The following is a 129,452-nucleotide window of genomic DNA, read 5'->3' as shown; positions in this document are numbered from 1 at the left end:
AGTGGTTGGGGACATTTGAAATGTCCCCAAATGTCCGTGTTATTGGTTGGGGACATTTCAAATGTCCATGTTATTGGTTGGAGACATTTCAAATGTCCCCAAATGTCTATGTTATTCGTTCGGGACACGAAATTAGGGACATTTCAAGACAAATTGTTTTTGGGGACATTTGGAGACATTTTAGTGTAAATTTGGAGAGCTTTTGGAGAGAAAATGTCTCTCAAAATATGGAAGACACTTGGGGACATTTGAGTAAGGAAGATAATAAAAATAATTATTATTACCAAATCATATTATAATATAATATTATCTTATTATTATATTACTATATTATTGTATTATTATTATTATTACTATTATTCTTATTATTATTATTATTATTATTATTATTATTATTTGAGTAAGGAAGCTAATAAAAATAATAATTATTATCAAATCATATTATTATAATATTATCTTATTATTATATTACTATATTATTGTATTATTATTACATTATATTATATTATATTATATTATATTACATTATATTATATTATATTATATTATATTATATTATATTATATTATATTATATTATATTATTATTATATTAATATTTAACTATATTAAATAATAAATATTTACCAATTGTCCATCAATGTCCACAGATGTCTACGAAAGTCGAAAAATATATATTTGGAAATATTAATTAATTTTTTTTATTTCATATGGTAAGACAGTAATAATATTAAAAATAATAAATATCAACTAAATATCTATCAATGTCCACAGATATTCACGGATGTCTACGAAAGTCGAAAAATATATTTTCAAAGTAGTAGGGCAAATTTATTTCGTATGATTAGACAATAATGATTACATTAAAATAATAAATGTCTACCAACTGCCATCAATGTTCTCAGATATCCACAGATGTCCATAAAAGTCGAAAAATATATTATTGAAACATGAGTACAAATATATTATTTCATATGGTTTGACAATAATGATAATATTAAAATAATAAATGTCTACAATTATCCTTCAATGATGAGATAATAATAATAATAATAATATCCACTACACATTTTGTCCATGGATTCAATATGTTGAAATGTCCCCAGGACATTTTGTCCATGAACCAAATGTCTTGAAATGTCTCTGAGACATTTTGTCTATGAATCAAATGTCCTGAAATGTCCATAAAGACATTTTGTCTACGAACAAATGTCCCGAAATGTCTTGAAATGTCTCTGGAACATTTTGTCTCTGAGTGTCCCTCCAATGTCCTGAACCACTACCCCCCCCCCCCCCCCCCCCCCCCACCCCCCCCCCCCCCCCCCACAGTGTTGGAGTTTGAGTGTGCCATTGGAGATGCTCTGAGTTTTGCACTGGAGAGATTTTTTATACAAAAAAAACTGTAAAATCCTAGGTGGCACTTAAGATTTTAAGAGTGAGTTTTGCGTTGGAGATGCTCTTATCTTATGGCTCTACTCAATCGGGCCTATTAGGATGGACCACATACTCTGGCATATGGAGATAATTTTAAGTCCATGGATACTAAATCCAGTGCCCATGGATATTAAATCGGGAGCTAATTTCCAATACTAAACAGTGCCCATGAATATTAAATCCAGGAAGTGCATATTTTAGGGTCAAGCTTGTTTCTCACCAAGTCCAATGGAAAAGCCCTAAAAGTCACAAAACTTAGTCCAGAAATGAATGACATTTTCAAATCCAAAAGCACAATTAAGGGCCACTTACCCACCAATACTAATTTCCCAATATTTTAAAGACTTAACACAAAAATGAACCGTTCTCTACTATGTTTTCTTGATCTTTGTCATTTTATAAATCTGATAGTCAACTTCATGGCGCCTGTGGCCGATATTTTCACTAATTTTAGTTTTCTTTTCATGAGTAATGTTAATGGAGGACTTGTTACTTTTACGTCAATCTTCTACACAAAATTTCAAACGTCCGTTTTCAATAACACGTGATTTTTCTTTTCTGTAATTATTAATTATTTTTATTTACAAGTTTGTAGAACACGGTCACATATCATAAGGCTAGGCATCGAATTTTTCAATTGTATCCATATTGACATCAGCGACTAAGATTTTCTCTCTTCATTAATAATTTTTGAGACGTGTTGGTCAAGTTCATGGCTATTTATTTTGACTTTCCAATAGTCTCGCGATGTTCCATTTATCTTTGCAATGTACAACACGAAAATTTGTAATACTATTTGCTTTTGGGTATAGGCAAGTGATGGAGAAAAGCTTTAGGGTATAGGCAAGTGATGGAGAAAAGCCAATGTAAAGCTTTTTTGATGATGAATTATAGCTAATCTTCCAAATCCTAAGCCTAACTATAAACATGACATATAATGAAAGACCCAAAAAGTTCTAATTAACTCGGCTCAAGATGGACATGTGATGAAAACCCTAGTTATATAGAAGTAGTATATTCATGAAGATTTATTTGTTCTTGAAAAGAAAGTTTGGATACCCTTTATTTCATTAGAAAAGTAAGTGGGTTATATCTTTTTAAAGGAAAAGAAAGCTAAGTCTTGTATCTGTCTTCTTCTATCAACTTTCCTAAAGAAAAACTTTCAAGCACAAGTTGAATGGAGATAGATGGGAAAGTAGAAGAAGAAGAAGACCTAAAAATCATCATCAATCATCCTGATATGGACAAAGTGAAAGTATGTTAATATCTTCCTACTTTTTTGCTTGAAAACATAGGCATATATTTGTGTATTCACATATGCTAAATATCTATTAATATTTTAGGGGTGCGTCATTGTCCCACGAATTTATGTTATCTGAGGTACTCTCATCAACCAAAAACCCAAAATTTTGCCAAAATTTAGATAAGACTTGAACACATTGGGCAAATCATCACATCATAAGTTCCTCGGAAGAAATAGATGTCAAAAAAACCTTCATTTTTATCATTTTTACAGATATTCAAAAACTATCTGACATAAAGATATATATGTCGACAATGTGGAAATTAAGAAATGATTCTCGTTCAATAATGATGTTTTATAATTCTATTATTTTTTAAAACATTCATACACGAAATTCAGTATTTGCTAGGATTTCAAGTCTAATATCTATATTGATAGTGACGAAAAAAATGTCATAAAGAGAATTCATATCTAGCTCGCTTCACTGTTTGTGGTGAATCAATATATTGTTATTGTAGTGACTAGTGAGAGGCACAAGGTGAGCACATGGAAACGAGTAAAATGAAAATAATTGTACTTGCTTGATCCGGCCCATTGAGTAGAGAGAGAGAGAGAGAGCACCACAAATCAAAAGTTGCGGCTTACCACTGGCTTCCTCCACTTGGGAGCTTACCGTGTTTGTCCAGTCCTTTCATTCTCAAATTTATTCCTCTTTCTCTTTTAATATTCCCATATCAACCCCCATTAACTTACATATTTCCTAAATGACCCTCCATTTTTCACTACAAAAAATGACTTCTCTACCCCTAATTAAGCAAAACACTTTCTCATCTCTCCAATTGAATCTCACTTCAACTCCTGGGAGATGCAATGCAAGAATTGAAGCTGGATATTGATTAATTGACTGTTTTTCTTAAGATGATATTTAATTTTGTTGTTTGAGAACGTGTTCTCTAAACGTACGCGTCTTAGTCTCACACTCTACCGAGTAATTTGAATCAGATATCTTTTAAAGCTATATGTTAGAGGCACCATTACAACTTTATTTTGGTGGGCAACCAAGTAAAGTTTCGAACTTGTTTAATCACATCATTAACTAGAATTATACTTTCTTAATTAATTATTAGACAGCATACCTATGGCTTCTAGAAAAAGGAGATTAGAACACAAGTATTGGGTTAACAACAACAAAACAAATCCTTCATAAAAAAAAAAAAAACAAAACAAATAGGACCCTCACGTGACAATTCATTCTAATCACGTGTCAAAGGTTTAAAGATAAGATCGAGGTTCACTTTCACAGCCGTCAAATTGCTGACTAGACCACTCATTACCAATAGGTTCATGCAATTTGACCAATTATTAAGTCCCATTCCTTTTTATTCTTTTTTACTCCCTCCTTTTATGGATTCTGATTCTATCCTCCTCAGACTTGGGTCGGGTTCAAAAATTTTATTCATTTCTCTACTTCGTCCCTCTCCCAGCCTTTCGTCTGATTTGCGACGTCTTACTCGAGCACATACTTTTGTCATTCTCTCTCCATTTGCTCCAAATTCAAGTAGTATGTCGCCACATCGGGTGAAGGGTTGGAGAAGAGACCAAATAGATGGATGAATACAAATTTTCGGGTTGTAAATTACCCACTTCATCTAATTGAACTCCATCTGTCTCATTACCTAAGTAAGTAATTCAAAACTTCCTCCATAAATATATAGTTAATTAGATAATTAACATTTTTTTAATATGGTAGAGACTTCTTGGATTTAGTCGGAAATAATATGACCCATAAAGTCTTTAAAAGTAAACAATGGTGGAACCAATAATTGATAAACCAAAATATTATTATCTTAATATGCCAAAAGAGAAAATGAAAATTACAAAAAAAAAAAAAAAAAAAAAAACTATTTAAGTATCCCAACTAAAATTGAAAATAAGATAGTAAAAAGAGAAAAATCCATAATTAGTATACACTTGAAGATAAATTAGTTCCAAAGTGTATACTAATTATATGAGTAGTCTTGTTTGTCCTTGTCATCTTCCTTTGTCTTTTGTGTATGATCTTCAAATTCTTTATAGTTTCTCATTCTCTTATAAGCAATAACAAAAGTATGAAACAATTATTTGAAGAGTTGTTGTTGTAAGAACCAAATATCTTCAGGGTTGAATAAATTATCACATAAATCATCATCACTACTACTGCTTAACCACCCATTATTATTATTATTATTATTAATGTTCATCATTTCTTGATGATCATTACTAGTACTACTTCCACCTTGCTGAAAATATGAACTACATGAACCATTAAAGTAATTAGCACAAGGACTAGTTAAGGGTTCTGGGTAATTATTATTACTAGTATAATTTGTTTGGGGATGAGTAGTACTAGTAGTAGTACCAAGACTATAGTTAGGGTAATTTTGATAATGGTCGGTTAGGTCTGAAACTGGAGAGACTACTTGATTCCAAAATGATGAATCTGATGATGAAGCAGATGTTAATGGGTTCATGGAGTTCTCATCATACTTGAAACTTGACTGGTGATCATTAACATGGGGAAACCCTAATTGATCACTTGTGCCTGCTGTGGGATGTTGAGGATGGTTGTTGTTGGTGGTGGTGGGGGTAGAGGGGAGATGGTGTGTTGGAGTGGTGGTGGTTGTGGTGGGGGAAGAGGAAGAGTCGGATGCGAGTACTTGTTCAGCTAACCTAGGCATCCAAATATACTTCATTGAATCTTTGAAGAGTTTGCTATTAACATCACAATGGAGTTGTTTAGCGTGCTTTTGAACTCTAGTTCTCCAATAATTCTTTATCTCGTTATCTGTTCTTCCTGGTAGATATTGAGCAATTTTTGACCACCTATTATTTAATTCAATAAGAAGTTATTAAATTGTAAATAGATCGTATTAATAATTTTCGTTAATCGTGTGAGATTAGAGGTAGTACCGATTTCCCCAACGAGAATGGAGTTCAAGGATGAGAAGTTGTTCTTGAGGTGTTATATTACCACGTCTAACATCAGGACGTAAATAATTCAACCATCTCAATCTGCAGCTTTTTCCCGTTCGTTTAAGACCTATACGTTTTTTTTTTCGAAATATAGTTTTATTACCAATAAGTAATGAAAATAAGAATACATAACCTAGCTAGCTAGGTTTATTCATGAAATGAAATATGAATCAATGAGATGAATAAAAGGAATTACCAGCAGAGTGAGAGAGGGAATTCCATCGACCTTCGCCATGTGTGGCAATGTAATTGACAAGCAAAAGGTCTTCTTCAATAGTCCATGGTCCTCTTCTCAGCTCCTCCATATGATTTTGATCTTCATCACTGCTTTCTGTATTACCACAACTACTGCTATAACCACCACCTGATCTCATCCCACCATTAAAATCCATTTCTCACCCTATATACCCTATAAATAATATGATCAGAGACTTTTGAATTGCTTGGCTAACTTAGTGTGTGATTGTATTATAAGTTGGAGGGGGAAAGGGCTATAGAGCTAGAGCTAGAGCTAGAGCTAGAGAGAGAGGTAGAGAGAGAGAGGCTAAATTGAAAAGGATAGGGAATAATGGGCTTTTATAGATGGGATAAGTTGGAACTTAAATTACAAAATTAAAAGAGTTGGCATTACAGCAACATAAAAGAGAGTTAGAGAGAGAAAGAAAGAGAGAGGGATTATGAACTAATTAATTAATTAATTAATTAAGCAGAAACAGTAGTAATTTATTAAACTTGATTTTGATAGATAGGTAAGATACTTGTAGTCTTGTACTACTAACTTGTAAGACCAAGACTCTCAACTTTGACCCACACTTTTATTTTCCCAATTTCTTTCCTTCTAAATTTCTTGGAATATAGTCGTTAAAAAACCATAACAAACAAAGTCTTTATAGGGTTGAGTTTCAAATGGCCTACTCAATATGACTAACTCGCTCAGTTGACCCTCAATTTTGTTTCACTTTCTAACTTCGTCTTTTTTTTTGTTAACGCTCAGAAAAACATTAAGCAGATAAATTTAGAGAAGCTTAATTATCTTTTGGGGTTTATGTTTGTAGCTAGACAGGATTCTATCTAGGTTTTCTAGATTGGTTTTGAATCAAAATATAGTTGAAGATTGATAAAAATTAAGGGAGAAAATGAACATTGATAAAAAGGAGAAACAAAAAAAATGAAATAAAGAAAGAAAAGGAATAGAAAATACTTGACGATTTTCCCGGAGTAACAAAAAAAGAGACCAACTGAAAACACTAGACAAAAATGAAAGCCAACGGGACAAATCGATCATATTATAGGGGCCAATTGGGAATTAACCCATTTTCACATTGCCCCACCCTTGGCTCCTGCTATGCTGAGTGTGATATTAAACATAAATTTTGTTTTGTTTTTCCTATATTTCTTTGGTAGGTCTTTCTTTTCCTTTTTTCTTTTTTGATGAGAGCAGTCTTTCTTTTTCTTGGAATACCTACTAAAATGCAACCTGAATAAACTATTTATAGTAGTGGAGTAAGAGCATCTCTAAATGCAACACTCAAATTGAAAAATTCAAAGTGTCACCTATTATTTTTTGAGTTCTCTCCAACGCAACACTCAATTTGGATCTCATAATATTGTGGCATCATTTAATGTTGAGATATCTCAAGAAAAAAACTCAATATTTGAGATTTTCTTTTGAAGATCTCAATTGACCACTCAAAATATTAAAAGCAAATCTAACCATCTAGAAAATAACACTTAAGTTATTTTTAAGTTCTTAGAGTGTTGTGTTGGAGATGTCTTTTGAATTGAGGATCTCAACATTGTCATCTAAGAAAGATAAACTCAATTGAACCTTGACACTAAACAATACAAGTTTTTTTTTTTTTTTTGAGTTTTGCATTGGAGATGCTCTAAGGGTACTTACTATTTTAGTGGCATGATACCATACGTATCTAATGCCCAAACAGGAGAACTATTTTCTCAATTCAAAACATCATTGTCACTTCACCCCTTACTCCCCAAATGGGGGAGTGAATCATAAGCCAATAAAGTTGAAAATAACCAAATAAAATTCAATACAAAGAGAAATTAAACCACAACACCATCTGTTTCGACACGTATTTGTCCGACCTACCTACACTTCTCTATTTTTTAGCTTGATTCCAAAATATAAATGAAGATTTAACTATGTTCTTAAAAATTTGGTCTTTCCGTACTGATTCTTGGGCCTCTTAGAAGAGAAACACTTGGACAAGTAGTTTAGACAAAAATCATCTAGAAATGATAAGATCACTATAAAAGAGCTAAAATATTACGAAATTCAAAATCAATAGCATTTATTTCACTTTTTTCTGTGATCGTATCATTTATGAAAATTGTCATATCAAAACCAATAAAAGGCTAGTCTAGTTGTATTTAATGTATCTGGTCGAAGAAAATGACATGACATATAGTAACTGTATTAACTTTTATTATTCAAAAGTTGAAACCGAGTTTTATGGGTTCCAAACCTACACAATATTCATGGACGGTGCAGGTAAGATAGAGAAATTTTTTGAATATGTTCTTCTTTCTGCCCACATCTAATTCTCATTCATCTCCTTAATTGTATATTTAATTTGTCATTAGCTTTTTCCATCTCTAGATTTGGATGTAAAACGTCTTTGACCCAAACTAATACTGATCATGTCTTAAATAAGCATATTTTCTACTCCTAATTTACTTTTTTGACTACCCCTTTAGTGTATCTCTATCTCTATTCTATCTTCTCCCCCCTAATTGCTTCTTCAATAAAAGGATCTCTTGAGATGTGCTCTTATATTTGTTTCCCTATTGGAAATGTACAATGAAATCATTTTTTTTACGCAAACAGTAAGATAAACCTTGACTCTATGAGTGAAACGACATGTAGGGAGTGCCATCACTCAACTAAATTGAGCTAGTTCCGTGGGTTTTTTTTTTGTTGCACATCGTATATACCGAAACACACATTTAATAGTGAAAAATAAAACGAAGTTATTTGATTTTTATTTTCGTTTTATGAATGCACGCGTGAAGGATATTAGAGTTCCTAGTTATGATATGACATTATATATAATTTTGTTTAAGTGCATTGTCTCCTTAATTAGACTTTTTAACACGTAATTAGGTTAATTTGTTCCTATACTTTTTTTTAGGTTTTTGTTATTATTATGGTGTTTGGGGTCTATTAAGCTTAATTGAAGATTAAGAATGTTACTTTAAAGGACTTTGTTGTGGTACCACTAAACAAGAGTCATGATAACCTCAGCCTAATCATTCTCCATTGGTAATCTCTTTCTCTCTCTAGAGTTCACACTCATCACTTGCCTTTAGATCAGATTGGTAGATATATTTAGTTGAATTAGGCTTGTCTTCTACTTAGCTATCAACAAGTGTCAGTCGCTCATATTAACACATGCTCAATAATCCTTTGTTGATGTGGACAAGTTTGATAGTTTGAGGATGACGTGTTTCAAGTAATCTCCATTTGGTAAAGCATGAGATTAGAGGTAGGTTTTATGGTGGGATATTTTTGTAGGAGAAATGATGCTTGGCCCGAGTGGTCCTTCCACTGTGGCCCAAGTCGTGACGTGGTCGGCCACGTGACGACTCAGACTAGCGTCGACCGCCAAGGAACATTTTTTTTTGTAGATATATCTTTACTACCAGTATATTTTATGGAATATATTTCTTTTGGATGTATTTTAAATCTGAAAATTATTCTAGATAGGACCCCTTAATATACACATGTATGAAGTCTTCAGAAGTACAAGTGATATATATTTTTTTTTTTGTTGAGGAAAGTACAAGTGATATTACAGATCAAATTTATAATTCACAATCATATAGTAACTGCATTGAATACTTCGACTATTGGTAGACGAAATAATTGAAGTTTTGGTTCCAATAACAAAATGTACCCATGGGTTGATACATGAGACATTTCTATCCTCTTACATTACTATTATTGTGGACTTATAATTGAAATGAAACATTGTACATAGCCCATTAAGCTTTTTGGTAACCTTAAAAAAGAAGAAGAAGAAAAAAGTGGGTCTCTTTTTTGACAACCATCTACATGTAAAAAAACTGGTAGGAACTGATTGTTGTATGTATTGGACTCAAAGTCGTAACCCCTAAAAGACTCAAAAAGAAATGGAAAAAAAATGTTGCCCTTTACAATAATGTTGACTCTTTATAAACTAGTAACATGTGTTTGTCAAAAAGGACTCTTTAGTTTTAAATACCAAATTATAAGAGAAAAAAAACAAGTAGAAGTTTTGATTTTGTGTTCATAATTAGAAGAAATGTTCTTAATTAATACTCCCAAAGAGAAAAAAGAAGTATTTGAATGTCAAGGGTTGATCTAGAAATAGGATTATTTAAATGGTGTTTTAAGAGTCATTTTGCACTTAGAACTGAATTAGTTGACATTTTTGAAGGATTTGACTTTCTTACTAGTATTTAAGTTGTTTATAATACTAGACCACTTGTATTTTTAAAGGTTTGAATCAATCACCTACAAACTTCAACTCTCAATCGTCAAATCTCTCTCTAACTCATTCTCTTTTTTTTTTTTTTTTTGTTTGTTCTTTTATGGGTAGGATTCCTCCTTTTTGTTGGGTCAATGGGGTTCTGAGTTGAAATTCAAATCTCTACACATTTCTTTCTCTTTTTTCTTTCTGATCCATTAGCTTTTCTGAGTTGTAAAGAAAGAAAAAAAGAAGACCCTGATCACTATAATCTACTTGTTGACATACTACGTCAACTCGTCAACTGATGGGGCATTTGGAATTAACCAAATGTCTTCTCTTTCACCAATTTTCATGTGTTTACTGTGGTTGTAATGGTGCTCGTAATGCACCCTTCGTAGATGGTGGAAAATGAGGGCGCTGGTTGGCAAGGCCATGACAGTGGGGGATGGGGGTGGGGGTGGGTGGTCATGAAGTAGAAGAACAACCGTGCCAAATGACCTGACTTTTGAGGCCGGCCACGGCCTGAAAGGTGTTGTGGCAGTCAGGTTGTTTCTCACTCCTCACAGCCTCACTAATCGGGGCCAGCCACGTCACCTTTCGGGGGCGTGGTCGGCCTCAAAAGTCAGGCCATTTAGTGTTTTTGGGAGAAAAATGGAGGAAAAAGGAAATCAACTAGAGAGAGACCAAAGCCATAACACCTATATACACCCTCCACCCAAAATCAAACTTAACCCAAAACATGATCTTATTCTTTTATGCTTGTTCTACCAAACAGCTTGTCAGCATGTTCTTTACATAACAAGAAAAACAAACACAACATTACAAATGAGCAGAAAAAAAGTATAGAGAGACACCAAAGCACTAGGTTTTCCTGCAGAAACATAAACCATAGCAACCAAATTTTCAGAAAGATATCAAAGTCGGTCTTCAAATCAAGATCTCAGACACGTATTGCTTCACTTTGGGCAAAAAGGAAATCAAATGGTGACCTCTTGTGTTGCAGATGCAAATATATAGTAGACAATCTAAGACCTAACTTCATATTGTCCAGCTCGTGTGACACCTCTGAACCCTTTATAAGGGGGACTGGGTAGATTCTTGAAATCTAATTTATCTATCTTCAAACCTGACAGAGCCACACCCATGATTTTGAAGCCCACCTGAAATGTGGGAAACGCGTGTAAACGTTCTAGACCTGTTTCAAGCACTAGAGTTCCTGACATACAAGGAGCTTTATCTTTTGGGATCCGTCCAATCGTCCAAAAACAATTCTGCAGAAACATTAAACAGATGTGACTTAAGAAGCCTGACTACCAAGAAAAAAACTTGGAGGTTCTTCTTTTGTTCATTCCACTGATAAAGAAACTCTAGATTTTAGCCATGGAACAATATGAATTTCGAAATTCTCTGATATTAACCATCTGAGCTACCATACTACCAATAGAGAGGAAAATGATGCCCATAGCATATAAACTCGTCTAAAGGGTCAAACTTTAACCTAATAGATATTCATTTATATCTCAACGATGCCAGGAGCTAACTAGTTATATATACTATATGTATGGTAACACAACCCCAGGTGGAGTTCATTTTGCATACCTTATTAGCAAGGATGTTCACAGTTCCATAGTTTGATGTTAGATCTGCAGAAGCAACATTAGGGGGCAACTGAAATTGCACCGTCACAGAGTCAATTGTCTTTCCAGGATTATTTCGTATCCCAACTAAGACACTTATACGACATGTTCCAGCATCCGAAGTCAGCTGTGGCTTTACATATATTGGAACGTTGTTCAGATTTTTAATCCTACAATGATAAATTACAAATAAAAAGCTTAAGTTTCAACTGCGGAAACAAGATGTACAGCAGGCAGGAACTCAGAGACAAGGTATACTCTACGTCGTTGCACATACCTGTAACTCATGAGCTTAAAGAGGCCATCAGGGGGCACAAAAGAAAGTATCTGATTTGATTCCCATGGGCGAAATCTAACACAAGGATGAAACCTCACATCATTCAGAATGGAAGGATTTGAAAATGAGAGAGTCAAATCAGGAAGACCTGAGAGATGGGAGTTCACTTCGACTTGACCATATATCTCACATTTCACCAGGACTCCATCCCTGTACAGTATAAGCGAACAAAGAAAATTCACCACATAGTTTGAATATCTTTAGAAAAGAAACATATACGAGCTGCACTGTGAAAAGGAGAAGTTGCTTCAATATACTCCTCTGCAATGAACTCTGACCAGACAAGTAATTCATATGAGCCAATTAAAGCATTTATGCATTGAAGAAGCAAAAGAAACTTTTTCCCTTCACTTTTCTATTATAGGCACTTTGAATCAGCTATTTATGGTCTATATGCAGAATACCAAGAGAAAGTAGAAACTACAAGAAGTGGAAGCAATTTGGAGGTCTAGCAGAAAGATATCTCTACATTTTCTGCATCTACTAGAGTATCAAATAGACACAATATTCTTCATGAAATAAAATTAGCAATACAATTTTGCTCAATGTCTGGATGACTTCTTGTTGATGAGCAGTCGTCCATCCTCCAGGTAACATATTTAATAAAAGGGTAGACGACAGTACCATTTGTATGTAATGTAAAAACATGAGTTATGTGGTAAGTTTTATGAATTATGATTAAGAATGGCATTAGATGTAAGCTTAGATAAAGCTTGAGGTGATAACAAATGTTTTCTGTTGTGATTCAAAAAAGAGAACGTCTAAATTGATTAAAGGAAAAACAAATTAAATAAAACAATGTGGGATATGCCGGACTTCATAAACATACCTATTTATAATTGCATCCATTTCTTCAACAAGATCAACATAAACTTCATTACTTGAGCGCTTAAGATCAGTTGTTCTCCAAGGAACACAAGACGCTGTTGCACCTGGGAGAGTGTTGCTCATATTAGAACTGTTACCGGTTACAACGCTCAGTACCTTGCTAACTAAATTTGGAGGTGAAATCATCTCCCTTAAGATGTTTGGTTCTGTAGTGAGCGGAAAACCGTTGTCTATCATCTCATCCAAAAGCTGCAATTTATGTCAAAGTTTACTCGTCATTGATCTAATTCCATACATCATTGAGTAATAAAAAAAACTGGCAAAAGAAGGAATGTCGAGCATTGTGGGTGTAGTCAGTCTAGGGCCTATCTCACCCAAGAACCTAGCTCAAGCGCATTCGCTCATACTTATAAAGTAACCACCTCCCTCCCCACAACCAATGTGGTACTAACACCAACAAGCATAAACTTAAAGCTTGGATTAAAATTCCATGTATGAGGGTACGTACCTGATATACGATAACAAAGTTATCCTTGATTAAGTCTTCATTCAAGCCTGCGAGATAATCAGAGAGAACATCTGCCACTCTGGAAAGGAACTAAAAAAAGGTGATTTTTCAGTTGCATTATCATACCAAACTATATACATAGAGTAGATACCCACTTTCAACGAATTGTCAATTGTCAAATAAAAAGGGAAGAAATAGAAAGGAGCAGGGGGGGGAGACCTCAATAGCCATTAAAGGTGGCATTTCAAGTTGGGTACAAGCTAAGAATATGATTCCATCACGGGTAATTTGGAAAATGTAATGTGTAGGTGAAGCAATCACAGGTACAAGCTTCAATAAACAACAACACCCAGTTAGTTAATCTAAAAAAGTAGGAGGAGGGTTAATAAGTTAAAGGGTAGAACCACCACCACCACCAATACTACCTTAAAGGAATCGCCTTGAGAGATGACATTTTCCCAAAACCATACACATATTGACCGATCAACTTGATGACCAGTTAACTGTTTTTCCAATATAATTTCCCTGTCAGAACACAAATCCAAGTTTAAAAATCTTTATAGAAAAGAAAGAAATATCAAATTGAGATTCTATGAGAATTCCGGTTGAGCTCAAACTGAAACTGAGGAAATTAACTTACCCGGAGTCCGATAGTAAGAAAATACACTGCAACATCTCTCTCTCTCTCTCTCTCTCTAACCCTGGTAGGTAAAATTGATTGAGGTCTTCGGACTTTTTGTTTTTGTTGAAATAGAGGTCTTCGGATCTGAACAATGAAAATTTGGGTCGCTACTTATACCGAATTTCCAATTTAGAACCAGAACTTCTTCTTACGAGATTTGGGAATTCCCCTTTATTCTCTTCATTTTGAAAGCAAACCACAAGTGCCCAGTTATTGGACGGATTATAGGCCGAATGATGATGTTGTGGAGAAAAGTAATACTACTCCGACGGATCGGAGACGGTCACATGATCACCATATGATCTGTGCCTTTGTGGTGGTAGCCTCCGATTTTTGGCATTTAATATTTCTGTTTGTAAATATTATGGTTGCATAGATATTGAATTCTTATCGAGGCAACTCTAAATATGACCGACCAGTGTAGTGATATGATGGGGATAAGCTTCTTCTCCAACAGTTGAGAAACGGAATCCCAATACTCGACTTAATTCCAGACAGCATTGAGCATTTTTTGTTTCTGTTACACCCAACCTAGTGTCAGGGTCCGGTCGTTTGCTTCTAGTGTCAAAAGGTTAACAATAGTACAAGTAAACAAACTTTTTATAGAGAAACAGAAATGGTACTAATCAGTTATACAAGTATATAAAATGAAAGAAAAATGACAACACCAGGTTCCAAATCATTCATTATAATCCTTCTCTCTCCTCCACTCGAACCTTACAAACAAAATCTTCAAAGTAACAATCTAATTTATCAACTGCCATCACCACCACCACCACGGGAGTGTGTACAAGAACACCTCACTTGCTAAAACAAAAGAACTAAAAGAAACTTCGGTGATGCAGTTACCCAGATCATCGTTCCCCTTTTCCTTGTAGTTCAAAACTTCCTACTCAGCTCCAATTTATGTCAACTCCTCAGACGACGCTGAATGCTGACTGAATTGTGGATGAAAAACGGTTTGCAATTGTTTGGGAGGCAAATGCCTGAATCTGCTTCTTGGCATCTGGCGAAACAAAAATGAAAATAAGTGGTTTCAGTGCCCAGTATGCTTACTAAACTATAAAAAAACAGTGAGTTTATTTTAGCAGACAACTTGCGAAACAATTATAGTTTGGTTTTGGCTCAAGAAACCTCTGATGAAATTTGAGTTTCCATCTATAATCAATTATCTACTTCGTTTTCGGATTCATGCTGATAAGTCAAGAAACACATAGTCCAAACTCGAAGTGATAGATGTCGACATACAAAGTGCCAGGCCTCTAATTGCCGGTGAAGATATATAAAGTGCCAAATGACATACATGGAACAAAATAGAACTACTCGCTGAATTAAAAGAAAAAGACGAAGCATTTTGTAGCAATCAACATAAAGCTGTATCCTTGGCCAAAAGACTGAATTTTGTTAGTATCATCTTGGAAGGAGATTGCATGAACGTTATACGAGCAATCAATGGAGAAGATAATACTTCTCACTGGACAAGTCATAGAACCATAAACTCTATTAGATTACTTTGTCCCTTTTTTGTTAATTTCTCTTGTTACCATGTAAACAGAATAGCAAATAGCAAGCTGATGCACTCAGCACTAGCTAAGGCAACTAGACTATCTAAATGTTCTCAAGAGTGGCATAGCTGTATGGGCCCTTCTTGTTGATGGACTGTAGCTTGTAATCTCTTTTTGATCTATATAACAGTTCACTTTAAAAACAAAGAACCTATTCCACCAAATCATTTAGCAGACCATAACCACCCCGCTTGTTGAATGGGCAGGGAAGCCAGATAACAATTGGAAGGTTATTGAGGAAAAATGCACTTAGCCAGAGATAAACATGTCCGAGTAACCAATGCAATAATCCTAACCTCATATATCTGTTAGATTCCTCGAAAATAAATGGTCTAAAAAGACAACCTAACTTGTACTTCTCCAATGAAGAAGTAAAAGTACCATAACTACAGGATGAGGCACTGTAGGTCTAGTAGAACAATGAAGATTATCCTATTTGTGAAAGCATACTACTAGTGATGCTGAACAGAAACAAGTGGCTGAGATCACAAAAGACGGATTCATACCTTTACGGCACTTTGTGAAGCCAACAATGTTGGCAACGCTGAGGGTTAAACAGACTCCAACCACGAGGACATAATCTGGTTGAAATCTTATGACCGAAAATATTCCGAGGAAGACCCAAGCAACTGCCTGCAAAGTCAAAAAGTACAGCTTTCACGTTCATAACAAATTTAACTGAGCATTATCTGGATGTTGGTGATATACTTCAAAGAAACTTTACTTATTGCAGCATAGTGAAATTTTGATTTTTCATTATTTTAAACTTACAGTGAGGTAGAGGGTCCACCAGAATAGCCATGAATCCTTTTTGTTCATCCGAGACAATGACTGTACACCAGAATAGGAAAAGGTAAACATCAACGCTAAAAGGCATGTACTACTAGATTCAGAAACTGTGCAACTCTACTGAAGTGCTTGGAACTATAAAAAGGGGAAATAATAAGAAGAATATGAAAGATGTATTACAAAAAACTTTATATTACCTCTTGGTCAAGGCATTCAAATTTCCAGACACTCTCACCAAGGTCATCAATTTCATTCCACCACCTCAAACCAACTAATATCCGACCACTAACATTTTTGACTACCCAAAAGTCGAGAGCAGCAAGAAGTACAGTAACGACAAATATGATGACGAAGCTGTTAAAGAAAAGTGCTGAAAGAATGTAAAATGCCAAAGCTCCAGCCTGTCAACAATGAAAACTACTATCATATTACAAACTTAACAAGTTTCAGAATGAGAAGCATAATGACGGACTACAAATACCTTGAATAGCACGTGAAAGAAACATGTTTTTGGGTTGGCATAATTTTCTCCTGCCGGCTGCACGATAAAGTAAAACTCAAACCATTTAACAGATAATGTATGCACATGAGAATATGAGATGCTTATTTTGAATAAAAAGATGAAAAAAAAAACTATCTATCTTCTCGAAAATCATAAAGATTTTGCCAAATCAACTTCCTGGAAACTATTTGTAAGAAACAGGCCTCGAAATGTAGCTAAAGACCAAACTAGGTTAATGGAAGCTGTGAGAATAGTCCCACATGGGAGAATGGGTATCTAGCAATCAAGAATATAAGGTCTAGGTCCTCTCCACTCATTGCCAATTGGTTTTGAGTTGGATGGCCACAAACTTAACAGAAGCTTTTGCAAATTTAGCGGCCTTCCTCTTGTATTGTTCATGAAACCCAAACTTGGGTTTAGTTAATTTGGTCTTTTCTTCAAAAAATTGAGTTGTTTTAGTTAGTCAAAGTGAAATTACAATGTTAAGTTGATTGTTGTAAGGCAAACCTCCCAGAATACATCAGCAAGGATATAAATCAGAACCATATATATATATATATATATAGCAATCGATCATGACAAAAATTTTCAAATGGCGAAGTGATATATAATTCACAATTTGCAACAAAATTAATTGGATTATGAGTATTAATAAAGGTTCAAACAGCTGAAAAATCGTACAAAATAACATGAAACCGAAGATGAGTTAGATAATTTGCAAGATTCAAGAAGTAAATCCGTTAACAAAAACAGGGATGTGCATACGATCAGGATCCTAAGAAATTAGACGAAGATTGAGATAATAATGTTAGAGAGAGAGAGAGTAATGACCTGATTTAGATCCATATCTTCTTCTTCTTGTTCGAGTAATGAATAAGAAATCCCTCTTTATCTTTTCTTGTAGATCTCCTCCTCCTGGTTCATATTAGGGTAATAATCCCTCTTTTACTCTTTCCAACCAAACGGTTTAGCGCCGTTATCCACGTAAACGCCATTACGCGCCGTAACCCAGCCCGCCAAAAAGAAGACATTGGTTGTTGGATATTAGAACTCGGGCTAGCCCAGCCCAATTTGACAAGCCTAATAGGTAAATGAGGAGTATATTAAGGAAGACCTGGTTCATTACTAATTTTTTTTTTTTGATGAAGGTGGTTCATTACTAATTGAAATTCATAATCAAAATGTCAAGGGCACACAACTCACGAGGTTGGGTTTGATTCTCATTTTTCAAGAAAAAAGAAAGGTCGCGGCTCTGGGGAATAAAGAACAATCTCCGGAGAATAATTTTTTTTGCACAATTGGTCAACTAAGATTGACTTTTTTATTTCTATTTGTTGTTATAGGGCTTCTGTATGGGCTAAAATCCGTCATCATGAGCACCCTTAGTATTCCACTATTTGTGGGCCAACGAAGTAACTAAGCCCATGAACTAAATGACAGATGGGTTCGACCCATTCATCTTCGGACACCCGGACTCACGAGAATATACGCGCACATTAAGCAAGGAGATCAATCCTGCTCAAAGAGGTCAGCTTTGGAGCCCTTGATAAAGAGGTCAGCCCTGCTCAAACAGGTCGGTCCTTTTTTTTGCTAAGCATATGCCCGTTGAGGTGTTACTGTTATTCAAGATAACAGGTGGGCAAGAATATCATCAATATATCCGTTGGATGGGACTTACGATATCCGCATCCATGTCCATCTGTTACTACATTCAAGACGACAATTCACCACCAGGTGACAGTTGACCAAAAGAGCCACTGGACCACGAAATACTACATAAGGATCATCTGATGATCGACAAAGACATCCAATCTAACTCTCGGCAATCAACCGACTATCTTCTCTGACCTCAATTACCTAAACCTCTGACAAACAACTTACGACTACTGCTATCTTATTCTCTCCCGACGACCACCTGATCAAGGAAGACGACTAATCTTTCTCTCTCTAGACGACCACCTCAACAAGGAAAACGACTGATCTTTCTCTCTCCAGATGACCATTTGATAAAGGGAAGACGACCGACCTTTCTCATTCATAACGACCAAAGGGTGCAAGCATTTTATCTCCCTCAACGATCAGAGAATTAAGCAAGCGTACACCTGACTGTATCACCTTTTCTTCTAACGATCGTCTTGCTCAAATAAATAACTACATAGCTCAATCTCTAGTTTACTATTCATATTTATTATTTGTCAAGCTTACTGACTTGACCGTCGGAGCCCCCTTAGGCCAACACCATCCCGGTGTCCCAAGGATCTCACGATCACGTGTGTTTTGTCTCTTGTCATAGGTTAAGCCCAAAGACATCGTCGGTGTCCGTAAAAATATTAACAGGTGAGGGTCTAACTTTCGGTCAACGATCTGGTCATCTTGACTTCTTGACCCGCAATTTCTTACCCTCGCATCTTCCAATTTTGGAGTTAAAAAAAATTAAATTTTTAGAAGATCTCAAAAAACAATTTAGAAAGCATTTTTATAAACTTAAACAAAATCTTTCAATGAATTTAAATCCTGAACTCCTTCCAAGTGTTTTTTCTTTCCTCCATCTTCTTCTCCAAAGCTTTGTTTTCTTCCAATTACTAAACCCTAAAAACATGGAGAACAAACCTAATATATTTAAAAGTGATGAAGAATATGTTTTATGGCTCAAAATTTAACTGATTTGGGTTTAGAATGTGTTTACTTCTCTTGTGGAGGATTAATGGATGAACACACTTGCTTTGGACGTCCCATGGAAGACGTATTAAGAGCTTCAAGAGATTTTGTTTGATAATTTCTAGGGTTTAGAATGTTTTGTCCCTCTTTATCTCTCTAATTTCTGATTTAAAGAAATAAGGATTGTAGAGATTGTAGATTTGGGAAATATAACTAAAAAAGGTGATGGAGAAGAAAGAACAAATTTTTTTGCTAGAAGTTATGGAGGAGATGAGATGGATTAGTTTTTCTCTAGAGAAGAAGAAAGAGGAAGAAAGAAGAAAGAGGGAGAAAAGACTTAAAGTTCATTTTTTGGCCTTTTGTAAATTGTAAATTTTTCTGTATTCCCCATAGAAAATATTCCCTTGAGATTTTATAAAGAAGTAAATTTCTCAGAGAATTTATTCCCCGAAATTTTTTCTTTATTCCGCAAAACCGGAACCAAAAGAAAGAATAAATCGTCGCATATCAATTGGTATTTTAGATGAACATTTCTGTATTTTCTCTAAAAACACAGGAAATGTGACCCTCCTCTTACTTGGGAATTATTTTTCCCTAATAAAATATATTTATAATTATACTTTTTATATAAAACACATTGTTTCTTACTTGGGAATTAATTTTCCCTAATAAAATATATTTTTATCTCTGCCATATATAATGTGAAAAGTACTTAATTAATTATTATTAAAATGTTTTGTTTTTAGTTTTAACTTCAATAAATTATGATTTTTTTAAATTTTGTGGTGGTGATATTTGGATTTGAAAATTTGTAGTTCCAACAGGGCGGACCCTCGTGGGGGCACGTGCCCCCACGGTCCCATGGTTTAGGGGTAAGGACTGATTCCTAATAGAGGTGATATGTATTATATAGTATACACTCCAATTTTCTATCATCAGAGAATAGTTAGCATGTTGGTAGTACCCTAAGTTGTTTGCCTTGTTGACTTAGATTCGACTCCCTGAGGCCTCACTTTTATCTTTTTTATTTTTCAATGAGTAAATTCCGATGTGCCTCCTATTTTGTAATTAGTTGTGCTTTTAGCCCTATATTTCTTCATTTTAACTCCCTATTTACATATCAGTTCACTTTTTAGTCTTTTTTCATTGTAAATTCAATGACTCGCATTAACATTGTTAGAGGTATTTTTCTCTATATCATTCTTATGCCTTCTTTATATTTAACTTTATTATACATATATACATATTTTTCTAAAATGAGTTTGTTCACCCTCATTCCTTAACTTCTTTATATATAATTCGAATGTGTATAAGATTACTTATATTAATTTCAATCAAAATAACTCACAAAACAATAATGGTTGAATTGGATTCCAATGTAACGATAATATACAGAAATTACTCGCTTTCACATCACATTAAAAAATTAGGACGATTTTCTTCTAATTAAAAGTGTCTCCAGAAATAGTTGTCTAAAAGATTGAAGCTTGATTTGCAGGAGCTTACAAAAAAACAAACATACTAGAAGCATAGACGGAAATTGGACTAAAGACCAAGGGAGGCCAATGTAATACGAACTCAATTTTTTTATTTGACAATTTATTTTAATTTTATATTTATACTTCGCTTATAAGAGAAGGTCTTTATATATATAATTTGAAATAAGTGTATTACCACCGTTTAAAATTATGATTTTGTTTAACTTCATTTTACTTTCATCACTTGAGAACGTCTTCTAACTAAAAGTTTTTTTGAGGCTAAACTTTTCCTAAATGAGTCACGATTTGCTTTAATGTTTAATCTTATATATATAAGTCAGTTGGTTATTTTGGATAAATCTGACCGTCCATTTTTTCTGAGAGTTTGATAGAGATCACCTCTTATATATAAAACAGGTTAGGCGCGTCCATTTTGTCTGAGAGTTTGATAGAGATCACATCTGACGGATGATATCAAATCCATTTTATATAAAATAGACTAAAAAGAGAAGAGTATTAGTGTCAAAATCTGATCTCCCTACAATAACTACTCTCACATTCTTCTTACTTTTCTCTCTCACGATTTGTATTCTATTAGGATTAGGTTTTCGCCGCGTCCTACGGACGCGATAGATCCCTCTTGGCTAACGTTGCAGATGACATTTAATCAAAATTCCTAAGAAGAACCCTGTGGAGATGGAAAAAACAAAGAACAATCAGTAATAAAGATGATGTCGATTTTGGACATAAAATAAGAAGATAAGGGAGAAGAAATAGGGAAGGGATATTAACTAACTCATAAATAAAAGTTGTAAATCCTGCGTGGTAGGGAGAGAAATGCGTGGGTAGTTATTGTAAGGATATTCTAACCGATTTTGGTCGATTTACACTAATACCCTTCTATTTTGATTTAATCTACATAAAGAGGATTTTATACCAGCCGTCGGATGTGATCTCTATCAAAATCCCATTAAAAATAGACGTCCAGACTTATCTCTCACATAACATAAAAATGATTAACAATATCTTCTTCTTCTCCCTTTAGAGTAAATAAAAAAAGTATAGTCTATCGGCGTTAGCCAAAAGGAATCTGAGCGGAAACCCAGGCAAAGCGAATGGTTGGTCTATTTTTCAAACTCAAAAAGAAAATTAAAATTTTTCAACAACAAGTACGAGGTTGTCAATAAAATAATATAATTAGGTTTTTTAGATTCAAAATTCATATTACCAATATTTAACAAGAGTAACTGGTACCATTCATTTAAAATTTGTAAGAGGAAGCAGATGGTATATATAGCATTTCCAAGCACCCGTCGGATAGAAAACCAAGACGACAGTTTCAAAATTTATGTCATCTCTAGGGAGAGAACCATGGTCACTCCCATCATAACCACACATTCCCACCAAAAAGGCCATTCTTTGCACTAATAGTGGTGATCCTTGTAAATTAGGAATATAACGCAGCTCGCTACGGCTAGGTCGAGGGGGACTTGGCCCCCTCTGGCCTAGTTGTAGTTTTGCTCCAGGGTCTAGAAACCAAAGAACAAAAGTAAGAAAATATTTCTCAAGAATCATTTACAATAAGAAAATATCTCTCTAAAAAAGACATTCCTCCTCCATCAACCACCGTACTCTCCCTCTCATCCCCTCCCCCTTGGTGAGGATTCAACCGAAATCAAAAACGAGAATTTGTCGTCAACCTAAACAGAGTGAGATAAGAGTGCAAGTTTTCCCATGGACTTGGTGTTAATGGACCAAGTAAAATAGTGTGGGCATGGTAAGAACTAGGGCTGGGAAAACGGTCTGAGACCCCGGGGTCCGGCCCGGACCGTTAGGGACCGCTGACCGCGTTCTACCCGAGCCGGGCTTACCCGGCCCGATGGCTCGGGCTTATAGGGCCGGGACTCGGGCCGGGACTCGGACAGGGACTCTAATCCGAGTCCCGGCCCGATAAACCCGCCCGATACCGAGCCCGATGAGAACCCGATGGTGAGCCCGATACCCTACCATCTATTATAAAAACCCAAACAGAAACCCTAAAAACAAAAACCTAATCACTCTCTCTCTTTGCCTCTCTTTCTCTCCGCCTATCTCTCTCTCTCTGTCTCTCTCTGTCTCTAACTCAAACATAAACCACACCTAACCCTAAATCATGCCTCCCTCTCTCTAATCGGTCTACAACAATGGATACAACTTAGTACTTAGTGAAGTTATTATTCCGTTATACCTCGTTATACTTCGTTGTACTTCGTTGATGTTCGTATGTACAGTGGTATACGCCGATGATCTACAGATCAAATGACGCGGTTAAGCCTTCGAACTCAATTTTGAATGGTTTTATTTTATGATAATTCCGTTGTTACTTTTTTTTGTATTATTTTGATGTGATGATGATAATATGTAGTTTCTGTTATTACTTGGCTTATAAACAAAATCTAGGGTTTGCAGCTACCACCAACGATGTAGATGATCAACATTTCTTCTAATCTTTTTGTTTTTGGTTCTTTCTAAAGCTTATAAACATCAATTTTTATTCTTTTTAGGCATTTAGGTTATTAATTTTGTTATTTTGGGTGGATTTGGTTGTTTGGATTGTTAGGTTTTTTTTAAAAAATTTTGTGAATGATATGTTTTAGAGACTTTGTTATCTCTTTTTTGGATCATATAACTTTTTGTGATGTGAATTTTAGGTATCTTTAGTTTGTAGATATGTTTTAGAAAAATAAGAGATACCATGTAATTTTTTATTTTCTTGTGGTGATGATGAATTTCATATGAATATCATGTAACAGATCTTCCATCTTGTATTTTTAACAAGATGTGTTTTAGTTTGTAGAATTTCTAAAGTCTGTTTTAGTATGTAGCATTTCTAAAGATTTGTATAATTTGTAGACTTTGTAAAGGTAAGAGATTCATATGAGTTGGTTGAAGCGTACAAAGTTTTAATTTTTTTTTGTGGTGATGATAATAAACTTGAAGGATCAATTAGAAAATGTTTGATTTCTTTAACTTCAAATGATGGGGAAATTGAAGATCTTGATGGATCTGTGGAAGATGATCATGAGAGTGTTTCTGAAGAAAGAAAGATCATGTGATTTGAATGAAGATCAATTTGTTGATTAGATCCAGCTAAATGCTTTATCAGATCTGATCATGCAAGTTTTGAAACACCAAAGATGTATAAATGTAATTTTAAGTAATTATTTGTTTCCAAAATGTATGAATGTAATTCTAAGTAATTATTTGTTTCCAAAGATGTATGAATGTAATTTTAAGTAATTATTTGTTTTATATAAGAAATTTGTGCTTTATATTTTTTAAATAAAATAACCCGAGCCCGTCTGGCCCGAGCCCGTCTGGCCCGAGTCCGTTGGAACCCGCTCGGGCATCCGGCCTCGGACGGGTTACGGGCTCCTATAGTGAGGGTTTGGTCCGGCCCGATCCGCCCTACTCCCTATCGTGGGCTTGGCTTATCCGAGCCCGATCCGCCCGAGTCCGGCTCATAGTTGTCCGAGCCCGTCCGAACCCGTCCGGTTCCCATCCCTAGTAAGAACCTTGTGAGTCTCTATATTTAATTGTTGACACCATTCCATCTCCATCTATTGTAAATCAATTTACTGTAGTCAAGTGAAGAGGAGTTGTTCTTAGCCGAAACAGACGGCCTAATATAATTTTTCTTAACTAATTAAGTAATTTTTCTTCCATTTGTTGTTTCTAATTTTTTTTTCTTTCTGTAATTATATACTTTTCGAGTCAGATTAGTCTTAGGTTTTCGAATCCGAATTGCCTACATATTTTGTTTGTTATTTTATGCACAAAAAGTATACTCAACCCACCTCCAGGGACTCCCACTTGAACTGCATGTGAGAGAAATCGTTGTTTCTCTCTCCTCTCACATGTCCAGTCACGTGGAGAGAGAAACTCTTGTTTCTCTCACATGCGGTTCAAGTGGGAGTCCCAATAGCCTTGTTGTTCTATACATGCATATATCAATCAACTACTCAAGTTAGTTAATTTTGGGTTATTTTCCAAATGGCCCCTACTTTATGACCAGTTTTTCGCGTAACCTCCCACTTTATCGCAAATACCCAGATGACCCCTTTATTCATTACCATCAAATGTTCGTTAACTCTCTCTCTTCCATCTCATCACCTCTCTCTGCCATGTCATCCCTCTCGCCACCTCATCATCTTCTCTGATAAGATCGTCGGCCGACCAAAATTTTCGGCGACCTTCATACTTAAAAAAAAGTCTTTCTCTCTCTCTCTTCTCACACTCTCTCTCTATTCTGGTCGACGAAGGGGCGAGCCCAGAGAGAGTGAAAAGTGAGAGAGAGAGAGGAGAAGAGAGAAAACAGAGGAGGCAGAAGAAGAAAGAAAAAGATTTATTTTTAAGTAAGAAGGTCGCCAGCTGATCGCCGGAAATTTTGGTCGGTCGGCGACCTTATCGGAGAAAATGAGGCCGTCTGGGTATTTTTGATAAGTAAGGAGCTGCGCGAAAAGCTGGTCACAAAGTAGGGAGCCATTTAGAAACAACACAATAATTTTTTGTGTTTCATTCATTATTTTATTGTTTTCTCCATTATTTCCTCTTTAATTTCATGGCATGTGCGTCACATGCTAATTTGTTTTCTCCATTATTTCCTCTTTAAATCGATCTAGTACATTACTAAAGGAAAGGCACGTGAATCAAATGAATATATTAAAAAAAAAAAAAAATCTAAATATGCAACGTTGTAAACATTACATTTTATAATATTGTTACTCGGTAGAAAGTCATTGGTTTCTTTTAACACTATAAAATCTCAAGCCCTTGATACAAAGCGTCAACAAGAGACGGAGAGAAAGGAAAGAGAGTTTGGTTGCAGAAGATTGAGTTGATAGATAGATAAGTAGAGTGAGGGAGGGAGGAATATATCGGTGAAAATAATGGGAGAAGTTGTGAAACATATGTTGGCGGTGGAGTTCAAGCCGGAGACCACTCAGGATAAGATCGATGAACTTGTGAAGAAATACGCTCATCTTCAAGATGTCATTCCCTCCATCAAGGAATTTGTCTGGTATATATAACTTTCCAAACCTCCACCTTTCTATAATAAGTTTACTCCCTTTATAAATTGTGAACTCCTTAAAATTTTAACTATTTTTTTTTTGTTTAAAACATATATAGGGGGAAGGATCTGAGTGGAAAAATGAACCATGGTTATACCTATGTGTTTACAGCCACCTTCGATAGCATGGAGGAACTGAACGCTTATCTCGAGAATCCACTACACGTAGAATTTACAAAGGAATTGCGTCCTACAACTGCCAACTTACTCCGCATGGATTACAACCCCACTGTGGCTGCGGCTAAAAGCACCAACCCCACTATGGCTGCGGCTAAAAGCACCCAGCCAAACTGCTGTAGCCACCCGGTCAAAGCATAAACTGTGAGATGTCACATGTGCAGTCTCCATCATCACTAATACTACCCTACCCCGTTGGTTGATTATGAAGAACTGTTTGTATTTCCCTTCCTGGATTACGCAATGTAATTCAGGAGTCCAAATAAAATAAAGGTAGTTTTATGGTATTTGAGATTTTTCTTCACCGTGATTGATTGTTGTTGGTATTATCATTTTTATGTTATTTCTAATGGAAATAGTGTGCTTGTTATTTCGAAAAACATTGTTCAAAATGGAAAGATCGAACAAACCTAAGACACCCCTAGTTGAAGAAACAAAGACTCTCATATTTAAACCAAAATTTCAAAAAAAAAATAAATTCACCATCTACGTCCTTTGATTATTTATTTTTTGAGGAATCGACTACGATCATCGTTAGTCGTTTAGAAGCATCGTTACGTCATTAGGATGTGATACGCACGATAACCGTCTAAATTAAACCAATAATTAAAGAGGCCTAAAGCACCGACAACATCTACTTTTTTTTAGTGTCTAAATTACATGGGATAAATCTTAGTGATAAACTGCTTCCACCGAGACTCAATCCCAAAATCTCATGGGCTTAAAAGGATGTCCAACCACTACACCAAATGGTGATGGACACATACTTGAATTTTTGTTGAATAGCGATTTTGAGGAAAGATTGAGCTTAGTTTCTAAGGTTTTAGAAACCAAGCAATTTGTTGCTTTTTCCTCGTGTCTTATCAGAATCCCACGAAAATTTGGTCAAGATTTTTCCAAAAAATCCGAGGCTAAGAAGCAAAGTTGCCTGAATTCTTGGCAACTTTGCCTTTGGAATGCCATATTTTCGCAGGACACCAAATGCAATACTCAAATCATTCTGTGTCAAATCTGAATTGAGACTCTTCCCTAAATGATACTATTGAGATCTTCAATTCAAACATCTCCAATGCAACACTCAAAAAACTTAAAAACTGCTTAGGCGTCATTTCTCGGATGGATTTTTTGCTTTTAATACTGAGTGGAAATTGAGATCCACGAGAAATCTCAAATATTGAATTTTTTCTTAAGACATCTCAGAATTAAATGTTGTCATATCATTTTAAGATCGAAATTGAGTTTTGCATCAGAGGCAGTTTTCTAGGACACTCAAAAAATCATAGTGGGCGCTAAATTTCACCCATCCATTCCTGGTGGACTGCCAAATTTTCATTTCTGCTAAGTGTATATATACACACACATAGAGATAGAGATGCTAATAGGGTAAAGAAAGCAGTGGGAAGTAAGAAGAGCTGAGAGATATAAAAGTTATTACCCTTACCTGCAGTGATAAGTACATGAAAGAAAAACAAATAGCTTACCCTCTCCCCTTGGCTAGGACTTGGGAGTTCATAATCACATCAAACAACATGAAGTTGAAGATAGACATACTAACAATTAACTCACTTATCAGGGTCTCTTCACGGTAAAAGCCTGCATGCATAAGCCAACGGCCAACCCGTTTGTGTATATACAAACCTCTCACATGAGAAGGCAGCACACAAGTTGAACCCGTGCATGATGTCACCCTCATGTAAGCATACTGTCAGAGTGAGCTAGACAAACTCAGGTCAGATGACACCCACCAGGACTATCATGAACTCGAATTGCCATGTCCACTACTTCTATTGCCACATTGGGATCTCCTACCTGCTCAGTTTTATCAGCAATAGAAAAGGCAAATAAAATTTGAAGGTTCTTGTAGAATGACTCCTTCAATTCAGTGATCCCCCGTCATTTCTTGTTTTCGACATGGTTTAACTGGTTCGCTGCTTCCAGAACTAACAATCTCATCTTCTCTAGCTCTATTCGAGACTGAAAAGGATGGAAACCCTTCAATAAATATTCCACAAGGACAGCACATTGAACCACTAACACCACTTAGGTAATCCAATCAAACACAACAAATGATTTATCTCAGTTTCATGACAGGATTTCAAGTACTTGCCCTTCTAAGATGCTTGTAGCACAAAATTTGATATGTAACTTACCAAATTTCAAACAGGGTGAGCTAGAGAACTGTTTTACCATCTATAACACTCAATATGGCAGCTAGAGAGAGATCTACGTGAGAGGCGCTGCACCGATATTAACAAATCCAAGCTACTCGTCAAAATGGACGGCAGGAAAGTATGGATTTGAATATTATTTCTAGAAAAGTTCTAGTAAGCTTTCCACATCATCATGTCAGAACGCACCTCTTGATCAAAAAGTCAAGGAAGTAGGCTTCCAGCTCCAATACATGAAGCCATCAACAAAAAGTACCTTGGTACAGTCTCAACTTTATTAAAATAAGCTAAAAAGAACCTTCCCCAAAAATCAAAAACATGAAATGGAGGTCTAGGGCTGGGAAAACGGTCCGGGAACCCGGGGTCCGGCCCGGACCGTTTTGCCCCGCAGCCCGAGTCCTACCCGAGCCGGGCATACCCGGCCCGATGGCTCGGGCTTATTGGGCCGGGACTCAGACATACCCTCAATTCCGAGTCCCGGCCCGTTAGGTCCGTCCGCCACCCGCCCGCATCAACCCGCCCGCGTCAACCCGTCCGCGAGAACCCGCCCGCGTGAACCCGCCCGCGTCAACCCGCCCAAATCTATTATAAAAACCCTCCTCTCTTCAACAAAGAAACCCTAATATCAACCTAACTTTCTCTCTCTGCCTCTCTCTCTTAGCCGCCTCCTCTCTCTACTCTCTCTCCCCTTCTCATCTATTCAACATCATTTAGTGATGTTGGTTGATGAAGTTGATAAAATCCATGAAACCCTTGTTCTTGTTGATGAAGGTGAAGATGTGGGTGTTGATGAGTTAGATCTTCTTCTTCTTCTTCGTTTTCTTCTTGATGGGGATGGGTCTGATGATGATGATGATGAAGCTGATGATGATATTGATGGGGAATGACTTATTCATCACCTTTCCGAGTATCTTGAAATGTCCGATCTCTTTAGGCGTGATGATATCTTCTGTTTTTTTTTTTTTTGTTGTTGTTGAACCTGATGATATCTTCGGTTAGTCTATGTAATGGAGTTGCTTATGATCAATCTAGTATTCAAAAATGGCTTGATAGTGGTAATAATATAATACATTTTTCTAGGGGTGGGAATCTAGGGTTTCAGAAATAGTTAGGTTAATTAATAAAAAAATCTTCCCAAAAAAAAAAGAAAGGAAAAAAAAAAAAAATCTCAAAAACCCGAGCCCGCCCGACCCGAGCCCGCCCGACCCGAGCCCGTTGAAACCCGTTCGGGTAGTCGGGCTCGGACGGGCTACGGGCACTTCAAGTCTTTGATACGCCCGGCCCGATCCGCCCGGCTCACTACCTCGGGCTCGGCTTATCCGAGCCCGATCCGCCCGAGCCCGGCACTTGGTAGCCCGGCACTTGGTAGCCCGAGCCCGGCACTTGGTAGCCCGAGCCCGACCGAGCCCGCCCGATTCCCACCCCTAGAGGTCTAATCAGCATTTCCTGTCAGTTATGATATGCCTAAAAACAAAAGTAACAAGTTAATTAACTGATCCTAATAACTGACAGGTTGAGAATTCGTGAAGCCGCTCTTCCTTCAAGAGCAAAACATTCAACCTTACGCATCGAGGCATACGTATTTGAGCCTTAGAATAAAACGCGTGCATCTGAAGTACCCTTGAATTTTGAGTTGTTGGATGACATATAAACATGAGCACTTTTGTTTATTAAACACTTTTAGGACTTCATATTATGGCAGTGAAGTAGAAAAAAATATGTCATGTTCTTACACAATTGATATCATTTTCCTTGCAAAAGAAATAGTTTACGCCTTTTAGGCATTGAGGCGTACTCCTCGAGGCTTCGCCTCGCCTTGTGAGAGCAAACCGCTCTGAGGCGTAACACGTATTTTAAAACAGAGTTGGTCTTAACTAATTTCATTTTCACATGTGGCCACAAGCAGACCTTGTGAAGAGACATTAACTACAGCTTATTCTGTCTAACGGGCATTCATGTGACCTATGTTCACAAATCAGATGGACAAGTCTTAATGAATCATTTATTTAGAGAGTAGAGAACTAATAGTCTGTGGAAAAGCCGCACCTTAGAAAAATAAATATGCTACTGTAAGAGGCAGTTTCATCAATTGGAGGTGGAGGCAGTTTCATCAATGAGGCGGTTTCATCAAATTGGTAGGCGGTTTGGTGAAGGTCGGTGAAATTGGTATCCCATTCCACCGACTCCAATTTTTAGTCCAGATTGGACTCAAAAATTGGAAACCCTTGCATATATATATATATGGGGTATTGAGAGCCTATCAACACCAACACAAGCAACAACAACTCTTCTTTAGAGAGAGCTAAAGAGAGAGAGCAAGTGAGAGAAAAAATTTTTGTTCATAGTTTTGAGCGGTATTTAATTTCTCGGTCGTCGAAGATTTAGTATAGAAGGTTAATTTCTATACGGTACCATCTTGGGACGAACTTGCGGGTTGTGTTAGTCGTCTTCATCTATCCTTCAATAAAGATTTCTTGTTCGCCCGAGGACGTAGGCTTTAAAGCCGAACCTCGTAAACTCTGTTTGCATATTTAGATTTTGACTTAGCTTTTCGATTAATCTTCATAATCGGATCAATTTCTAGGATAGGTTTGATAGCTTCCGCGACTTTTAGTTCCAACAATTGGTATCAGAGCCTTGTTTGAGATTGAACGAAAAGAAGATGGGATCGAGAAGTGGTACGGTCAAATCAGGGAAATATGAGATAGAGAAGTTCAATGGGAAAAACGATTTTTCTTATTGGCGGATGCAGATGAAGAATCTGCTAATCTCGCAGAAATTACACAAGACGTTGACGGGAAAGAAACCAGGAGATATGTCAAATGAGGATTGGGAGGAGTTAGATCTCGAAGCACGGGCCACCATTATGTTGTGTCTTGAGAGGGACGTGGCGTTCCTAGTAGACGGAGAAGCAACGGCGGCGAGTGTGTGGTTAAAGCTAGAAAGCAGTTTCATGACAAAAACTTTAACAAATCGGGTCTACTTAAAATCCAAATTATTCACATGTAGAATGGAAGAGGGCTCTTCTATTCTGGAATATGTGAATAGGTTTGACAGGATTATCTCAGATTTGAAGGATATTGATGTTAAGGTTGAGGATGAGGACCAAGCCCTCATATTGTTACTTTCATTGCCTAAATCCTATGAGAACCTTGTTCAAACTTTGATGCTTGTTGGTGATAGTCTAAGCATGGAAGAGACGAGAAATTCGCTATTAGCGGATGACCTTCGTAAGGTTGCTACTAGCAGTATGGCGTCGGGTGGAGTAGACAAAGAACAAGCACAAGGGTTGTTTGTAACGAGGGGGAGGAGTAATGAAAGGGGAAAGGGAAAGGGCGGGAAATCTAGATCTAAATCTAGAGGCTCTTTCAAGAAAACGTGATTTAGTTGTGGTGAGCTTGGCCACTTTAAAGCGGCTTGTCCAAAGAGAAAGTTGAAGCAAAAGAACGAAGGCTACAAGGAGAAACAAGAGATGCAAGAGGCAAGATATGTGTCAGAAGAGGCGGACGAATGTTTCTCCGTGACAGAGGTGTCTGAGAAGATCTTCGATAAGTGGATGCTTGATTCAGGGGCGTCACACCATATGTGCCCAAATAGGGAGTGGTTTACTACCTATAGGAGTATAGATGGTGGTACAGTTATACTGGGTGATGATAGTATATGTAAAACTGTGGGACTCGGAACAATACGTATCAAGATGCACGATGGAGTGGTGAGAACATTGACGGACGTAAGACACATACCCGATTTGCGGAAAAATCTAATTTCCCTTGGTGTGTTGGAGCGGAACGGCTGTAAGATAATTATAGAGAATGGCTCCATAAAAGTAGTTAAGGGTTCTTTGGTAATAATGAGAGGTACTCGTTACGGTAATTTATACAAACTTTTGGGGACAACAATTACAGGAGATGTAGCAGTAGGAATCAATGGAAGGGATCCAACGCCTTGTACGAGGCTTTGGCATATGCGCCTTGGGCATATGTCAGAAAAGGGTCTATCTTTGATGTGCAGGAAAGGCTTGTTGAAGGACATGAAGAAGCCTTGCATGGAGTTTTGTGAGCATTGTGTGTTCGGGAAGGCACACAGGGTGACGTTCTCTACAAGCAAGCATAAGAGCAAAGAGGTATTAGACTACGTACATACCGATGTCTGGGGACCGACAAAGTTACCTTCCAAGGGTGGTTCCAGGTATTTTGTTACATTCGTTGATGATCATTCGAGATTTGTCTGGCTTTATTTTCTGAAGCATAAGAATGAGGTATTCAACACATTCCTGGTGTGGAAAGCAATGGTTGAGAACAAAACTGGTCGAAAGCTGAAGACGTTAAGGTCGGATAATGGGACCGAGTACACGGATGGGGCATTCAAGGAGTTTTGTAATCAGGAAGGCATTGTGAGGCACTGGACAGTAGTAAACACACCTCAGCAGAATGGAGTCGCAGAGAGATTGAACCGTACACTACTTGAGAAGGCTAGATGTATGCGCTCCAATTCGGGATTAGGCGTAGAATGGTGGGCAGAATCTGTTGCTACAGCTTGTTATATTGTGAACAGGTCTCCACATTCTTCTTTAGATGGCGGCATACCTTACGAGGTGTGGTCAGGTGAACATGCAGATTACGGGAGACTTAAGGTTTTCGGTTGTACGGCTTATTACCATGTTAAAGGTAACAAACTTGACAATAGAGCAAAGAAGGCAATTTTCTTAGGATATGCTACAGGAGTCAAGGGTTATCGGCTATGGTGTACGGAAGACAAGAAGTTTGTAATCAGCAGAGATGTGGTGTTTGATGAGTCATCTATTGTAGCTATGGCGAAAGCTACGGTGCCTAGTTGTGGTGATGTTGGGTCTACTAAAGCTCAAGTAGTGGAAGTAGAAGCCGAAGACCAACGGGTTTCTAGGAATCATGATCAGGTGGAGCATCAGGATAATACTAAGGATGAGGAAATTGATGAACCCGATCATGAGGAGGTTCAAGGGGAAGGTACACAAGTTTTACAACAACAACAGCAGGATGTTTCGGTACACACTAGGCCGAAACGGTTATATAAGCCGGTACAGAGGTTAGGGTCAGACAAACCTCTTAGGCATTACGGGCAGGCAAATCTGGTTGAATATGCACTCTCGGTGGAAGACGACGAGCCGGTCACCTTCAAACAAGCTATTACCGTGGCGGAAAGAGAGAGTTGGTTGGTTGCTATGCAAGAAGAGATGGAGTCTCTTCACAAGAACCAGACATAGGAGGTTGTCCCATTGCCCGAAGGTAAGTCTGTTATTGGTTGTAAATGGGTGTACAAGAAGAAAGAGGATTCTTCCGAAATCAAGGGTACAAGGTATAAGGCAAGACTAGTGGCCAAGGGATATGCACAGAAAGAAGGGGTCGACTACAATGAGATTTTCTCACCAGTCGTGAAACATACTTCTATTCGGGTGTTATTGAGTATTGTTGCTCATAGTGATTTTGAGCTGGAACAACTCGATGTTAAAACTGCCTTCTTGCACGGTGATTTGGAAGAAGAAATTTATATGGCTCAACCTGAGGGATACAAGGTTGAGGGTAAAGAAAATCGAGTATGTCGTTTGAGAAAATCTCTTTACGGATTAAAACAATCCCCTCGCCATGGTACAAACGATTTGATTTTTTCATGCTAAAACATGATTTTCGCAGAAGTGACTATGATTGTTGTGTATACATCAAAAAGCTTCGCGAAGGTGACTTTGTTTATCTCCTTTTGTATGTGGATGACATGCTTATTGCTTCTCGAAGCATGGTGGAGATAAATAAGTTGAAATCTCAACTCAGTCAAGAGTTTGAGATGAAAGACATGGGCGCTGCAAAGAAGATACTGGGAATGGAGATTAAGAGAGAGCGGTCAAGTAAGAAACTGTACTTGAATCAGAAAGGTTACATCGAACGAGTAGTTTCTCGATTTGGGATGCAGAATGCGAAGGCGGTGTCAACACCTTTGGCACCACACTTCAGGCTCTCGGGAAAACAATCTCCCACTACTACGGTGGAGAAGGATCATATGGATCGTGTACCGTATGCAAGTGCAGTTGCCAGTTTGATGTACGCTATGGTGTGTACTCGTCCGGATATTTCACAGGCGGTCAGTGTGGTTAGTAGGTTTATGGCAAATCCGGGAAAGACACATTGGGAAGCTGTGAAGTGGGTCTTGAAGTACTTGAAGGGTACTGTTGATACGGGTTTGTGCTTTGGTGGAGACACATGTCAGGTAAGCGGTTATGTTGACTCGGATTATGCTGGCGATCTAGATAGAAGACGATCTACTACTGGTTATGTATTTAGGGTACATGGTGCTCCAGTTAGCTGGCGATCGATGTTACAATCTACAGTTGCGTTATCTACCACGGAGGCCGAGTATATGGCTATGGCCGAGGGTGTGAAGGAAGCATTGTGGTTGTGGGGTCTTCTGGATGATCTAGGGATTAAGCAGGAGTGCGTGGATGTATGGTGTGATAGTCAAAGTGCAATCCACTTGGCGAAGAATCAGGTTCATCATGCTCGTACTAAGCATATCGATGTCAGGTATCACTTTGTACGAGATGTCATAGAGGAAGGTGATGTTTCTCTCATGAAGGTACACACTAATGAGAATCCCGCGGACATGTTGACTAAAGTGGTGACATGTAGCAAGTTTCAGCATTGCCTGAAATTGCTACAAATCGGCTCGTGTTAAGTTGCCCGAAAGGGCGTAATGGCGACAAGGTAATCTTTATGTGAAGGGTTGGTAGAACTACGGTAGGCTTGATCCTATAAAAGGGTACGTAGGCAACCATGGTCATATGGTGCAGTCGGATGAAGTTACAAGAAGTCGATATCTTACAAGGAGTATCTTGGTGTTCGTCCAAAATTTGAAGTATATCAAATTATGTACGAGGTGGAGAATTGTAAGAGGCAGTTTCATCAATTGGAGGTGGAGGCAGTTTCATCAATGAGGCGGTTTCATCAAATTGGTAGGCGGTTTGGTGAAGGTCGGTGAAATTGGTATCCCATTCCACCGACTCCAATTTTTAGTCCAGATTGGACTCAAAAATTGGAAACCCTTGCATATATATATATGGGGTATTGAGAGCCTATCAACACCAACACAAGCAACAACAACTCTTCTTTAGAGAGAGCTAAAGAGAGAGAGCAAGTGAGAGAAAAAAATTTTGTTCATAGTTTTGAGCGGTATTTAATTTCTCGGTCGTCGAAGATTTAGTATAGAAGGTTAATTTCTATACGGTACCATCTTGGGACGAACTTGCGGGTTGTGTTAGTCGTCTTCATCTATCCTTCAATAAAGATTTCTTGTTCGCCCGAGGACGTAGGCTTTAAAGCCGAACCTCGTAAACTCTGTTTGCATATTTAGATTTTGACTTAGCTTTTCGATTAATCTTCATAATCGGATCAATTTCTAGGATAGGTTCGATAGCTTCCGCGACTTTTAGTTCCAACAGCTACACAGCATCTAATGTTAATATAAGCTACTCAGAGAGAAAGCTTACCTCAAGTAGTAAATATCCCTCAGCGACATACAAAGTTGCCGGACTATCCTGTGAAAAGTTCTGAGACACTAGCTTAGAATTGCATTTATTTGTTCCCTTAACTATCCTCTGAATTTGAAAGTATTGGCCCTCTTCATAAGATGCTTCTAGTGGAAGCAGCACACAATTAGAAGTGAAACTTGGAGAGTTTGAGACAAGGAAATAAAGTGAAGTGTTTTACCATCTCCTGGTAACCAGTCGGCGATGTGGAATGCTAGAGAAAGAGATGCAGGAGAGACCCCGCAACTGCACCTAATGGCTAATACATAAACAACTCCAACCGTCTGACCAAAATGGACTTGAATAGCATTTCGGGAGTTATTATAGTAAGCCTTTTACGTCATCAATTTTGTTAGAGTGCACCACCGTCATCCAAAATACATAAAACTAGGCTCCAAGCTCCAAAACGTGAGGCCGTCAATAAACTTTGATGGAAACTACCAGATTACTTTACAAATATAAGTTCGGGAATTAGTTCCCCATAAACTTTAACAAGATGGATCATTTCACCAATGTCAAGGAGCCCTACTTGTTGGCAGAAACCCACGACCGTAGGCAGGGCCAACAAAACACACTTTCTCTGTTAAACCAATCGACGAACAATGAGAGTTTCAGTATACATAGTTGTTCATGTTCAAGCTCAGCTTGACTGAGGGTGGAAAAGAAGGATATCAAAAGTGATGATAGCTCATACAGGAAATTTAAACCCATCTCTCTCTACACAACCAATATGTGTTTCCATAATTCCATAATGGGTTCTTGTTGGGGTCCCTCCTTATAATTAAAGGACTCCTAGTTGGAATAGGATTTCCCTTATTCCTTGTTTGGGGAAAAAATAGAAACTTCTATTTTTTCAAGCCTAAAAAGGAATTCCTATTTCTATTGGTAAACCTCCTTATTTATTATTATAAATAGGGAATGAAAGGGAAGAGATTATACACAACAACTTCCAGAACAAAGAGAAGTCAGAGAAAGAGAGATTTCTGAAGTGGTTCTTTCAAGAGAGATTGAAAGAGCAGAATATTGGTTTGAAGAAAAGAAGATTATTAATCTTGTGAAGCAATTTAGTTTGTGGTTATCTTCTTCAACCTTTAGTAATCTAGGATTTGTTCAAATCCTAAGGAGTAAGAGATTTGATTTCTTTGTTTCTTTGTTCAGTTTATCCACCATAGGCTTGGTGAAGAGTTGTCCAAGAGTGTTTCTACACATCTTGAAGAATTGTGTAATCCATTATTTAATTATAGTGGAAGATTTCTGGACTAGGTCCCGTGGTTTTATACCTTCTAGTTTGGAGGGGTTTTTTTGCCACGTTAAATAATCTTGGTGTCTCTACTTTTACATTCACATCGTTTATCTTCATATTCCTGAACAAGTTAATTAGGTTACTTTTTCCTAACAAGTGGTACCAGAGCTAAGGTTGGATTTATTGTTCAGAAATATGGAAGTGAATACTAATCGCATGATTAGTTTAGATGGAGAAAACTACTTGATGTGGAAAGCAAAAATGGAAGATTTGTTATACTGCAAAGATCTAGCTGCACCCATTGAAAATCACGGTACAAAACCGATGAAGATAGATGATGAAGACTGGAAGGTATTAGATCGTAAGGTTGTTGGATTTATTCGACAATGGGTAGAACCCAGTGTTTTTCATCATGTATCGACGGAGACTTCCGCTTATAGTCTATGGAGGAAATTAGAAGAATTGTATGATCAGAAGACAGCTGCCAAAAAGGCTTACTTGTTCAGAAAGCTAGGAAAATTACAATATAAAGAAGGAACCTCAATTGCTCAACACTTGAATGAGATGAAAAGTCTAGTAAACCAGCTTTCTGCAATGAAGTTAGTTTTGGATGATGAGTTGCAGGCCTTACTTCTTCTAAATTCTTTACCAGATAGTTGGGAGACATTGGTGGTGTCTCTTAGCAATTCTGCTCCTGATGGCATAATGCGTATGAATCACGTAACAGGTAGTTTGTTGAATGAAGAAACAAGAAGGAACTCATCGTCAGACGAGTCTCATTCAGAGGCACTTGTTACAGAAAGACGGGGGAGAGGTAAAAGTAGAAAACCTCATAACCGTGATAAGTCAAGGGGGAGATCAAAACCAAAGAAAGAAGTTAGATGTTTTGGTTGTGGAAAAATGGGTCATTACAAGAGTGATTGCAGGAACCCAAAGAAGGAAAATAAAAAGGATGATGAAAAACAAGATAATGTTGCGGCAGTTGCCTCAGGTGATGACATTATCTTACTCTCAGGTTGTGGAGACACTTGCTTAAGTATGACTGAGTCAGAACTAGAAACAACATGGTTGGTTGACTCAGGTGCTTCGTATCATGCTATTCCATGTAAGGATTTCTTTAACTCTTACAGAACTGGTGACCTTGGCAAAGTCAGGATGGGAAACTTAGGTTTCTCAAAAATCGTAGGAATTGGAGAAGTGAAAATCGAGACGAGCACAGGGAGTACATTGATTCTTAAGAATGTGAGGCATATACCAGATCTTCGATATAACCTAATCTCTACCGGAGTATTAGATGATGAAGGGTACCACAGTCACTTTGGTGATGGAAAGTGGAAGCTCACAAAAGGGTCAATGGTGATAGCAAGAGGGAAGAAGTGTTGTACTTTATACAGAACTCAAGTAAAACTGTGTAAAGGAGAATTGAATGCAGTTGAAAAAGATTCTTCCACTGATCTTTGGCATAGAAGACTCGGGCACATGAGCGAAAAAGGACTTCAAATCCTTGCTAAACGACAAGACTTACCGAACGTAAAAGGTATAAATTTAAACACTTGCTCTCATTGTTTAGTAGGAAAGCAACATAGAGTATCCTTTCAAAGGAATGCATCTGAAAGAAAATCCAGTGTTTTGGAGCTTGTTTATTCTGACGTTTGTGGACCTTTAAAGGTCAAAACACTTGGTGGTGCTTTGTATTTTGTTACTTTTATAGATGATGCTTCTAGGAAAGTTTGGGCATATGCCATAAAGACCAAAGATCAGGTACTTGCAGTTTTCAAGAATTTCCACAACATGGTAGAACGGGAGACAGGAAAACCATTGAAGTGCATTCGCACTGACAATGGAGGAGAATACATCGGGTCGTTTGAAGAGTATTGCAAAACCCATGGTATTCGACATGAACAGACAGTTCCCAAAACTCCACAACAAAATGGTGTAGCAGAACGCATGAATCGCACTATTGTGGAGAGGATCAGATGTATGCTCTCAGAAGCTAAGTTGCCTCAAAGTTTCTGGGGTGAAGCAATGCGTACTGCATGTTATCTGATCAATTTATCACCTTCAGCACCATTAGATGGAGATGTAGCTGAGAGAGTGTGGGCTGGGAAAGAAGTCAGTTATGAACACTTAAGGGTGTTTGGTTGCAGGGCTTTTGTGCATATACCTAAAGATCAAAGAGCAAAGCTTGATGATAAAGCCAAGCAATGCATCTTTTTAGGGTATGCAGATGAGAAATTCGGATACAGGTTATGGGATCCAGTCGATAAGAAGATTATTAGAAGTAGAGATGTGGTCTTTCTTGAAAATCAAACTATTGAGGACTTCGGGAAAGTTGAGAAGCATGAGAATCATAGTAATGATCTCATTGATCTAGATCCACATATCTCTTCTAAGGTTATGCATGATAATGCAGGTGAAGAACAAAATCATGAAGATGAAGCTCATGAAGATGTTCCTATGGGTGATGATGTTGAGCAGGAAATGGAAGTTCAACATGAACCACCAGCTGAATTGAGAAGATCGACTAGAGATAGAGCACCATCTACCAAGTATCCTCCACACGAGTATGTGATGGTTACAGATAGTGGAGAACCACAGTGTTATGAAGAAGCCATAGATGATGAACACAAGAAGGAGTGGTTGAAAGCTATGCAAGATGAGATTGAATCATTGCATAAGAACAACACTTTTAAGTTGGTTGAAAAACCTAAGAATAAGAAAATTCTTAAAAATAAGTGGGTTTTCAAAATCAAAACCGAAGAAAGAAATTCACAACCACGGTATAAGGCACGCCTAGTGGTGAAAGGATTTGGGCAGAAGAAGGGTATTGATTTTGATGAGATTTTCTCTCCGGTGGTGAAGATGTCCTCGATACGGTTAGTATTGGGATTGGCTGCAAGTATGAACCTAGAAATTGAACAACTAGATGTCAAGACCGCTTTCCTTCATGGTGACTTGGAGGAAGATGTGTATATGGAACAACCAACTGGGTTTGAAGTTAAAGGTAAGGAACACTTGGTTTGTAAGTTAGAGAAGAGTTTATATGGGCTGAAACAAGCACCAAGACAGTGGTACAAAAAGTTTGAATCATTCATGAAGGATCAAGGGTATCACAGGACGGCTTCAGATCATTGTGTTTTCGTTCATAAATTTCCTGATGGAGATTTGATTATACTTCTACTTTATGTTGATGATATGTTGATTGTTGGTCAGGATGCTAATAAAATTAGCAGGTTAAAGAAGGAACTAAACAAGTATTTCGATATGAAAGACTTGGGTCCAGCAAAACAAATTCTTGGCATGCATATCTCTCGTGATAGGAAAGCTGGAAAACTTTGGCTATCACAAGAAAGATACATTGAGAAGGTTCTAGAAAGGTTCAATATGGACAAGACAAAACCAGTGAGTTGTCCATTAGCCAGTCACTTCAAGTTGACTCGTGATCAGTGTCCATCAACTAGAAGTGAGAAAGAAGAAATGGAGAAAATTCCTTATGCTTCAGCTGTAGGAAGTTTGATGTATGCAATGTTGTGTACAAGACCGGACATTGCATTTGCAGTTGGAGTAGTAAGCAGATTTCTTGCTAATCCAGGCAAAGAGCATTGGTTAGCAGTGAAGTGGATTCTGAAGTATCTTAGAGGTACGTCTAAAGCTCATATATGTTTTGGTAATGATAAGCCAGTATTAGTCGGTTACACAGATGCAGACATGGCAGGAGATGTAGACTCTAAAAGGTCCACATCAGGCTACTTATTTACACTTTCAGGGGGAGCAGTGTCATGGCAATCTAAATTACAAAAGTGTGTAGCTTTATCTACTACAGAGGCAGAATATATTGCCATTACAGAATGTTGCAAGGAGATGTTATGGATGAAGAGACTGTTAGAAGAACTTGGTATGAAACAAGATAATTATGTTATTCATTGCGACAGTCAGAGTGCCATCCACCTCAGTAAGAATTCTAGTTTCCATTCCAAGTCCAAGCATATAAATGTGAGATACCAGTGGATCCAAGATGTTCTTGAAGAAAAGGTGTTGAAGATCGAGAAAATCCATACTGAAGACAATGGTTCAGATATGATGACAAAACCATTACCCAAAGGCAAACATGAGCTATGTAGCAGTGTTGCAGGTTTGGGGATGGTAGGTCCCTCTTCATAAGTCGGGAGGGGGAGTTTGTTGGGGTCCCTCCTTATAATTAAAGGACTCCTAGTTGGAATAGGATTTCCCTTATTCCTTGTTTGGGGAAAAAATAGAAACTTCTATTTTTTCAAGCCTAAAAAGGAATTCCTATTTCTATTGGTAAACCTCCTTATTTATTATTATAAATAGGGAATGAAAGGGAAGAGATTATACACAACAACTTCCAGAACAAAGAGAAGTCAGAGAAAGAGAGATTTCTGAAGTGGTTCTTTCAAGAGAGATTGAAAGAGCAGAATATTGGTTTGAAGAAAAGAAGATTATTAATCTTGTGAAGCAATTTAGTTTGTGGTTATCTTCTTCAACCTTTAGTAATCTAGGATTTGTTCAAATCCTAAGGAGTAAGAGATTTGATTTCTTTGTTTCTTTGTTCAGTTTATCCACCATAGGCTTGGTGAAGAGTTGTCCAAGAGTGTTTCTACACATCTTGAAGAATTGTGTAATCCATTATTTAATTATAGTGGAAGATTTCTGGACTAGGTCCCGTGGTTTTATACCTTCTAGTTTGGAGGGGTTTTTTTGCCACGTTAAATAATCTTGGTGTCTCTACTTTTACATTCACATCGTTTATCTTCATATTCCTGAACAAGTTAATTAGGTTACTTTTCCTAACAGTTCTTTCATCTCAAATTGAAGACATCATTGCTGTAAAAAATCCAACTCTTTTGTGTTGTATCTCATTCTTCTTTCAGACCCAACTTAATAACATTTTGCTATCATTAAAAAATTTTGCTTCTGTAAACAATGGGTTCCTTCCCTAGAAAGTGATTCTCAAGATCAGTACAAAGCGCGTAAGAGTTTCCATAGTTCAATGGCATTAACTGAGACACAGTTGTCGTATGTTAACAAATTTGAACAGAATTAATCAGATCGACTGTTCCAGACAACTGGATACAGCAGGGCGGAAACATGCATTAGCAGACAGATATAATGATTTTATTCGGCATTGTCAGTATATTCAATATCCAGAGTAAATCATTAACCAACGGTTGAACAAAATGGGCACAGCACAAAAAAGAGGGAAACGTTAAACTTTGCGTTGTCTAATTTATGCTTTTATAGTCCTTCACCCAAGAAAAATAATATATATACGGAAACAAGGACAAGTGTTTTGATTAAGTATATCACAAACATATTGTTAATAGCCTGCTCAAAGACTGACATAATTGGAAAATAAAAACCCAAAATGGAAAGAACTGTGTCTGACATCATTGCTTCAGGACAAGAATCATTTAAGCCGGCAAGTCGTTTCACAAATACAATATGCTTTCAGAAGGTTATCCTCACGGTTCTAAAATGTGAGAACAAAATTAGTTGTTGATCTCACCACAATAATTTTAATCGAAACAATAAGGTTTCAAAAATTTTTGAATAAGGAATTTAAATGGGAACTAAAATTCAAGATGTAATTCATTTTTAGACGTCAAGTCATTCGTACGAATTCAAAAATGTTCTTCGAAGCGAGCACATTTTCTAAGTAAATTATCATTGTTCCAAAAATGTGAATCACACTCTAGGTAGTATAAATGATAGGATCACAGAGTGCGGAGCCATATACAATTTTTTTTTTTTTGTTGAATAGAGCCATATACAATTGAAAAACAGATATGGTTCCAAAGTTTTAGACAACGAATCCTGATGACAACATAAACAATACAGATACTAGTACTACAACTAACCCACTTTAATAAGTTTTGAACAACGAATCATTTGAGCCAACAATCATTCAATTTAATTTAATGGGCGTTAAAGACTAACACATTTGCAAGTTCAGTATTATCATCACGAGTCCAATTAGTCGGAATTAACCAGCAGTAAGTTAAAAAGTAAAGATATAAGACAAACAAATTCGATTTAATGGACCTAATGAAATGGACCTAATGAAAAACCCTTATGTTTCACACCTATAGATACTTTTTAACAGTAAAACCCATTTAATATGCAACTCTATAATTTCCAAACTCAGAAAATATTTTATTAAAAACAAGAAAATACAGTAGCAACTACAAAATCCTCCGTGGTTCAAGCACCAATAGCCTAGTTCATAACACCTGCTCGCGCAACTCATGGTGGATATGGCGCAATAAACCAGTCAACTACCATTGTTCAAGTGTCCAAAACGTAACTAGCAGTACCAAAAAATGGAGGGTATGGACCTAATAAAAACTCTTTTTGTTTAGCACTAGTATAAGACTTGTACCAGTAAAAACTCATTTGATGTGCAACTCTTTCATTTTGGAACCCGTTAAAAACCCATATAAAAAAAACCTTTTCTTTAGCACAGGTACCTTTTAGAACTTGGTACCAGTTAAAAACTCATTTGATGCGCAACTATTATTTTCAAACGCAGAAATATTTTATTAGAAAAACAAAACAATATAGTATAGGAACTACAAAATCCCCCATGGTTCAATTACCAATAGTCCAGCTAACGACACCTGCTCGCGCAACTCATGGAGGATATGGTGGAATAAACCATCAATCACCATGGTTCAAGTGTCGAAAGTGAATCTAACAATACCAACAATTGAAGAAGATATGAACCTAATAAAAACTCATTCTGTTTTAGCAGAAGTAAATACTTATTAAAACTTTGTACCCGTATAAACTCATTTAACCTATATGCGACAATAAACATAATTGATGTCATTTTCCCTGCAAAAGAAATAGGTTACGCCTTTTTCGCATTGAGGCGTACTCCTCGAGGCACCGTCTCGCCATGCGAGAGCAACCCGCCTTGAGGCGTAAAAATGTATTTTAAAAAGTGTTCACAAGTGGGCACAAGCAGACCTTGTGAAGAGACATTAACTAGAGCTTATTCTGTGTAATAGGGGATTCATGTGACTATGTTTACAAGTCAGATGGATAAGTCTTAATCATTTAGAGGTAGAGAACCTATAATCTGTGGAAAAGCTGCACCATAGAAAATAAATATGCTACAGAGCATCTAATCTTAATATAAGCTACTCAGAGAGAAAGCTAACCTCAAGTAGTAAATATCCCTCACCGTCGCCGACATACAAAGTCGTCGAAATATCCTCTGAAAAGTTCCATGGGACTGGCTTAGATTGCATTTATTTGTTTCCTAACCTTTTCCTTCACAAGCATGAGTCTCTTACCGAATTTGGAAGTATTGGCCCTCTTCATAAGATGCTTCCAGAGAAAGCTGCACTCAATTAAAAGTGAAACTGACACAGTTTGAGACAAGGAAATAAAGTAGTAAATATTTTACCATCTCCTAGTAACCAGTCGGAGGTGTGGAAGGCTGGAGAAGGAGATGTAGGAGAGGCCCCGAAACTGCACCAAGTACATAAACAACTCCAACCGTTTGACCAAAATGCATGGCCTTGAATAGCATTTCAGGGATTATTATGTAAGCTTTTTACATCATCAATTTTGTTAGAGTGCACCCCCTTCATCCAAAATACATAGAACTAGGTTTCAAGCTCCAAATCGTGAAGCCACCAATAAACTTTGATGGAAACTACCAGATTACTTTACAAATAACGGTTTACAGCAGGGTGAAAACATGCATTATCAGACAGTCATAATGATTTTATTCATCATTGTAAGTATATTCTATACCCAGACCAAATCATTAACCATCGATTGAACAAAAAGGGGTCGGAGCACAAAAATGTAGGGAAATGTTAAACCTTTGCGACGTCTTATTTCTGTTTATATAGTCATTCAACCAAGAAATATAATATATGGACTATGGAGACACAAGCTTGATCAAGTATATCACAAATGGTTCATAACCTGCTCAAAGACTGATATCTCTTATGTTAATGACACCAAAGGGATATTAAATGAATGGAATATAATGAAATAGAGCCACTAACATAATAGACTTCGTAAAAATAAGAACCTGGCCATAATGGACAGAAAGGTCTACGAAGACATTGCTTCAAGACGAAAATCATTTAAGTCGGCAAGTCATTTTACAAATACAACATGATCTCAGAAGGTTATCCTCACGGTTCTAAAAAGTGAGAACAAAATCGGTTGTCAATCTCACCACGAACAATATTAATCGAAACAATAAGGTTTTGTAAATTTTGAATAATGAAAAACTAAAATTCGAGATGTAAATCATTTTTAGACGTCAAGTCATTTGTACCACTTCAAAAATGTTCTTCAAAACAAGCACATTTCTAACTAAATTATCATTGCGATTCTAAAATGCGAATCATACCCTAGGTAGTTCAAGCATAGTGATTCAGATGTATACTACAAGAACGTCTAGGGTAAAGAAATGACAGGATCACAGAGAGTTGAGCTAAATACAACTAAAAACAGATATGGTTCCCAAAGTTTTAGACGACGAAACCTGATGAGAACATAAACAATACGACTTATCCACTTTAATAAATTTTGAACAGCAAATCATGATTAAGAAACCTAGCTTTCGAGAGAATCATTTGAGCCAACAATCATTCAATTTGATTTATGGGCTTGTGAAAGAGGAATAAATTTGCAAGTTCAATATTATCATCACCGCTCCAATAAGTTGGAATAAACCAGCAGTCCGTCAAAAAGCAAAAATAAATAAGACAAACAAATTCGATCTGATGGACCTAATAAGAAAGCCTTCTGTTTAACACATGTAGATACTTTCTAACACTTGGTAACCGTAACAACATATTTTGTATGCAACTCTTTAATTTCCAAACTCGGAAAATATTTAATTTAAAACAAAAATACACAGTAGCAACCACAAAATCCTCCATGATTCAAGCACCAATAGCCTAGCTAACAACACCCGCTCGCGCAACTCATGGTGGATATGGCGCAACAAACCAGTCAACCACCATGGTTCAAGTATCGAAAGCGTAATTAACACTACCAAAGATAGAGGGTGTGGACCTACTAAAAACTCCTTTTATTTAGCACAAGTAGATACTTCATAAAACTTGGTAGCAGTAAAAACTCATTTGATGTGCAACACTTTCATTTTCAAACTCAGAAAACGTTTATTAAAAAACAAGACAACACAGTATAGGAACCACAAAACCGCCCATGATTCAAGTACCAATAATCCAGCTAACAACACCTGCTCGCGCAACTCATGGTGGATATGGCGCAATAAACTAGTCAACCACCATGGTTCAAGTGTCGAAAGTGTAACTAAAAGTACCACAATGGAAGAGAATATGGACCTAATAAAAACCCCTTTTCTTATGAAAAAGTAATTTCGTTTCAAAACTTGGTACCCGTAAAAATCAATTAATAAGCAACTCTTTCATTTCCAACCTCAAAAAATGTTTTATTTGAGAACAAGACAATGCAGTATCGGAACCACAAAACCATCACGATTCAAGTACCATTAGCCGAGCTAGCAACACCCGCTCGCGCAACTCATGGTGAATATGTGGCAATAAACCAATCAACCACCATGGTTCATGTTATAACTAAAAGTCGCGGAAGCTATCGAACCTATCCTAGAAATTGATCCGATTATGAAGATTAATCGAAAAGCTAAGTCAAAATCAAATATGCGAACAGAATTTAACGAGGTTCGGCTTTAAAGTCTACGTCCTCGGGCGAACAAGAAATCTTTATTGAAGGATAGATGAAGACGACTAACACAATCCGCAAGTTCGTCCCAAGATGGTACCGTATAGAAATTAACCTTCTATACTAAATCTTCGACGACCGAGAAATTTAACACCGCTCAAAACTATGAACAAAAAATTTCTCTCTCACTTGCTCTCTCTCTTTAGCTCTCTCTAAAGAAGAGTTGTTGTTGCTTGTGTTGGTGATTTACAAAGACTCAAGACCCCTATTTATATAGGATATCAAGCCCCATAAAAAGAAACTTTGGTTTCTAAATTTTGGTGCCAAAATTTAGAAACCACCTATATGGTGCCCAATAAACCGCCTCTTCAAGAGTTTTGGAAACTGCCTCTTACAATTCTCCACCTCGTACACAATTTGATATACTTCAAATTTTGGACGAACACCGGGATACTCCTTGTAAGATATATCTGCTTCTTGTAACTTCATCCGACTGCACCATATGACCATGGTTGCCTACGTACCCTTTTACAGGATCAAGCCTATCGTAGTTCTACCAACCCTTCACATAAAGATTACCTTGTCTCCATTATGCCCTTTCGGGCAACTTAACACGAGTCGATTTGTAGCAATTCCAGACAATGCTGAGACTTGCTACACGTCACCACTTTAGTCAACATGTCCGCGGGATTCTCATCTGTGTGTACCTTCATGAGAGAAACATCACCTTCCTCTATGACATCTCGTACAAAGTGATACCTGACATCGATATGCTTAGTACGAGCATGATGAACCTGGATCGCACTTTGACTATCACACCATACCTCTACGCACTCCTGCTTAATCCCTAGATCATCCAGAAGACCCCACAACCACAATGCTTCCTTCACACCCTCGGCCATAGCCATATACTCGGCCTCCGTAGTAGATAACGCAACTGTAGATTGTAACATCGATCGCCAACTAACTGGAGCACCATGTACCCTAAATACATAACCAGTAGTAGATCGTCTTCTATCTAGATCGCCAGCATAATCCGAGTCAACATAACCGCTTACCTGACATGTGTCTCCACCAAAGCACAAACCCGTATCAACGGTACCCTTCAAGTACCTCAAGACCCACTTCACAGCTTCCCAATGTGTCTTCCCCGGGTTTGCCATAAACCTACTAACCACACTGACCGCCTGTGAAATATCTGGACGAGTACACACCATAGCGTACATCAAACTGCCAACTGCACTAGCATACGGCACACGATCCATTTGATTCTTCTCCACCGTAGTAGTGGGAGATTGTCTTCCCGAGAGCCTGAAGTGTGGTGCCAAAGGTGTTGACACCGCCTTCGCATCCTGCATCCCGAACCGAGAAACTACTCGTTCGATGTAACCTTTCTGATTCAAGTACAGTTTCTTACTTGACCGCTCTCTTTTAATCTCCATTCCCAGTATCTTCTTTGCAGCGCCCATGTCTTTCATCTCAAACTCTTGACTGAGTTGAGATTTCAACTTATCTATCTCCACCATGCTTCGAGAAGCAATAAGCATGTCATCCACATACAAAAGGAGATAAATAAAGTCACTTTCGCGAAGCTTCTTGATGTATACACAACAATCATAGTCACTTCTGCGAAAACCATGCTTTAGCATGAAAAAATCAAATCGTTTGTACCATTGGCGAGGGGATTGTTTCAATCCGTAAAGAGACTTCCTCAAACGACATACTTGATTTTCTTTACCCTCAACCTTGTATCCCTCAGGTTGAGCCATATAAATTTCTTCTTCCAAATCTCCGTGCAAGAAGGCGGTTTTAACATCGAGTTGTTCCAGCTCAAGATCACTATGAGCAACAATACTCAATAGCACCCGAATAGAAGTATGTTTCACGACCGGTGAGAAAATCTCATTGTAGTCGACCCCTTCTTTCTGTGCATAACCCTTGGCCACTAGTCTTGCCTTATACCTTGTACCCTTGATCTCGGAAGAATCCTCTTTCTTCTTGTACACCCATTTACAACCAATAACAGACTTACCTTCGGGCAATGGGACAACCTCCCATGGCTGGTTCTTGTGAAGAGACTCCATCTCTTCTTGCATAGCAACCAACCAACTCTCTCTTTCCGCCGCGGTAATAGCTTGTTTGAAGGTGACCGGCTCGTCGTCTTCCACCGAGAGTGCATATTCAACCACATTTGCCTGCCCGTAATGCCTAAGAGGTTTGTCTGACCCTAACCTCTGTACCGGCTTATATAACCGTTTCGGCCTAGTGTGTACCGAAACATCCTGCTGTTGTTGTTGTAAAACTTGTGTACCTTCCCCTTGAACCTCCTCATGATCGGGTTCATCAATTTCCTCATCCTGAGTATTATCCTGATGCTCCACCTGATCATGATTCCTAGAAACCCGTTGGTCTTCGGCTTCTACTTCCACTACTTGAGCTTTAGTAGACCCAACATCACCACAACTAGGCACCGTAGCTTTCGCCATAGCTACAATAGATGACTCATCAAACACCACATCTCTGTTAATTACAAACTTCTTGTCTTCCGTACACCATAGCCGATAACCCTTGACTCCTGTAGCATATCCTAAGAAAATTGCCTTCTTTGCTCTATTGTCAAGTTTGTTACCTTTAACATGGTAATAGGCCGTACAACCGAAAATCTTAAGTCTCCCGTAATCTGCATATTCACCTGACCACACCTCGTAAGGTATGCCGCCATCTAAAGAAGAATGTGGAGACCTGTTCACAATATAACAAGCTGTAGCAACAGATTCTGCCCACCATTCTACGCCTAATCCCGAATTGGAGCGCATACATCTAGCCTTCTCAAGTAGTGTACGGTTCAATCTCTCTGCGACTCCATTCTGCTGAGGTGTGTTTACTACTATCCAGTGCCTCACAATGCCTTCCTGATTACAAAACTCCTTGAATGCCCCATCCGTGTACTCGGTCCCATTATCCGACCTTAACGTCTTCAGCTTTCGACCAGTTTTGTTCTCAACCATTGCTTTCCACACCAGGAATGTGTTGAATACCTCATTCTTATGCTTCAGAAAATAAAGCCAGACAAATCTCGAATGATCATCAACGAATGTAACAAAATACCTGGAACCACCCTTGGAAGGTAACTTTGCCGGTCCCCAGACATCGGTATGTACGTAGTCTAATACCTCTTTGCTCCTGTGCTTGCTTGTAGAGAACGTCACCCTGTGTGCCTTCCCGAACACACAATGCTCACAAAACTCCATGCAAGGCTTCTTCATGTCCTTCAACAAGCCTTTCCCGCACATCAAAGATAGACCCTTTTCTGACATATGCCCAAGGCGCATATGCCAAAGCCTCGTACTAGCCGTTGGATCCCTTCCACTGATTCCTACTGCTACATCTCCTGTAATTGTTGTCCCCAAAAGTTTGTATAAATTACCGTAACGAGTACCTCTCATTACCACCAAAGAACCCTTAACGACTTTTATGGAGCCATTCTCTATAATTATCTTACAGCCGTTCCGCTCCAACACACCAAGGGAAATTAGATTTTTCCGCAAATCGGGTATGTGTCTTACGTCCGTCAATGTTCTCACCACTCCATCGTGCATCTTGATACGTATTGTTCCGAGTCCCACAGTTTTACATATACTATCATCACCCAGTATAACTGTACCACCATCTATACTCCTATAGGTAGTAAACAACTCCCTATTTGGACACATATGGTGTGACGCCCCTGAATCAAGCATCCACTTATCGAAGATTTTCTCAGACACCTCTGTCACCGAGAAACATTCATCCGCCTCTTCTGACACATATCCCGCCTCTTGCATCTCTTGTTTCTCCTTGTAGCCTTCGTTCTTTTGCTTCAACTTTCTCTTTGGACAAGCCGCTTTAAAGTGGTCAAGCTCACCACAACTAAAGCACGTTTTCTTGAAAGAGCCTCTAGATTTGGATCTAGATTTCCCGCCCTTTCCCTTTCCCCTTTCATTACTCCTCCCCCTCGTTACAAACAACCCTTGTGCTTGTTCTTTGTCTACTCCACCCGACGCCATACTGCTAGTAGCAACCTTACGAAGGTCATCCGCTAATAGCGAATTTCTCGTCTCTTCCATGCTTAGACTATCACCAACAAGCATCAAAGTTTGAACAAGGTTCTCATAGGATTTAGGCAATGAAAGTAACAATATGAGGGCTTGGTCCTCATCCTCAACCTTAACATCAATATCCTTCAAATCTGAGATAATCCTGGCAAACCTATTCACATATTCCTGAATAGAAGAACCCTCTTCCATTCTACATGTGAATAATTTGGATTTTAAGTAGACCCGATTCGTTAAAGTTTTCGTCATGAAACTGCTTTCTAGCTTTAACCACACACCCGCCGCCGTTGTTTCTTCGTCTACTAGGAACGCCACGTCCCTCTCAAGACACAACATAATGGTAGCCCGTGCTTCGAGGTCTAACTCTTCCCAATCCTCATCTGACATATCTCCTGGTTTCTTTCCCGTCAACGTCTTGTGTAATTTCTGCGAGATTAACAGATTCTTCATCTGCATCCGCCAATAAGAAAAATCGTTTTTCCCATTGAACTTCTCTATCTCATATTTCCCTGATTTGACCGTACCACTTCTCGACCCCATCTTCTCTTCGTTCAATCTCAACAAGGCTCTGATACCAATTGTTATAACTAAAAGTCGCGGAAGCTATCGAACCTATCCTAGAAATTGATCCGATTATGAAGATTAATCGAAAAGCTAAGTCAAAATCAAATATGCGAACAGAATTTAACGAGGTTCGGCTTTAAAGCCTACGTCCTCGGGCGAACAAGAAATATTTATTGAAGGATAGATGAAGACGACTAACACAATCCGCAAGTTCGTCCCAAGATGGTACCATATAGAAATTAACCTTCTATACTAAATCTTCGACGACCGAGAAATTTAACACCGCTCAAAACTATGAACAAAAAATTTCTCTCTCACTTGCTCTCTCTCTTTAGCTCTCTCTAAAGAAGAGTTGTTGTTGCTTGTGTTGGTGATTTACAAAGACTCAAGACCCCTATTTATATAGGATATCAAGCCCCATAAAAAGAAACTTTGGTTTCTAAATTTTGGTGCCAAAATTTAGAAACCACCTATATGGTGCCCAATAAACCGCCTCTTCAAGAGTTTTGGAAACTGCCTCTTACAGTTCAAGTGTTGAAAGTGTAACTAACAGTACAAAAAATGGAGGGTATGGACCTAATAAAAACTCTTTTTGTTTAGCACAAGTAGATACTTCATAAAACTTGGTACCAGTAAAAACTCATCTGATGTGCAACTCTTTCATTTTCGAACTCAGAAAACGAAAAAACAAGACAACACAGTATAAGAACCACAAAATCGCTCGTGGTTCAAGTACCAACAATCCAACTAACAGCACTTGCTCGCGCAACTCATGGTGGATATGGCGCAATAAACTAGTCAACCACCATGGTTCAAGTGTAGAAAGTGTAACTAACAATACCACAATGGAGGAGAATATGGACCTAATCAAAACCCCTTTTCTTATGAAAAAGTAATTTCGTTTCAAAACTTGGTACCCGTAAAAATCAATTAATAAGCACTCTTTCATTTCCAACCTCAAAAAATGTTTTATTTGAGAACAAGACAATGCAGTATAGGAACCACAAAACCCTCACGATTCGAGTACCATTAGCCGAGCTAGCAACACCCGCTCGCGCAACTCATGGTGAATATGTGGCAATAAACCAATCAACCACCATGGTTCAAGTGTTGAAAGCGTAACTTAGAGTGCCACATAGGATTTTTTTTAGAGTTTTTCTCTAAAATTCATCTCCAATGCAAAACTCCACATGAATCTCTAAAGTGATGTGTCAAGATTCATTTTAGAGATCTTTAGAGCATCTCCAATGCAAAACTCAAAAAAATCTCCATTCATCATATGTGTCAAGTTCCAATTAAGATTATCACTCCTATGTGGCGTTAATAGAGATCTTCAATTTCTTGTTGTCTCCAATGCAAAACTCTAAACTTATCTTATTTACTTATGTGGCATAGTTATTTTTGTAAATAAATAATTAGTTATTTTAGAAACTATAGAAGACTCAGGGCCGGCCCTGAGCCCAAAGCAGGCAAAGCCTCGCTTTGGGCCACATATAAAAGGGGCCACATTTCACTAAAAATTTATAAAAGCCCCCCAGATCTTAAATAGAGTTTGAGGGCCCCCAAAAATGTTTAAGCACAATTAATAGGCCACATTTTAAAACAGAAATCCAGCCCACCTGTTTAAAACAAACTCCAACCCACATCTTCTATAATTTTGAACAATTAAACCCTTATCCCTGGACTGCCCAAACCCCAAACCTTTTTTCCTCTCTTCTAATTTCTCCGAGATTAACAAAACCCCTAAATTGAAACAACTCACCACCGTCCACTTCAAGTTTCACCAGTCAAGTGACTCCACTCCACCCCCACCCTAATCCACAAGTCATCACCTTGGAATTTATTGTTCAAATTTTACACAATAACAAGGCAACCTGACGCAGCGGAAAAACTGATAAAAGCCTTAGAACTTCGTCTAAAGACTATAGAACCAAAACTAATAAGATTAACTACTAAATTACTTGAATTTTATTGATTGAACTGAATGAATAAAACAACTCCTAGATTCCCTTTATATAGACTTAGGGTAGGGTTTCTGTAACCTAATCAAACTCAAATAACAATTTCTAATAAATAAAATACTAGTTTCCTAAACCTAATCAAATTCTAATAACAACTTCTAAATAAATAAAATACTATAATCTAAAAGCTAAAAGGTTTCCTAAAAATATAAAACTGCTAAAAATAATAATTCTCTACGAACAAAAATATTATACTATTAAAATAACTAGATTTTAAGATATCCAAGATACTTGGAATATCTCATGAAAATCTCCCTGCATCAGTCTCCTCCACTTCAAAAAAAACTCGCCTCGAGTTTACTAATTGACTTGAATGTTATCTTGATTGACAGTCCCTTGATATATCCTTCTCGTGAACTATGCATAGGAATTACCAAACTTTCAGATTTGACTGACGATTTTACTAGGCCATAAAATATTTTCTGCCTATATTTGTAATTTGACTCCAGCTCTCTTTTCACCCAAAAAATAAACTTGTACAGATCATGAGTATAATGATTGAAAATTATGAACTTCGATGAAGACTTTCGAATAAAATTACTTGTCAATCCATGTGAAACAACTTGAGATTCGCAAAATTCTGAGAACGGGTCTTCGTATGAAGGAACTTCAATTGGACTAATGTCTAACTTCCGAAGCTTTTCACCTTCCTTTGATTCAGCTTCTTGAACAACGTCCTTTGTCTCAATTTCCTGAACAACGTCCGTTGTCTCAATTTCCTAAACAACTTCCTTTGACTCAATTGGTTGAACCACTTCCTTTAACTCAATTTTCTGAATAATTTCTTCAGAATTAATTATTTTATTGTGTAAATTGATTTTAGGAGACTTATCCTTGAACACAATAACGTCGGATTTTGCTTCATGAACAATATTATTTGAATCGTCTGTGGTGATAATTCGTGGTGGTTCAACATTCTCTAAGGGAGTCGTTTTTACCTTTTTAATAGTTAAGTGAGGTTGTTCTTCCCTCCGAAATCCAAACTTCCTATATTCCCGTTCCTCAGCTTCAATTTTTAAGGCCAAGTTGTACGCCTCCTGAATAGTCCATACTGTAACTATCCCCACTTTTTCTCGCAAACTAAATTTTAATCTGCTTAAAAATCGGTTTGCTACAACATCTTCATATTCTATAATGTTCTCCACATTGTTTCTTTGAGCCAGTTTTGAAAACTCCTCATAGCACTCACCCACCGAACGCAATCCTTGTCTACAATTCTGGTAAGTCATAAACAAGTGTTGTTGATAATCTGGTGGTAAGAACCTCTCTCTCAGGTTTTCTTTCATAGACGGCCAATTCTGAATTGGAGCCCTTCCTTGCCCCACTCTTTAACGTTGTAACTGATCCCACCAAACAACAGCATTTCCTTTCAGTCTACAAGCAATAATGTTTACCATCTGTTCACCAGGAACAGTATATGACATATTCACTTGCCGCTCAACCTCATGTAGCCAATCAAGGAACTCTTCGACCGACAAATAACCATTGAAGAGTGGTATTTCTTCCTTGATTTTGTATTCATCATAATATCTACGCGTATATAATTGGTTAGGATAATAGTTACCTCTATTTTCTTGGTTGCCAGCATATTGTTGAAGTGGTTGTGCTCTGCCTTCGTTTCCATTAACAGCTTGGTTGTGGGCGAATCCCTCAACACATTCTCTGTTAATAGGTTGCCTAGGGTTTGTATTGACATTCAGGTTGTTAATCATCTCCATAACTTGGGTTAGTTAATGACTCAAACCGTCAATTTTTGCCCACATGACATTGTTACCTCGTTCACCGTCGAGGTTTTTGTGTTTCTAGCTTCGTCTTCTGCCATTAAGCCAGGAGAAACCTCGATCTGATACCAACTGACGCAGCGGAAAAACTGATAAAAGCCTTAGAATATCTCTACGAACAAAAATATTATACTATAATCTAAAAGCTAAAAGGTTTCCTAAAAATATAAAACTGCTAAAAATAATAATTCTCTACGAACAAAAATATTATACTATTAAAATAACTAGATTTTAAGATATCCAAGATACTTGGAATATCTCATGAAAATCTCCCTGCATCACAACCACATAACACCATACCACCACTAATTTGAATTTTGGAGTTTTGTATTAAATCATCAAGCCATCAAGGTAATTTTTACTCCCATCCTCTAACTAAATAGCCTCTGACTAAATAGCTAACCCATTATTGATTTTTACCATTTTATTATTGTATAATAAGGTTGCTTAACTATTTCTCTTTTTCTAATCATCTAACTAATCTATAAAACTATAAGTCTATTATTGATTTTATTATTATCATAGATTTCTTCATCATTAGTATTATTAAATTTCTCTAATATGGTATCTCTTAGTTTTAGTCTCTTAGATTTCTAATCAATAGTGTTACAATTTTTTTTACCAAAACCTAGTTAACTTTTCTAATCGATTCACATATTGACTATTTCTTATTATTCTTGCAATTATCATGTGATTAGATTTTTTTAATTGATTTTTAGAGATAGTTGGAGATTTAGTTATGCCTCCTAACAAAGTTCGAAAGGATGTATGCAGGTCTGAAAAGATAAAAAAGAAGAGAAGAAGAACTAGTTCAATCTCGAATCGGTGCTCTCGATAGATTTATTAGACATAATAGCGACACAAACGATGAAAGTGCGGAAGACGGTACCACAAACGACAATATGAATGAGATAATGTAGATAATATTGAGAGAGATAAAACAACTCATCTCTTAAATGACAATACAAATGAGGGTCGTATAAGTGAGGCACACGGACCTAATAATATCTTTGATCCGGGACATTGGGACGTCATTGATCAATATATAAGAGACTTTCTAGTACAAAAAGGTTCAACAAGAATTATTAGTTTCGGGCCACTTTTTTTCTGATATAAATATGATGAAAATATGTAAGTACTTATTATTTTTTTTTTCTCATATAACTATGATCTCCGTATAGTATAGGGGCCACACTTTTCAGATCTCGCTTCGTGCCACCAAAAAGTCAGGACCGGCCTTGAGAAGACTTGATTTATATTGGTTGAAAATCAAATATTGATGAGTTGGACAAGTAGAGATATCTCAAGAGGACACTCTAGAAATAGAGTTTCCTCTTGAGATATCTCTATTCCACTCTCGACATGTCATCTTAGAGATCCAAATAGAGTGTTGCATTGGAGATGATTTTTAAGAAAAAACTCTAAAAATCCTACATGGCACTCGGAGTTTCTAAGATTGGGTGTTGCATTGGAGATGCTCTTAAGAGTGTCCTCTTGAGTTTCTGTAAGTGTTACATAAGCAAATCAATTAGTTTTAAACTAAAATATAGGTTTTTAGAGTTTCTCTTGAGTGTTGCATTGGAGATGGTTTTGAAATAGAGTGTCTCTATATGGCCAAATAGGAAAGAGATCATTTAGAGATCCATCTTTAGAGTCTTGCACTGGAGATGCTCTAACAGTACAAAAAATAGAGGGTATGGAACCAATAAAAACTCTTTTTGTTTTGCACAAGTAGCTACTTCATAAAACTTGGTACCAGTAAAAACTCATTTGTTGTGCAACTCTTTCATTTTCGAACTCAAAAAGCATTTTACTATAAAAACAAGACAACACAGTATAAGAACCACAAAATCGCTCGTGTTCGAAACCAATAGTCTAGCTAACAACACCTGCTCGCGCAACTCATGGATGGCGTATAAACTAGTCAAAAGCATAACTAACAATACCAACAACGGAGGAGGATATGGACCTAATAAAAACTCATTATGTTTTAGCAGAAGAAAATACTTTTTACAACTTTGTGCCGGTGAGAACTCATTAATTCGGAACTCTTCAACTTCAAAAATTGGTACGCGCATAAACTCATATAACCCGTATGCAACAATAAACATATCGTTTTAAGGGTGCAAATACATATCTAAGCAGGTTTTAAAATCATAAAGAATACCTTAAAGGAAAGAGGAAAGATCAGTATAGGAGATGAAAAAAAAAAAGTTGGAACCTAACTTGGTTAAAAAACAGAAACACTAATATGTGGGTCTGATGATAATTATCATAGGAAATGAGAAAAGATCATAAGCACAAGAAAGAAGTCGGGATCCTATGTTCGTTCAAAAACAGAAACCCTAATGTTCCCTTCTCTGTCATTAAGATTATATTAGTTGGTGAAAGATCGATCAAGAAACAAGATACAATATCTACAACCCTAAGAAAAGATCAGTAGAGGAGATGAAACATAATTAAGAATTTGGAACCATATGATCGTTTAAAAACATAAAACCTAAAAAGAAAGATCGCTCAAGAAACAAGAAACAACGGATAAACCCTAAAAACAAACATCATCGAATGAGAAACATGTACAATATATAAAACCCTAAGAAAGATCAGTGAAGGAGATGAAACGTCAGAAAGAGTTCGTTGAAAACAGAAACCCTACAAAGAAAAATCGATCATGAAACAAGATATAAACCATAAAAGCAAACATCGAACAATATATATATAACCCATAAATAACCCTTAAATAAGCGATTAGGAGATTTATCTTCTTTTTCGATCGTAAATAAGAGATTATGAGATTTAAGTGAAATATGATCTTTATCAGCGTTTCTCATTCTTCAGTATCTACAACTGTAGAGTAAGACATTCAAGTAAAATAGTTTATTGACATGACATTTTGTCACATAAAGCATAAAGAATAGAAAATAGACAATAATGAGTTAATGAAGTGAACTAGATAACAAGAATAGTTAATAAATAGACAATAATGACGTATTCAACACGTGTAGAAAGATTTATAAATATGACCTGTGGAAAGGTTCATAAATATGACGTGTAGAAAAGTTTATAAATATGACGTGTAAAAAAGTTTATAAATATGACATGTAGAAATTTGTAAATATAATGTGTATAAAAATTTATAAATATAAGATTTATAAATATGACGTGTAGAAAGGTTTATAAATATAACGCGTAGAAAGATTTATAAATTTGACGTTTAGAATGATTTATAAATATTACGTGTAAACTAATTTATAAATATGACGTGTACACTACCTCGATATAATCCGGAGTATTTTGAAAGAAATCTTCATTTTTGGACATTATTGAATTGTAGAAATAAAAAAGTCATGAGATTTGTATATGTCTAAACTTTTGATTCTTCTATCTCCATTCCACTGTCATCATTAAGCAGGTAAGAATGAATATAGGAATTTGGTTCTCTAATAGTAATACATTTTTTGATAAACTTACAATTGTCGTCAATTTAAAGAAAAAATGATTGTACCCGTGTGTTGAGGATTTTACTGCATACATAAATATCCTAATAAATAACTCGATGAAAAACAAACCATCGACTATCATCATTTGAATGAAGTCATCTCTTTCGACATGAGTAATGGGTTCAACATAACATGTAGGAAAGTTTATAAATATGACGTGTAGAAAGGTTTAGAAATATGACGTGTAAAAAAAGTTTATAAATATGACGTGTAGAAAAAGTTTATAAATACGACGTGTAGAAACGTTTATAAATACGACGTCTAGAAAGATTTATAAATGTCGTGTAGAAAAATTTATAAATATGACGTGTAGAAAGGTTTATAAATATGACGTTTATAATGGTTCATAAATATGACGTGTAGAAAATTTTATAAATATGACATTTAGAATGGTTTATAAATATGACGTTTATAATGATTCATAAATATAATGTGTAGAATCTTTTATAAATATGACGTATAGAATCGTTTAAGAGATTTATCTATCTGATTTCTTTCTCGCTGATATCTTCTTTTTCGATCGTACATAAGAGATTAGGAGATTTATCTATCTGATTTCTTTCTCGCTGATATCTTCTTTTTCGATCGTAAATAAGAGATTAAGAGATTTATCTATCTGATTTCTTCTTTCTCTAAGAACTTGGAACCCTAATCTTGATTTCCCGCTGCTCCAGTCTCTCACTGTGCGATATCTTAATCACCCACTTACCAAAATTTCAAAGCCCTTCACACGAACGCGAAAAGTACTTGGAGTTTCTTGAGTTTTTTTAACTTCAATAGATGGTTTAAATTTAACTTTTTTTTAAACAAAAAAATAATTACAATTATAAATTAAATTGCGGAGTCAGAACGAAGTGGACCCCTTTATAAATTTTATATAGTGTTGAGTGACAAACAAAAGTTAATCAAACTTGTCGTCTTCAATAAGAAAGACAAATGAATCAAATTAAAACGAAATTAACCCGTTGTAAACTTTTTATACTATTACTACTACTACGAAGTCTTGGGTTTCTTGTAATAACACTGGTCTCTTTATGCAAAACATCAAGGAGAGATAGAGAGGCTATTAGAGTAAGAATATAATTATCCATCAAATGGATCACAACAAAATTGTCGAGGGAATATTTATTACATCAGAGATGAACTGATGGAACATGTCGTTGGAGAGGGAGAGGACGAAATAATGAGAGAAATATTGACGCACGACGTGTTGGTGGTGGGATTGAAAAGCTACTCGGGAGAAGATTGATGAACTTGTAAATAAATACAATATTTATTTGATCTTTAACTTAAATAAATATCGGGTTTATTTGATCTTTATTATGGATCTATGCCTTAATTTTTATTTACAAAAACGATTTGAAGGATTAAGTCAAATAAGATGTGTGTGATCATGGGGAAAGCCTTGTAACTAATTCCACATTGATTGATTTGCTCTAGTCAAGTTAGGTGGAGTTATGCTTAGCCAAAATATCCGTGTCCATTTTCCAGTAATCGGTTTTTCAGAAACCCTCGCCAGATCCGGCGAGGGTTTCGTCCCTATCTCTCTCTCTCTCTCTCTCTCTCTCTCTCTTACAGTGAATCCGTTCGTGATGGTGCGATTTGTTCATGGCGAGATCTGGTTGTGGAGGCGAGGTTTTGGATCTTCTGTTGCTTAGTGGTTGTTAGTGGTGGTGGTGGTGGTGGTGGTGTGTGAATGGGGTTTAGAACTAGACGTGGTGGTGTTTCGTGATGGTGATGTGGTGGTGGTGTGGGTTATGTGGTGGGTTTTAATGATGGTGATGGAATGATGGTGGAATGGTGGTTTAGTGTTGGTGCGACTGGATTTTAGGACAAGTTCCACTGGGTTTAGTGAAGATACTGTGGTGGTGGCGTGGGCCATGTGGTGGCGTACAGAGGTGGTGGTGGTGGTGGCGTGGTGGAGTAAAGAGATGTGTTTAACAGTGGTGGTGGTTTTATGGTGATGGTGGAGGTATGTCTTATGGTATGAGAAGATGGTGGTTTTGTGGTTTGGTACAGGGTGGCTTCTTCTTCGGGACAATTGTTTCTCGCAGTGTCGGCAGTTGTCTAAGGTGGCAGCGGTTTTCCAGTGATGGCGGCGATTTTCCGGTAACAGCAATTTTTCGGTAACGGAGGCGATTTTCCGGTGACGACGTCGATTTTTCGGTGACAGCGGCGGTGGTTCTTTTAGTTTTTTTCCAGTTATTTTGTCGACCTTTGAATCTTTTAATCCGTGATCTTTAAGATCCTTTCATCTTTCGATCTTTAGGGTCATTTTATTGAGTCGGTGTCTAGTCAATTTCTTTCTCTTCATGAGGCACTTTACATTTAAATGTATGTAACTCTCATGAAGTTTTCAGATGAGAGAAATAAGAATTATCATCCATGTAACATTGTTATTTAATCACTTATGAACGAAAATGGTTCGCTTGATTTCAAAAAAAAAAAAAAAAATACATGTCTAATTAAAACTACTAAAAACTAATTATACAGTAATGTCACTTTAATTGAGAGATAACATATATATCTCTCCATCTGCAAGACTAGATTTCAAATATTATTGTTTAAAAAAAAAAACAGTAATCAGAAGAATACATGTTAGTTATAAGAGAAGCGTAAATTATTTCATGCTTCAGATGCTTGACCTTATGATGTTAATTTTCTGGGTTTTTTTAGCTTGCCCCCTCATCACTAATTTTTAATTGAGTTTACCCCCCTCAATAATGGGTAATCGAGCTTACCCCCTTAGATTTACTATTTTTGACAAAGACACAAAAGTTGTGTTTGACGTACATGAAATAATGTGACTACCAAGAACAATTATCCTTCAATATGATTACTCGTAGTTGTTCCACCATATGATTAGCAGAGATGGATTTTGTTTGTATATTATTTAATTTATGATTTTGTTATCCCACGCCAAATATGTCCTTAGTAGTTTCGCCAGAAATTCTAAACTCAAAAGGGTAAGCTCAATTACTAATTAGTATTGAGGAGGTAAGCTCAAAAACCCCTAATTTTCTTGTGTTTTCAGAGTTTGAAAGAATTATTTCCTTTTAATTATTTAAAGATCCTACCAAGAGATGATGACACGACGTAACCTAAAGTCAGATGTACAATTTTACTTCCAGTCAAAGAGGCTTTTCTCACAAACTAATGTTACGGGGAACCAATATTGGAAGGTATTGAGAATGGACCATCACATTTTATACTCTAAGAAAAATTGATACTTATTAAGGATCTAAGATGGACAAAAATGCATTTAGATCTGTCTATTTAATAAAGAAACCATTCAGAATATTGCAGCTAAAAGAAAATACTTTTCACCCTCTTGTGACAACTTACAGGAAACAAGAGAGAAATGTAATAGACGAATACCTCAACCACCAAATAAAAAAACAATATTAGTTGTCTTACAATAATACTAATAACATCTCTAATCCAACAATTCAGCAGTAGCTCAAAATCATTGTAGCTTCTTCTATGCCTGCAATTTCCGAAGAAGGAGAAAATTTTTATACATGTAAACTTGAACCGAATAACCTCATTATTAAAATTTATGAACTTAAAAGCGCATGCGCGTGTGTACCTTGTTAGCGATGTTGTTGGAGAGCCAATCAAGTCCTTCGTAAAGACCTTCTCCGGAAGTGGCACAAGTGCTCTGAATGTACCTGAACATCAATCACATTGTTTCCCACACAAAGTATTAGCAACATAAAATTAGAGACCATAAAGGAATGATAGGTTAAGAAGAGAGATAGGGATGATTGATACCAGTGACGTTGGCGGAGAGAGTGAAGACCTAGCTTATCAGTAATTTCGGCAGCATTCATTGCATTTGGAAGATCTTGTTTGTTAGCAAACACAAGAAGTACTGCATCTCTCAACTCATCCTGCCCAAAATAAGCAGTACCAAGTTTTATTATTTCCTAGGGCAAGATTGGTGATTTGACTACAGGCATAGAGCCATAGAGGTAATAACAAAAATTCACCAATTATTTGCTTGTATAATAATTTCATTACCTCGTTCAACATCCTGTGGAGTTCATCTCTGGCCTCAACCACACGGTCACGGTCATTGCTGTCAACCACAAAGATAAGACCTTGTGTGTTCTGGAAGTAGTGTCTCCACAAGGGTCTGATCTGTGAATTATTAAACAGAAGTACAAAAAAACATGTTATGCCAAGTTCTTGTGTTCCATTCTTTGAGAAAACGGAATAGTTAAAGATTCATTGAGTTTCTCATGGAAATTCAATTATGCCACCCGATCAGAAGGTCAAAGTCTTGAGTGAGAAACATACCTTGTCCTGGCCACCAACATCCCAGACAGTGAAACTGATGTTCTTGTATTCGACAGTTTCCACATTAAATCCTGCACCATAACAAGTACATGAGCGGCACGAAATCGAAGAACTAACTGCACAAGTGCACATTCATCCTGCCAGTCCGGAAACATGATAACATTTTGGTTGTATGAAAAGTGGATGCTTACCAATAGTAGGAATAGTGGTGACAATCTCTCCCAGCTTGAGCTTGTATAAAATAGTAGTCTTACCAGCTGCATCGAGACCCACCATAAGAATACGCATCTCTTTCTTGGCAAAAAGCCGACTAAAAAGCTTGGTGAAAGACAGCCCCATCTTTATTCTGCAGGATCAAGTGTCACGAGAATTATACATTCGATACTTCACTTTCAAATTCATCTAAAAATTGCATGTTTAAATCTTCAATAATTATACAAAAATAATTAGCAAATATGAATTGACAGCACTACCTAATTGATATACACACAAGATTACGAGATAAAGCTGTAATATTCAAGTAAATCCTATAAACGTTCCAAATAGTTTATGATGTTATAGATCCGAGTTAGATCAAAGATTGTTGTGGAAATTTTGCAACGAATTAATACTAATATACTCTCACTTCAGCAGTAAAATCGCCACTAGAAGCATTATACCGGCTAATCAAACAAACAGTATCCATGAACAAGATATATATATACACACACACATATATAGATTAGGCAGATCTGGTTCAAATCAATGATACAAGTGATAAAAATCACTCTACCTCGAATCCAAGAACAAAAGTTAAAATGATGACCTTCAATGTTAATTCAAATGAATGCAGACGGAAATTTCGATTCGGAAATAGGTAATAGATCTAGTAATAAGATCCAAATCTAGGGTTTCAGAGAAACCGAAGATAGAAGCTAGAGAGAGAGAGAGAAGTAGAGGAAATGTGAATGGAAAGAGGAGAAGAACTTACGACGGGGAAAATGGAATTTCAGAGGAATCCGAGCGAGAAGAAAGAAGCTGTCTCCACCACAGGATTCTGAGAAAATGAAGGCCGGTATTTATAACATACCGAACAATATGCCGTTAAATACGCCCGTTAGTATTTTGGTGATTCTCCATCGTCAAAATACAAACTTTTTGACGAACTTTAGTTTCTTCCCTGTTACTAAAACTGGCCGTCAAACTTGGCTCAGAAAACGTTGCAAGGAAATCACATGTAGTGTTGCCAAAAGTGGGACTACAATAAGTAGGTACAAAAGTGTCGCCGAAACTGAGTTTCAGCGAGTGGTTGCGACTCGGTACAAGGCAAAACCCATCGGGAAACAGCAATGATGGGTTGCCCAAGACTCGATAGGTTGCGAGAAAACAAGCTGAAATACACCTGGAGTCCAATATGGCCAACTGAATTATGCCCATGCCGTCAAGAGAGGAAAAAACATCGGCCGTGGTAACATTTTCCATCCCAAAAAACATCCCCAAGAATTATTCGTAGATGTGTGGAAAAAACGTCGACAAGAAGGAGAGCAAAGACTTTAGTGCCGAAGTTATGTTCAAAATTCATATCTTTAAATTTAGCCGATGTTCTCATAATTACAACAAATAGTCAAATCACCTTAACAAAAAATTTCTAGCACCTCCCGTAGGCCATATAAGTATCAACAGAACAAATTGACAGACTACATTGGAAATTATATGAATTTCTAATCAAGATCCGACGAAAACTGAGTTGGCAACCAGCCTGCAGGAATGAACATGGTTACTCCATCCAAAAGAACAATTCTTGATTTAACTCAGATTAATAATCAACACCCGCATGAACAAATATCTCATTAAGCTAGTGCGCATTGTCAAAACAGCCACCATCATTCTTGCTTCACGGACAATCTCTCTAAGAAAAGGAGACAAACAAAATGTAGTCAGCTTAATATGGCAATAATGGTGTATTAATTCATTAGCTCCTTCGAAATTGCTACATGTTTTCGACATGGTGTTCACATGGATAGATATAGATGGATCCAAGAAAATTGATGAAAAGATAAGAGTTGAAATGGGTACGTACTTATCAGTTCGTAAGTAACAATCATGGTTGTTCCGTAGAGTGACATATTTAAGAAACGTGGTCCAAATCCTCTGTAAAAGCCTCTCCACCCATCTTCTTCCACGAGAAGTTTTACCGTCTTGATTATAGACGGTCTCCCAGCACCATAGTTATCCATGACCTACAATTTGAACATAAAACAACTCCATTACAAATAAAAATCATACCCAAGGAAGAGAATTGAGATTCCAGTTGAAGTAGCTAGTATTTAGTTACTAATTTACTTCATAGTAAACACTCATGATTTGAGAAAACAAGAACGGAGAATCAAAGAGAAAAGAAATTTTGTATATACCTGAAGCCTAGTCTTTATCGTGTCAATTGGAGTAGTTAAAACCGAAGAACAGGCACCAGCAAGTGTTCCTGCAGTAGCCTGAACAGTGACCATCTCCAGGTGAGATGGTCTCTTCTCACCGTCGTCTTTATAGTCCAGTCTCCTGAATAACACGCATTTAGAAGGGAAAAAAATGGTACTTTTGAGTTTAGCCTGAAAGAGTAAATAGCATACTGACAGAATCATTTAGTCTCTTTGTCGTTGGTGCATAAGTAGATTAGTAATAGATTTTTCGGTCAATTAAATATGGTTACCTCCAAATGACATTTTGAGCAGCAGCATAAGCACCCCACCAAAGTGCGTAAGCTGGGGATTGTGTTAAAGCTGTTAACCCAAATCCTCTGTATATTCCACGAAACCCTTCGACTTTAACCACTTTACGAATCACATCAAATGGTCCATTACAAACTGTTGTACTTGGAAGGCCTTGAACCATTAATCTCTGACAAATCTGTAAAGAAACATTTACATGGTCATGGAAGAACATCTCTGACTTCAATTTGAGAGACTCAAATATAATAGAGACAGGAAGTGCACAATAAGGTTCACGAAATTTAACAAGTGAGTAGACGACCCTGTATACATACCTACTTGGATCAACATAAAGGAACATAGAAATGAATCAAACCCCTTAATTTGATGCCTAACTCTGGTACCTATATTTCGGTAAATTGATGATTGGTCCTAGAGCAGACAACCGTAGTTTAGTGTGGTCGGTCCATCGAGAACCCCTTATTCAAATCCTACATGTTTGTCCCAGAGACAGGTAGGACTAGTTTGGCAGGCTAGGTTGGGGTTCCCGGCTCTTCGATGTATTTTTGTCCAGTATTATATGTCTCATATTAAAAAATCTGAAACAAGAAGAAGAAATCAAAGCTTACCACATCCAAAGGTACATAGTATACACAAGAAACTAGATTTGACAGCATACCTGCCACCCCATTCGCAACACCAAGACGGGTGGCTTCATCCATATTTAGACCTTCCGTGTATTTTAACATCATCTCTTTTGATACTTCAAGTGATGTCAAAGACAAAACTCTACCAGGCAACGAACCAATAGCCGAAGTACCAAATCCTCTGAAAATTCCAGGGATACCATCACTTCTCAATATTTGCCTAAATACTCTCATTCCATGTATTTGGCTAAGTCCAGAACCAGCTACTTGCATTCTAGTTTTCACAACTGCCATTGGATGGAGTACTCCACATTGAGCAGTAAGAAGAATAGCTCCAATTAGATGAAACTTTGTCTTATCCAACCTGAATCGCCCATCAAATGTCGAAAATTTAGGTAAGTTCCTCCCTAAACTACTTCAAGCACATTAAAATCCTTGTGAGGAGCAAAAACAAACCAACAATAAACAACCATGGGTCTGTTCACACTGATGCCAAAAAGCGTTTCTCAAATGTGATTGATAGTAATCACAAAACTTTACTATATAGGTTGGTTTTGTTGGGAATAAGATTGGTGAAGATTTATTTCATTCGTATATTATTTGATTGATAATTCCAAGTGTAACGGAATCACAAATCCACCCACTCTTTGCGTTTGGGATTCCCCCTCAATGAGAAACATCGAAATGTGACTTCCGGTTCATTCATGTACCAAGTATCATTTTGGAACACAATTCCTGGTAATCACATTTCATTTGCGTGTGTCAAACATGGTTTAATTGTCATGCTTATTCTAAAATCAAACCAAGGAATTAAATTTCGAAATATTTCAGTCTAAATGACCGAAATATTTCTATTTTCGTGCCCACTGAAATTTCCATCAAAAACAAAATTTAACTATGTTTCTCTCATCAGTGCCTTGTCAAGGAAATAAATTTCGTAACATTTCCGCAGTAATAATGACCAAAATATGTCCATTTCCATGCCTATCTAAATTTCTACACCGACCTAAATTTCATTCCTCGAATCAAAGTAATATTTTGAGTGCTTGAATAAACAAAAAACATGAAATAAGTTAGGGTTGAAGCATACCAACCCAACTTTTACAAAGATCATAAACATTGACTCAACTACTTCCAAATATCCTCAATAAAATATGAGCCAACAGACAAAAGATGAAAAAAAAGAATGAACAAGAATAATGATTACAACCCAGAAAGAGATTAGGTCTCAAAGAACAACTTCATGTCTCATCATAAGTCAGAAATGATAAAATAAAGTTCAGCAAAAATCAGAAATGAAATCAAACAACAGTTTGAAGAAAGCCCTAACCTGTCCCAATTAATGTCGGTTTCTGAAAGAGCCAAGTTGGCAGTAGAGGTGTCGGTCTCAAGCGCCATTAAAGTCTAATTTGGGTAGAAGAGGTTTCAGTTGATCGAGCAGAGCAGCGGCAAGTCTGGTTTGTCCGGTGTTTTGGGGGGAAAGAAAAGCTTCTGGTCTGGGCTGTTCCAATTTTAGTCAAAGTCAAACCACCGACTTACATATTACTCCACATTTGAAATTAGAGTTCCAATCGAACTATATAAGTAAACAAATTTTTTTTGTGGCGCAGTGCATCTAGTCTTTGATAGGAAAGTTCCACGTTTAATCGGTTGAAAGTGCACATTGGGGATTACTAAAGAGCAGTGATTGGATGAGCTTGAACTCATAGTACCTGGATGTATGAGCTCGAGTGATCAACGGTGAGACTGAGATGTCACTCCCGCGAGATCTTTTCCCCACGTAAAAGAGGACGGCCATCATCCCTTAGTTTTCTTGAAGGATTTTCAAATTTATTTACGAGGGGTGAGATTATCTGTAATGACTAAGGTTACATTTCTCAAATTATTGAAATTATTACAGTGTCCATACTCGGCCCATTTGGGTCTCACCACAACCGGCCGGATCACCCACACATCAACCCACATGGACCCCGTCAATTATATACATATGACATTGTTAGTACTAAAAGTTCGCGGAAGCTATGAAACCTTCATATCCACAAACAGAGAATCAATTTTGAATTGCTTTCCCTTCTCTATCACTCGGTTTCTCTATCTCTGAATCTCGATCTCTCTTGCTCACTTGATAGACCAATCGTTCTATCATCTCTCTCTCCTCATTCGATTATTCATTGAAATTATATCTCCCAAATTGGTTGAGATTATATCTACCAAAACTAAGATTACACCCTCCGAGACTAATCTCCAAAGATTGAAATGATCACAATTTATGTTTTATAAAGATAAAAGATGTTTTTTGTTGAAGTATGTTTTTTATAAAGATGTTATTTAATGAAAGAGCGATAAAAAAGAGAAAGAGAGAAGCATACTAAAGTGGCTTTAAAAGAAATCGTCTGAAAATATATATAAAAAGAAAATGAAAGATAAAGATACTATTTACTAACCACATAATATAACAATGTGGAAAGATTTTGCAATTCTTGTCGCACCAACAAAGGAGTTATGATCTACGTTAGTCGTTACAAGACATTGATACATAGTAATGAATTAAATAGCCTAAAGCCTACATAAACTACTTTATTTATACTCAAGCATATGCACTAACTAACCGGGCTACCCGTAATTGGCTTGTAACATCGATTTTTGGAAATGTGGATTGGTTAATCCCAAAAATGAGATGTTGAGCATCCCTATACTTGTAGGATGGTAGTAGAACTATATGGAATTGTGTGGAATTGTTTTTAAAGAAATAAGATACTTGTGAGACGGTTGTAGAAAGCTTTAAATGTTCTACATTGGCTGTTGATATTTATAACTTCCCTTTGTGTTTCAACAAAAAAAACTTCCCTTTCTATTTTTGTTACAACAGAATTAGAGTTCCTCTTGGTTTTACAACTATTCAAACATTAGTCTACATGAGAAATTGGAGAAAACTAATTAGATCTTTGTCAACTAACAAGTGAGAAACCGAGATGGGTGGCCGAGATTCAATGTTAGATCCCATTTGACCCCTAATTCCTGTCAAAGTTCCTTACTTGCACCAAGTGAAAAAGAACAAATAGGTAATAGAATCTAAGTTTGACCTCTAATATTTGATGTCTTCATCTTAGTGAATGTTTTGTGAGATTTCAGTTTGATTCTGGTTTAGTTATTGCTTTTCTTTTATCCCTAGTTCCCTGCCTCCTATTACACAAAACTCCATTGATCTTTTGTAGATATGAAGTTTGACAATAATTTTTCTTTTTCTAGATATTCTTGTTAGTAACAATTGTTATTTATTTATGTATTTTTGTTGAAAGAACAATTGTTATTTATTTAAACATAAAAAAGAAAACATTAATTTTTTAACAAAAACAGAAAACATTGTTATAATAATGGCTTTTGTCATTCTTTTACAGTTTTTTTGATCGTTTTCCCTCCTCTTTTTTTTTTTTGGAATCAGAACTCATCACAATTGATCTCTTAATTTCTTTGGGAAGAGTAAAGAACACATTGACAATTACCATCAAATTTTATGGGATTTGTTATACATTCCTAAAAAGTAAATAAAACTGAACAACAACATCTCCAAGATTGACATGTCACTCTTAAAAAAAGATTGACATTTCACATGTCACAAGAGCACTAAAAGCAGTACATAGATAAAACAGTTCTCCCCTCCCCCTCTCTCCCTCTCTCTCTCTCTCTATTTGTGAATATTTCCATTGGCATGTACTGGTATCTCAATGTCCCCCATCTCCTCATCCCCTTTCCCATCAACATTCTTCTCAGTCTCAAAACTAATTACATGATCCATTTCTTTCTCTTTCCCCCATAAGACAGCATAAAGTCCTATTACTATCAATACTGATCCAACAGCACTGCACAAAATTTTACACAAAATATATTTATATATAGTTAAGACATACTATAATTTATTAATATTGTGGGTAAAAGAAAAAAAAGAATGATCAAATTTACATACCTTCCCACATATATTTTTTCATCTAATATACCCCAACCGAGTACTGCAACGATAACAAGCAACAACGGATTGAACATGGAAACATAAAGAGGACCTCTCCTTGAGATACACCACGACATTAGCACAAATGCAAGTGCTGATCCAATGGCTCCCTGATATTTTGATCAACAAATTTAGACTAAGTTAATTATTTAATCATTTTGGATAAATCAAATTTTAATAATTAGTTTTAAAAATTGAAATTAAATTACTTACACTATATAAGGATGCAATAAGTCTGATATTGGAAGAAAGTGACCATGCTTTTATATCACGCTCTTCAATCACTCCAATTAGTACACATTGAATGCTGGCAAAGAAACACATTATTGTTGTGCTTGAGTATGGAGCTTCAAACTTGGTGCTCATCTTCGTCTGCAAAGAGAAAAAAATTGTCATTGGAAGCGAAAAAAATGATAAAAGATGCTCTAAAATCACCATCTAAAATAGTAAAGCACTAAAGCCCATCCTTTAAAACATATATTGGGCTTCACAATTTTGGTAGTGCCTTTAAAATTTCCACAATAATGAAATGAAAAATGCTAGGAACCAGAAAAATCATGCAGACTCTGTGGATTGCCGCTATTCGTGCTTTCGATGATTTTGATCCACTAAACAACGAATCACGACGAGTCACATAAGATTTCCGCCTATCCCAGTTTTTCTTATTCACTAGCATTACTCTAATGAAATTCGGCATTAATTGGAAGGAGAAAGATGGGTTCTTACTTGGAGGATAAACCAGGCAGCCCAAGCAACACAACTAAGAGCAACAAAGAGAGGGCCCAAGAATGAGCCATGTCCAGAGCTTGAGTTATTCTCTCCCATTTTTTCAGCATAGGTCCAATGGATGCCTGATTGCCCTATGTGTATGAGCTTTCCTTGGTAAAATGACATTAACATTGCTCCTCCTACACACACTATTGTCCCTATTACTTTTGCCTGCCCTGCCATTTTCTTGATTCCCACTGTCTCCATTCTACATATATCATTATATAAAGTTCAAAAAGATTTCCTCGAATAGATTAGAGAAGTAGTACAAGAAGTTGAAGATTTGTACCCGAAAGGGAGGGCCATGACGAAAGTGATTGCGGGTAGTAGATTGTTCAATGCACAAGCGATCGTGGGAGTAGAATATTTAAGACCAACGAAATATAAGCACTGGTTTAATGTTGCCCTGTGCGTTAATTTAATTTATTTAGTTCAATATATATTTTAAGAAACACAAACCATATATATATGTTAGTTATTTGAAAGGAGCTTAATATAAATGAAAATTGCAGCTTACCCTAGTACCGAGCTTACGAAAAGTTGGAAGAGAATTGGTTTAGTTAGCTTTGGCATTGTTTTTCTGCATAAAATGTAAAAGAAATTGCATAAGTCTACATGTATATTTGTGTGCGTATGGATATCTTTCGTGTGAGAGGGTTGTATATAATATAGGGAAATGATAAAGTTACAAAAGATTTTGACAAAAAAAGGTTCCCAGCTGATGTGGCGGGTGTGGTTTCAAACTTTGACCAAATCTAGGGCGTTGAAAGATGAAAATCACAACCGCCACATCAGCTGGGAACTTTTTTTTGTCAAAATCTTTTGTGATTCTAGCATCTCTCTATAATATATGTCATAGTCTATACATAAAGAACTGATCTTTTTATATCTTATGTAATAATATAATACCTCTCAAAGATGTAAGCAAAAGGAGCGAGAATGATAGTAGCAAAAATTTGCCGATAAGCGACCATAACAAAAGGGTTCATGCCAGAATCCAACGCTAACTTGGAAATAATATTCATTCCAGCATAACCCAGTTGAAGCAATGTCATGGCCAATGCTGGTAACATATCTCTTCCTGCCGCCATATGTGATACTACTAATTACTCTTCTTGATTAGATTACTTAACTAGTTAAGTAGACTAACAATATTTGTATGGTTAAGTTTACAGTTGGGGATCGATGCGAGAAAGATTGTAAGCAAGTAAGAAGAAGAAGAACTAGGAGGGGCTAGAGACTAATAGGGAAAGAGAGAGAGAGATGAGGATGATGATGAGAAGAAGTGAGAGGGAATGAAAGGGTCTATATAGGAAGGGGAAAGCACAGTAGAAAACAACAAGGGATGACGTACCTAGCTAGTATAGGGTGAGAAAGTGAGTGAGAAAGAGAGATTAACAATCAATCAAGGTGGGGGTGTGGCATGGAATAACAGAAAGCTGGTAGTATAGTATATTCATTTCACTGTGGAGCATCACAAATGCTATTTTGGCCCAAAAATGTGGCAACCGCATCCCAAAAGCTGATGTGGCCCGCTCCCATTGGTCGTGTCTGGACAAATGGAAGTCGGCCACTTCAACTTTTTGGTAGTGGTTTCTCCCATTTTCGGGTCAAATAGCATATTCTGGGATCATTACCATCCCAATAATAAAGAGTCAAAACGGTACGTATGGTTTCTTGCACCACCCCCATTCCTCTTTCTCTCTTGCTTGGTGTTGGTGACAACTCTTCGTCACCCTCCCGGCTTAATTCTTCGGGTTTTTTTTTTTATGAATATTGTTTTTTTTTTGTTATTACTTTCTTCTCATGATAAATTATACTCATCAATTTGGAGAATATGACCACAATTAAGCAACTTATTAGCGGGGCACCACCTTAATAAATGATTAGTTTTTCTTTTAACTATAGCACCCATGATTAATCATCCATCACTAGCTTGAAACTAGAAATAGCACTAACTATATACTACTAAATAAAGAGTTGGTATGATTCATTAAGTTGGGATGATTGTTGTATTTCTAATTTGGTTACTCACACTTGTTGTAATGGATTTGCTAATCGTTTGCTTCTTCAATTTGTTTGCTTCTTCTATAGAAGAATGACTCACTCAGCCATTAATTGTTCATTAATTGATTTCAAATAAGTATATAACTTTTCTTCCTTATATTGGATTTTAGAATTTACAAATCTAAGTTGTATGAGACATTTACATTTCAAGAAATGCCGATCCGATCCGTTTTAGGTGTGTATACTTCGAAATAAATTATTGGAATGTCTAACTATAGACTATTTTATTTACGTTAAATACACTGACGACTCATATCTGATTCTAAATTATTTTTAAAATATTATTTATAAGAAGAGTAATACTGGGGAACAAGAAAAATTAGACAGATTCTGGATATACATCCTATGTGACTTGCTTGTGTTTTTGATGATTCTAATCTACTAAACAACGAATCACGGAAAGCCACGTAGAATGTATGTCCAGAGTCTGTTTAGTTTTTTCTTGTTCCCTGTCATTATTCTTCATTATTCTTATAAGAATAATAAGAAGAATAATAAGAGTAAGTGGTAAAAAAGATTCAACATCATCTTTGAGATCAAACTTTGGCTCTTCGAGTAAGAGTCGGAGAGAATGAAACATTTATTCCAAATACTAGCTTTCCCAATATATTCAATTATATATTTTTGTACAATTAAGTATAATAATATGAGAAAATAAAAATAAAGTAATATGCCAAATAGGGGTTGGCTTAAGCAGAAATAGTTGCTGAGTACTAGTAATGTTCTGTTTCTATCTTATTTTCCAAATCAAACAAAAACACTTTAAATTAGTTGAAAAAGCATATCTTTTGAGGGGAGAAAATCTTTTTATCATTTTATTAGAATTTAAATCCATTGAATCCGTTTTTTTGTTTCTGTCTTTTTTTTCGTTCACTTGATTTTAATTTGTGTAACCAGTCAAACTTATATCTAATTAATTAATTGTTAATTGTAGATAATTGTGTTTATTTTAGTGATTAAAGTACAAAACGTTAGAATTATTATGCGATATCTATGGAGTAAGCACTTACCTAACCAACAGTTCAAGCAACTTACTTGACACTTCTTATATTTCCTCTGTTCTCCACTTCCGGTAGCGCCTTTATTTCAAAATATGATAAGCTTCAATATTTAAGTATGCAATCTTCTTTATTTAATTGTAAAATATGCTTTTCATTTGTCAAATACGATTTGCCGCATTCTATATTTTGTTAGTCATCATTTTAAATTAAGCACTTAAAAATTTGAAGTCAAAAACCTTTTATCAAAAGTTAGAAAAAAAATGTCATTAATTCAACTTGTAAAGACATACTCAAACTAGAGTTTATGCGGCCAATTGGCCACAACCCACAGATGACAAGGCCTCTCGTACGCTCTAAGGTCATCTAAGATAGTTTTGTTGTGGTGGGGTGGGTTTTACTGGGTTTAGAGTTCAAAGATAATATTAAATAGAAAATAAATTTATTAGGAGTATTATGTATACAGACAGATTAGCAGTCTAATCGCATCTCGCGGTAAAAAATATGGTTTCAACAATTTCAAGTTATATGTACACGTATCACTACTACCCGGAGATGTTTGTATGAAAAACTATTTGTTGGATGTGTATATTAGTCCGAAATTGTATATATTGGTCGACTCGTCGGAACTCAAATATCCACCACTTAGATTCAGATATTATATGTGGATAAGAATGTAGGAACGATAAGAGAGAAAGGTGTGGGATTTATTCGGGGCTGAAATTGAGAGAGAGAGAGAGTGGCCGAGTGGGAATGTTAGGTGTATGGGGGGTGGTGGACATGAATAAATTGATGAAGCGTCATCAATTCAATAAACTATGGATGATGTTTGACGACAAAAACCTATGGAAATCGATCGTACATGCAGAACCTAAAGCTAAAGATTATGTTTTCCTCTTTCTTTCCCTCTTTCTTTCTTTCTCCTCTTCTTTCTTTGTGGGTGGGGGCCTTTGAGTCTGAGTTGGGTCCGAGTCATCAAACTCCATGGACATCTAAAATATACATCCCATTAGTTTATTACTCCTTAAAAGCTCTCCTCCCCAACAAGAAACCTCAAATAATTCATCAACTTAATAGGAACAAGGTACCTAGGAACAATCATTTTCTTTCATTAAATTTCAATCAACTAGACATTTTTCTAGATATAGTTGCTCAAAATAACGTGATATACGTGCACGTATAACATATTGTTTTATTTTCGTATCTCGTACGTCTTTAAAAGAATCGAGATTGGTTGTGCATTTGAAATGTGAAACACATTATTTCAGAATTCGATTGCATTCACGAAAATCAGTTACCAAGAAGTCTAGCCCTATCTTATGGTTATGAAAATTTCTTAATCATTAATATCTTACCATGCGGTTAAGAAGTAAGGAGAAATATTATCGGAACAATGTCATTGTGTACAAATATAAGAAACAAGGTTTAAATAAAAAGGTCCCACTTATATACGTACAAATTCATAAAAAAAAATTAAAAAATAAAAATAAAAACTTGAAAACGCACAATTGTTTAAGTAGAATTTAGGCGTTTTGAAAACTTATATTTTAATAATATACCCGAGGAAGTGTTTTGAAAACTTATATTTTAAAATTTGCGGATAAAGTTGAGATTTTTTTCATTTCCTGTGAAAAGAATTGGAGTTAATTTTATACTAGGGTTCTATAGCTTATAAACTTGATTAAATTACAAAGGTATTTTAGTTTGTTTTATTTTTGTAAAGTTAAAAGATCCACGTTGAGTTTTCTTTTGCTATTATTTTTTGGACCTTATTTGACAAGTCCCATAGTGTCATTTGCTTTCCTTTATTAAGTATTTCTTGTGCTTATTGGGTCCCTTTTAGCAATAAAATTTGGATCTTTATCCATAAATAGAACAACTTACATATTATACACCTAAATAATAATAATTGTAATAACAATTAACATATTAACAATAATAGTGGTAATAACACAAATGAAACTAATATGTTTTCGTCTTACAAATTATTTACAATCACATATAAAGTTCGTATCAAAAAGAAAAATTTCTTTTTTGACCATTACGTAATGACATAACATAAAGAAAATGTGTAGATTAAGAACATATCAATCACTATATTCTTACTTTTTTGACCGATAGAAATGTATTTCACCAAAAGCAAAAGAAAAAAAAGAAAGAGAACATTTTACATCAGGGTTCAAATCTGTATTTCATATAGCAAAAAAGTTCTAAAATAATAGAAACATATCTTAACCATGACTTACCATATAAGAAATCTTGTCTGCCACTCTATTGGAGGTTTTTACTACATAAAGCAATAGTCCTTTTTATCACTTACTCCTCAGTGAAAAATACAAATTATGTACAAGCTAGTGGTAATTTTTCATTAGAGGCGTGTACGAGCAAAATGTTTATTCATCCCACAAAATACTGATACGAGCAAACTGTATGTTCATCCCACTTAAAACCAAGATACAATTTTAGAGAGTTTTGATCATTTGTCGAGTTTAATTGAAACAAGTCAACTTATTATAGTAATCTAACTCCTCTTAAATGTCATAAAACTTATTATAGTAATCTAACTCCTCTTAAATGTCATAAATCATTGAATCGAAATTAGTAATGGTATTTAATAAAAAATTGTACGGATGATAGGATTTGGTAAGTTCATGTAATAAAGACATACAAGTTTGGAAAAATGAAAAGTTGTGGACGTACTTGAAACCGTCTTCTTCTTTTCTATCAGTTAAAGTTTTTATTTTTTTCCTTTAAGTTGGAACGGAATTGGTGAGGTTTTCGCTTCGAGACCATTAAAGAAAAAAAAACATTCTGGTCTTGTTAGTGGTAAAGAGGTTGGGGTTTATTAGCCTCCAAAACTTGGTGTCTTCCACTTTGTCTCTTTTAGCTAAGTGGTGGGTCTCTCTGTTTTCCTATTGGATTTCTCTGTTCAAGTGTTCATCATTTTCTCCTAAACAAAACCTATTCTAGAGTCACTAATCACACAATTTTATAAGTAAGATACAAGTGGTGTTTATTTTTTTCTTCTCATTATGTGAGAGTACAACTCGTCTAAAACGAATAGACTCAAAACCGATCCAAATCAGTCATCTAGATGACCCAAAACTCACGACTCAGAAGAAAGCATACATCTTGTAATCTGATTTACAAAAATAAACACTCGCTAACTTATACCCAAAGTTTAAAAAGAAAAGTACCATCCCAATTCCAAAGCAATATGGAACTGCCTTTAGCTATGGTTGGGCTCAAGACTTAAAGAAGTGGTTATAGAAATTTTCAGAATGCAAATCCCAATTACCCAGTAAATTTTACAGACACCCTGACAAGAGTGCTTTTAAGTTTTGACTTGGAAGTCTAAGCTCCGTTACTCGTTAGTTTGAACTGTGCCCAAAAAAGTGGGCACCCACCTCAGTTGGGTACTCATGGACCCAATCAATTGCGTTCGGTGGTACGTATAGCCAAGTCTGAGGTGCCTACTAACCCGACGGCTAGGAAAATATCAGAAAGAAAGGGGAAGTGCTTTACTCTGGCAGCCGCGATAATGAATCATAAAATTATGGGAAAAACTGGTTATCCTCATCCACTTCTCTTTTCAATTCTTCCATATCCAAACAAACTTGTAGGGCTAATGGATATGACTTATCCCCTACAATAAACTCATAACAAACACCATTAACTTCAATTAAACTACAACCAGGACTCTTTCTGCAACCAACTTCCTTCATCTTCCTCTTCACTTTCTCAGCATCATCCCATCTCCCAACCTCCTTATACAAATTCAATAAACTCATATAAATAGCTCCGTTCCATGGTTCTTCTCTCAATAACAATTTCGCCGATATCTCTCCAACTTCGACATTTTTATGAACTCTACTTGAATTCAATAGAGCACCCCACATTGCCGCGTTAGCCTTCACGGGCATGTTCTCCATGAGCTCCATTGCTTCGTTGAAGAAACCCGCCCGTCCAAGAATATCAACCACACAACCTAAGTGTTCAACTGTGGGCTCGATCCCAAATTCAGACTTCATTCTTTCGAAATACATTAATCCTTCTTTAACTAATCCAACATGAGTACAACCAGAGAGAAGACCAGTAAATGTAACTGTATTTGGCTTGATACCCGACCTCACCATTTCTTCGAACAATTCGATTGATTTCTTCCCAAAACCATGCATTGACATTCCGTAAATGATTGCTGTCCATTCACCTACTTGCTTCTCCTTTGCTCCGACAAAGACGTTTATCGCTTTTTCCATGCTCCCGCATTTGAAATACATATCTATCAATGCAGTATTAATTCGACTATCGAATTGGTTTTCTTTTCTATTACTTATATAAGAATGAATCCATCTAGCAGTATCTAGAGTACCCAAATTAGCACAGGCAGAAATAACACCCATAATTGTCGAATCGTTTGGTTCCAACCTCTTAATCTGCATATCACGAAACAATTCCAAAGCTTCCTTGAATTTTCCCTTTCTAACATAACCTATTATCATAGCACTAAAAGAAACAACGCTTCTCTCAGGCATTTCATCAAACAATTTACGAGCAGTTTCTATAGACCCATGATTAGCATAACAAGTAACTAAAGTAGTCCAAGTAGCTATATCACGCCTATACATTTCATGAAAAACACGATGAGCTAGCTTGATTTTGGCATTGGATCCATATAAATGGATTAATGAATTCTGAACAAAGATGTTAGAATTGAACCCATGTTTTATAGATTGACAATGGGTTTCTTCTCCTATTCGAATATCGAAAAGACTGGAACAAGCTTTGAGCAAGAAGGGAAAAGTGTAGTTATCAGGTGAGGGTCCATTTCTTTGCATTTGTTTATATAGTAAAAATGCTTGTTGTGGGTTAGAGGTTGAAGAAAAAGCTCTAATCATGGAGTTGTAAATGAAGGTTGATGGGTATTCGATTCGATCGAAGATCATATGAGCATAAGGAAGAGAAGAAGGATTAGAGATGGCGAAGAAGGTGATGAGCTTTCGAAGGTAGTGTTCTTGTTGTTGAAGACCATTGATGATAATGTGAGCATGAAGCTTCTTAGCTTCTTGCATTCTTGCTGATAAAAAAAAAGCATACAACAGATTCTTGTGAAGCGAAGATGTCTTACTTTCTTCTGTTGCTATACATTGTTATTAGGTCAACATATTGTATAGTTTTCGAAACAAATTCGTTTGGGAAGTTTAAAGGAAATATAAATAATGAAGTTTTTGCAAAAGATACCATTGTAGATTGTTATAATGCAAATTATTTATTTATTATGAGTTAAGAGTTAAAATGTATTCTCAATATCTTCAGTTGTACAAAGTGAAGTCTCTCTCCCTCCCTCTGTTGATCTTGAGCATGGAGAAGGTATCGGCATTATAGCCCCCCCACCCCCCCTGCTCACCACCCATATACACACACAACTAATAGTAACAGAGATCTCTCAAACAAGCTGTTACAGGATCTCTATCTCTCTCCCTCTCTCTCTCTCTCTCTCTACAAAAGCCGGTTCTTTGCTGCTGCTTCTGCTACTCTGTCTCTCTCTCTCGCGCGCGGTCATAGAGGTCATGCAAGTGGCTCTTTTCTTACTTCCATTTCATGTACTGTGTGTCTCAGAAGTCTTCATCATTCAGAAACTCTACTTCCCCCTCTTCCATCAGGACTTGATCCAGATAACTGTTCTACCAAGCTGCAACATCATGAAACCAAAAAGAACTATTTTAGGGAAGAGCATGCGACAATACATAATCAATTACGATCTATTGCGAAAATGTCTAAATTTGTTACTATCTTTTCCAATTGCAAGCTAACAGATTAGAGAGATGATAAATGGTTGAGAAATCAATGAGAAGAGCAAAATGTTTCCGGAAACAATCAAACATGCTGAATCTAGGCATTACCGGCTATCGATATCATACATTGAAGAGTATCTTCCTATGCATCTAGAATGTATGTGGCATACCTTGGAGAGACCGACCCAGGAGCTTCAGTATTGTTTGCAGATACGTTTTTGTAATACTGAATTGAAATCAGTCTTCCTCTCATTGCTACTGCAGATTGAGGAGATCCTTGGAAGCTCAAATGAGGACTGCTTCTAGACGACATTCCTGCATACAGAACAATATTATGATAATTAAATATCTCTCTAAACAAAGCATTCACAAACATCTTACCAAATAATGAAATCTATTACCCACTATAAACATTTAAGATGATACTGGATTGAATCAAAACTTGACCACTAGCAATGCCCTTGATCTTTATGAAACAAAACCCAATAAGGGAATATCTTTATAAACAAGACCAAAATAATTTTCAAATCATAAGTAGGAATCTGATTATCGTGTTAAACACGCGCTTCAAACTATCCTAATAGTAATGGTATGATTTGGGTATCAAATACATAGACTACTTCCATATAAGATGTTCAAAATCATTGACATGTTCACAAATTAAAGGAATAACAATAAATTGCGCATATGTCACGATACCCAAATGGAACAAAATCAGAAAGTCAATATCCAAAAGGTAAAATCTTGATTCTCACCTTGAAAAAGTATTACCAGGCAGAAAAGGACGGTGAAAACCATGGCGTAAAGATTACTATTCGAAGATGCGGCTTTCGCTGCTTTCATCTTCTTGTATGCCTTCATCCGCTCAATCCGTGCTCGCTTTAACATAGCGAGCTCGGATATCTCTCTAATCAGCTTATGATCAGCAGCATCCAGTAATGGTCCCTTAGGAGGTCTAGGTGGTTTCGGAGATATCTTTGAATTCTTCTTTTTACGTTTTTCCTCTGTTTTTTTCATCAAAGGGTTAACAAATTCATCTCCTTCTATCCTTTTATCTACCAATAACTCTGCATTCTCAGGAGAATTCAAACTTATGCCAACCCCCCTATATTCACCTTTCTCTGATGATCTATCAATATTCACCCCACTCCAAACCCTATCCAAAAAATTCTGTGTTTTTCTAACACTTGAAATTGCATCACTATTTCCTTCTTCTACTTCTTCATTAATAGTTCCACCCCTTTCGAGATCAATTACTTCTTCTTTTTCTCTTGTGAATATCTGATCCATTACAAAATAACTAATTTTCTATCTTCCTCAATTGTTGATCTTAAACCAGGAAAAGGGTATTTAAATTACCAACCGAAATCCAGAAAGCTTCAATTTTTATACTAAACCCATTATGAAAAATCTTCAATTTCACCTCACATATATAATTCTAGTACCATTTTGGGAAGATGAAACGTAAATGCAGCTGATCAAAACAATCACTGAGAAAATATAAACAAAATTTGAAACCCTAAATCAAACTGAAATCGTAAAATCAATAACCACTAACACCACAAACAGATGAGGAAAGTTAAGATGCAAAATGTATGTAGAATAAAGACTGGGAAGAATTGAGAAACAAAAGAACCCTAGATCCAAAGTAGAAGCTTCGTGGAAACGAAATCGTGGGTTTTGGATAAGGAAGAATTAGGGTTTCGAAGTGAAGTACATTACCAGTGCGCCGGCCGATGTAATGCCTGTACGAAGAGAGAGAGAGGGAGAGAGAGAGAGAGGTTGGTGGGGCCGGCAAATGGGAAAAGGGGGGTTGTTTGGATTTAGAGGTTAGAAGGTAAAATTGGATATTCGAATTTTAAGGACTACCCCTCGTCGGTGGGTGGGTCCCAACTACTTCTTCCAGATCTTTTGCTGTCATTTTTCTCAAAAGTTACCATATCCAATACTCATTTCCAACGTAGGTAACTAAAACCCATCATCTTATTGGTGAGATTTGAATTCAGTTTTTTCAAAGTCAACGTCACACGTGCGCATTGATTACGTGGGGATCCTTTCCAAGGGTGGCAATTCAATTAAGAGCCACACGTGGGTGAGTTATTAGGTGTCCGGAGTGCCTCATCATAACACCAAGCCTGTGATGGTGAACGGAGAAGATGAAGAAGGTAGTCTGAAGTTATTCAATTTAATTACTATGGGTAGTCGTCCATTCTCTAGGACTATTTTCACATGTCCTCTCACGTGTGACGTAGTTAGTATGACATGTTTTTTTTCGAGTGACGTGAGACACGTGTGGTTTTTAACGGATATTTATTTTATATACAAATGTTAAGAATATTTATTCGACCACATGGTACAGTGACCGAGAGATCACTTAGATGATACACCAGCCAAGTTCGGTTTACTTGAGAAAAAACTTAAATTTATACTGTAATTTACATGGGTGAGCTTAAAACTTGAATATGGCAGCTCCACTTGATGGCTTTGAAGCAAACACGTAGAGACCGAGTTCGTTTTTGTTGATCAACCCCTTTTCAATCCTTGACTGGTAGAAAGATTCCTGAAAAATTAAAATTACCGTTCTTGGATTAACTTTACAAACTAAAACTTGCGTGGAATCAGAGAAACGTGAGATAGGAAAAGTTTTTTAGTACGATATAAAAGTTCTTGTAATGGTGGGATGAAATGCTAACCTTTAAATTGAGAATGAATTGTGGGACTATACTTTCTTTAACTAAGGCAACAGCACAACCACCCCATCCAGCTCCTGTTAGTCTTGCCCCTAGTGCCCCATTGTCTCGGCAAACTCTTACCAGTTCTTCCAACTCCGGGCAACTAATTACAGGATTAAAAGAGGGTGCACAAAAGATTTCAAATATCAGAGAAACAATATGCCAGAATCCATATCCAACAAGGGAATTTGATGCTCGCAAGAAGCTTTTTCCGAACATATAGTGTACCAACCATGGAAAGATAATAAATCGTACCTGCACTCATACAGAACACTGCAGCTGTAATGGCTGTCATTCATGAGTTCGCCAAGCTTTTTTAGGATATCTTCGTCACTGCAAATTCACTCCTTTACCAGTTAGAATAAGGAGAAAACTTAGATAGTTTGCCTAATTTTGCTCTAATATTAAGAGTTTTTTGAATTGTTGATCCAAATTAGATTTCTATCTAGATTCATTAGTACACAACATCAAGAAATTTCTCACGGGTTACGGATACGAAGGTAGACACACACCTTAGTTCTGATGACACTGTATCCTTGAAAGCGTAAACACGCTTAGCTTCCGAGTATACATGAGAAGCTCGCTGAAAAACGGAGAACTCAATTAGATTATACTTTCTGTTAATGTGAAAGGCATGAATTCCCAGAACTCGGTAAGTCGACATGAATCATAATAAAGACTTACTACACATAACTGAAGTGGGACTTGAAGTTAACCTAAAGAAGGGTTATTTTGTGCAATTACGAACTAAGATTTTCGGTTGAATACATTGGACAAGCAAGAAAGCAAGTACGTAGATGTGTCATACGAGACACTTAGAAGATTTTCTGCAAGAAAGGATCACAGAGAAGTAAATACCTGGAACAACTTGAAGTTTTCAGCAACCCTTAGCACATCCAAGGAAGATGAAGAATTAGAAAAGACTGACTGAAGACTTTCCTCTGTTATTTTTTCAATGTCATCAGCTGTGTAAGGCTCCTCATTTAACAATTCCTGTATAGTACAAATAGGATGAAGTTGGCAATGAAGGGCAAAAGTTGTGAAAGGATTCGGCTTTTACATACAGACCTTTATAAAACTCGAGACAGTTCCTTGTGAATATAGTTGAACAATTATAAATCCCAATTGAAAAGTAAGTGTCTACCTTCACAGCAAGGACAGGGTCAGAAGAGTTTCGAGTACTAGCAAACAAGACACATAACCCCTCAACATCAGATAGAGTTTTCACTTTGGATATTGCTTCGTTTGGTTTCATTCCGAGCTTTATACCAAGGACAATCTGTCAATCATCATGAACCACAATGTGAATGCAATCAATCAAGCATGAAAGCAAAAGAAATATTAGAAGTTCAAGACTTACGGCAGCTAGACGACACTCTACAACACGCTTGTTGAAATTTGTGGCAGCAGTTACAGCTTTCTGGGACTCTGCTAAAGAATGGGCTATGACAAAAGTCCCATTAGCAGGAAGCTGCACATCAGTTGCACGGATAGGGTTGAAATCAATCAGCTGCGCTAACCCAGTTTTGGCCATCACTGAGATTGCCTGCCATACAAAAAGAGCATGAACTAGATAAAGACGGCATAGATGATTAATTTTACGATCAATAAGTATGTTAAAAATATAACGCCTTAGAAATGAGTACTCCGCTTTCTGCAATCTAAGAACCAGTAAAAGAGGGGGAGAAATATCACACCTGATCCATGCCACCAGATTGTGTTCCAACGTGTCGTTCGCATTCACATGTAAGCTGAGCTATCTCTTTCTATATAAAATAAGCCAAATTAGTGTGTAAGATGTAGAAGGTATGAATACGTGTAATGCTTCGTTTCGGTAATAACATAAATGTAGGAATGTGAATGTCAACTAGGGACTAATCATGAATACTAGACTATATTGCTTATTTATTTTATCTGCTTTCGTAAGTGAAACACAGATAAGAAAGGCACAAGAATGATGTGGTAACTGATAAAAAAGAAAAGGGCAAAAGGTGAACTGGCTGATATTCGAAATAAGTTGGAAAGGTCTGAAAAGGAGTCATCATGAAGAGATAAAGTTTGGCTGCTGAGAATAATTTTTGCATCGAAAACTATACTAGATCGGCATTTCTTTATGCCAAATATAACATGATACAATCAAATGAACTATAAAAACTAAAAGTTAGACATGAACAGAATAAACACCGCTAAGAAGGGAAGAGATAGGAAACCTTTGTGAAATTAACACCGAAAACTGCCATTATAGCGATCGTTGAGGAACAAACAAGTGCTGCTGAACTTGATAATCCAGATCCTACATGAACGAAAAGGGTTTGACTTCGTTACATAAGAGGCGAACTATCAAAACCGCACCATCAAAGTAATTTGATCAAAAACGTTATAATTATGCACAAAGATGATGAAGACACACCTGTAGGAACCGTCCCATCAACTAAGATATCAAGACTAACTGGTACACAAACATCTATACCTTTTGATTTAGCAAATTCATAAAATCCTTTATACCTGGAAATGTAAATAAGTTTTTTTCAAGTAAATTCAGGAGTATATAGTTGTGTTATCATCTCCTGAACACAATTACTACAAATTTTATCTTACTCACCCACAAATAAAATAGTGTCCCCATTTGTGATTCTTCAAATCAATATCCTGATGAGGGTCAGCAGGATAAGTACACATAGTATACTTATCGTCGTTTATATTTGCAATTCGCAGGCGCTTTGAGGATGAGGAGGAGGAAGAGGAGTTCTCCTCGTCGTCGTCGTGTTTACGGATGGCAACGATTGTGTCCTGACGTATGGCCATTGGCAACACGGAATATCCCTCATAATCAATATGTTCACCAATCAAGTTTACTCTGCCTGCAAATTCCATCAAAAACCATGTGGAAAAGAACATCTAATTATTAATTAACACAAACAAAAAAGAACCAACTTAATTTCCTATTCAATTAGCTTAAGCGAGGTCATGATCATCAACTTTAATTAGTTCAAGTTATTAAAATCAAATGTTGAAGAATAAAGTGACCTGGAGATCGGGCATAAAGATGAGGTAGGTGACCAAAAACTTGTTGAAATTTAGATTTAAGTCTGTCGAAACGAAGTTGAGCTTCTTCCAGTTGAGATTCATCTGATGATGATCCATAGACTGGTTCAAGACGAGAGAAAATAGGAACATACAACAACTCATCTTCCGCCATTGATCGACCTGACGACTTTTTGTTAATACTCTAGTTAGTAGTTAGGATCAAATTATTATAGGGAAATAAATAAATTATTAATGGCACTATCTGGTTATTGGATAGATAAAGATGGGTTGATTTTCTGGCTAACAAACCGGGAAAGCAAGAAAGTCGGAATGAGATCCCGCCTGTTTTTAAGAGGAAGAAAGAAAGAATCCAGAAAATCTGGACCGCTTAAACCGGATAGAGTCATACCTAGACAGCTATCACATACGTAGCATTACCAGTTGGAGTTTATTTCATGTTGCCTGTTGTCATTGAACCGTCTAGGATCCTCTAACTTCCTCCTTCTATAGTAAACAAATGAACGTGGAGAATCAGGTAACGCCCAAGATCTGGTGGCTGGTGCCACTTCAATGTAAAATCATGTAGTACGATCTAGTGAGAGAAAGAGTTGACTATCTCTTATTAGATCTGGACCGGTCAACAAGCCAAGTATTCGCTCAGAACTCGCAGAAATATTGACCGGACATGTCATCACTTTTTTTATCGATAAGAAAACTTATCGATGAGAGTCAGCCCACCTAACACATTTTAGAAATGTAGGTTGGTGTGAATCTATATTAAGTTTGCAGACATATTTACATGGCCAGTCACATCCTACTGAAAAATTCGAAACCATGTTGAGATGAAGTTGGAAATTTGCATGAGCTCACGTACTTATGGGCACATGACATTAGATTGGGGTCCCTCCTTATATAAAAAGGATTCTTTGTTGGAATAGGATTTCCCTTATTCCTTATTTACGGAGAAATAGAAGTTTCTATTTCTAGCCTAAAAAGGAATCCTATTTCTAGTAGAATACCTCCTTATTTATCATTATAAATAGGGAATGAAAGGGAAGAAATTATTCATACTTTCAGGTTAGAGAGTATCATACTTTCAGGTTAGAGAGTATCCTCCCAGTTGGGAGAGTTAGTAGAGAATCCTCTCAGATATATCTTCTCAGGTTAGAGAGAGATAAGAGAGATGAAACAACTTCCAGAACAAAGAGAAGCCAGAGAAAGAGAGATTTCTGAAGTGGTTCTTTCAACAGAGATTGAAAGAACAGAATATTGGTTTGAAGAAAAGAAGATTATTAATCTTGTGAAGCAATTTAGTTTGTGGTTATCTTCTTCAACCTTTAGTAATCTAGGATTTGTTCAAATCCTAAGGAGTAAGAGATTTTATTTCTTTGTTTCTTTGTTCAGTTTATCCACCATAGGTTTGGTGAAGAGTTGTGTAACCCATTATTTAATTATAGTGGAAGATTTCTGGACTAGGTCCCGTGGTTTTTTACCTTCTAGTTTGGAGGGGTTTTTTGCCACGTTAAATAATCTTGGTGTCTATACTTTTACTTTCGCATCGTTTATCTTCATATTCCTGTACAAGTTAATTAGGTTATTTTTCCTAACAATCTGATGATGATCCATAGACTGGTTCAAGACGAGAGAAAATAGGAACATACAACAACTCATCTTCCGCCATTGATCGACCTGACGACTTTTTGTTAATACTCTAGTTAGTAGTTACGATCAAATTATTATAGGGAAATAAATAAATTATTAATGGCACTATCGGGTTATTGGATAGATAAAGATGGGTTGATTTTCTGGCTAAGAAACCGGGAAAGCAAGAAAGTCGGAATGAGATCCCCCGCCTGTTTTTAAGAGGAAGAAAGAAAGAATCCAGAAAATATGGACCGCTTAAACCGGATAGAGTCATACCTAGACAGCTATCACATACGTGGCATTACCAGTTGGAGTTTATTTCATGTTGCCTGTTGTCTTTGAACCGTCTAGAATCCTCTAACTTCCTTCTTCTATAGTAAACAAAAGAACATGGAGAATTACATTTTGAACATTGTTAGTGTATTTTTATTTTCATATTTATCTTTACAGGTTTTGAATAGATTGCAACTCATTGCAGTTCCTTGCAAAGTGATTGTAGGGTCTTGCAAAGTGTCTGCAGTGTATTGTAAAGTGATTGTGGTGCCTTGCATATACCTTTCAAATGCCTTGCAAAGTTACATATTTATTTTGTATTATTTCTTTGAAAATTTCTTCAAAAAAACGGGGGGGTCCACTCCCGAACCCCAGTAAAAAGAAGACGAACATGATGTGCGTAGAGTTCATGGTTATTTCAAGTGATTTTGATCAATGGTTTTCTAGGGATTTGTTAGAAAAACGTTTCCAAAGCTTTGCTAGAGCTTGCATGGCTTTTGCAAACACTTTGCATAGTCTTGAAAACACCTTGCATAACCTTGCAAACACCTTGCAGAGTCTTGCAAACACCTTGTACTGCCTTACAAAGCCTTGCAAACAACTTGCATGATTTTTGCAAACACCTTGGATAGCCTTGCAAACACCTTGCACTGTCTTGCAAACACCTTGCAGAGCCTTGCAAACACTTTACAGAGCCTTGTAAACACTTTGCAGAGCCTTGTAAACACCTTGCAAATATCTTGCAGAGCCTTGCAATTAAGTTGCAGCTGCTGTCACGATGGTCTCAAGTTCATCTACTGTCACAATCAATTACATAAACATAATTCATTAAAAAATGAAGACAATAGCAAGTGAAAACATAGTGAAATCTAATTCATGAATTAAGTTGACAAGCCTTCTTGGTAAAAAGTAAAACATAATGAAAATTTATTCAAACATTAAGTTTACAAGTCTTTTTGTTGTGACCAAATGTGCGACACACGCTACACTTTATCGACCTATTCCACTTTGATCCAATGTTTGGTATCCTCATTTGCCTTGGTCTTCCAGCTTTCTTCTTCTCAGTCGGTGGTAAAACAATAAGCTCGTCGGGATGATGATACGGAAGGTCATAATCAACAACATGTTTAATAACCTTCTCATACAACACATGATAATGAGAAGCATCCTAGAAATCACTAATGAATTCATGTGGACTATAACCTGCACCTGAAATACAACATTGATCATGATAACAAGGAAAATCGTTTACTCTCCAATACCCACAGCTACATGTACGATTCTCAAGGTTTGCTCGAAAATATATACTATCAACAACATCAAGTTTTCATGAAATTCTTAATCTGAACATAAACACCTATCATGATTGTCCACGAAGAAACATTTCTCACAGGCATTTATCAAAGAACTTTATAGTTATTTCAACCAACCCAAATCTTGTATAACCAATTAACATTGCATTCCAATGAACATCTTTTTCAAGCATTTTATCAAACACATTCCTTGCATCAACTATACTTCCACAACTTCCATAAAAATCTAACAAATAAGTTTGAACATAAACATCAAAACTGAAAAAACATCAGAACTAACCTAGCAAATAAATTTGAACATAAGCACTGTAAAGAAGTAATTGCAAAGAAGTGCAAAGCACTGCAAAATCAATGTAAACTATTTGGAAGAACTTGTAAATATTTCCAACCATGATAATGTTTTAAAACATAAATTAGAGATAATTCAGAAACTATGAAGTATTATTTTGAAACAAATTGTCATTCAAAACTCATGATTATCATTTATCATTCATAATCTATTGTTCAATGAAACTAAAGCAATGAAGAAGTTAGATTATACCTTGAAATTCTACTAGATTCTCCTTCCAGTGAAAGTATATAAAACTTTTGAAACCCTAGCAAATTATGAAGGAAATTGCAACTTTCTCTCTAGAATTCTTCACCAAAAACTAACTCAAAACCCTCAAAATCATCTTCAAACAACAACCAAATAGATTAAATCACCAAAACCTAAAATGGATCAACATATCTTATAGCAAAAATCGATTTCAAACCCTCGAGATTCAGCTCGGCTTTCTCAAAGTTTCCTAACTCGTCCATTTTATTCGTTAAGAAAACTTCCTGTTTTTTAAATTGGGTTTCCAGGTATTTTCAATTAATTAAAGGGTAATTTTGACCCTTAAAAAGTGTGTTGCCTGTAAAAAATGTCCTTCAAGAACATTTTCAAAAGTTATTTGGGCCTTAGCTTGTTAAAAAGATAAGTTGTCTTTTTTTATATGCGTCATACATAACACATTATTTATAAACAATGTTTCTTCTAAAAGGGAAAAAGTCTAAAATCCTTTTTTCTGCGGAGATAAGACCTTAATCCCTTTTTGAATTTTATTTTGGGCCTAAACCCCTTGGACCCTAAAAATAATTATGGTTATCAAATTAGATTAATATTATATAACAAATAATACATAATAATATTAATTATTATATTATCATAATATTATCTTATTATTATATTACTATATTATTGTATTATTTATATTATATTATATTATTAATATACTATATTAAATAATAAATATTTACCAATTGTCCATCAAAGTCCACAGATATTTACGGATGTTAAGAAAGTTGAAAAATATATTTTAAATATTAATTAATTTTTTTATCTCATATGATAAGACAATATTAATATTAAAATAATAAATATCAACTAAATGTCTATCCATGTCCATAAATATTCACGGATGTCTACGAAAGTCAAAAAATATTTTTTTAGAATAGTATTATAAATATATTATTTCATATGATTAGACAATAATGATAATATTAAAATAATAAATGTCCACCAACTGTCCATCAATGTCCTCATATATCCACATTTGTCGACAAAAGTCGAAAAAAATATATTCTTGAACTATTAGTACAAATATATTATTTCATATAGTTAGACAATAATGATAATATTAAAATAATAAATGTCTATCAATTGTCCTTCAAGGATGAGATAATAATAATAATAATATCCGCTAGACATTTTGTCCATGGATTCAATATGTTGAAATGTCCCCGGGACCTGTCATCTCACTCAAATCCCACAAAATTCTCTCTGCATGGCCATTTCCGTAACCTCTCCACCCAAATCCCACAAAATCTTGGTTTTTCTGGCGAAGGGGGAAATCCCTTCGCTGAAGTCCCCTTCACTTTTGAAGAGGAAGTTCAAATTTTGATTTTATGTTAGATCTAGTCTCAATTTTAGGAGTATCAACGAGTTGAAGAGAAAAGGAAAGAGGGTGTTAACATGGGTGCACGTCTCTTTGATCTTGAAAAATCATCTCCATCTTCTTGAACCAATGAAAATATCTTTAAGTGGTGTTGGAAATCCTCTATCTCTTTTAGGGTTACCAAATTTAAAGATGGTTTCTTCAAATTCACCGGCCTAGTTTTTTTATGTTGGGTTTGGATACTTAAATGACTCAACGAATATACGACATCAAGAAGAAAATATCGTATTCAAAAAACAACTTCAATCCACCGCCTCATCCAATTTCTAAATTGTCCACTAATTGCTATGTTAGTATAATAAGTTTACGACCTTTAGGGTCTTCTCATCTGAGATCTTTAGGATCTTTCGATTCTCTGACCTTTAGGGTATTTTCATTCGTATTTGTAATATTGTACTCTTTTACCTTCATGTTGCCCTATACTTTTGTAAGTTTATGTTGTAATTCACCTTGGTAAATCCATTTTGTAATTAAAGCAGTCAAAACACTCTTAACCATGTAATATTTGGATTAATTTTCATCATATGAATAAAATTCTGGGTTATCTAAAAAAGAAATGTCCCCAAGACATTTTGTTCATAAATCAAATGTCTTGAAATATCTATAAAGACATTTTGTCTGCGGACAAATATTCCGAAATGTCTTAAAATATCTACGGAACATTTTGTCTCTGAGTGTCCCTAATATCCGAAATACATAATCGCAAATACATAATCGAAATACATAATCGAAATACATAATCAAAATTACATAATCGAAACTCCCCCCCCCCCCCCCAAAAAAAAAATTTGGTCAAATTTGAAATTTAAACTCCCTTCAATTTAAAATATTAAAGTCAATAATTTAATGGGTGAAAATGAAAACACAAATCTCACACACATGTGCATAATTTGAATTTTGAGAAATATTTTTGAGTTTATAGACCAAAAATAGGGTCCTAATAGGAGATATAGTCCTCTATAATCCTAAAAAGGATTTCAAAACCTAAATAATAATTTAAATGGATATCTAGTCCTTTTGGTCTCATCTAGAGAGAAAACACAAATCCATATAATACATATTAAAGATTTAATGTCTATATTAACCTTTTTTAATATCAAAACGTGATTTACATTATAAACTGTTAAAGATATTTTTTCCATTTTTATCTCAACTTTCTCTCTCCAATCACGTTTGAATTGTAACTAACTACTATGTTGATAATATTCCGTAACTGAAATCCGGTAACTTTCCATCTCTCTCTCTAAAAACGAAATCTTCATTAAACATAAATTAAACTCACCACCAGCTGTTAAAAATTTCATTGTTTAATATTCAATCAAGAGCTTTCATCAAAACCTCCATTGTTATTTAGGTTTTATACTGTTTATCTCTTTATTCTAGCCATTGTTATTCAGGTTTAAAATCTTATCTTTATTGCTTTATAGGTTAAAGATTCATATAGAATCGTTGAAAACATCAAATCTTGATTTAGGTCTTTCTTTTCTTGTTTTCCATTTCAATAACTTTGAATCTGTTTTGCTGTAATCTTAACTACCTTCGAATGGAAGATTTATATTTTCTCTCTCTAAAACTTTCATAATTCTTTAAGATCTTTGATGTTTATTTCTTATTTAATGATTTGTTCAATGTTAGTATGTTATTTCTCCTTCCAATGTTCATTGTATATTTCTTCAGATCTACGTTAAATCCTCTTCTTTTTTTGTTTTTTTTGCAGATCAGAATCATCTGTCCGTACAGTTCTTGATCTTTGTGATTATCCACACTTATTCCTATAACAGAATATAAAGTACAGGTACTTTACGATAACTTTCCATGTTTTCTGATAAAATTTGCTAATAATATCTTGATGTTTATCCTTTTTGATTCTTGTAACAGAATAAAAATTACAGTTACGTTACGATAAATTACCATACTTTCTGATACAATTTGCATACATTTCACGTAAGATGATAGTATTAATGATCAAAGGTTCGTAAAGTATGAAAAATTTATCCAACATTACACGTCCTTTTTTTACCAGAACAGTGGCCATGACAAGCATATAAAACTTCTCTTAACCTAATAAACAATTGTACTTTTCCATACATTATACATAATTTATTGATCTGTACCTGTTATTTATGATCCATCTCATTTGTTTTTTATTAAATGTTTCATTATTAATGTATGTAAATTTGATTATAATTTTTTTTAACTAATACATATGTTTTTTTTTCTTGTAGTAAACCAGCACTGATGGAATTTCTTACAGAATCATCACATAAACTATAGAAGTATAAATTACGATGAAGAAGATTGTTTCTATGATCCTGTTTGGACAACGGAGTCTTACGTGAAGACTTACAAGGAACATATAAACCCTGCCCCTAACTTCGATGAACCATGTACATTTAATGAAGAGTCAAAAACACTACCATGTTTAATTCGCCGTAAACCTGGAAGACCAAAGACAGTAAGGATCGAGAGCTCGGGCAACATTTTGACGGAGTTTGTTTTTAAGTTACCTAGTCTACTATGTTCTTTTCATTTACAATAAAACACAGATTATTGTTCAATAAAATTTCCTTTCAGTCGTACAAAGGTTGTGTTATTTACTATACAGTATACATAATTTATGATAAATCACATGCTTTATAACAAAAAACATGATTTCAGATTTACATTTCCTAACAAGTTACTATAATTTATGGTACATAATGTATAATCTAAGTATTCAATGGTACATAATGGATTCAATGGTACATTTCCTAACATGACATAAAAAACAAGTAATTTATGTCAGAAAATAATCTAAGTATTCAATGGTACATAATGGATGACACACACGCATATGATAAATTACGTTGTATACATGACAAATGATGGTTTCCTCGTCATAAATAACACATAATTTACGAACATGTTTCATAATTTGTATTCGATGTGTGTTTATGTATGAGTAAAAAATGAAAGTTAAGTGAGAGAAAGTTGATATATATGTTTTGAATATTAACCCCCAAATCACGCTAATTGATCTCAGAAAATATACTCTTTCCAAATCTGAAAATTAAGTGAGAGAAAGTGATATATAGATTTGGTTTCCAAATCTGAAAGGATGAGAGAGAAAATCTGTTTTGGAAAATATCCGTTTTCCAAATCTGTTTCGAAAAATCTTTTCTGGAAAATATCCTTGATCCGTTACTTCCTATTAAATCTTTTCAGTTTGTAACCTAAATATCTTCCCCAAATCACACCTCCTGGTTTGGGAAACTTTCGGGATTCATTCCGAAATTTAAAAACCCCGGATTTTTTAGACGAGGGACATGGAGGGTATTTATCAATAAAGTATGAGTTATTTATGCCCTTATTGTAAAAGGACTAAATGTCCATATTTTGGGAAGATTGGTCTATATACCTATTATGAAAATGATTTTGGTCTATATACCCATGGACTCTCTGACCCCCACATTGAAATTGGAAAAAGCCCCGGGGGTCCCAAATTCAGAGCCCCCACATTGAACTTGCCCTTGTGTCACGGCCTTTTTGTCCCGTTAGGTCGACCCGGCATATTATGCTCAAAGACACGGGTCGAGAGTGCGGAATATCAAATCCTAACGTACCGTGCGGCGCTATGTATTCCCTCCTAACACATAGCCAGCCTTCCCGAACATATTCGGAGCATCTCGACTATCAAGTCATCTTGGTTCCCAACCAATAATGCGGCATGACACCAACGTGTCCCAACCTACGAGCATAGCTCGAGCCGTCCCGTATAACGCTTCCTTGAGTCATAGACTCTCGTCCACTATAAAGGATACCAACATATGTGCGGAGCACACCAAGCCGCATATGCGGATCTTGCCATCTAGTCTCAAACATCCGGCACCTTATCATCTCGGGTTACCATCCGGACATTGGGCATAGGAGCATCCATCTCTAATAAGCTACCTCATGCCCAACATAGCACCTCAAGGCTTGGCCCCTTGAATAGCTCAATCCTCCTTATGGAATATGCTAGCACGACGCACGCCTCGCCATGGCATGAGAACATGCAACACACCTTCCAAAGGAACCCGCAGTAACCTATCTCCAGGTACTGTCCCGAGCCATTTCCTATGACAAGGGAACCCGTGCAATATGCTTCTCTCGCATACGCTAGGCCGGCCTCATGGGTTGCGCCACGAGGATGCTCACTTTCGTGCATACCATGCTAAGGATGGGCGAGCTCCCATCCACGAGGTCTTGACATATGCTGGATGCATATGAGGAAGGGAGACCACCCCCTCCTAAGGTGCAAACTTCTTGTTTTGCCTATTTCCACAAGGAAACATCAATCCTTTTAACCAGGCATACTCTCGTCCAAATGACCCTTCGTATCCTTGACAAAGTCTTGAATGCCACGGATGTCCCCGTGCATGGCCTAAGGAAGCTTGCTTGGCACTCTTGCCCTACTCGACCTCGTATTCGGCCCTACAGCCTGTATGCTCGTACGTGCTCTCCTAGCACTCGTCACATCATATGCATGCTCAAGAATATGCACGTGACACTTGGACAAGGTCGGGGTCAATGGAGAACGGAAGTACATAGGTTCTGGGCTGGGCGCCTCGGTCGAATTAGCTTAGGTATTTGCTTTTCATGCCTCGCAATAAAACGGGAAAAGAGGCCCGCGTAATACCAAAGCCGCACGATCTGCCTGGCAGACGTTCATGATGTACTTTTATATCACACGACTCTCGAGAGATTGTGACTCGCTCTCTTTCTACATTATCTAACCCGTGGGATTTCACCTTCTCGCGCCATTGAAATTTTTAGCTCCCAATTTCGGATTTTGATCCCCCTCTCTCTCTATCTCTCTCTAACCTTCTCTTCGCGCCCTTGAAATTCAGGCACCTTCCTGCAAGTTTAGATCTTTCTATAATCTTCAGTCTAATTTACGAATCTGGATAGGTACAGGGAAGAAGGCTCTGGTAATTATCCAGAGACAGATAGGGATTCTCGAAGAATGACTTCTAGGTCTTCTTTTGATGGTAATAGTCACTTCCGTCAGGATAATAGACACCCTACCAACTCTAGAGGTGGATTTTCCACTGGTGGTGGCGGCGGGGGGCAGTATCAGCATCACCACGTCGCTAGTACTCCTCCATATCATCCTCACGGTGGCGCTGATGGCGGCGGCGAATTCAGACCAAGGTTTGGTGGCTTCGGTGGTAATGGGGGTAGTAATCCTATGCCTCTTTCGGGGCAGAAAAGAGGGTTTTCTTTCTCTGAAAGTGGAGGATTTCATCAAGGTATGCACTTCACTCTTTTGTGCGATCCGTGTTTTTGATGATATTCGGAAATTAGGGCTCTGTTAAGTGCTAATCAAGGTTTTGATAGTTTCACTTACTAAGTAGTTGTTAATTATAGGCTTTTAAGTTGTCACCCTAAACTTCTAATTCAGTTAAACAGCAATTGGGCAAATAGTTGTAGGTTCTATGATTCCATCTGTATTTGCTTTCATTTCTGGATCCCCACATCCCCTAACTTGACTTTTTAATTAATTTTAATTTTCTTTCACCGTTCTCATTTTCGCACCCTACCTAGATAGAATCCTTGAACCGTGTTTTGGGTATTGCATCTGAACCTACTGATTTTGTAGAGGTGAATAGGTAAAAATCATAATTGAAATGCATCATCAGCTGACCCATCTTCACACATACGGGTATCTTCCAAGAATCGAAACCTGAATGGCTACTAACGAGTGAGATATGAAAATCTATTACCTTTCTTCCTTTCACTCCGTATGTCTCATATGTATCTTAAAGACTTGAAGTTAGTCTTCTCTCCTCCCAGCTTACTAGTTATATCCTAGGATGCCACTGGGAGTGTGTGATATGGTATGGAGAATTTAGAATGGATCCTTCTTATATTGTAGATGTTTTACATAACGTATTAGCTTGATATTGAGTATTTGGGATCCGTTGGATTACTTTGTTTCCTTACTTCTGGCTTTACAATATAATAATTGTATGTTCTCAAGGTTCTATTTCCTGGGTTTCATAGATAAAACTGGCGGTGGAGGATTTGCCAAACTCTTTGTTGGATCTGTTCCTACGACAATCACAGAAGAAGATGTAAGTTCTACTTGATCGTATCTCTTGCTTTCGCACTTTATCTTAACAAAAGAGTATATCTTGTTCACCTATAGCTTGATATTTCCACCTTTCCGCTGTATTTTATGTTTGAGGCTTTAGGCGAGGCGGTGAGCCTCTCGCCTTGCCAATGCTCATGGCTGAAGGGTCTTTTCCTCCTCGTTTTACATGTATTTTTGTTATCTTTTCACAAATATTCATGTTTGTTACTTCGTTGCCTGTATAATATATATATACTGACTTTGATACGCAATGTTCAAATATTTAACACAACATTAAAGATTCAAAATGAACAGAAAAGAAGTAAATATGAAGTCGGTCCTAAGCGACAAAATTTTGAACATGTTCTCCGGGGTTTCTAGACGCCCTAGAAAACGCCTTCGAAAATATTTGATATATCAATCTATCATTTTCTTGCCTTCATGAGATACATGCCTTCTCTAGACTTTTTTTTTCTCGTGTGTGACCTATGAAAACGTTCCATGATCCTTTGGGTTCAAGTAGGAACAATAACATCCTTTCTTCTTTCCAATCAGCTACAGTTTCAGCTTTAGTAAGTGAAACTCTTAATTTACTTTTCTTTCGCTGATACTTCCATTGTCGAAATTGTAGAGTGACCTTTCTATATTTATGGAGATGTGGTAATCTTTCAATAATATCAATGTTTTCATCCCGGGTTATTCTTTTATAGGAGATTTGTGGTTGCCTTACATTATTTCTTATGAGGCTTATTGCAGCTGTATTTAGACTACATTCTTTCTATCCCAATTGATCATTTGCCAATTTTGTTTCAGATCCGACCGTTGTTTAAGGAACATGGAAATCTCATTGAGGTTGCCCTGATCAAGGATAAGAGGACTGGTCAACAACAAGGTATGTGAAAATGCTTATATTTTATAAATTGTTTGGGTTTACATTTATGTCTCTTTTCAGGTCCTTTTAGGGGCTGAAGGGAGCAAAAATTAAGGTCATGTCTCAATTAGATTTTGCATCTATTTTTGGAGATTTCGGTTTTGGTTTCCACCCTTTCCTTTATTCCGCTTCATGTCAAGAAGAATGGAAGACCATGGAAACCTACTAAAAAACGAGTTACATCTCTAGCACTCGGAGTTTTGGAACTGGAAGAAAGTCAAATAGATCTGTTCTTTACCACTCACTGGTCACTGCAGCGGCAGAGTTTCTTGTGACCCAGCAAATCTTTTTAATTGGAATGTTCCATTGTCAAAACTGTAGTGTTTACATGTCAAGTTGTTTATTCTTGTACAACTGTTGTACAATAAACGGAAACCATATGCTGGTCGTTGGGTTTAAACAGATATTAAACACCATATTGTGCAATATGGAGGATTTATGTGGTTTTATGTTGTTGGTTACGAAATAGAATTTACCCTGAATGGTCTATATTGCTTACCCGCCCCGTTCGATGACTATTTAGGTTGGTGATGCATCCTATTTCGTATCTTTACCATCTGAGTGTTCTAGTTATTGGTAGGCATTATCTGATACACAGATTCTGCTTGATATATAGGGATGAATGATTGGTATTATTATCTTATGGAGTGGTTTTGTTGCTTTTTATTCTATAAATGAATGTGATCTAAATGGGAGAGAAGATTTATAATGCTGACATGCTCAGACATTCTGATGTGATTAGTTAGCAATGATTTTCGTTTCCTTTGAAATAATCCTTATTATGATGTGATGAAAATTAGTGGTGATGTAATTGGTTTTTTGATGCTTAAGTTTTAGCAGTAATCCTTGTATGCCTTTTGGACACATTGCAGTTAAAAAACATGTGGTTGTCCATACTTTTTCTCAGCTAGTGTATATCCTATTATTCTATTAAGATGGTGTTGCTAATATCAATCAGACTATTAATTTTTATTATGTTGTGCAGTGATTTTGTTACTTCATTCTATGTAGAAATGTTATCTAAATGGGGTGAAGACTTGAGATATATATTCGTTTAGTTAGCAATAATTCTCCATTACTTCGAAATAATCCTCATTATGATGTCAAGAACTTTTACGGTGGTGATGTAGTGGGAAGTTCATCGTTTAGGTTTAACATTAATCCTTGTTTACCTTTTGGATGCATTGCAATTAAATGAATGGTTATGTATGGTGTTACTATTATCAATGGCATTGTTGTTGTTGTTGGTTTCTATTAAAGACTTGTTATCTTATGCAGTGGTTTTGTTGCCTTTTGTATAAATTGGGAGAAGATAAAAAATGCTGCCATGGCCAGACATTCTGATGTGATAAGTTAACAATATTTTCTTTTACTTCGAATGATACTCATTATGATGTGATGTAGTTGGACTTTATGATTGTTAATGTTTAGCAGTAATTCCTGACCCTCTCTACCTTTTAGATGCATGGGAACTAAATGAATGTGGTTAGGCATATTTCTTTCAGCTAGAGTATATTATACTGGTGTATTGCCGATGGGATTTTTGGTGTTGGTTTCTACTAAGACTTGAGAGGAGTCTTAGACCTCTAATTTTTTTTTTTTTACTATCTTTCATGCTTTTGTGGTCTAGATCCTTGAGTATATGGCAATAACAGGTTTTTAGATTTTGTATTTTTTTTTGTAACGTGAGGTTTTTGTATTGGTTAAATTTTATGATGTTGGCTGGCCTTTCTAACAGTAAACTCTCGTTTAATTACGGCGCGTAGGACCTGCTTGTGGAATACCCCACTCTCTGACTTCTCTTATGGGTGTGATTGTATATAGTTTGTGGCAGATGTCATTTTTGTTTCAGTTTATCCTTTGAGGTGAAGATGCTGTTGACATCAAACTTTTCATATATATAGAAATACAGGTCTGGAATTGGGTCAGAAATTTTAAATCTGGTGGGATTGGATTTATCTCTAAATACTCGATTTATTTCCATTCCTTACTTATTGAGGTTTCTAACATAATTGGTTCCATGCTTGTGGAATGTCATCGTCTCTTCAGTGCTAGATTAATATCCAGGTGGGATGGTGGTGGATGCAGTTAAGTTTTGTGACGGTTTATAAACCAAATTTACGCAGTATTGTCTTAGTGTCCTATGGTGCCTGCTTCACGCCTAAATTTTAATGTGGGAGTTTGCTATACTATCCCCAGAATTCTGTTTATTTTTCTTTTTTTGGTTCGTGAAGTAATTATGCACATTATGCGTGTATGTGGCTATAGTTCGTCATATTAATTATTGTAATATATGCTTATGTGCTTGACTCATTGACTGAATTGTCAAGAGTATAAGCGGTATAGCTACCTTATGTTATAAACAGGACCGAGCTTACCCACTAGAGGCACTCGAGTGTTTTGGAACTTCTTTAGATGTATTCTGTCATGTACTCGTTCTCCTTTGATGGTTCTCGCAAGTACGTAGGTTTTAGATGGGGTGGAGGACTAGGACCATAAGTGATAACATGGTGAACTTGTTGTTATTCTAGTAGTAGTAACGCTTCAGCGCTAACATTCCTCAGTTTCCTGTCAGCATTTGAAATTCTAACCATCTTCTTTTACATATCCACAGACAATGAATGTGGTTTAGTTCTCTTGGTTTACGTATCTGGATCAGTTCAACTAATTCTTTCTCCTTGATATTCTAAACTCAACACTAGATGTTGTCTTTCCAGTAATAACTTTGATGTTTAATTACTTCATTTGGTATTGTATCATCTCATTTTGAGACCACCATCCCCTTTAAATGTGCAAGTTGAATGGTTTTATCGGCTTGTTACCTGATGAAATGTTGTATGGAATTAAATCAAAGTATTCAAAAAAGAATGTTGTATGGATATGGGTGCTTGGTAAGCTGGCTATGTTTTTTTATTTGGATTTTGTGGATGTTCTGAAATTGTAATGTGAGGCAGATTGATGTCCTTGATGTGTCAGACCAAGTATTTTGCTTGTGATGAGGAAGAGCTACTCTTTTGACCTCTTTAGCTATTAGTAGTTGGCGAATCTTCTTTTTGTTGTCTACTTCAATCTTTTGTTGTAATAAACTGAAGGAGCTATATTTTACGGTGGTCATGGTTGACATATGATGCCAAGCAGTTTTGATTGAGCGTACTGTGTGTGTGTTTTATGTCACCAACGGTTGATAATCTATAGTTTAGTGCTCATATGAGCAGAAACACGGTGCTAGAGCACAAAAAGTTATTATAGTGTGGATGTCAGCAGAGCCGTGTTGTTAGTCTTCTTTTCCTGGATAGTGTGTGTTTGTGTTTCTTGCTATTTGAAGTAACACTTGTAGCACAAAAGTCTTCTTATTTTTTTCTTATGTGGCCCCACTTATTTCAGATGCGTTATGCATGTGACCTTTATATCTTCAGAGTCCATTCTCCGCAGCCATACCACCTGGCTGTTGGTTTGTACTATTCCAGATGGTTATGCATGTCCATTTTACCTCTACAGGATGTTGTTTCATAAAATATGCAACTTCAGAGGACGCTGACAGGGCCATCAGAGCTTTGCACAACCAGTACACTTTGCCTGGGGTGAGTTTATTACCGGTTTCTTTGAAGCCACCTTAACAAGTGTTCTAGTGTTTGATCTGTATTTGCCCCTCCCAGGGACTGGGTAGTACGCTTAGCCTGGCGTGAGTTTATTATTGGTCTCTTTTAACCGACCTTAACAAGTGTTGTAGTGTTTGACAATCTGTATATGCTTCCACCAGGGAGTGGGCCCTATCCAAGTTAGATATGCCGACGGGGAGCGGGAGCGCCTTGGCAATGGTCTGTCTTCCTCTCAGAAGCAATTTAGTTTCTGAATTTCATAAATATTATAGTATATATGTATAGAACTGTAAATTTATTAAAATCTTCCTATTGTTGTAGTACTTGCTTCTTACCAATAAGAAACCTTCACAGTAGTAGTTGAACTGGTGATTGCATAACTGTATAGTTATACTCCGATATCTGGTGATTGTTTGGCCAAACAGTAGTCATGTTGTATCATATGCCTTACTCACACAAGTTGCATAGCTGATTGTGGTTTGTGGGCAGTTGCTCTAACGAGTCAGTATTTTTCTTCGGCCTTAAGGTTCTTATGTCCTAAGGACAATTATTTTTGTAACAGTAGACTTTGTATTTCGAGGAATTGGAGACACTGCTTCACTTATCTTGTATCCACAAGTTTCTATTTTTTTTGTTTTGTACATTTCTCTTCCTTTTCTTTGTTGACATTGTGTTTTTTTGGGTAGGTACAGTTGAGCACAAGTTGTTTGTTGGTTCTTTGAACAAACACGCTACGACGAAAGAAATTGAGGAAGTATGTTTCACTCATAACTCTGAGAGCAGTTAATTAATTGCAGTTTTCGTTGAGAAAACAAATATGTTAAGTATATACCCTTTGGTCTGTTCCAGCCACATCCTAGTTGCTGCTAGTTGCAAAACTGATCTCAGTTGCGAGGATTGATATGGTTTCTTATTTATGGAAAAATTTCAGTCTCAGTTAGTATTGGAAGTCTAGAACCTGGACTTTCAACTGCATATAACATAGAATCAGTTTGCAAAGATGTGGTGAGAAATAGATGTTGCAGTTTGCACTATTCTACCATGCCTGTGTAATAAACTTTCCTCGATATTTGCACTTCCCCAGAAACTTATTTTTTCCCTCACATGGTTCATTACTCGCTATCCTCAGATCCCATGTCACTCGTAGTAATTATATCTACTATTTCTGTGGATCTAGTGTCAAGAACTATCACAAATTATCGTTGCCCTTTCTTATTGTCAGATTTTTGCTCCTTATGGCCGGGTTGAGGATGTCTACATTATGCGGGATGAACTGAAGCAAAGTCGTGGTACGTTTTATCAATATGGAATTGTGTGTCTCGCCCTTCAGATGACACTGTTTTGGTTGTTAGAAGGCAGCACCCACTCTAAAAATTTCTCTACATGTTCCATCTTTGTGATATTGACTATATCTGGTTCTATTTCATGAAGCCATAACTGCAGAATGGGAAGAAACTATCCTGTCTGCCCGTTTTTACCCACAATGTTAGATGTTTCTGATTCTAACCTAGATAACCACTTGGGATAAAGAATTAAAGATAGACCTGGATGGCCTAAAAATACTCGTTCCAAATTATAGTTTTCTTATTCTGCTTGCTGGAAAATGTTTTTCTTAACGTTTTTGCTGGAAAACGTTTTTCTTAACGTTTTTGATGGAAAGCATTTTAAAAATGGTGAAAGCATAATAGTTCAGATAGTGAAAGTCATCCTTTATGTTAATATTGGCATGTAAATGCATTTTCTCTCCGAAGAGAACCATGAACTAGTTCTCATATACAGCACAGGCAGGATATTTTGTTATTTGCCACCCCCTCTGTTTGGGTACAAGTTTCTGATCATTTTAAGTCATGAGTTTTGGATCAATAGTTCTTGTCAGTACTTTCCTGATTCATTTGTTGTATATATTGGAAGGATGTGGATTTGTTACATTTTCTCAAAGAGATATGGCAGTCGCAGCTATGAACGCTCTCAGCGGAATCTATTTGATGAGAGTAAGCTTTGAAATTATAGTTATACACGTGCTCCTTGTTTTCGCGTTCTTGAAAATTTCATTAAACTGGACTTGCTTACTGGTGACAGGGCTGTGACCAGCCATTAATAGTTCGGTTTGCCGATCCTAAGAAGCCTAGGCCTGGAGATTCCAGGTAGCAATTTATATGTTCTTTCTTATTTCTTGTTTCTTTATGTACTAGATCTTTAGATCTTATGCAGTCTGTTTTCGTCAAGTATATGAGGGCCATATATTATTTATTCAGGTATTTGAGCTCCCTGTAGTTGAAAAGAAACTGACTAAATTTCTCTTTCAAGTGTTTATAGAACATCGTAAAGGAGCTACTTTAATGAGCTTTATGTAGTTCTTTTGATCATGAAGGGATCCTATCCAGCTGGCGCTTTGTGACAGCAATATAAGACTACTTTTATTTCATGTAACAGTGTCTAATTAGTTTCTGTTTTGTGCTTCTCAGGGGTGCTCCTGCTTTCGGCCCCCGCTCTCAAGTAACATCGAGTTTTAGGTCTGTCTTCACATTTGTATTTTGTAGTGAAGTTCAATAATTTATTCCAACATTCTATTTTGGCATATCCTATATGTTCTTACATTCACTTGTTGCAGGCCAGCGTCAAATCTTGTTGATCCTATACGTTCTTCTGATGCTACTGCCCATGATTTTGGCGTGAAGTTGGTTCCCAGCGGTGGGGTCTCGCCCGTTTTGTCCGCTACAGTAAGAACCTAATCCTGGGATTTGCCGCATATAGTTTAGCTTTTGTCAGTTTGACTTCTCTGTCCGTGGACTTATGGAGTGATTGTAGTCTTAGAGGCCACTGAATCTCAATCAAGGAATAAAATGTGGAGAGATTTCGGGCGAAATGGGCAAATTTTTCTGTTTTAACAACAACCGCCACGAAAGATAGACATTAATATGGTTTCAAACATAAAAGTTAGGCACTCTCTTCTGATATTTATGTATATCCCAGTAAAATGAAGTTCCACCCACATTAACCTCGTACCCCTTGTCATTTCTGTTTATCTTAGTCTTTTATTTTATTGTTGATTTTCAAAATACCTCAGAGTGGTCCTTTGGGAGGCTTTGGCGGTCCTTCAAACGGTTTCCGTCCGGCACTTGCACCTTTACCTTCTATCTCTCAGCAGGTATGTTTTGATTAATTATTTCTTCCAACCTGCTGTAGTAACCCTAATCTTGTAAAGATATACTAATCTCTGGCATCGCCTGCTGCTTTCATTTAGAGTTTCAACCCATCAATGTTGAAAGCACCAACACCTGGACAGCAAATATCGCCTCTACAAAAGCCACTTCAATCGTCCCCAGACTTGCTGGCTCCAATACAACTACAACCACATCATACACCAATATCTTATCCACAGACACAAACTTCACTGCCATCAACTTTGTCTTCGGAGCAGATTCAAATATCTAATTCTGCTGCTCGATCTTCCACCAATCAGGCATTGCCACCACAACGTATATTTAATTCAAGTGGTCAAGTGTCGGTTTCTCATCCTCAGGTCCAGCAGAATGCCTCTGCGACACAACATCCAATCCCTCTGAACCAACAAGAAGGTAGTCTTTCAACGGCAGACCAACAACATATGCCTGTACCTGCTATTCAGCAACAATTGCATCAGCCTTCGCAACAATCACCTTCTCAGCTAGCGCAGATGTTATCTCAACAGAGAGAAGCTTTACAAGCCAGCTTTCAATCATCACAACAAGCATTTTCTCAATTGCAACAGCAGTTGCATATGATGCAACAATCAGGCCAAAGTCTAAATCAGCAGTCGAGTTCCCAGCCAGGCAAACAACAGGTTCTGCAAACTTATAATACCACCTTTTTCGATTGACCAGTTGTTGGATCTGAGCCACTTTTTGTACCAGTAGACGGTATCTTGGTTTTAGGTTCATGTAGTCTACAGTTCTGTTTCAGAAACAGATTAAGCTTGTCTTTTGTATTTGTGGACTTCCATTTGCGTCTAACAGTTTTAGGAAGGTTCATAGACAGATAGACTATACTACTATAGCTTATGATTGTGTATTTTCCTCGCAGTCTACATGGACAGGAAGCATCGAACAAGGACATGCGGATGCTCGTACTGTTGCCACTGCAGCTGCTGTACCTGCACCCTCAACAACATCTGCTCCTCCTACTGCTCCTGCTGTGCAAGGGGCGGCTCCTCCTACTTGTAATTGGACAGAGCATATATCCCCTGAAGGATTCAAGTACTATCATAACAGTATAACGAGTGAAAGTCGGGTAAATTCCTTCTCTTTGGTGTAATTAGTAGTTTTTGCTTATCTCCTGTGGTTTCTGGGATTCTAAAACGCTGTTCTGGGCCTATGGCAAACTCCTCCGAATGTATCTGTAGTGGGAGAAGCCTGAGGAGTTGACCTTGTTTGAACAACAACAACGACAACAGGAACAAAAATTACAGCATCAACATGAGCCCCCTGTTCAACAACTTCATTCTCAGGCACAGACTCAGACACACCCGCACGTTCTTTCGACCCGACAAGTCTCTCAAACACAACAAAATTTTCAACCACAGATGCGTCAGCAGCAACAATTGCTGTTCCAGCAACCTTCCTTATCGTCAGCGGTCGGTGGTTTTCTATCTGTTATTGTGCAATATATACTAGTAGTTTTCTTGATTTTTTATCATAGCATGACTGTATTTTGCATTTTCAAGTACCAGGTCTCTGGTCATGTTGGTCATCAAAATGCTCTGGTAAGTCCATAATCGTCTAGAATTAGAGAGTATACTGAGTTTCTTATAATGATTTCATTAGCTGCCTTATTAGAAAGTATGCGTTCCTGTGTCGGTTCTTCATAGTTTATCTTTGCAGGAACCTGGTTTTGCACGAGCACAGGCACTGGCTAGTTCAGGGGCCGATCTAGCTCGTGTTCGCCAGCAGGTATCGAATACTAACTTGATACTAATCATGCCATCAAGTTCTGTTTTGTATGGCTTGACATGGAAGATCAATTCCTAGTCTCGGTTTCCTTGTTCTTCATTTCCTCTGATTTCTTTCCCTTGCTTTAACTTTTTCAGGGGCCGCAGGCGGCACAAGAGTGGATGTGGAAGAACAAGCCTACAGGTTGACTGTTGCTCTTCTTAACGAGTTCCACTGTAAACTCGAAGATGTTTTTGAATCCTGATAACGACTCTTTCCTCCGTTTCCCATTACGTACTCCATGCAACATTCACTTTTATCAATGAACATTTGACAGAGGTCGAAAAATCATGCCATTCCCATTTTAGTATTTCCTTGATATTGTAACCTCACAAAAACTAGTAAATTTTTCCTACTCTCAGGAGCATGATTTAGAGAACTTTGATCTGGGGCAAACGGCAAAGTGCAGGACAGGAAGCTCACTTCGCTAATTGGGAAGTACATTTGACTGTAGTGTTGTTAAGTTTTGGTTTTCTCCCTTTGGAAGGTTTTTCCATCTCTCTCTGTTATATCTATCTTCACCATAAGGAAAAAAGTAAAAGATGGGAAGTAAAAGGATGAAGAGTAGTATTAACTTCATATTATCATCTTTTTTATGTAAACTTGAGGAGTTTTTCATGATAATGTTGTGCTGTTAAATTAAGGATGACAATCACTTAGCTCGCATTATTTATATAACTTTGTTTTCTATGACATCTTTTTTTTTTTTGTTAAGGAGTTTTCTATGACATCCATTCATTTCATATTGTTTATGGTTTAAGGATATTGTCTTTTCGAGAGGGAGTGTTTGGTTTCGGGCACACGTGCTTTTAGGCCCAGGTCGCCTTCACGCAAGATGTGAACGTTGAGACGTCGAGCTCATTGCTCACTTAACAGTATCAAGGACACGGTCTGAGAAAAGGCAAGGTGGATGTTCCGGAGGCACAAATGGTTTTCGGGCAGAACCTGTTAGTAACTAGTCGATCTTGTTTTGCTTCATTATGCTAGAAAGGCCCAATTCTAAGATTTAAGAATTTTATATATATATATATATATATATATATATATATATATATATATATATATAATGTGTGTGTGTGTTCTCTTGGAGAACCTTTCTTTGTTCTCTTCTTCCTCTTTTTCACCATCTGACCATCATGGCGGGCGACCACTTTCCCCCTCCCATTATTTCGTTCTCTCTCCTTCAAGGGTTTCAGGCGAACCCCTTTACTGACAGAGTTTGAAAACAAGTAACGTTACAACCACCGTTTTTCTTTTCGCTTTTCACTTTTCACAACCAAAAATAACCTCTTTTTAAATGCTGTCTCTATTTGGGGTGAAAGAATCTGCTGGAGTAGGTCACCGTGGGTGGCCCGTCGGTCCTTTCTCTCGTTAGAAAAAGTCTCTTTCTTTCTTCCTCTTTCTTCGCGGCTTTTCTTTTCTCACTCTCTCTCTCTCTCACAGTGGTGGTGGAAACGTGAAAGTTGACAAAATGTAACCTAATCAATGGGGCAATGTACAGGCTATGGAGTGATTCTGTTGAAATTGATAACAAGTTTACTGGCACTAGGGAGACGAAATGGACAACATAATCTGGTTAACACGGTACGTGGGTTAATTCCAAGGGTGATTTTGAAGGTGTTCCTTTAAGGTGTTATTGGCGCGCAATTGATGAAAGAGAGCGTCAGTAACATTTCGGGGGCGAGGGTGAGGAAAGAGAGCGTCAGTAACATTTCGGGGGCGAGGGTGAGGAAAGAGAGCGTCAGTAACATTTCGGGGGAGCTTTTAAAACCCTAATTCGAGTAGCAGTTGTCTTCTTTCTCCACACAGAAGTACCGAATATACTAAGTTACAGCTCCATTTTATGTATTGTACATACGAAAAAATGGTAATAGAATAAAGGGTCTAAGTTTGTGTATCTCTGTTTATTACTCCATATCTTTGCTAGGAGTACTTTGGTGACCTTACATCTTAATATATTGGGTACTCCATATCTCTATACCTAACTGCATGGATATCTACATCTCTCTCTCTCTCTCTCTCTCTCTATATATATATATATATATATATATCTCTGTCTGTGTGTGTGTAAATCAGATGGAAGTAGCAAATATAGCATTGAAGCACAAGACCAACTTTTCCTAGCAAAGAGAACGTCACATGGAGGACCATGAACCCTACTATCTCTAGCTTATGATCATTTTCAATACTCTCTCTCTCATATATATATATATATGGGAAATGATAAAGTTACAAAAGATTTTGACAAAAAAAAGTTCTCAGCTGATGTGGCGGGTGTGGTTTCAAACTTTGACCAAATCTAGGCCGTTGAGAGATGAAAATCACAACCGCCACATCAGCTGAGAACTTTTTTTTGTCAAAATCTTTTGTGATTCTAGCATCTCTATATATATATATATATATATATATATACATACACATATATATAGAGCTTTGAAGTTGTCATATCTCTTTACCAAGATCTCTAACCATGCATATATTGTAATGATTTAAGATAGCACGCTTCATCCCCTAAAATCCACCATTAAATGAACCAAAGTTCCTTAAGTAAGCAAGAAAGAAGAAAAAAGGGAAAGAAACCATTAACTTTAGAAGGATACATTGGGAAAGTATTAGTTACTTGTTCTTCCTAGTTGAGTACATCTCCATACACATTCCAAGAAATCTCATTTACTTCCCACACCAATTCCCTAAGATCATCCCATGTTATAGTTTTCATCACACTTTCCCTAAATAAGAAACAAAATCAAGTCCCAAGTATCATTCTTAATGTCTAGCATTCCCCATAAATAACTAATGAGGATATATACTCATACATCACATGGAAAAAGAAGGCTTTTAAGTCTATTTCTTCATGACAAAACCCTAGCTAGCTAGTTATCATCAACATGACTATCCATTATAAATTGAGTATGCATATTCCTTCAAGCAAGAGAACAAAAGTATGAGACAAAGAAAGGACAAGAACAAAAGAAATAAACGATCCTTACTAATATTGATTCAAGTTTGAATATATACTACTAATATTTCTACATACAAAAGAACCACCATTAATATTTCTCAAAGAAATTAACTAACCCCCCCTCTATTAGTATATGATAAAACATATATAGTAATAATGCATGTTACACTAAATGGTTTTGTGTTCTTATATCTTTCTTCCACTAGCTCTTTCCTCTCACAGTCAATACTAGTCATCTTCATATATACTATAAAAAATCATAAGAGGATTACATGTTATAGGTAGCTCCTAATTTCATATGTTGAATTCTAATCCTTTGTTGATTTGATCATATCCGAAGGAACAATGTCTTGAAGAAGCCCATGATCTCTAATCAAAGAATTAGAAGTCGATGACAATGAGGTGCAAAAACGTTTATTAATCTCTTGAACCACAGATGGAGTAGTACTATGTGAAAGTGAATGAATAGCACTAGGAGAAGAACTAAACCTCAGAGGTGATGATGGTAAGTTATGGGGATTATTATTATTAGTATATGATATTGGTTGCTTTTGGAAATGATGGGTTTGTGATGAGAATTGTATGGGTGTCATGGAACCGAAACCCGACAAGGAAGACGAATAAACACCATTGAAGGAGTTAGAATCATGTGTCATTAACCCGACCGAACTTCCACGAGGCATAACCGGACTTGGATGAGTGTGCTGGCCTTCATATGTCGTGACGACTATACTCGGATCATCACAAGATCTTTCTACTCTTTTCTTCACTCCACAAGTAGTACTAGTGCAACGATAGTAACTCCTTAAAAAATTTGAAATATCAATATTATAAGGACTCGTATCAATACACCTAAAACTATTGATAATCAAATTCTTTCATGGGTACAAGAAAAATGATCATTAAATCAAGATAGAGAGAGAAGTAATAATACCTTGGGAAAGGGCTATTTTTGACAGCTTTTTGTCCGTACTTTCTCCATCTAAACCCATCTTCTAGATGATCAATTTCACTCTTAGTCATGAATGCAAATCTCTGTTCTCTCTGTCTTTTCTGATTCTTCTTTTTAGGTTTCACCAATCTAAATAATCCCCCATCCCCACAAACAAAACAAAAAAGGATAAGTATAATCTTCAAAAACCCTTTCTTCAAATCTTTTAAGTGTAAATGTGTTTTTTTTTCCTTTGAATCAAAGCAATAAATCACTTTTAGCTTTTAGGAGAAAAGTATGAATAAATATACTTAATAAACAAACTGATAATCGAGTAGAAGATGACTTACTGTTTCTTAGTCTGGGGTAGAAGATCTTCATAATCTTCTTCTTCTTCTATTACTAGTGTTGGTTTTGTTTGATCAACAACATCATTAGTGACTTCAGTAGACGAAGACGAAATCGAAGAATTGGGTGTGGTTGGAAAGTTCAAAACTTCAGATGTTTCTGTAAGTGACGACGGTGGTGGTGGAGGCACCGTGAGTGGCGGTGGTGGTGGTTGTTGGAAATTATCAAATAGGAATGGGTTAAAATGATGATCAGGTTGAATAGTAAGTAAATCAGAAAAACTAAAAGAAGGTGCTTTTTGGTTATCATGATCACCACCCATATCGAATATGCTGCTTGTTAGTGGATGATTTGTGGGAAATTGATGATGATTCGGAAATGATGTTGATGATGATGAAGTTGTGGTTCCGATCATGAAATTGTTGTCCATCTCATTATTAGCAGCTACTAAATCATCCATATAAAATAAGTACTTTGATATATCAATCAAAAGGAGCTCATATAACATCTACCCATTTCCAATAAGATCTCCTAACCCTAGAATTTTAGAGAGAGAGAGAGAGAGAGAGAGAGAGAGAGAGAGAGAGAGAGAGGATGAGGGGTATAAACAGCTCTAAGAAGGAAATGAAGCTTTCAACAAAAAAAGAAGAAGGAAATGAAGGGTAGTGTGAATGAAGCGAGAAGGAAACCCAAAAAAGAAGGCCAAAAGGGGGAGGAGGGTAGTAATAGTATGAACATAAAATATTGTATTTGTAGGTATACAACTAGATAGGGTTTTTTCTCTGTCTCTGAGGAAGAGAGAGGATTGACGCGGGCAATAAGGGGTCAACAACAAGTACAAAGGGAAAAGCCGGTGGCATAAAATAAGGGTTTATTCCATTTTGGCCCCCTAATGATAAATAACTCACCAAATGATCCTCTAAAGAAGACCAACTCCTATTTTGTATTTTGGTCCTCTTTTTTTTTATTTTTCCGTCAAGTCAACTTTACTGTTGGCTTTCTCTTTCCTTTTGTGAGGGTAAGAAATCGCGGGTCAAGAAGTCAGCTGGACCGGGTCGTTGACATGATGTCGAACCTCCATCTGTTAATATTTTTGCGGGCACCGACGACGTCTTTGGGAGTAACCTGTGGCAAAAGAGACAAGAACACTCATGTCCGTAAGTCCCTTGGGACACCAGAATGGTGCCGGTCGAAGGGGGCTCTGACGGTCAAGTCAGTAAGCTTGCAAGAGAAGTAAAATATACGTGAATAATATCCTTAAAATGTTACCGTTGGTTGGATTATGGTCGGCGTTTAGGCACGACTCGTAGAGTGTCCGGAGCTCGATCTCTACGGATATACTGACTTGGTTAGAGAGAGGTTATGATAGTACTTACGAAGTTTGCCTTGTGGATGAGACATCTCTGGAGAGGTTTGCCTTGTCCAGGGGTATGTATCGTAAAAAAAGTGGGAAGCTTTAAGGGTCTGGCCTTATAATTAATCACGTGGGTGGTATGTTAAGGGTCTGACCTCTTGGAGGTATAAAGTGAGCCAACCCTTGTTGATTATCACGTGGGTGATGTGGGAAGGTCCTGACCTCTTAAAAGTAAGCAAACCCCTGATGTAGACGAACCCTTGACAAAGTAGGCGGACCCTTGATAAAACAGGAATATGAGAGAGAAAATATGCATACTATTGATAGGTCTCGTACTTGTACTTTCTCGGAAAAGTATGTGTTTGCTTCTTCGAAGGTCCTGTACTTAGTATGACCCTGTACTTGGTAAGGTCTTGTACTTGACAAAGTCCTGTACCTCGATGAATGGTGTAGAGTCTCGCATCCTCCCTCTGCGCACAATGATAAAGTCCAGATGATGGATGCAAGACCGTAATAGTAATTAAGTGGGAGGAGGGAAGCGATATTAGATGATGAAGCGGGACTCTCTAATTAAGAGGGTAAGACTCTATGAGAGAGAAACTGAGTTGATGATCCTCTGTATGAGAGAGAAAATGATGGGGTGTATTCGTTGGGAATTCGATGATCTGTATCATCTACCTCTCGGTCCTTTTATAGTGTTTTGGTCGACTGTCACCTGGCGGTGAGCTGTCTCTTTAATGCGGTAACCCAGAGAGTTGACACCATTAACACGAAGATCGTAACTCCCCTAACGGGTACATCTGGGATATTATCATCTTGAATGACAGTCGCGTTTCCCCAACGGACATACAGAGGGAGGTCTGCTGGTGAGGACGAACCTCTTTAACTAGGGCTGGAAATGCATGCGTATCTTGACGTTGTTTCTGGTGCCCGAAGATAAATGGGTCGGACCCAATAGCCTTTAACTCATAGGCTTAGTCGTCGTATGAGCCCATTAATCATGGATTTCTGGGGGCGCTCCTGGTGACGTATTTTGGACCATACACCTTTTAACCTTCTTTTTCAAAAAAAATTGTCTCTATCATTTCTTACTTTCGGTCGACGACCTTCCATCAAACTTCTTCATCGTCTTTTTGCCTTCCACCACTACCCCCACCACCAGCTGACCACTGTCAGCTCTCTCTTTCTTTCTCTCTCTGTATTAAAGAGGGAAGAAAAACCCTCGAGCTAGAGTTCAATTGAAGCCCTAGTTCGAGTGTCCATTTGAACCTTAAATTGGTTATGATGAATAAGAAAGTGGGAAAAGATGGAGAAAGAGAGATAGTTTCCAAAATGAATGTAAAAAATGAATAAAACGTCAAATTTTATAGTTGTGACGAAAAACCAAGGTTAGAATACAAAATCCTCCTATTTAAGGGGTCTTTTGGTAAATTGATCATATATGTAGAGCCAAAATAGAATTAACCCTTGCACCAAAGTGGTAGACTAATTCAAACTAGTTTTGACTGGCGACCGGGTGGTAGTAAGTGTGAAAGAGGTTAAGTATAACGTGGACATATTTCGGCTTATAAAAGGGGTTCATCTGATATCCCCCACTGCATGTGATTCCTCCAATGAGAAGATATATTTTCTCTCTCTAGGGTTTTTCTCTATATTCTTTTCAAATTAATTATTTTTCTACTTTTTTTTCTTCTTTGTTATACTTTTTAGATAAAGACATTTATATCCCTATAACTTATAATGTGGTTTATAGTTAAGCTTTTAAAGCTTTATCATGAAAGTATTAAACTTTCAAAGTAGATTGCGGTCCACAATATTAAATTACATTTGGATACTTGAAACCGTGGCTCCATGTTTGGTATCTAAAAGTTGATGCATTATATTTTACTACATAATTTTGTAGCGGGTGTCTATGCTAGGAGCTTATTAAACTTCCTAGACGATTTTCAAAAGATTGACTATGCCGTGTCAACTCTAGAACAATACTTTATAATGATTATCAACTATTTAGGCCCTCTAAACTAATTTATTATTACTAGTCCTGGATCGAAAAAACAAAAACTATTAACAAATAATTCTAGGGTTTACTGAATTTTTATCAGACTTTTAGAGCTTGCTTATTCTATAGTTTTCCATCTTTTATTGATGTGGATAGAGGTTGTGAGTGGGTAACTCCTATCCTCATTTTGTTATAGGTTCAGATTAAGTACAAATAGGTTTATTCTGTAGATTGAAATTTCAATCAAATGAAGAGTCTGTATATCTAATTCCCGAGACGTTTCTAAATATACGTCGGAAAAATACGTCGTTTAGGGGCTTCACCAGGACTAACTAGTAAAACCCCTTCGGTGAACAAAAGACTACACAGTAGTTTATAACACATGGAAACAACTTTTCAGAATTTGATTTTTGCTTTCCAAGTCTCTCGAATATAAGATATTACATATTTATTCAAAAGTATTGACCAATATCTATATATTAAGGGACGGGGGTATTTTTTTTTTAAAATATATCATCTCTTCGAGAGCTAAGATTACACCTTCTAAACGTATCTTCCAAGATTGAAGTTACATTTTCTAAAAGGGTTAATTCCGTTTTGGCCCCCGATTTGTGACCAACTCACCGTTTTGGCCCCCATAAGTGTCCGGCAGTTCGTTTTGGCCCCAAAATCACTTTTTAGGCAGCGATGACATCATCAAAGTCTGACCAAATTTTTTGTGTTCCCAAACTACCCCTCTCATCAAATTCAAACTAAATACCGATCAAATCAACTGACCCTAGTTATTACCCTATTTCATTCCCAAGGCACTTCAATTTCCAGTTCTTTCTCTCTCTCCCATTAATTTTCAGTTCTTTCTCTCTCTATCTGATCCACCATTGAAGAAGAAAAAAAAGCTTTTTCCTCTCTAATTTTTTTTCTCTCCCCCTCTTCATTTGTCGGTTCTTCCTCTTCTTTAATCAACTTTTGTTACTTTTCAATTAAAAAAACAAAATGACAGGAAAGGAAAAGAAACTATGGATGTAACTATTTCTTTTCTTGTCGACCGTCGTCGAGGATTGACAATTTGTAACTGGGGAAAGAATTCCAGCCAGGTGAGAAAAAAATGCATAGTCTCATACCTCCCTATCAGGCCACTGACGTTACAGTCCCAAACATGAGTGCCTATTGTGTTCATAATTGGAAAGTTCCAAGCTTTATAATGACTGTGGAATTACAAATTGCCAAGATTTTAACATTATCCATAGCCATGAAATAAAGTTCAAGTTCATTTATTGATTAAATAATCAGGTTCATTTAACTTGGTAACCCTAAATTAGAATCGATCACATCTAGTTCATTATCATAGTCATGATAATAATCTAATATAGCTCAATCCTTGCATAAAGACAAGATTAAAGCCATTTTCAAGTTAAAGGTGCAGAAGAAGTCTCATCTGCACCAAAAGATGATTTTCCTACCTTCGATCCAATTTCTACATCATGAGGAGATATACACCGATTCCTTCTTAACTCAGCTATTAGAACCATATTCCTTCTTACCCTTATTTTCGAAACTCTTGATTTCTCTCATCTTTTTCGATCTCTGCCGATTTTGATTTCTGGGGGTTTTGATCATCTTCTGTAAAACACAAACGACCATTAATGAAGGAAAAAAAGATGAACTCTGGTTTAGGTTTTTTAAGGATTTAGTATATGATAGTGTTGTATTTGTTGGTAGTGAAGAAGATGACTCTGTTAATGAAGAATTTGTATATGAAGTAGATAAGAATGGAAAGAAAGAGTAAAGAGAGATGAAGAAGATAAGGGAGGGTATTAATAGAGAGAAAGTAAAAGTGTTGGGAAGATAAGTGTATTAATTAGCTTGATAGATGTGACATCTTTGGATTTGGTGTGAGAAAGATAAGATTTGGTCAGAGGGGGTATTTTGGGTATAGGAAATCATTGCTTATGCCTTGATGATGTCACCACTGTCCGAAAATTTGATTTTGGGGCCAAAACGAACTGCCGGACACTTATGGGGGCCAAAACGGCGAGTTGGTCACAAATTGGGGGCCAAAACGGAATTAACCCTTTCTAAAACTTATCTTCAAGGGTTAAAATTAAAGTTAAACCACTCAAACTTGTCTCCAACGATTTAAATTATACTTATCAAATTTATCCTAACAGTTGATTATTATACAACTATATGTATCCCCCATCCCCGATTTATGTCGTCTTTACATATACACCGTACAAAGGCCATAAAACATAGAAAAAAATATGTCGGTTATAGGATGGTGCGGATCAACATTATGGACTGCTAGTGATACTGTCCGCTTTGGCACACCTGGACCTCCCAATTTTAATCTAGACCTTTAGTGTGGGTCCAAGTTAAGCATCATTCCCTAGTGAGACTTTTTAAACCCATAAGACTCAAGTGTGTCAAAGTGGACAGTATCACTAGCAGCCCAGAAGATTGGTTTGCCTACGCCGACAGTATCATTAGCAGCCTAAAAGACTGGTTTGCACCATCTTATACCAATGTTTAATTTGTTGAGAGAGTTAAAAAAGGGTAGGAAGGGGTAATAGGAGTCAAAATTATTCTCCAAAATGTCTTGGAATTTCAAGTAACAAATTACAGGCGGTGAAGTTAATGAAAGGGGTGAAGTTAATAAAAAGAACACGTGTGGGACCATTTACTGACATACGGATCTGATGCTGACACGATTTCCGCGTCACGGTCGCTCACTTTCTTCTACCCCTAGACGATCCCACTCGCTTCCAAACACCTTCTTATTCCAATCCAATTGGACGGATTAAGTCAATTGAAATCGAATTAATATAGGCCAATAATTCTAGTTTTAAGATTCTAATCTCTTTCATAACCCTAATAAATGTAACAATCTCACACCCCAATTAGTTAGAGCTTCTAGAACGCCAGCTGTATGTAGACGTTCAAGTTTAGTATGTGTCGGATTTTTTGATGTGTGTTTTGTTGAACTTTCATTGAAAACATAATTTCAGTCTATTGAATTTGAATTCGGGTATAATAGTAAACTCAATGTCAATAATATGTTATCACTTCGCGTGTTACATATAGTATTCGATCAGAATATGTACCCAAAGATTGAGAGAATGTGATAGTCTTACATTGTTTGCAAGAGTGTCAATAACCGAACTATGAAGTGAGTGCTTGAGCTTCAACACACCATTCTGGTTTGTTAGTGATATTGTACACCTAGACCTCACAATTTTAAAAAACTGCACTTAAAAAGAGTGATTAATCTCTTAAGAAGAGCATCACACTACGTTTCGCCAACGAAGCGAGATTATTTATTTGTTTTACCACATATTCTAGAGTATTTTTTAGTTTTATGTAGAACGGGCCTTTTATAATAGGGCTACTTTTAAGTTTTAACCTCATATTAAAGGGTCGATTTGAATAATAGAGACAAGAGTGGACACAAACACCAAAAGGGATTTGTTAATAATAAGTAGGCATCCTTGATTTAAGGTCCGGAAAACGAGCCCGATCATTCGGGCTCTTATTAAAACAATACTCAAACCCGAATTTCTCAAAAACCTTCGTACACGTTTCGGTATCCACCTGCTGGTGTTAGTAATGACTTACAGCTTTTTCTTTAGCACGTGCTATATTAACGCGGTGGTAGTGACGTGTCATTCCCATTTCCCATGGCTTGTGATACACTCCACTCTTATAAGATTTTGTCTCACCTTCTCATAAAAGTGATTATTTCATTATTTAATTTAAAATTTCCATTTTTTTTTTGAGGGTTGCTTCATACAGAAGTTTCACATATCCACAAGAGACAAATTGCATTAAAAAAATAGTACAGTAACCAAATGACAAGGTCACCACTATTTCGTATAGTGGTAAGACATCCCTCTTAAGTTCATGAAGTCTTGTGATCGAGTTGTTTATCACCGATATTTATCTCATACAATTTAGACACTAATAAAAGTAGATGTCCTTGCAATGACTAACGTGGAGCGTAGTCGATTTCTGCAAAAAGAAAATAACTAGATAATAACACTCTATTATGGTGCAATAATTACACATCAATTCGCAGAAACTATTAATAAAAATAAATCATTTATGGATTATGGGTTTGTAATAACTTTTCAAATCATTCCTATAATTTTCAGATTGAGATATTTCATGACATTTAGGATGACATGTCATTTTTCGGATATATTTAAATTATATAATCCTCTATTATACTTAATTGTTCTAATTTTAAAAGAAATACAAAGAAGACACATTTTCTAGTAAAAAGAAAAATCAATAGATAAATAAATTGAAACAAAGAGAATTCTAATTCTGACCACAGGTCAACTAGGAGTAATTTATATGTAAGTCATAGTCATAGTCATAGTCATAGTCAATGTCAACAGCAGCGCACATGCAAGTTCTAACGTCAAGTGGGCGTAAGATTATACTCCTAAGTAAAATATTTAGGTTTTGGTATCGGAAGAGCATTTTTTAGCAAAGACAGTGCATTAGCTAGGGAGAGCGCTCTTTTTAGAATAGGGAGGGATAAACATTTTTTATTTAAATATCTCAAATTTATACTTTGGTCCCTCCCATTAAACTATTTTTTTTTTAAATATCCCAACTTAAACGAAGTCGATAACTTCGTTTAAGTTGATGTCTTGTTTTAAGTCGATGGTTTCGTCTAAGTCGATGTCTACGTTTAAGTCAAATTAATCTTCTTTCTTGATGTAGGTTGCCTCCTTCATTAACGGTGGTTCCTCACCCATGAGATCTTGAGGCATCATTAAAAGCTCGAAAGTAAGACTATAGTGACGGTAAACTTTGCAAGTTTTTTAATACTAATGGTGATGTTGATAGTAGTGACGATATTAGGGTTTTGGTTGTTTATGTGAGAGAAACTACAAGTGAATAAAATATTAGATTTATTATTAATTTTTATCTAAGTCCTTCTATTTTGACACTATTTATTAAATGATCCTTATAACGCCTTCCTTAAACTAATTTAGTAAAGGAAGAGCAAATACATAAATTGACCTTTCTAATGCACTGCCTTTACTAAATAATGCTCTTCCTATACCAAAAGTCAAATATTTTTGGACCTAAATTGGAGAGAGCAAAATCAGCAAATACCAGCCGTGATTGGCTCCGAGTGAATGTGTGGGTGATTTTCATGATAATATTTCTTGGAGAGATCTGTATGTACCAAGTATGGGCCATCTCCCAGTCTTTTTTTATTTATTTATTTTTTGTTAAGGGCCATCTCCCAGTCTGTTGAGATACACAACCATGCATATAAAAGAAGGCTAGTTTAAGCTCAACATTAGAAATCATAGTCCAGAGCAACCCTCTATATTATAGGCACCAACCCAAATCTTCCAAACCAAGTCCAATTTGAGTGAGATATGGAGAGACTGAGCGAAACTTTCGGATTCCCAATTGTCCTTCACGAGATCGATTAACATATAAAAAATGAGTGGAGAACGGAAGAAGATTAAGAGATTCAAACTAGGTCTGTAAGCGGTAGCTTATCGGATCGGATATAAACATATCTGATATCTGATAAGAAATATCCGAATTCGTATTCGATGTCTGAAATTCCGAATATTTTCTTAAAATTCGAATACGGTTACGGATCGATCCGATCAGATGTCGAATATTCAGATATCCATTGACTGCGCTTAAATTTCAAACCATTTAAAATGTCTACACAATTCAATAAAAAGACCAACTTCATTTGCTAGGAAAGGAATCCACTACCACCCTACAAATTCTGGTGTTGTTGGACATAATAAAAAAAAACAAAAAAGTTAAAAACACAAATAACCTTATATACATCACAAAATTGATATAAGAAGTTAGAAAATTAGAGTAGACCTACTTCAGACCTAGATAGGAATCAACCGTCAGTTGATAGTGGAAAAGTCTATTGAGAGAAAGAAAAAGAGTGGACTAGCTCGAAAAAAAAAACAGTTGATATCGTGTAGGTGTGTGAGACTTGTAGTCTTTTCTAACATTGCTGTATACATAAAGAAATTTTATATTTGTTTTTGAATAAATGATTGAGGACCCCTATCTCACATTTAACCTCTATCCACCACCTAAGGACTTCACTACAAAAAATGCATGCTCATTGTTAGGCAATCACTCATCATGTGCATCTTCCATGGAACCACAAACTGGAGCGCCTATATTATCTCCTTCCACCGTATATATGGGGGAGTGAGTTGGGAATGATTTTCAACAAAAAAAAAAAGTTTTTTCTTTCTTGAATTGTTTGTGTCTCGAACCCTTAACCTCTAAGTAGGAAGGCTAAACCTCTTACTGCTGCAACCATTAAAACTGGGACTTTAAGATTTAAAAGAGACCTAACGGGTCAGTTATCCAATTTATGACGCTTATAATGAATTAAAAAATAATTATTAAATCAATCTTTACAATATATTAATTATCAGTAACATAAGAATCAGCTAATTCATTAATCATAATCTGCATAATCCTGACTTGCATTTCTAATGACATAATGTAATCAGCTGTCTCCCTGAAAAGCCCACCAAGGCCCACTGACTCTCCATGGGGCACAATCTTTTTTAGAGTTCTGACCTTTTCAGCCACTCCATTAATGGATCCTGTAGAACTTTCTATAGGCACTCTTTTTCTCTTCATCAAAAATTTTCTTGTAGTAGTAGGCCTTGTTGTACTCCTTCCAATATTATGTCCTCTGGTCTTCTTGAGTGCCCTCTCTTTCCTTTCTCTTATTCTTCTCATTGATTGAGATATCAATACCTTATTCCACAAAGAACCATTACTTGATGGGCCACCCTCATTCTCTAGGACCATACCCTTCAAATTTAGGGCAAGATGAGTCTTATTAGCTCCCATGACACTATGATGACCAAAAGATTAAAATGGAAAGAAACCCAAAACTCAAATCCCTTAAAGATCAAACTATGACCTTGTTTGAGTTTGTGTTTGCTAAGAAACTAGATCAATTTGCACCAAGAGATTAAGGGAGAGACTTCTTTTATATGTTGTTGAAAATGGGTAGGTGTCCACTTTGGATAATATGAAATGATTTGAAGGTGGGTAAGATGATCCCACACATGTGCATACACAAATTCTATCAAATGTTTAATGCCCTTAATTTCCTAGAGAATTGGATATCATATGAATATAAACACCCATGACTTCAATTTTTATTTAGGCTACTTTATCCACACTCACGAACATGCATTCACATGATCTTCAACACCAACAACCTCTACTACTAAAACCTCTCTCTCTCTCTCTCTCTCTCTCTCTCTCTCTCTCTCTCTCTCTCTACCTCATCAAAACACTCTGGATTATTCCTCCTCTCTTTACAAGTGCAATGTACATATTTAAGAAGCTTGGGTGGTCCTAAAATTCTTCATTGTTCCAGCTCAATGAAGATTGACCTTGGTTGCTATAAGTACCTAAAAGGTCTCCTGACAGGGAAACCATCCATGATTTTTAATTAACAAGCTCAGGATTACTAGATATTCATGTCAATGTTTTAGTTAACAAAATGTGGGAAATCATGATCTTAGTGTTTAGATAATATATGGTTCATGAATCTAGTTCTTTCGCCGAAGCATCATGTCAATTCTTTTTGTTTTTCTAACATAAACATGTTCTAATGTTTGTTTAATTTGTAAGTGCATACAAACAAGCAACCAAACCAAATTTCGTGGAACTAACCTTCCAAATATATAATACCTAAAGTTTGATGACTCAATCAAAGTGTCCTCCCAACAGCCCATTACTTTCTTTTCTTCGTCTCTAGGCTGGTTGTTATTTATTATTATACAAACTCTGATTCAAAATTGCAACAAATTCATATATATCCTAACAAACTGAACCAACAAATGTTTTTAGGACTTACTTTAGGACACATGATAGAGTGGTCCGGAATCAAATGGTTTTCCATTCAAATGTTACAAAATCGGAGTACGTATATACTCCTGTAACAAGTTAGGAATAATGCCTTCTAAATTGTCCATAAATTTTTATTTGACATACTATCAAATTTTGTACACTTAAAATCCAATCTTATTTCATTAAGAATAAGATTACTTCAAATGTTGGAATATACATATAACACTTCACTAGGAAGAAAATTATCTCTAATATTTGGGCAAAAGTTTGATGGTGTAATAGCCTAAAGAGGCTATATATGAAAGGGTACCCTAGCTACAAGCCCTTTGCATAGAGTAACCAATTATATATTGGAGGGGTAATTGGGGTGCCCCAATGGAGCTAGCTTTTTCATAGTTAATGCCACATGCTATGTTTGACATGTTTGAGGAAAAGTATAATTGATGTTTACTTCTTCCTTTTATTGGGAAATAAAGAGAGGGTGGGAAAAGATAATGATAGAGTGAGAGGTGAAATTAGAAGAGATGGTCTTTTTAGTTATAATTCTTTCCCCATGTCATTTTGCCAGTTTCTCTCTCCCCCTAAAGTATTTTGCATTTACTTTTTTCCACTTTGGTATTGAATTTTTAAAAATATCACCAGTTAAAATAAAGCAAATAGAGTATAAGGAGAAGAATCAAAATAATTAATATTAAATTAGGCAAATTAGCAAGAGAAGGAGTAGTCAACTAAAAACAACAGTTTGAGAGAGCGAAAAAGTTGAAAACCATGAAAACTGAGTAATGTGACAAAAATTCGTACAAATACTCTATTGTTGTAAAGCAATCCCACATTGGTGGGAGACAGGAGTGTGGTGCTCCTCTTAAGAGGTTAAGCACCCTTCCCTATTGAAGCCTTTTAAAACCGTGAGGCCCAGGTGTGCCAAAGTTGACAGTATCACTAGCAGCCCGGAAGGCTGGTCTGCACCATCCCATAACATCTATTGATTCGTATTTAAGTACTAATCTTTTTATTTTACAACATTGAAATAAACATTCAAACATCTAATAAGATCTTACTTGTCTTTTTCCAGATGTCTTATTGGTTATTGAAAATGAATTTTAAGATCGGTTATCAATGAATAAGGTTAAGTAACACTAATTATATAGCCAACAAAAAGTTAGACAAATTTCGAACACATAACAAATCCAACCACTGTAATTTTCATTTTTCTCTGGATTTGACACATAAATGTAAAGAAAGTTAAAACTCACGAAGGTTGTGATTTTCATTTCTCTGGCGAAGGGGAGTTGAAATTTCCGTGGGCCTATCAGATGGTTGATTAAGCATAAATGAGAATGTGGGGCAAATAATGTATTTTGTCTGCATATGTGAGAATTGGATAAACTCCCCATCTTCATCATTTGAAAATAAAGAGCTGTTGCATCAGTGGTAGACTGGTACTGGTGGGGATGAAATGATCATCACATGAACATAAATACACAATACATACATACCAGAGAAAATTTGGAGATTGGGCGTGCAATAGGGACAGTTGCCCATCCCCATTTGCATAGCTGATACAGAAAGACACGTTTGTGTAATTATTTTAGGGTTCAATTCATCTAAGATCTGGTCTGAGTGGTCAGAGTCTGGTCTGAGTGGTCAGAGTCAGATCTGAGAGACAGAGAGAGAGAGATAAGATTTGGATGAGTCCGTTAACAGAAACGAAACACCCACGTTTCTGTTATAATTGAAATGATCCAAATTGAAGCTTATGAATGATCCCTTCCCCATGTGCACTTCAAGTTCTTCCACATGCACAAACACACCTCATCATTTCATTCATTTATTACTTGTCTTTTGCTCCCTCCTCCTCTCAATCCTTAACTTCTATTTACCACCAAACTAAAACAAACATCGTGGTGGTGATCCTCATTTTTTTTTCACTTAATTCCAACTCTCAACCCTCAATTCTCGTGACCCAAAACTCATTCCACTTTAGTCTAGTAGTATAGTGGTTCTCAACATGTCGTGTTCTATTTTGATACGAAAGTGAAAATTGTACAAAATACTACCCACACTGTCAATTGACGAAAATCCGTAACAGATTAGACTCGACTCAGACTATATACAGATTGCTCTTGTGTCGTTTTGCAGACTCACGAAAAAGAACACCCATAATAATATGAGAATCCAAAATCTTAGACCATCCTAAACGGACTGTGGCAGGAGATACTCAAATCGACACTGACTTGTTGACCACCACAACACCTGTAGATGCATTCATTCATGAATAAACCCCCTTGTTTAACTAAAAATTATTCAAAACAAATAATCATAAATTTCTCAGAGGAAAAAGTGAGGATGTATTATACAACTCTAAATACATTGGGATTTAAAAGACCCAACAAATTAGGAATACCCAAAATAGTTTTAGAGAAAAGGGAGAATGACCATGATGAACAAGACATGGAAGAATGGAGTCATTAAGATTCGGATCCAGATAGACTCGTGGTTGTTGGTGTATGAGACAAACCCGACATGATTAGACCATCATCCGGGTAGTTATTACCAGACCCGACTGAAGCGAGTAGCTGGGTTAGAGCCGTCATGGTTCTAACCTGCATCTCCATTGCTGCTATATAATCAGTAGCTTCTTCAAGTAGATCCGGAAACGATACTTTTCTACAACCGGGTACTAACCGCCCCAGTACCCGAACCTTTCCTTGCAAAACCGGTGTTTTCTTCTTCTTCTTCTTGTCTTTTGTTTCTAAAACCGTTACTCCCGGTTTACTTGACCGACGACTGGCGGGAACTATCGTCACTCTAGGTTTATGTTTTTTCAGTTTTAGCTTGAGCCTAGGATTAGTAAGAATAGCTCGGCTCCATCTCGTTCTTCCTTTAGCTGCAAAAGCTAGAGTCCTGTCAGCGGCTTCACGGACGGCGCGGCCAGGAATTGGCGAAGGATTCCGGCGAACTCGACGGAGTGCTTCTAAAAGCTTTGATGAGTAGATTCGTTGTTCTGATTCGGTTTTCCATTTTGTAGTTGGCGATGATGATGATGATTGTTTCTGATTAGGGCTTTTTCTCTTTCTCTTCTTTCTTGATTCCATAATTGGTATTTCTGAATCAATATTCATGATAATTGAAGATGAAGAAGCCATTGATCATGAAATTAATCTATTCGATTCTTTAGTGAGAGAAATTGGATTAGAAAATCCAGATAAGAATTAAAGAGTAGAATGGAGAAGTATAGTTACCTAAAAAGAGGGAATTTTAGTTAGTCGGAGGAGTTTTTGGAGGACTCTGTTTGTTCAGTTTAGAGAGAGAAAGAGGGGGAGGGGGAGAGAGAGAGAGAAATGGGGTTGGAGGGAAGACGGAAGGGTCGGAATGAGCTATAAAAGCAACCAAATAATAACATGACACCACGTGAACGATTGCCTTTGCCAACCCACCTTCCCCCTGCATCGGCTGGCCCTATCTCGTACTCCGAGAATCTATAAAAATGGGTTATTTCCCTAATGGCCCCCTACTTTGTGACCAGCTTCCCGCGTGGCCCCCTACTTTACGAGAAATACCCATATGGCCCCCTTCCGTTATAACACCGTCACTCTCTCTCCTCCATCATATTTTCTCTCTCTGCCAACTCACGCCACATCACCTATTACGCCACCTCATCACCTTCTCCGGCAAAGGTCGCCGGCCGGCCAATTTTCCGGCCGGCGACCTTCAAACTAAAAAAAAAAAAAATTTTTTATGTTTTTTTCTCTCTCTTCCTCTCTCTCTCTCTAAAATTACTCCGGCGAAGGGAGACCTTCGCCGGAGTGGTCTGTTCCTTGAAGAACAGACCCGGGTCTGTTCTTCAAGGAACAGACCAAGGTCTGTTCTTCAAGGAACAGACCAAGGTCTGTTCTTCAAGGAACAGACCAAGGTCTGTTCTTCAAAGAACAGATCGGTCTGTTCAGTGAAGAACAGATCGATCTGTTCTTTGAAGAACAGACCTTGGTCTGTTCCTTGAAGAACAGACCCGGGTCTGTTCTTCAAGAACAGACTCGGTCTGTTCTTCAAGAACAGACTCGGTCTGTTCAGTGAAGAACAGACCGAGATCTGTTCTTCACTGAACAGACTCGGTCTGTTCCTTGAAGAACAGACCGAGATCTGTTCTTCACGAACAGATCTTGGTCTGTTCTTCAAGGAACAGACCACTCCGGCGAAGGTCTCCCTTCGCCGGAGTAATTTTAGAGAGAGAGAGAGGAAGAGAGAGAGAAAAAAAAAAAAAAAAATATTTTTTTTTTTTTAGTTTGAAGGTCGCCGGCCGGAAAATTGGCCGGCCGGCGACCTTTGCCGGAGAAGGTGATGAGGTGGCGTAATAGGTGATGTGGCGTGAGTTGGCAGAGAGAGAAAATATGATGGAGGAGAGAGAGTGACGGTGTTATAACGGAAGGGGGCCATATGGGTATTTCTCGTAAAGTAGGGGGCCACGCGGGAAGCTGGTCACAAAGTAGGGGGCCATTAGGGAAATAACCCTAAAAATAAATAATTTCTTTTTTTTTTTACGCTTTTGTTGGCCTCTTTTAACCTTTTTCTACTCTCTCAATTGACATATTTACTCTTTATACCACGTTACTGCACGTGGGTAACACCGTAAATGTCGCCCTTACTTGGGGGTACTTTTCAGACCAAACCAAGTTGAAGCTCGAACAAGTATGTCAAAACTTAGGGGGGTAGTGGAGCAAGACTTTCGCGGACTCTGGAGAGTCCGCGAAAGTCTTAGGCATTCAAATCCAGACATTTGAGAGTCCACGAAAGTCTGAGGCATTCAAATCCAGACATTTGAGAGTCTATGAAAGTCCGAGGCATTCGATTGTAGACAAAATATGTCCCAGACTTTGGTGGACTTCATAGTTTGATGAATTTGTGAAGGATTTGGGACAAATTTGGAAGCCAAAATGTCTTTCAAAAAACAAGAGACATTTGAAGTCCATCATGTGATCAAACAACAATAATAATATTAAAATAATAAATGTCCATCAATGTCCACAAATATTCACAGATGTTTACGAAAGTCGAAAAATATATTTTTGAAATGTTAGTATAAATATATTATTTCATGTGATTAAACAATAATAATAATATTAAAATAATAAATGTCTACCAAATGTCCATCAATGTCCACAAATATTCACAGATGTCTACGAAAGTCGAAAAATATATTTTTGAAATGTTAGTATAAACATATTATTTCATGTGATTAAACAATAATAATAATATTAAAATAGTAAATGTCTACCAAATGTCCATCAATGTCCACAATATTTACAGATGCCTACGAAAGTCGAAAAATATATTTTTGAAATGTTAGTATAAATATATTATTTCATGTAATTAAATAATAATAATAATATTAAAATAATAAATATCTACCAAATGTCCATCAATGTCCACAAATATTCATAGATGTTTACGAAAGTCGAAAAATATATTTTTGAAATGTTAGTATTAATATATTATTTCATGTGATTAAATAATAATAATAATATTAAAATAATAAATGTCTACCAAATGTCCATCAATGTCCACAAATATTCACAGATGTCTACAAAAGTCGAAAAATATATTTTTGATTAGCACAAATATAATATGCATTACACATTTTGTCAATGGACTCAAGATCTTAAAATGTCCCCAGGACATTTTGTCTATGGATCAAATGTCTTGAAATGTCTATAAAGACATTTTGTCTACAAACTCTCAATGTCTTGAAAATGTCTATGAACACATGTTGTCTATAATAACTCATCCGAAATGTCTTGAAATGTCTACGGGACATTTTGTCTATGAAAGTCTGTGAAAGTCCCGCTCCACTACCCCCCCCTTAGTTCCCCAAGTAATTGATACAAACTTAAAAGTTATGGATGTCTCAGTTTCGACTCCCATAGGAGGTGAGATCTAGGGGGACTAACCTCTCTAATATTATTTGTCTCACGGTTTTAAAATATTGCAGAAGGGAAAAAAGAAGGGATTAATTTTGAGAGGTTTTATCTTCCTCCCCCTCCCTCTTGTAAAAATAACCGTTTTTCTATTTCTTAAGCCGTGCTCAGATCCACGTCTCTCTCCTTCGACGTAGGGTCCTCCCTTTGCCGGAACCTTTTTATATATTTTTTTTGTAGTTTGTTCTCCTTCAATATAGAGTTTCTAGGGTTGTTTTCCTTCTGAGATTGAGTTTCGAGGGATTGTTTTCTAGACCAAAGAATGAAACTTCTCGAAATTTCACGAAACGTTTCTTAAAATGAGATTAGGTGCACGAAATAACACTTACAACTATTTCCTGCATAGTTTCCACCGACATGATCGAAATTTCCACTGAAGTTGTTGGAAATATCGAAATTTCCACCATGATGAAAATTTCGATCAACATCGTAGAAATCTATCAAAGAAACCGGAGAAACTAATACTAGAAACATATCCCTTCCTTCGTCTTTTTCATCTTCATTTCTCTTAGATCTCTCTTGATTTTTATGTTATGTTTTCCATGGTTTTTAAATCTATTTGAATGATTTACGCCTTGACTTAACTGCCTAAATTGATTTTATCTTAGTAACACCCCTGATATAATTGTGTAATTGACGATACCTTCTCAAACTAACATAGTTTGTTAACTATTAACTATTATCAGTAAGAATGTTATCATTTAGGTGTTATAGCCAAAAAGTTATTCAATGTAACTGCGTAATTGTTAGTACTCCCTCGAACTAATAGATAATGTTTAACATCATTTTTATGCTTTATTTATGGTTTAATAATCTTGTTATATATAATTGCATCATATTTCTATCATTTCTGTAGATTTGTAAGATTTCCACACTGACCGAAACATTTCTACGAAACGTTTCCACTTTTGTACCGACCGAAATTTTCATCGAAACCGAAATTTCATTCCTTGTTCTAGACCCACCACACATCGACTTTTTCAATTTGTTAAAGGATTCGAAAAATTTAGTAACATATTGATGGAGTGAGAGAGGAAGAAAAGAAGAGAGATTCGAGATTTCTAAGGTTCAACAGGAACTGAAACAACAACATTTG

At 36.6% G+C, this 129,452-nt stretch overlaps 11 protein-coding genes, 2 long non-coding RNA genes and 2 pseudogenes across 29 annotated transcripts; 2 read left to right on the top strand and 13 right to left on the bottom strand.

Moving 5' to 3' along the window:
- Positions 1-4,508: 4,508 nt before the first annotated feature.
- On the bottom strand, positions 4,509-6,172 carry LOC147551475 (uncharacterized). The gene is made up of 3 exons (XM_086672406.1): positions 5,885-6,172; positions 5,626-5,755; positions 4,509-5,538 (listed from the first exon to the last, which is right to left on the bottom strand). The coding sequence occupies exons 1-3, from the start codon at positions 6,078-6,080 to the stop codon at positions 4,794-4,796; spliced, it is 1,071 nt and encodes a 356-aa protein (XP_086528532.1). The 5' UTR covers positions 6,081-6,172; the 3' UTR covers positions 4,509-4,793.
- Positions 6,173-10,887: 4,715 nt separating this feature from the next.
- Positions 10,888-14,702, bottom strand: ZIP4 (Clathrin adaptor complexes medium subunit family protein). The gene is made up of 8 exons (XM_086667103.1): positions 14,111-14,702; positions 13,896-13,995; positions 13,690-13,800; positions 13,471-13,560; positions 12,964-13,211; positions 12,075-12,284; positions 11,760-11,967; positions 10,888-11,431 (listed from the first exon to the last, which is right to left on the bottom strand). Exons 1-8 carry the CDS (start codon positions 14,143-14,145, stop codon positions 11,186-11,188), a joined length of 1,248 nt encoding a protein of 415 aa, XP_086523229.1. The 5' UTR covers positions 14,146-14,702; the 3' UTR covers positions 10,888-11,185.
- A 29-nt stretch (positions 14,703-14,731) lies between these two features.
- On the bottom strand, positions 14,732-18,028 carry LOC147551473 (golgi apparatus membrane protein-like protein ECHIDNA protein). Its single transcript, XM_086667104.1, has 6 exons — positions 17,840-18,028; positions 16,988-17,044; positions 16,704-16,907; positions 16,489-16,548; positions 16,224-16,350; positions 14,732-15,158 (listed from the first exon to the last, which is right to left on the bottom strand). Exons 1-6 carry the CDS (start codon positions 17,852-17,854, stop codon positions 15,070-15,072), a joined length of 552 nt encoding a protein of 183 aa, XP_086523230.1. The 5' UTR covers positions 17,855-18,028; the 3' UTR covers positions 14,732-15,069.
- Positions 18,029-25,828: 7,800 nt separating this feature from the next.
- LOC147551472 (uncharacterized) lies at positions 25,829-26,811 on the top strand. The gene is made up of 2 exons (XR_015237712.1): positions 25,829-26,203; positions 26,314-26,811. It is a non-coding gene; the product is annotated as an uncharacterized LOC147551472 (long non-coding RNA).
- A 1,507-nt stretch (positions 26,812-28,318) lies between these two features.
- LOC147551471 (uncharacterized) lies at positions 28,319-36,385 on the bottom strand. The gene is made up of 3 exons (XR_015236962.1): positions 36,333-36,385; positions 36,113-36,258; positions 28,319-28,405 (listed from the first exon to the last, which is right to left on the bottom strand). It is a non-coding gene; the product is annotated as an uncharacterized LOC147551471 (long non-coding RNA).
- Positions 36,386-62,321: 25,936 nt separating this feature from the next.
- Positions 62,322-64,594, bottom strand: LOC147551470 (ADP-ribosylation factor-like). Of its 6 annotated transcripts, none has more exons than XM_086666941.1 (7): positions 64,347-64,594; positions 63,568-63,722; positions 63,377-63,447; positions 63,098-63,217; positions 62,849-62,967; positions 62,664-62,745; positions 62,322-62,561 (listed from the first exon to the last, which is right to left on the bottom strand). In XM_086666941.1, exons 2-7 carry the CDS (start codon positions 63,713-63,715, stop codon positions 62,556-62,558), a joined length of 546 nt encoding a protein of 181 aa, XP_086523067.1. In that variant the 5' UTR covers positions 63,716-63,722; positions 64,347-64,594; the 3' UTR covers positions 62,322-62,555. The 6 variants fall into 6 exon arrangements, with proteins under 6 accessions (XP_086523067.1, XP_086523068.1, XP_086523069.1 ...); XM_086666942.1 differs by having other exon boundaries at positions 64,149-64,406; XM_086666943.1 differs by having other exon boundaries at positions 64,182-64,406.
- Positions 64,595-64,923: 329 nt separating this feature from the next.
- LOC147551469 (uncharacterized) lies at positions 64,924-68,262 on the bottom strand. Its single transcript, XM_086666936.1, has 6 exons — positions 68,038-68,262; positions 66,690-67,071; positions 66,063-66,259; positions 65,770-65,911; positions 65,436-65,595; positions 64,924-65,264 (listed from the first exon to the last, which is right to left on the bottom strand). Exons 1-6 carry the CDS (start codon positions 68,103-68,105, stop codon positions 65,239-65,241), a joined length of 975 nt encoding a protein of 324 aa, XP_086523062.1. The 5' UTR covers positions 68,106-68,262; the 3' UTR covers positions 64,924-65,238.
- A 1,911-nt stretch (positions 68,263-70,173) lies between these two features.
- Positions 70,174-72,884, bottom strand: LOC147551468 (WAT1-related protein At1g09380-like). Its single transcript, XM_086666935.1, has 7 exons — positions 72,391-72,884; positions 71,999-72,061; positions 71,771-71,887; positions 71,440-71,689; positions 70,927-71,085; positions 70,672-70,823; positions 70,174-70,567 (listed from the first exon to the last, which is right to left on the bottom strand). Exons 1-7 carry the CDS (start codon positions 72,570-72,572, stop codon positions 70,393-70,395), a joined length of 1,098 nt encoding a protein of 365 aa, XP_086523061.1. The 5' UTR covers positions 72,573-72,884; the 3' UTR covers positions 70,174-70,392.
- Positions 72,885-78,088: 5,204 nt separating this feature from the next.
- On the bottom strand, positions 78,089-79,736 carry LOC147551467 (pentatricopeptide repeat-containing protein At5g66520 pseudogene; annotated as a pseudogene). The gene has a single exon (XR_015237586.1). The product of XR_015237586.1 is annotated as a pentatricopeptide repeat-containing protein At5g66520 pseudogene (transcript).
- Positions 79,737-79,796: 60 nt separating this feature from the next.
- Positions 79,797-82,174, bottom strand: LOC147551466 (uncharacterized). The gene is made up of 4 exons (XM_086669095.1): positions 82,064-82,174; positions 81,097-81,831; positions 80,512-80,656; positions 79,797-80,238 (listed from the first exon to the last, which is right to left on the bottom strand). The coding sequence occupies exons 2-4, from the start codon at positions 81,629-81,631 to the stop codon at positions 80,175-80,177; spliced, it is 744 nt and encodes a 247-aa protein (XP_086525221.1). The 5' UTR covers positions 81,632-81,831; positions 82,064-82,174; the 3' UTR covers positions 79,797-80,174.
- A 476-nt stretch (positions 82,175-82,650) lies between these two features.
- Positions 82,651-88,143, bottom strand: LOC147551465 (galactokinase-like). Of its 3 annotated transcripts, none has more exons than XM_086669092.1 (13): positions 88,021-88,143; positions 86,101-86,604; positions 85,676-85,934; positions 85,484-85,578; positions 85,284-85,366; positions 84,771-84,839; positions 84,434-84,619; positions 84,218-84,352; positions 83,932-84,066; positions 83,586-83,656; positions 83,329-83,406; positions 83,035-83,176; positions 82,651-82,901 (listed from the first exon to the last, which is right to left on the bottom strand). In XM_086669092.1, the coding sequence occupies exons 2-13, from the start codon at positions 86,270-86,272 to the stop codon at positions 82,791-82,793; spliced, it is 1,536 nt and encodes a 511-aa protein (XP_086525218.1). In that variant the 5' UTR covers positions 86,273-86,604; positions 88,021-88,143; the 3' UTR covers positions 82,651-82,790. The 3 variants fall into 3 exon arrangements, with proteins under 3 accessions (XP_086525218.1, XP_086525220.1, XP_086525219.1); XM_086669094.1 differs by lacking the exon at positions 88,021-88,143 and adding an exon at positions 87,811-87,931 and having other exon boundaries at positions 86,101-86,302; XM_086669093.1 differs by lacking the exon at positions 88,021-88,143 and having other exon boundaries at positions 86,101-87,710.
- Positions 88,144-95,839: 7,696 nt separating this feature from the next.
- LOC147551464 (flowering time control protein FCA-like) lies at positions 95,840-107,595 on the top strand. Of its 6 annotated transcripts, none has more exons than XM_086669089.1 (19): positions 95,840-96,579; positions 97,334-97,404; positions 98,217-98,295; positions 101,833-101,915; positions 102,095-102,152; positions 102,620-102,687; positions 103,156-103,222; positions 103,845-103,924; positions 104,013-104,077; positions 104,399-104,446; positions 104,545-104,653; positions 105,001-105,081; positions 105,178-105,756; positions 105,996-106,202; positions 106,315-106,545; positions 106,642-106,674; positions 106,793-106,861; positions 106,999-107,044; positions 107,263-107,595. In XM_086669089.1, exons 1-19 carry the CDS (start codon positions 96,294-96,296, stop codon positions 107,268-107,270), a joined length of 2,268 nt encoding a protein of 755 aa, XP_086525215.1. In that variant the 5' UTR covers positions 95,840-96,293; the 3' UTR covers positions 107,271-107,595. The 6 variants fall into 6 exon arrangements, 3 of the variants coding, with proteins under 3 accessions (XP_086525215.1, XP_086525216.1, XP_086525217.1); XR_015237582.1 differs by having other exon boundaries at positions 95,902-96,579; positions 106,999-107,179; XR_015237584.1 differs by having other exon boundaries at positions 95,907-96,579; positions 102,626-102,687; positions 106,999-107,179.
- A 1,864-nt stretch (positions 107,596-109,459) lies between these two features.
- Positions 109,460-111,974, bottom strand: LOC147551463 (WRKY transcription factor 71-like). 2 transcript variants are annotated; one of them, XM_086672054.1, is made up of 3 exons: positions 111,144-111,893; positions 110,797-110,943; positions 109,460-109,629 (listed from the first exon to the last, which is right to left on the bottom strand). In XM_086672054.1, the coding sequence occupies exons 1-3, from the start codon at positions 111,647-111,649 to the stop codon at positions 109,530-109,532; spliced, it is 753 nt and encodes a 250-aa protein (XP_086528180.1). In that variant the 5' UTR covers positions 111,650-111,893; the 3' UTR covers positions 109,460-109,529. The 2 variants fall into 2 exon arrangements, with proteins under 2 accessions (XP_086528180.1, XP_086528179.1); XM_086672053.1 differs by lacking the exon at positions 109,460-109,629 and adding an exon at positions 109,873-110,666 and having other exon boundaries at positions 111,144-111,974.
- An 8,958-nt stretch (positions 111,975-120,932) lies between these two features.
- Positions 120,933-121,370, bottom strand: LOC147551462 (transcription factor bHLH147-like). Its single transcript, XM_086668574.1, has one exon. The coding sequence runs from the start codon at positions 121,368-121,370 to the stop codon at positions 120,933-120,935; it is 438 nt and encodes a 145-aa protein (XP_086524700.1).
- Positions 121,371-124,693: 3,323 nt separating this feature from the next.
- Positions 124,694-125,726, bottom strand: LOC147551461 (transcription factor bHLH148 pseudogene; annotated as a pseudogene). 2 transcript variants are annotated; one of them, XR_015237581.1, is made up of 2 exons: positions 125,627-125,726; positions 124,694-125,490 (listed from the first exon to the last, which is right to left on the bottom strand). The product of XR_015237581.1 is annotated as a transcription factor bHLH148 pseudogene, transcript variant X2 (transcript). The 2 variants fall into 2 exon arrangements; XR_015237580.1 differs by having other exon boundaries at positions 124,694-125,678.
- Between the last annotated feature and the right edge of the window lie 3,726 nt (positions 125,727-129,452).

This window comes from Eschscholzia californica, unplaced genomic scaffold (assembly GCF_041429995.1).
Source record: "Eschscholzia californica isolate CP2 unplaced genomic scaffold, dmEscCali1.0.p SCAF_3, whole genome shotgun sequence".
Lineage (NCBI taxonomy): Eukaryota > Viridiplantae > Streptophyta > Magnoliopsida > Ranunculales > Papaveraceae > Eschscholzia > Eschscholzia californica.
This window is presented reverse-complemented; position numbering and strand designations above follow the sequence as displayed.

What these genes read in the sequence shown, in the direction of transcription:
- LOC147551475 (XM_086672406.1), bottom strand. Translation starts at nt 6,080, where the DNA reads ATGGATTTTAATGGTGGGATGAGATCAGGTGGTGGTTATAGCAGTAGT. An exon ending in TTCCCTCTCTCACTCTGCTG is followed by an intron (nt 5,756 to 5,884) that starts GTAATTCCTTTT and finishes AAAAACGTATAG; the next exon opens with GTCTTAAACGAACGGGAAAA. An exon ending in CATTCTCGTTGGGGAAATCG is followed by an intron (nt 5,539 to 5,625) that starts GTACTACCTCTA and finishes ATTAAATAATAG; the next exon opens with GTGGTCAAAAATTGCTCAAT.
- ZIP4 (XM_086667103.1), bottom strand. Translation starts at nt 14,145, where the DNA reads ATGTTGCAGTGTATTTTCTTACTATCGGACTCCGG. An exon ending in TTCTTACTATCGGACTCCGG is followed by an intron (nt 13,996 to 14,110) that starts GTAAGTTAATTT and finishes GTGTTCTGACAG; the next exon opens with GGAAATTATATTGGAAAAAC. An exon ending in ATGGATGCAATTATAAATAG is followed by an intron (nt 12,285 to 12,963) that starts GTATGTTTATGA and finishes TATACTGTACAG; the next exon opens with GGATGGAGTCCTGGTGAAAT.
- LOC147551473 (XM_086667104.1), bottom strand. An exon ending in TCTTTCACGTGCTATTCAAG is followed by an intron (nt 16,908 to 16,987) that starts GTATTTGTAGTC and finishes CATTGTTGACAG; the next exon opens with GCTGGAGCTTTGGCATTTTA. An exon ending in TTGAATGCCTTGACCAAGAG is followed by an intron (nt 16,549 to 16,703) that starts GTAATATAAAGT and finishes TCTGGTGTACAG; the next exon opens with TCATTGTCTCGGATGAACAA.
- LOC147551470 (XM_086666938.1), bottom strand. Translation starts at nt 63,715, where the DNA reads ATGGGGCTGTCTTTCACCAAGCTTTTTAGTCGGCTTTTTGCCAAGAAA. An exon ending in TCCACAGGATGTTGAACGAG is followed by an intron (nt 62,968 to 63,097) that starts GTAATGAAATTA and finishes TATTTTGGGCAG; the next exon opens with GATGAGTTGAGAGATGCAGT. An exon ending in TCTCTCCGCCAACGTCACTG is followed by an intron (nt 62,746 to 62,848) that starts GTATCAATCATC and finishes ATTGATGTTCAG; the next exon opens with GTACATTCAGAGCACTTGTG.
- LOC147551469 (XM_086666936.1), bottom strand. Translation starts at nt 68,105, where the DNA reads ATGGCGCTTGAGACCGACACCTCTACTGCCAACTTGGCTCTTTCAGAA. An exon ending in GCTCAAAATGTCATTTGGAG is followed by an intron (nt 65,912 to 66,062) that starts GTAACCATATTT and finishes CGTGTTATTCAG; the next exon opens with GAGACTGGACTATAAAGACG. An exon ending in CGATAAAGACTAGGCTTCAG is followed by an intron (nt 65,596 to 65,769) that starts GTATATACAAAA and finishes TTCAAATTGTAG; the next exon opens with GTCATGGATAACTATGGTGC.
- LOC147551468 (XM_086666935.1), bottom strand. Translation starts at nt 72,572, where the DNA reads ATGGCGGCAGGAAGAGATATGTTACCAGCATTGGCCATGACATTGCTT. An exon ending in GTCATGGCCCTCCCTTTCGG is followed by an intron (nt 71,690 to 71,770) that starts GTACAAATCTTC and finishes TGATATATGTAG; the next exon opens with AATGGAGACAGTGGGAATCA. An exon ending in TTATTGCATCCTTATATAGT is followed by an intron (nt 70,824 to 70,926) that starts GTAAGTAATTTA and finishes TCAAAATATCAG; the next exon opens with GGAGCCATTGGATCAGCACT.
- LOC147551466 (XM_086669095.1), bottom strand. Translation starts at nt 81,631, where the DNA reads ATGGATCAGATATTCACAAGAGAAAAAGAAGAAGTAATTGATCTCGAA. An exon ending in CCTGGTAATACTTTTTCAAG is followed by an intron (nt 80,657 to 81,096) that starts GTGAGAATCAAG and finishes TTCTGTATGCAG; the next exon opens with GAATGTCGTCTAGAAGCAGT. An exon ending in CCTGGGTCGGTCTCTCCAAG is followed by an intron (nt 80,239 to 80,511) that starts GTATGCCACATA and finishes ATGATGTTGCAG; the next exon opens with CTTGGTAGAACAGTTATCTG.
- LOC147551465 (XM_086669092.1), bottom strand. Translation starts at nt 86,272, where the DNA reads ATGGCGGAAGATGAGTTGTTGTATGTTCCTATTTTCTCTCGTCTTGAA. An exon ending in AATCTGGTGGCATGGATCAG is followed by an intron (nt 84,620 to 84,770) that starts GTGTGATATTTC and finishes TTTGTATGGCAG; the next exon opens with GCAATCTCAGTGATGGCCAA. An exon ending in AATTCATTCTCAATTTAAAG is followed by an intron (nt 82,902 to 83,034) that starts GTTAGCATTTCA and finishes TTAATTTTTCAG; the next exon opens with GAATCTTTCTACCAGTCAAG.
- LOC147551464 (XM_086669089.1), top strand. Translation starts at nt 96,294, where the DNA reads ATGACTTCTAGGTCTTCTTTTGATGGTAATAGTCACTTCCGTCAGGAT. An exon ending in GCGGGAGCGCCTTGGCAATG is followed by an intron (nt 102,153 to 102,619) that starts GTCTGTCTTCCT and finishes TTTTTTGGGTAG; the next exon opens with GTACAGTTGAGCACAAGTTG. An exon ending in CCTAGGCCTGGAGATTCCAG is followed by an intron (nt 104,078 to 104,398) that starts GTAGCAATTTAT and finishes TGTGCTTCTCAG; the next exon opens with GGGTGCTCCTGCTTTCGGCC.
- LOC147551463 (XM_086672053.1), bottom strand. Translation starts at nt 111,649, where the DNA reads ATGTTATATGAGCTCCTTTTGATTGATATATCAAAGTACTTATTTTAT. An exon ending in CTACCCCAGACTAAGAAACA is followed by an intron (nt 110,944 to 111,143) that starts GTAAGTCATCTT and finishes GGGATTATTTAG; the next exon opens with ATTGGTGAAACCTAAAAAGA. An exon ending in AAAAATAGCCCTTTCCCAAG is followed by an intron (nt 110,667 to 110,796) that starts GTATTATTACTT and finishes AAATTTTTTAAG; the next exon opens with GAGTTACTATCGTTGCACTA.
- LOC147551462 (XM_086668574.1), bottom strand. Translation starts at nt 121,370, where the DNA reads ATGGGAGCTAATAAGACTCATCTTGCCCTAAATTTGAAGGGTATGGTC.